At 32.5% G+C, this 108,594-nt stretch overlaps 14 protein-coding genes, 1 long non-coding RNA gene, 1 other non-coding gene and 1 pseudogene across 26 annotated transcripts; 4 read left to right on the top strand and 13 right to left on the bottom strand.

Moving 5' to 3' along the window:
* Nucleotides 1-615: 615 nt before the first annotated feature.
* Nucleotides 616-5,473, bottom strand: LOC105772407 (G-type lectin S-receptor-like serine/threonine-protein kinase B120). The gene is made up of 7 exons (XM_012593680.2): nt 3,932-5,473; nt 3,691-3,801; nt 3,380-3,603; nt 2,922-3,132; nt 2,617-2,848; nt 1,271-1,418; nt 616-1,191 (listed from the first exon to the last, which is right to left on the bottom strand). The coding sequence occupies exons 1-7, from the start codon at nt 5,211-5,213 to the stop codon at nt 883-885; spliced, it is 2,517 nt and encodes an 838-aa protein (XP_012449134.1). The 5' UTR covers nt 5,214-5,473; the 3' UTR covers nt 616-882.
* A 7,259-nt stretch (nt 5,474-12,732) lies between these two features.
* Nucleotides 12,733-14,945, bottom strand: LOC105772410 (uncharacterized). 2 transcript variants are annotated; one of them, XM_052632750.1, is made up of 3 exons: nt 14,630-14,945; nt 13,486-14,540; nt 12,733-13,028 (listed from the first exon to the last, which is right to left on the bottom strand). In XM_052632750.1, the coding sequence occupies exons 1-2, from the start codon at nt 14,877-14,879 to the stop codon at nt 13,519-13,521; spliced, it is 1,272 nt and encodes a 423-aa protein (XP_052488710.1). In that variant the 5' UTR covers nt 14,880-14,945; the 3' UTR covers nt 12,733-13,028; nt 13,486-13,518. The 2 variants fall into 2 exon arrangements, with proteins under 2 accessions (XP_052488710.1, XP_012449136.1); XM_012593682.2 differs by lacking the exon at nt 12,733-13,028 and having other exon boundaries at nt 13,137-14,540.
* Nucleotides 14,946-16,921: 1,976 nt separating this feature from the next.
* Nucleotides 16,922-19,944, bottom strand: LOC105774839 (proline--tRNA ligase, cytoplasmic). 3 transcript variants are annotated; one of them, XM_052632272.1, is made up of 7 exons: nt 19,766-19,944; nt 18,891-18,932; nt 18,707-18,792; nt 18,516-18,608; nt 18,243-18,359; nt 18,039-18,109; nt 16,922-17,113 (listed from the first exon to the last, which is right to left on the bottom strand). In XM_052632272.1, the coding sequence occupies exons 2-6, from the start codon at nt 18,922-18,924 to the stop codon at nt 18,083-18,085; spliced, it is 357 nt and encodes a 118-aa protein (XP_052488232.1). In that variant the 5' UTR covers nt 18,925-18,932; nt 19,766-19,944; the 3' UTR covers nt 16,922-17,113; nt 18,039-18,082. The 3 variants fall into 3 exon arrangements, with proteins under 3 accessions (XP_052488232.1, XP_052488233.1, XP_012452863.1); XM_052632273.1 differs by having other exon boundaries at nt 16,922-17,117; nt 18,042-18,109; XM_012597409.2 differs by lacking the exon at nt 16,922-17,113 and adding an exon at nt 17,369-17,571 and having other exon boundaries at nt 19,766-19,942.
* Nucleotides 19,945-24,736: 4,792 nt separating this feature from the next.
* LOC105774137 (uncharacterized) lies at nt 24,737-25,593 on the bottom strand. The gene has a single exon (XM_012596511.2). The coding sequence runs from the start codon at nt 25,495-25,497 to the stop codon at nt 24,832-24,834; it is 666 nt and encodes a 221-aa protein (XP_012451965.1). The 5' UTR covers nt 25,498-25,593; the 3' UTR covers nt 24,737-24,831.
* A 2,964-nt stretch (nt 25,594-28,557) lies between these two features.
* On the top strand, nt 28,558-28,629 carry TRNAD-GUC (transfer RNA aspartic acid (anticodon GUC)). Its single transcript has one exon. It is a non-coding gene; the product is annotated as a tRNA-Asp (tRNA).
* A 1,025-nt stretch (nt 28,630-29,654) lies between these two features.
* On the bottom strand, nt 29,655-34,114 carry LOC105774136 (calmodulin-binding protein 60 B). The gene is made up of 8 exons (XM_012596508.2): nt 33,785-34,114; nt 33,265-33,340; nt 32,840-32,898; nt 31,487-31,980; nt 31,246-31,406; nt 30,964-31,167; nt 30,668-30,899; nt 29,655-30,577 (listed from the first exon to the last, which is right to left on the bottom strand). The coding sequence occupies exons 1-8, from the start codon at nt 33,892-33,894 to the stop codon at nt 30,048-30,050; spliced, it is 1,866 nt and encodes a 621-aa protein (XP_012451962.1). The 5' UTR covers nt 33,895-34,114; the 3' UTR covers nt 29,655-30,047.
* Nucleotides 34,115-39,036: 4,922 nt separating this feature from the next.
* Nucleotides 39,037-40,264, top strand: LOC105771613 (syntaxin-124). Its single transcript, XM_012593044.2, has one exon. The coding sequence runs from the start codon at nt 39,237-39,239 to the stop codon at nt 40,158-40,160; it is 924 nt and encodes a 307-aa protein (XP_012448498.1). The 5' UTR covers nt 39,037-39,236; the 3' UTR covers nt 40,161-40,264.
* Nucleotides 40,265-42,388: 2,124 nt separating this feature from the next.
* On the bottom strand, nt 42,389-43,260 carry LOC105772305 (vacuolar protein sorting-associated protein 28 homolog 1). Its single transcript, XM_012593604.2, has one exon. The coding sequence runs from the start codon at nt 43,092-43,094 to the stop codon at nt 42,471-42,473; it is 624 nt and encodes a 207-aa protein (XP_012449058.1). The 5' UTR covers nt 43,095-43,260; the 3' UTR covers nt 42,389-42,470.
* Nucleotides 43,261-44,354: 1,094 nt separating this feature from the next.
* LOC105774275 (uncharacterized) lies at nt 44,355-49,717 on the bottom strand (annotated as a pseudogene).
* A 4,533-nt stretch (nt 49,718-54,250) lies between these two features.
* Nucleotides 54,251-64,359, bottom strand: LOC105772624 (katanin p80 WD40 repeat-containing subunit B1 homolog KTN80.1). 5 transcript variants are annotated; one of them, XM_052632371.1, is made up of 19 exons: nt 64,236-64,359; nt 60,437-60,502; nt 59,837-59,967; nt 59,574-59,691; nt 59,240-59,466; nt 59,057-59,159; nt 58,794-58,864; nt 58,468-58,542; nt 58,241-58,384; nt 57,957-58,119; nt 56,938-57,405; nt 56,783-56,839; nt 56,563-56,699; nt 55,827-56,459; nt 55,664-55,738; nt 55,465-55,577; nt 55,231-55,347; nt 55,077-55,145; nt 54,251-54,615 (listed from the first exon to the last, which is right to left on the bottom strand). In XM_052632371.1, the coding sequence occupies exons 2-19, from the start codon at nt 60,459-60,461 to the stop codon at nt 54,558-54,560; spliced, it is 2,784 nt and encodes a 927-aa protein (XP_052488331.1). In that variant the 5' UTR covers nt 60,462-60,502; nt 64,236-64,359; the 3' UTR covers nt 54,251-54,557. The 5 variants fall into 5 exon arrangements, with proteins under 5 accessions (XP_052488331.1, XP_012449464.1, XP_012449465.1 ...); XM_012594010.2 differs by lacking the exon at nt 64,236-64,359 and having other exon boundaries at nt 60,437-60,761; XM_012594011.2 differs by lacking the exon at nt 64,236-64,359 and having other exon boundaries at nt 56,938-57,402; nt 60,437-60,757.
* On the bottom strand, nt 64,006-68,013 carry LOC105772628 (protein GID8 homolog). Of its 2 annotated transcripts, none has more exons than XM_012594017.2 (7): nt 67,981-68,013; nt 67,744-67,855; nt 65,525-65,684; nt 65,328-65,434; nt 65,010-65,141; nt 64,759-64,915; nt 64,006-64,360 (listed from the first exon to the last, which is right to left on the bottom strand). In XM_012594017.2, the coding sequence occupies exons 2-7, from the start codon at nt 67,795-67,797 to the stop codon at nt 64,239-64,241; spliced, it is 732 nt and encodes a 243-aa protein (XP_012449471.1). In that variant the 5' UTR covers nt 67,798-67,855; nt 67,981-68,013; the 3' UTR covers nt 64,006-64,238. The 2 variants fall into 2 exon arrangements, with proteins under 2 accessions (XP_012449471.1, XP_052488333.1); XM_052632373.1 differs by lacking the exon at nt 67,981-68,013 and adding an exon at nt 66,386-66,475.
* A 2,481-nt stretch (nt 68,014-70,494) lies between these two features.
* On the bottom strand, nt 70,495-72,350 carry LOC105772626 (polyphenol oxidase, chloroplastic). Its single transcript, XM_012594016.2, has one exon. The coding sequence runs from the start codon at nt 72,348-72,350 to the stop codon at nt 70,647-70,649; it is 1,704 nt and encodes a 567-aa protein (XP_012449470.1). The 3' UTR covers nt 70,495-70,646.
* Nucleotides 72,351-76,153: 3,803 nt separating this feature from the next.
* On the bottom strand, nt 76,154-83,323 carry LOC105772625 (wings apart-like protein 1). The gene is made up of 13 exons (XM_012594015.2): nt 82,643-83,323; nt 81,692-81,791; nt 81,161-81,500; nt 80,849-80,961; nt 80,512-80,637; nt 80,285-80,378; nt 80,069-80,176; nt 79,371-79,984; nt 78,512-78,753; nt 78,287-78,431; nt 77,619-77,716; nt 77,454-77,535; nt 76,154-76,678 (listed from the first exon to the last, which is right to left on the bottom strand). Exons 1-13 carry the CDS (start codon nt 83,167-83,169, stop codon nt 76,595-76,597), a joined length of 2,673 nt encoding a protein of 890 aa, XP_012449469.1. The 5' UTR covers nt 83,170-83,323; the 3' UTR covers nt 76,154-76,594.
* Nucleotides 83,324-86,106: 2,783 nt separating this feature from the next.
* Nucleotides 86,107-87,428, bottom strand: LOC128041877 (uncharacterized). Its single transcript, XR_008196836.1, has 2 exons — nt 87,305-87,428; nt 86,107-86,263 (listed from the first exon to the last, which is right to left on the bottom strand). It is a non-coding gene; the product is annotated as an uncharacterized LOC128041877 (long non-coding RNA).
* Nucleotides 86,456-94,518, top strand: LOC105773355 (RNA polymerase II C-terminal domain phosphatase-like 1). Of its 2 annotated transcripts, XM_012595150.2 has the most exons (17): nt 86,459-87,813; nt 88,467-88,937; nt 89,146-89,356; nt 89,482-89,639; nt 89,768-89,838; nt 89,986-90,091; nt 90,202-90,285; nt 90,420-90,968; nt 91,087-91,147; nt 91,461-91,591; nt 91,723-91,776; nt 91,971-92,067; nt 92,468-92,703; nt 92,810-92,896; nt 93,430-93,495; nt 93,609-93,682; nt 93,786-94,518. In XM_012595150.2, the coding sequence occupies exons 1-17, from the start codon at nt 87,529-87,531 to the stop codon at nt 93,892-93,894; spliced, it is 2,850 nt and encodes a 949-aa protein (XP_012450604.1). In that variant the 5' UTR covers nt 86,459-87,528; the 3' UTR covers nt 93,895-94,518. The 2 variants fall into 2 exon arrangements, 1 of the variants encoding a protein (XP_012450604.1); XR_008196835.1 differs by lacking the exons at nt 93,609-93,682; nt 93,786-94,518 and having other exon boundaries at nt 86,456-87,813; nt 92,468-92,517; nt 92,627-92,703; nt 93,430-93,492.
* A 1,957-nt stretch (nt 94,519-96,475) lies between these two features.
* Nucleotides 96,476-98,975, top strand: LOC105772809 (clathrin light chain 2). The gene is made up of 3 exons (XM_012594267.2): nt 96,476-96,916; nt 97,912-98,065; nt 98,330-98,975. The coding sequence occupies exons 1-3, from the start codon at nt 96,531-96,533 to the stop codon at nt 98,786-98,788; spliced, it is 999 nt and encodes a 332-aa protein (XP_012449721.1). The 5' UTR covers nt 96,476-96,530; the 3' UTR covers nt 98,789-98,975.
* A 1,058-nt stretch (nt 98,976-100,033) lies between these two features.
* LOC105772811 (DNA-directed RNA polymerase II subunit RPB2) lies at nt 100,034-108,325 on the bottom strand. 2 transcript variants are annotated; one of them, XM_012594269.2, is made up of 26 exons: nt 107,966-108,325; nt 107,232-107,453; nt 106,856-107,146; nt 106,541-106,738; nt 106,142-106,206; nt 105,961-106,047; nt 105,766-105,886; nt 105,627-105,671; nt 105,393-105,530; nt 105,167-105,239; nt 105,009-105,085; nt 104,807-104,914; nt 104,585-104,701; nt 104,189-104,344; nt 104,004-104,108; nt 103,795-103,920; nt 103,631-103,708; nt 103,453-103,548; nt 103,245-103,360; nt 103,045-103,114; nt 102,784-102,837; nt 102,536-102,679; nt 102,100-102,399; nt 101,532-101,954; nt 100,842-100,977; nt 100,034-100,496 (listed from the first exon to the last, which is right to left on the bottom strand). In XM_012594269.2, the coding sequence occupies exons 1-25, from the start codon at nt 108,209-108,211 to the stop codon at nt 100,864-100,866; spliced, it is 3,570 nt and encodes a 1,189-aa protein (XP_012449723.1). In that variant the 5' UTR covers nt 108,212-108,325; the 3' UTR covers nt 100,034-100,496; nt 100,842-100,863. The 2 variants fall into 2 exon arrangements, with proteins under 2 accessions (XP_012449723.1, XP_012449722.1); XM_012594268.2 differs by lacking the exon at nt 100,034-100,496 and having other exon boundaries at nt 100,609-100,977.
* Between the last annotated feature and the right edge of the window lie 269 nt (nt 108,326-108,594).

Genomic DNA, 108,594 nt, shown 5'->3' with positions numbered 1-108,594 from the left:
CTCCCAAAAATAGAATATTGACAATTCAGTCACCTTCATAAATATTAAAATTATAAATTAATATAAGGTAGATTTATAAAAAAAATTTAATAACTGGCAATTATATTTTAAACCTCTCAAAAAGTTATAATTCAATTCCACCCCTTTAAAAAAATCTAAATCCACCACTGATTTTAATTTTTGAGTTCTTATTAACCATATTTAAGGATAGAATGAAGAGTCGTCTCTGAAGGTAAGAGGAGATGAAGAGTTTAAGTATGGGAGAGAGGCAGAATTAAAATGAGATCGCTCGACTCTAGTTCCAAACTTCGAGTCTTACATACTCTTAGTCCCTTGTCTCGAAATGCCATGTGTTAGACTACTATTGATGGGTTAGATGCAAATAATAAAGCGATTTCCCACAAAAGGGTTCACTCGTACTACTCCCGAGATTTACTACCTGAACTGATTCGACGAGGTGTAACAAATATCATATTTAAAATATATAAATTTGAGAATTGAGATTTGTATTTCTTTTATGAAAAGGACATTTTGGCATGGAAAGTGTGGGGAAAGGCAGAGCACACACTTGTCCAAACGTTGGAGGGGGGAGGGCCATGAACATTGATAATAATAGACACAAACCACCTTAATTGAATTTTTTTTTCCTAATTTAAATTCGATAAATAAATATTTTTATCGAATATTTGAACTTTGGGTCATCCTAATGTTTCTCTGGAAAAATTTTGGACCACGATAAATAATGACCCAAAAGATGAGTTTTGATTGAGTTAAAGTATCTAGAAGGTCTATACAAGCTTGACTACATATACAATTCTACTATAATGTTAATAATGGGAAGCTCGTATCTTCATACTCGTAAAAGGTGGAAAGCAAGCAGATTTACCTTCCGGCTATCGTTGTAATCGTGACATCATTTGAAGATACAATTTCTTGACCATTAGGAATAGGTTGCTCATCAATGGATCTTCTAAATGAACGATAAGTGGGTTGTCTTGCCTTGGGAAGTGTAGGAGCTTCGCTCTCAAGCATCAACACTACGGTTGCCATCGTCGGCCTATACATTGCCGAGTCTTGCACACACAACATCCCTATATGTATGCATTTCAATGCTTCCTTTGGACAGCACGATTCCTGGATCAAAGGATCAACGATGTACATTGCTTTATCGTCCTCCCAAAGTTGCCATGCCTTGAAAAAAAACAAAATAGTTTAATCAAATTCCATAAAACTAAACAAAATTAACTTTCTTCTTGTTTTCGCTACTTACGTATGCTATAAGACTTGTGTATTCGGATGAGCGAAAGCTTGTATTTCTTCGTCCACTAACGATTTCTAACAATAATACCCCAATGCTATAAACATCTGATTTTATTGAAAACAAGCCTTCCATTGCATATTCAGGTGACATATATCCACTGCAATTTGAGAAAAAAAATATTATACCTATCAGTGAAATTGCTTGAAACTTGAGTTTTTTATGTTGATGCAAAAGGTGGTGTGAAGGAAGCTGAGGTCGATTCACCCTATTTAGGCAAAAACTGGTAAAAGTACCATGGAAGTCTTTGTACTAAAAGTTAGATTGCATTTTGTCCCATCTACTTAAAAAAAGAGCAAATTAATACATGGTCATTTTGTTAAAGGTTTCATCCATTTCTACGATTAAAACTTATCATTGTACATTAATATGAGGTACACATGGCACACCAAGTGTAACTATCTAGTCATCCCATCAACCATGATAGTTTTTAAGAAATGGATGAAAATTTTAACCTAAAAGACTAATTTGCTCTTGGGTTTAACATACATAAACTAATTTACTCATTTTTTGAGTAAATGAGACAAAATTAGAGGTGCTCATGGTAGGCCGGCCTGAAAAAAATTCGGCCCGGCCCTACCACTGAAATATGGGCTTAGAATTTTGCCCAGTGCCGCCCGAAAAATTCATAAGCTCGGCCCACCAGTCCGTTTTTAAATAAATACCAAAAATTATTTTAAAAATTAAAAAAATTAAAAATATATTTTAAAATTAAAAAAATTAAAAAGTATTTTAAAAATTTAAAAATTTTAAAAAGTATTTTAAAAGTATTTTAAAATAAAAAATAAAAATATTTATTATATTCGGTCAAGTAGGGCCCGGCCAAAAAGTGGTGCCCGAGGCCCGGCCCGTTTTTTAATCGGGCCTCATTTTTTTGCTCAAGCCCATATTTCGGGCCTATATTTTTACCCAAATCCTCCCATATTTCGGGCGGACGGACGGCCCGCCCCATGAACACCTCTAGACAAAATGTGATCTAATTCGTAATACAAGAATTTTCATGATGCATTTATCATGAAAAATTGTATTGTATGTGTAGTGGAAGGAGAATTTTAGGGAAGAGGATGGTAAGGATGAAATTCGGAAAAGGGAGTCAATGAGCATGTGTGATTTGGCCACACGTCATCTCCTAATAAGTTTGTTGTTCTCTTCCGTGGTCTCTCGTTAGGTCAGTAATGTAACATAACAAAAGAGACATATATAGGTGGCGGAGCTAAGTGGTTGTGGTACTATAACAAGGTTGTCGGGTGGCAAAGTACATATATGTAACACATATCTATGAACATGTTAGTGCTTACTATGTGCCAACTACTCGAACCGTATTAGCTTCAATTTGGTTACCCCCAAATATTCTAGCCATGCCAAAGTCTGAAATCTTTGGGTTCATTTCAGCATCTAACAAGATGTTGCTAGCCTTTAAGTCTCTATGAATTATTCTAAGCCTCGAATCTCGATGAAGGTAAAGAAGTCCTCTTGCAATGCCTTCGATGATGCCGACTCGGGTTCTCCAGTCCAACACTGCTTGCTTGGCTGCCACAAAGTTTTATGATCATACACGGTACTACAAGAAAAATGAAAAACTAGAGCAACACCAGAAACATACCGAAAAGGAAGTTATCCAAGCTTTTATTGGGCATATATTCATAAATCAACATCTTTTCTTCCCCTTGAATACAGCAGCCCAATAATCTAACAAGGTTCCTATGTTGCAATTTGGCAAGTAGTATAATCTCATTTTTGAACTCCTCTAACCCTTGCCCTGACTGTCTTGAAAGCCTCTTTACAGCTATTTCTTGTCCTCCAGGAAGCTCTCCCTGTTCGATTAAAACAAACGGTAACTGTTATCACGTTCAGAATCGACCCGGGTTTCAGTACGTCTTCCCCATGTTTCCCTATAAACCAACCTTTTCACAGCACAACAAAGGCTAGATAGGTCGGTGGGGTACTCAAAGAAGACAATACTTTCATGACCAAAATCCCAATGTATAGGACAATACGGGCGAGACATACTGAAACCCGGGTTGTTTTGCATTGCCATTATTACAGATTTGTGACACTTACCTTGTATACAGCACCAAAACCTCCCTGCCCAAGTTTATTTTCTTCACAAAAATTATTGGTTGCAGCTGCCACAGTGCTGAAATTGAAAATTGGTAACTCTGGTCGATTAACTTGATTCCCATCTATAAGAATATCAGATGGTCCTGAAAAATCTGCTGAAAATTCCGTGCTAAACTCATTGAAAACGACCGCATCCTTGTCCTTGCAACACACCATTGATGAAACTGCAAACAAACATACTCAAACTCGGATGCAAGTAACGAATACGAGTGTTGAACATGAATTCAAAGTTAACGAGTGGAGTTCCGTACCTTTAAGTTTCTTCTTGTATCTCCATAATAGCCATAGAAATGCCACCAAGAAACACGCTCCCACCATAGAAATTATAACTATCACACCATTAGATATCTTCTTCTTGTCATCTACGTTTGTAAAGTGAAATTCAAAGGTGTTAAACAAGTCATATGTACATAAATGATGGGATTTCACTAATATATCAAACAATCATGTCATGAACAAGAAAAAAAGCAAGTTTCAGGGATCAAAAAGTACCTAAATCGGAATGATTGAGGCGGTAAAAGAACTGTATGGTTCCACTTTGATCAATATGTTGAACATCAACTAAATCTCCAACCCATATCATACATCCAATGCCATAAACATATGCATATGCAGTACATGAACAATTTCCTAAGCAACTTTGTCTACAATCATCTCTGCTCTTTACAGGTACCAATATGTTCGAAAAATCGGGTAACTTCATACACTTCATTCGTTTAAACCCATCCGGTTTACCCCTTTGGCATTCCAGTTCAGTCCTCCGTTCGCACCCGCCGGACCAATTCCCTTTACTCCATTGATCTTCAAACTTTGGCCTAAACCCTTCTAAACAATTACAAGTACTTGAAGAAACAAAGTTATCACATGTTGCATAATTCCCACAATGGTTATAAAGATCACATTTGGTACCAGGTTGTGATAGCAACACAGTCCATTTCTTCCCATCCCACCTCAAATGTCGTTCCGTCCCGTCATAGCCGATACGGAACCGTGACAAAGCCGAAGAGTTCGACGGGTTATACGTAAAATACCGTGTCCCGTTTTCATCAGGCTCTGAAAGCTTGAATCCATACAAGAAACTAGCAGTGTTACTCATGTTAGAAACACCTGTGAAAATCACTGCGTTCCATTGACCACTTCTCCATCTTCTTCTTCCACTTTGATCCCATATTACAATCTGTGGACCTCCATTAGGAATTATTCCAGCACTGTAGTTTCCACATGAAGGATCAATGGCTGATCTCCATGACGTGAAAAAACGAACCTCCCCCATTGATATACTCACAGGTAATTTCATACCAGGCAAAAATGTATCAGTTGGATGATGAAAGCTCTCCCAAATCACCTCACTGGTATCATTATTCAACAACTCCAAATTCCCATTTTTTTGTAATCTTGCAGATGAGGTGTTTGATAAAATACCTGGAACACCAGACGACCAAACAAAATTTCTATCCCCATCAAGAACAACCAAGTTACCATCAATCCCAATCCTCAAAACACCATTTGTGTTAACCATTGGTTTATCTCTATTTGCAACCCAAACAACAGCTTCCATATCAACCTTATACCATATCCCAACATATCTAAACCTTGAATTTTCAGGGCTGAAAAATCCCAATTCGAAAACCCCATCACTAGACACCAACTTGTCACCATCTTTCATCGTTTTACCTTGTCGGATTATATCAGTTCCATAGCAAAACCGAGCTAAACAACATAAAAGAAAGATTAATGAAGAAACAAAAAACGGGGTTTTGTTCTTGGTTTCCATATCATATTCTTTTGAGAAATTGCAGAGATTGTTATTACTTCCTTAGAACAAAAAGAGATGTTAACTATATGCGTACATGAATACAGAATAGTTTGTAAAATTATTCAAAGGGTGTGTCTGGAAAATTATTCCCTCTTTCCACTTTGTGAACCATCAAAATCACTTTTTTACAATGGGAATTGTTAGTGGATTTGAAGTTTTTGACCATGGAAATAGATATCGACAAAGTGATATTTGTTGTTCAAGGAACCTAGCTCTCCACGGCTTCTTCCACCACCAAACTTGGTACATATCTAAGCATGATTCATGTGTTTTATCATGTAAGGGTTAATTTCATCATATGTCCTCAAACCATGATCTAGATTTTAAATTGTTCCCTAAATTTCAATTTTTTTTAATTGAGTTCTAAAAGTATGAGTATCTTATCCATTAACTCATGAGTCGGAGTAAGATTCGATTTTGTTTTATGGTTCATGTTTAGAGTCCTTGGCTGCCCCTCCTAACAATATTGTCTACAAGGTTCGTATATACATTCTCCTCTTAAGAATGCAATGTGCCTTACCATTGCACCCGACCACTTGTTGGTATGTACTTTTCCTTTTACAAGAAGGTAAATATAATCATACTTAATATATTATATTATAAATGTTGTATAATATTATTCACATTTAAGATTTCAACACTTATGAATATCGAAATCATTTAAATCGTACTTTGGGATAAAAAAATTTATAAAATTTAGTAAAACCAAAATAAATAAAATGAAAAATCAAATTGGTTGAAATTAATTAATTAATTAATTAATTTTAGTAAAATTATGATATTAATTTCTTTACTATGCAAAAATTTGAAATTTAATCCATCTACTTAAATTCGACATAATTTGATCGTTGTCATTAAAGTGATGACATGATTTTTTTTATTGTTATTTAGTCGCATGGTCAAGGTCACGCAAAAACAATCAATCACGTTCAACCAATAATAAATTTACAAATTAGTTGAATGCTTAAAGTTGTTTAAAAATAATCCATGGCAACAACTAACAATCTTATCAATTTGAAGCTACTAATACCATTAAAAATAAATGGATCAAATTATGCTAAATTAATGTGAAATGACTAAATCCTAAATTTTTTACATATTAGAAGGACTAAAACCATAATTAAACCAGTTCTAACAAAGGAAAAGCCCCTAAATAAATATAACTTTTAGAGAAAAATCAAGGGGGCTTGCCATTAATAACTATCATGGAAATGGTATGATAGGTCTATCATTTGCAAAGTTTTACCCACATAATACTCCGACATGTATACATCTCATTATTTCCCTTTGAATACCCCACATGTATGCATCTCATTAATTCCCTCTGAAAACTTGGATCATTGATTGTTGCTTCTATCCAATATGTTTGGTCCATTCCACATTTTTCCTGCCTAAAATGGTTAATCAATTATTAGGTGCAAAATACAAATACGGTACAAATATATGTTTCACCAATTATAATGTGAAATCAAATCAATATAAAGTATGTTGAATGAAGAATTGAAAAGAATTAAATTAAACCCACACACGACATACACACATGGTGGGACGAAGACCTACATATAAAAATTGCGCATAGTGAGACTCAAATCCTGAAACTAAAGAACCCAAAGCCTCCGCCTCAACTAACAAGCCAATGCCTTATGAGTAGAGTTTTATAGTTGGATCTTAACTTTTACAAACTTTTGACAATTTGGTACAAAAAATAATTTATAATTAGATCTTTGAAATTGATTTTAAACTTGTTTATGGGTTAAGTTTCAGGTAGGGTTAAACCTAGGTAGGTTTTCTTAGTAGTTTTTGTTCTGACCGATATTAGTTGGAAAATGTATAGCTCAACCCATTCTATTCAAGTTTACTAGACTAATTATTTTAGGATGTAAGTAGTAGACTTGTCCAAGGGTCGGGTAGCTCGCTCGCTAGACTCGAGTTGGGTCGGGCCTGGACAAGGATTTTTACACTTTGGGTCGGGCCAGATTGGCCTGAATTTAATGTAAATAATAAAAATATTTAAAAATTTAAATTTAAATTATATATAATATCAAATAAAAAATATTTTATTATTTTATTAATTTTTAAATAGTAAAATTGACTTTTTTTGGTATATTCGGGCCGGCTCGAAAATGGGCTTGGACTTGACACCCATGGTTTCCTAATTTGGTACGGCACGATATCATAGTGTCACGTCATCAAATGGACTAAAACTGAGAAAAGTTGTCAAGTTTCAAAAGTAATGTTGATAAAAACTGTTTGGAGATTAAGTTGGAAAAAATTATCAAGTTCAGGGACTAAATGGTGTTTTATCACTATTATGAGTTTACACAATTTTAAAATGGTTAATATATATATTGTAGTACTCAAACTTGACAACTTGTACTTGCTTGATATATATATATATATATATATATATATATATTACAACGTGACCTCGATATTTATGGATGTTAAGGTCCATTTGATACGATTCGAGATCAATCTCAAGCTCTAAAGTATGAAATGTTAGTACAAGTACCTCAATACCCATGAAAGTACAAATTCTTTTGCATATCAGAGTTTTTTCCTACTCAAATAAAATGTTGGAGGCATGAGACTCATACTTTACATTTTCTATTCAATAAATGCACGATACCACTGAATAATATTGTGCTACTACAAGCCTTTTAGTCCTGATATGACCTAAACCTAATCTGACTCTGACTCGGCTCATTAACACTTATACCATTTATAACTATAATGTAAATGATATAATTCTTTTTGGTCGGTGTGAGAGTGACCCATAGCAATATTCTCACTATACTTAGCATCAAATTCACTCACTACCGACAAGGTTTTGGTAAAATTTTCCTCACCTAATAGTCCCCCACATGTGCGCATCTCATAAATTTTCCCTTTGAAAAGTCTTTGGACCACACATTGCTAAAAACTAGAAAGGCCAAATTATTTTTGTCTTCATTCCACAATTTTCCCATCACCTAAAATGGTTAAATCAAACTTTTTAGGTATTGGAATGCAAAGTTCTTATTGTTTGGGTCTTTGATTTCTACAAATTTTCAACAATTTGGTATAAAAAAAAAAAGAATTTGCAATTAGACTCTTGTTTTTAGATCTATTCATATTTCATGGGTTAGGCTTTATTCCATTTGGATTTGAGTAAGTTTTTGTGGTTATTGCTTTTGCTCATGTCGATTGCGAAATATGGACCAAATTGAAAAGTGACAGATGATTTTTAAGATATGAGTAGTGAGTGTTAGTCTTTTTAGATAAAGGGTTAGAGTTTTTTTTTACAAAAAAAAAAAATACATGATAAGTACAAATTAAATACAAAGGTTAAATCTCGTTATTAGCCATTGTACTTTATGAAAGTTGTGTATTTAGTTCATATATTTTAGTTGATCAATTTTAGTCCTTGTACTGCTCATATTGATCAATTTTAGTTTTGACACAAACTATAACAGTTAAATCTATTTTGAAACTTAAGTCTTGATATAAATGACAGTTGTCGAAACCTTTTTTTTTTTTGAAGTTTGAAAAATGGGAATCGATTTTGAAAATGGAGTCGCCGCCGATCATTTATTAAAGTGTGATCGACTCACTTTGAAAATGATTTTGGTCTGCGAAATTTGAGAAAACAAGTTCGGGAGTCGGTTACGCACGAGGAAGGGTTAGCACCCTCGTAACGCCCAAATTTGGTACCGAATCGATTGTTTAATATCTTAGTGTCAAAAATTTGAAAAGATTTTTAAATACGATCCTTCAAAAAGGAAATTTAAATAAAATGAATTGGGTGATAAGACTCGCTTATTTCAAAGAGATAAATTGTTACACTCAGTAAGTTAGAGTACAACATTTTAAATCCTCAAAATTAAGTTTACCTCTTGACTTTTAAAACTTATGCATTTTGAGAAGGATATCTGATTATTTTGGTCAAATGAGAAAATGAAAACCCAGTAAGTTAGGGCTCGATTTCACAACATTCCCAAATATCGAATATTGCCTTTATTTTCATTTATTAGAAAAACCCTTGTCTCGAGAGAACATCATGTCATATCCAATGCGTTAGGATACAACGTGTCGAATTCCCGAGAATGAGCTTTTTATTTACGTTTTAATTAAAAGGGATATTTTAGATTCGACGAGGAAAATTGGAAGCCAATACGTTAGGGCTCGATTCTTTCGAAGATTCCAAATACCGAACTTTGCGTTATCTTGAAAGTTTTTGAATAAAATGATTTTGATACTTAAGTAGAATATAATCTTTTGACGAATAAAACGCAATGGGATGACAATATATTGCGAAAGAAAAATTCGTAAGCTAAATGTAAGCTAATGAGCAACAAGGAATCAATAAAATACAAATAAACAATACAACATACATAAGAATACGAATCATATATCACATAGTATATTAACATTCAAAGGCTAATGAATATAAAATCAATCAAAGCACCAAACAAATTAACACAGATGAAATTGTACAAGTTTTAAAAATAACTTAAGAAATATGAAAGAAAGGAAATTATAATTCAAATAAATTTAAAAGAAATAATATATACATATATAAGAATTTGAAATAAATCAAAATTATAGTTAAAATAAATATCAAATGGTATAATAGCATCCAAATAATTTTTAAAAAATATTATAATTAAAGAAAATAACATATATTTATTAATTTAAATAAATAATACTTGTAGAAATAAACAAAGTTGAGTATTATCATCTACAAAAGTTTTGAAATCATGTAATATAATAATAATAAATATGAAGAAAGATAAATAAAAGATATAACTAATATAAAAACATAAGAATACTAGTAAATACTAAAAAATTTATAAAATTAAACAGAATACTAAAAATAATAGTAAACATAACAAAAAAAAAGATTTAAATTAAAATGAAGATATTTGAAGGTTTAAAGTTGCAATCGATTCAAACCCAAGGGACTAAAGTAGCAATTAAACGCATGGATTTGGGCATTCAATCCTAACAATGGAAACGACGCTGCACAACTGTGGATTAAATTGAAATCAAAATAAAAATGCGGTAACAATTTTAAAAAATTTAAAAGGAAACCGAATCGAAATGAAAGCCAATGCGGAGGGACGAATATGAAAATTTCCCCTTAATTTCAAAAGGCGCGGATCCTCCCCGAATCAAGTCGGATCACCGGGTCAAGGCACCAAACGATGCCGTTTTTGAAAACATTTAAAAACAAAAAAAAAAACCTAAATCTAAAGGTTTTCATTCAAAATGGCGGACGAAAGGGAGAGCGCCGCTTGGTTTTTCATCTCCTGTCGCAGCTCAACCTTTCAGATCCCCTTCTGCTCCGATTGCGACGAGAGAAACAGGGATCCGACCATCGCACTATGAAGGTAAACTCTCATCCTTAAACCTCTCTTTTTCTTTGTTTAGTGTATTCGTAAAGAAGCAAAAGAGAAAGAAAACAATGAAGGAAAAACGAAAAGAAAAAAAAATGAATATACCTCTCAAATCTTCTGTTTTTTTCAAAAAAAAAATTTGTATTCAATATTTGTCCGTGTGTGTACAAATGAGAAGCAAAAGAGAAAAGAAAAATCCCCCTTTACAATATCTGATATCTGGCCTTATATTGCCGAAAAATCAAAAGAAATAATCAAAATCTCAATTTTTTACAACTACTATCTGTCCTTTTTTTTTGGTGTTGCGTTGTTCGTCTTTTGTTTGTTGCAGGAATGGTCGTACGATGACGTGGCGCGGTGCAATACGTGAAGGCGTGGTACGTGGCGGTGGCGCACGTGCAAGGGCAGAGGCTACTGTTGCGGCGGCTCGCGCTGGAAGCTGCTAGGGATTGCTGCTGTGCATTGTGGTGTTGGGCCGCTTCGTGATTGGGCTAGGGTCTAGGCAAATTGGGTTTAAATTTTAATCGGCCTTAGTGGGTTAGCATTTAAGCATTTGGGCCACTGTATTGGGTTGATTTTGGACCTGCTATTGTAATAAAAAACTGAACATTTTATTTATTTTATACATATATATTTTTTATATTTTGTTTTTAATACTTGGGCTCGGGCCGGGCAAAATTTGGGTATTACAACAGTCATTAATCAATTATCTTATTAGTGAGTAATATGTGAAAATAACAAGTTAACATGGCATTACACATATGATAATATGTTTTCTGCATCAGATCTTGGAAATTGCATAACTTAACTTAATGAATGTAACAATTATCGTTTAGTGAGGATTAAAATTTTATATTCTGAAAGGTATAGAGACTAAAAATGAGTATAGTTGTACAGGGAGTAAATCCACAAGTTTTGTATAGTACAAGGAGTAATAATAGATTTAACCTAATTACAAATATACGTTCAACCAACTACAATGTAAAATCCAATCGATACAATACACAGCGGACGAATAACCACACAAAAACAAACTAATATGAAAAGAATGGACAAAACCCACACAAGACATAAGGACAAAACCCACACAAGACATAAGAGAAACCTACACATTGCAAATAGTTTCAAAATCTAAAACCTCAACTTTTGTCAATTGTAACAAGACTTCATTAACATGGATTAGAGCTTTTAAGCTATAAGCATTAGATTAATGAGGGACATGATTATTATATAAAAGAAAAAAAAAACATTAAGTAAATATATTTGGGCCTTATTGGGCTTGGGCCTTGTTGGGCTTGGGCCTATTAAGTTGATACCCATTTTAATGTCCTTGTTGATGCTTAAAGTGGGTAAAAAATATAACATAAGTTTTTGTACTAAAAGTTGGATTGTATTTTATCGCATTTATTCAAAAAATGAATAAATTAGACCTTATATTTTAAATCAAAGAACAAATTAGTCCTTTTAATTAAAATTACTATCCATTTCTACAGTTAAAAACTAGTGTAGCTAACAAAGTAGCCAGACAGTTATACATGGCGTGTCACGTGTACCTTATGCCGATGTACAAGGATCAATTTTTAACAATAAAAATTAATGAAATTTTTAACAGAAATATCAATTCGCTTTTTAATCTAACATACAAAGATTAACTTGCTCATTTTTTAAGTAAAAAAATAAAATACAATCCAACTTTTAGTGCAAAGGAATAATAAAAGAATTGGACTTACGTACTCTAAAAAGTTCATAAAGTGCTTATCGTCTTGAAAACTTGAGTTTTCTTTCACTAGCAATCTTTAGAGTCAAGATCTCAAAGCTGAAAACATCGGATTCTCTGAAAATTGTCCTTTCATGATCTATTCGGGTATGATATAATCATTATATTTCATCATTCGAATGTTAGATGATTTATTTTAGATTAATCATCATTAGAACGTCAAATGATTTATTTTAGATTAAAATTTAATGAAAAGATCTTAGAAACTGGTAAAGAAACATTAGATTAGAATAATATTTGATGCATTGTTAGTGTATGTGTCTCATGCATAATTATTGAACAATAACATAATACATTATCCTTAAATAAAAACAAAAAAATGTGAAGAATTTATAAATAATTACAAATTGTTTATTTAAATGTAATTGAATATAAAATAAAATATTAAATTATGCCAAATTAAAGTATAAGAATCGGAATTTTTTTTTCTTTAAAAATGACAAGAGAAAAAAAGATGTGAAGATGCTCTAACCAAGAGAAAAATATCAAGGCTCTTTGTAGATTTGACATGAACTCATAAACGAGCATCTTTTCTTCCCCGTCATTGCAAATTCCAAGGAGCCTTACTAAATTCCGATGTTGAAGTTGAGATATCATAATTGCCTCGTTGAACTCCACCTGATATTTTATTACACCAATGTAATTAAATTATTAGTAAATTTACGTTTTGATAACTTAATTTCAAAATGTTACAAAGCGCTAAACAAAATTATATACAACTTTAAATAATTTATAAACACAAAAACTATATTTATTATTTACAACTTTTAAAAATCCATTTTTTTTATTTTGTATGAGAAATCAATGTTTGGTAATTACATTTGATTTCAACTAAGTTCAAATTGGATCTCTATCACGAGGGGAAGATCTTTCAACATTGTGTTCTCTATCCACAAGACTCAAACTCGTGACTTTACTTAAAGAAAATCAAGTTCCTTATCACTCGACGCAGCATTTTAAATTTACATCCAACTCGTGACTTTACTTAAAGAAAATCAAGTTCCTTATCACTCGACGCAGCATTTTAAATTTACATCCAATTCATTCAACATTGGTAAAATTTAAACAAAATTACCATGCCATTATTGCCACAAATATAATCAAATAATTACTGTCCCGACCGAGAGATCCGACCCTGAGCCATGTCCGACCTGCTTCGACCCAGTTCCTTCCCACCCGGAACCACCATTCCTGGGTAAACTTGCATAGGACCCGAATTTCTAACACCATAATATACAGGTTGTTTCTCATCATGAGCCACACTCCATGTCGGGTCATAAGGATCCACGGGTGGTGCTTGCCCGTATGTTTGACCCGCACCATGAACTTGTTGATGATATCCTACGGGTACTTGACCCGATGAATTCGGATACTGCTGGACATACTGTGTACGGATTTGAACGGGTTGAGGTTGACCCTGATGATTTCCGGGTTGTACATGACCCGGAACATAATAAACGGGTATTTGTTGTACGGCAGGAGCAGAATAATGAGAATCCGGAACATAATGATGCCACATCGGAGTACCCGAATATGTGGTCGGTTGCGAAACGGGTTGCTCCACGAAACTATCCGTTTGACTTTGCTTTGACTTCAAAACCGGTTCAGGGTTATCCGGTTTAGTCACTGAAGGTACAACAGTAGCTGATGACGCGGAACAAAAAGGAGAAGAAGAAACAACCGGGGCAGGAGAACCGGGATCCGAAACCGAATTATTATCATGCAAAAGCTGGCGTGTCCTTAATTTCGGGTCACGAGGTTGGATCTCATCGGAGTTCTCCAACCCGAATAAATAATCGGGCACTTCGGATACAATCGATGAAGCCTCGGATCGTAGACGTTCAAGCCTCGAAGCATCGGCGGCCGCGCCGCCGTTAAGTGCGTCTAAGAACCAGTTTTCACGATTAACCGAGCCGTCCAGAAGTGAGCTGATACTACTGGCTCGTGACTCATCATCGCCGTTAGAGAAAAGAAAAAGCCGAAGCCGAGCCAGTTGTCGAGGGTTTTGATTCTGCGCTAGCCGATCATATTCTTCCATCATATTCTCGAGATCTTCATCGGTAGTCACTGAAATCAAAGCATCAAGATCCTCATTCGGAAACTGATACTTAACACTCACGTTGCCAATTCCTAAAACAAAATTCAAAAAAATCAAAATAAATGTAAATTCAAAAATATTCAAATTTCAAAATTCAAAAATCAGAGTTTAGTGGATTTGCCTGAGAGTTTAGAGAGTTTAGTGATGAACGATGAGAAAGAGGTGAAGCGATGAAAGGCGACGATACGAGTATCACCGCCGACGTAACGGAGCTGATTGTCATGCGGACGAGGTAAGATCTTACCACCGAAACTACACATGAACCGTACACGTATATGACCGTCTTGAGAAGCATGGTGTTCGGAGCGCGGAGAGGATGCGACGGAATCCGTGGCGGAATCTAGCTCATAGAGGTGGTGCGATGACGACATGTTTATTGAGTTGGTAGTGGTAGTTACCTGTTATAATTTAGAAAACAGTTTCTTTTTTTGGTGGGAGACTGAAATGCTGAATAAATAAGGAGAACTGGCTGTGAGATCAGAAAATGACAGACGAATCTGGACCCTTTATTCCACTTTTGGTTTGGGATGTTCCCACATGACGTGGATAAACGGATGGTGATGGTTGAGTGTTTGCCTTGATGAATAGGGCACTAAATCATGGAATGCAACAAAAGCCAATCGTTAAGTCGGCGGTGGTGGGGGCCGCGGAAACAAATCATGCAAGGGAGAACCAATTGCTTTTGTAAACAAAACGTTGATGATGAAAAATATTCCTCACAAAATAAGACAATGGAAACCAACTCCCGAACCAAATTGCATTTCGCTCTTTTTATTCAAAAATAAATAAATAAATAAAATTTTATACATTAAATTAAATAATAAATTAGTTATTTTTATTAAAAATTTCATTTATTTTTTACTGTTAAAAATTAGTGTGATTGATAAAATAACCAAACAGTTAAATATAACGTACCACGTGTACCACATACTGACACATAAGAACCAGTTTTTAATAGTAAAAATGGATGAGATTTTTTACAGAATGGCAAACTTGCTCTTTAATTTAACATACAATGACTAATTTTCCTCTTTTTTAAAAGATGAGACAAAATGCAATCCGACTTTTAGTACAATGGCCTCCTTGATACTTTTAGCATTGAATCCTAATTCCTCTCGGTTTTGCCTTGGTGGTAAATAATATACTGGTGCTCATAAGTAATTCAAGTTCGACTCGAAAAAATTAAGATTTGGTTTGCTAATTATCAAGCTAAGCTTCAACCATTGATCAAGCTGAATTCGAGCATCGTAATACTCAACTTGAATGGCTCATGAGCTTAATCAAACTTTTTATTTTATCTTATATTATGAAATTACATGTTTACCTTTATTATATAGAAAAACCTTTAGTATGAACGACATTAGCCAAACTTGAGCATAAAAATTGATAAATGAGCTTAATTGAGCTCTTGAGTAGTTTAATTTAGTCTCAACTCAAGTTTAGGCTTAAAATTTGATGTTCGATCAAGCCTCAGATATTGAGTCGAGTTCGATCTTGTCACTATTCAAAATTCGACTTGACTCGATTAGACCCTAATTTTGCCTAGGCCTCAAGATTTTGACAACGTAAATAATTTTAGCTTAATATTCTCATTGTTAATATTTTTCGTTAAAAATTGCCTCCTATCAAAGTTTTCTTATTGAATTTATAATGATTTGCTTCTAAAATTTGTATAATTACACAACTGCGTTGAAAATGAAATTTGATGGAAAATATTGACGTTATCAATAATTAGACTTAATTTTGACAATTTAAGTACGGAACTAAATTTCAATCTTCTATTAAGTATAATAACTAACGACATATTTTAATAGTTTTTCTAAGATTTAAAACGTTAACTACACCATTAGTCATTAATCAATACAAATAGTCTAAATTTAATTATTATAAGCATGTATTATGTATTTTTTTAACATTAATCTCATTATAGGTTCTTATCATTTGCTCTTTTCAATACAAAACCTAAAACTACCCATAGCCAGGGGTGAGTATTCGATCGAGTCGAGTTGAATCGAGTCAAAAAATTTCAAGTTAGTTGAGTTGATGAATCCTATTTTAGCAACCGAACTCAATTTGATTTTTTTTCAAATCGAATCAAATCGAGTCAAAAAATTTTGAGTCAAGTCGAGTTAACGAATCCTATTATTTATACTCAATGTTGCGTTTACATGGATCGATTATTTAACTAGTAGACAAAGTATAAGATTATTTTAACTACATAAACAATATAATAATTTTGCCTTTTAACTTAATGAGTAAACATTTATCAAAACGACGAGTTTTTCGAATCGAATTGGATTTTACTCACCCCTACCCATAGCATTTCCTCAACCCTTAAATAGGAGGATAATGCACTTCAGCACACTCAAACCCACGTCCTTTTTCATTGGCAACAATATCAATACCAATGAACTAAGACTCAATCGACAACTTAAGCATGTATTATGCATTTTTTTTAACATTAATCTCATTATAGGTTCTTACCATCTACTCTTTTTGATACAAAACATAAAACTACCCATAGTCCCTCGAACTTAAATAGAAAGATAATGCACTTCAATGCACTCGAACCTACATCATCCTGCACTGACAACAATATCAATACCTGTAACAGCCGAATTTTCAGTAGTGTCAAACAGTGATTTAAGATCACTAAATTCGATGAAAAAGTTAGAAAATTTTATTATAAGTGGACGAGGCATAGACACGAAAATCACGGTTTGTATTACTATAATTCAAATCTATTTATTATTAATTGTTATATTTTAATTAAAATGCATGGTAAGTAAAATTAGGTAATGCTTCGTAACCCGGTTCCAGCGACGGATACGGGTTAGGAGTGTTACAATACCAATCGAACTAAAACTCAATCCGCAACTTAAACATGTATTATGCATTCTTTGAAATTATTAGACAATAAGTAACAATATAAGCAATGACATGTTGTTATTATTATGTTATTGACAAGTTGGGGGACGGTGGAAAGGACATCAACATGTTTTATAGCTAGCTTGGCCGGTGGCTTTTCAAAGACAATGACCTTTGCCTTCAATGCAGGTTGACCTATCATATTATGAAGAAAAAAAAAAGTTGAAAAATTATATGTAAATACCTTAATATATAATAAAAGTCCGGTTCTGTTATTAATCTATGTACTATGTACTTTTTAAATTTTAAAATTCGGCTTTTATTAAAATGATTACAATTAAATTTAGAACGAGCCCATTAAATTTTTGGGAAGCCTACTTAAAATTTTCAAAAATTTCAGAGGGATCTAATAGGCTTAATAAGGATTTATAAAAATTTTGGGTGTTTAATTAATTATTTTTTTTTAAAAAAATAGAATTAAGAGGATTAATAAATTTTGAAGGATATAATTAAAATTTTAAAACCTTTGGAAGGCGTAATTAGAATTTTTAAAAATTTTGAGAGGACCTAATTAAAATTTTAAAATGCTTATTGTAAGTTTTTCTAAAAAAAGTTGGAGGCAGGGGACAAGTCCTCCCCTTAGAATAGTAGGGATACATAACTGTCTCACTAGTTGGGCGGATGGCAATTGGCACCTCCAAATCACTCACCAGATTTTGTCAACCCAAGCAACCTGATTAGATCAGGATCCTAAAATTAGTTTCAAATGACTTCAAAAAAAAATTTAAAGAAAAGTAGAAACTTCAAGCCGAGGCATATTCCACAATCACAATGTCATCATGCCAAAAATAAAACTTAGTTCTCACCTCGGGAGCAAAACCCTCTATGTGATCCTTCTCCTTTTGCAAAACACCTGGAGATACAAAAAGAGGGAAATAGCAGTTCTTGACTTTCATTTTCTTGATTTCCGCATCAAAGAACGTCTACAATTTCACACGACGGATAGGTTAATCACGAAAGGGAGGAAAGGAAACAAAGATCAAAGATTAGCATCCATAACTAATTTTTTCCTTATAATCAATTAAAACTTCAACTTATTTACTATATAAAATGCAATATAGAAAGATCATATGACTCACTTGCATGTTCTCCCAGATTGACATTGCCCATGGCCTAAGAATATAACATCCAGAGATGTCATAGTACTCAATCATTTCACCATTGACAACAACCTAAAAAAAAGCCAAAATGAGTATACAATAATAAGATATTAAGATCCCAATTTAGTATAACAAGCACTAAATCATTGCATAATTGCTACAAAACATACCTCAGAGTACCATTCCCCAAAATTCTCATCCTTGGTGAAGGAAAGACCCAAACCAGTCTCCTTCTTCACTTCCTTCTTTTTCCCTCCTACAACAACAAAGCATTCGCAAACATAGAAACCATCACACCTTCATGCATGCATTTACAATAAAATCTATCCAAAACAAGCCCCAAAAAAAACGTACCACCGCCAGACTTTTTCTTCTCCCCTCCAGCCATATGTTCAACTTCAAATAAAAAAATACAAATAAAACATAAAATTAGAATAATTAAAAACAGTGTACCTCACTCAGTTCCAAAGCTAATATCCCTATTAAGGCAAAATAAAATCCACTATCCTAGTATTTACACATATTGCTAAAGTCTTAACCGTGTGAAAGTTCCTATTCTTAAGCAATTATCAATTACTTTTACTGCATTGACTGACTTTCAGATCAGAGATTTGGAAGTGATTTTTTTTTTCCCTGGAGTATCCAAAAACCAATATGCTTTGACATTTTAAAGAAAGAGTATGCAGCATTCAGTAAGGGTGAGCAATCAGTTAAATTAACCGACCCGACCGACTTGAAGTGCCATAACCGACTTAACTTCAGTCGGTCCGGTTGGTTAACCGACATTTTTTTTTTTTGAGACAGAGAGACAATGTATATTTTCATAGCCAATAAAAATAAGCTACTGCCAAATTCTACTTCAACCACATTAAATTTTTCCTACTACCAAATTTAAATTCAACATAAACATTTAGCATACTGCGAAATTGAATTCCAAAATACAAATGAAAATGTTCCAACTACAAAAGCATTCTAAAGCCAACAAATACAATTGCCTACCAATTGCCAAGATTAGCACCAATTTGGCAATTTCCCTACAAAGCGCCATTATGCTACAAAATACAAGCAATAGCGGCAAATGAAATTGCCTACTGCCAACAAAAGCATTTTAATGAAATTTTTACAATTGTTCCAACTACACCAACATTCTAATGCCAACAATTGCCCACTGCCAATAACCACCAAAAAAAAAATTTCAAAGCCCACAAAAAATTAAGGTATAGAAATACCTTAAAGAATCTGAAAGAGGGAGGCCGAATTGTAAGATGAAGATGCCGCCGTTTGGAGAAGACTAATGGAACGATGAGGGAGACTAAGCAGTGTGAGGTGTTTGTTTAGGGTTTTCTTTCTTCTTCGTTTTCTTTTTAGATTTGTTTATTTTGATTATGTTATTTCTTATTGGGCTGTGTTAGTGTTAGTTAGTTGTAAATTATTGGGTTGGGATTTGATATATTTATATAAATATTTTAAATTATTATTATTAAGTTGGTTGGTTCGGTTATGGATTAATATCGATTTTTTATTTTTTTAAACATTAATTGTTTTTATTATATATTTTCTTTTGATAGAATGTCTAGAACTACCCATATCGTTTCTCAACCTTTAAATGAGATAATAATGCGCTTTAGCGCACTCAAACACACATCCTTCTACATCGGTAACAATGTCAATCGAATTAAGACACAATCAACTTTGATTTTTTTATATAATTGTTATTGTTCTCAATAAAATTCCATATCCAAGTTGAAATCATAACTTCAAATTTTGATATTTTTCATACGTTATTTTAAAAGGAGACAATGCTAGTTGTCAAGTATTAATGATGTCAACCTAATTTAATACAGAATCAACTATTATACTATCCTTACAAGATAAAAATAAATAAAGGGTAGCTTCTGTATCAAGCAGATAGAAGAGGTACGGACAAGGGCGAAACTAGAAATTTGCTTTAAGAGATTAAAGATAAATCGTAAATTTAAAGGGTCATTATTTGCCCCCTTTACGTTTGCCTGTGAATATATATATATATATATATATATATATATATTTATATAATGCTTAAATTAAATATTTAGTAATTATACTTTAATTTTGGATAATTCGGTTTTCTATTTTATAATGCTATTAATTAATCTATTACCCTAAATTATTTTAGCTAAAATGATTAAGCGAGAAAAAAACTTTTATAATAAAAAAGCATGTAAACAATGTTTTCAATAGACATAATTATTTATTTAACCTTCAAATTTTACGAAAAATAAAAATTATTTTAGCCTTGTATTTAATTTTTCTGTTAAAATAAACTTATGTTATTTGTCAAATCACCCAAAAATGGATGGAAAAATTAGCAGATACTTTGTTGACATGGCATACATGTGAATTGTCACATGAATGCCATGTCAGCAACCTTTGTTAATAGTAGTATATGTTAACTCTGTTAAAATTTGGATTTATTTGATTCCTTTTAATAATATAGGTATTAAATTTATCCATATAATAATAAGGGACTAATCTTAATCCTTTCTTATAACAAAGGGACCTAACAAATATATTCACCAATTTGCTATTTCTTACACAATGAGATGAAATTTCAAAGTAATTTACTGTGAAAATTAAACCATTTTAGTCTGTTTTTCTTTACACGTTTTGTCCATAAGTTTTCTTATGGTTTGAATCTAAATGATGTCAAAGTCAATTGGTTGATTTTTTTTTAGCCTTCCACGTTTATTTTTTTTATCAATTTGGTCTTTATTCTTTTTTTCTTTCAAATTTTGACCCTCGACATTTTAAGAAGAGTCAAATTTGACCATCAATCTTTCGAAAAAAAAATGTTGTATTGTTGTTGTTTTTAATAGAAATGCTAACTAAAACGTTAAATTTTGAAACATGGCAACCCACATGGTAATCCATGTGTACTTCATGCTGATTTTTTTATGGATTCTTATAACTTTTTTTGAATATCTTTATAATTTTTAAATTTTTTATGACATGACATATAATAAAAATAGTGTCATATCAGCATAAAATACTTGTGGACTACCATGCGAGTTGTCAAACCAACATAGTTAAAAATTTATGTTTTCATCAGTATTTTCGTTAAAAAACGATTCGACCCTTTTTGAAAGCTTAATGGTCAAATTTAGCTCAAAAAGGAATAAGGGCTAAATTGACAAAAGATATAAATATTGAGGGTCAAATTTGACATTATACCTTATAAATAAATACTAATAACTTCATTTAGACAAACACAAATTGAAACCCAAATCTCAATTTAATTTAAGTCACAGGATTGTTAGAATCATTGTTGTATATGCCTTTCTTTGTTCTTACTATCTACACCAATCAGAAGTTCTCATTCCCTTTCTCTTCTACAGTTTTTTTTCATGAAACAACTTTAAATATCACGAATTTACGAACCAGAATTCAAACAACTTTCTTCTTTGATCTCAAACACTAACCATAAAATCAACTTTGATATAAGGTATGTTTTCTACTTGCCGATTGGTACTAATCCAATATACCAATCATTGAATCATCACTTGAAGCTCACTAGCTGAACTTTGGAAAAAAGACTTAACAACCCGGTGACTTAAATAAAAACTTTCAAATAGTTCAATGACCATTTTGTAACTTTTTGTAGTTGAGTGATCAAAATGCAAACTTAATAATGATTTAGCGAGCTTGGGTGTAGTTTACCCTTATTTAATAAAGGGATAATGTAACATTTGGTATCTATACTTTCATAAAATGTCCAATGTGATATTTGTACTTTGAAAATGTCCTGTGTGGTTTCTGAACTATCAATATGTGTTTTATTATGATACCTGATGTTAATACCGTTAGTGAATTGCTAAACTAGCGGCTGAAATTTTGACACGTCAAATTTTCCATTTGAAATAATATTTTTAATTTTTAAATAACATATTATTATAATTATTTCATGTAAAGTTAGTATTTACTTTTTTCAGATTAACCATATGTTTAGTTACTTGTTTTTTATTTTTATTTTTTGTTTTATTGAGTTTTTAAAATAATGCTAAATTATCTATGTAAACTTAATGGTTTAGAAAACAAAATTCTACGTGTAAAATATATATTAGCCGGTTTAGCAATTAACTAACGGTGTTCACACTAAGTACCATAATAATATCATAATGATAGTTCAGGTACAACATTGAACATTTTATTAAAGTATAGGTACCAAATGTGATATTATCCCTTCAATAAACTTTACGTGGGAATAAAATCAACGGGAAAGAAACTTTCAAAACTGTCCCGTTTTTCTCCACATATCTAGGAATCTTCTTGTGTTTCTTCTTTTGCTTTTCTTTCAAGTCAACATATTGCTTAAAAACAAGTTCCAATTCAACTGTGTGTATATATATATATATATATACAAAAACTTCAAGAAAAAAAATTAAAATTCTTAGTAATGGAAGACCAAGCATCAAAGTTGAAGTCTAATCTAAGCTCTTTGAAAAACCCTTCTTCTCCATCATCATCATCATCATCATCAAAGCAAGCTAGCCATATTTGCAGAACACTGAATCATGGAGTACTTTCAAAGACGACCAACCATGAGAAGCTAAAGCAAGCAGAAGAGTCTCTTAGAACTGTTATGTACTTGAGTTGCTGGGGACTTAATTGAAAGAGTTTTCGATCATGGAGGCTCTAAAAAGAATGTTTTAAAGCTATAAAATACAGTTTCTGGGGATTTTAAAAGATAGATTGTTAATTTCTTTTTCCTCAGCAAGTATTTATTGATCATGGATGAGGTTATCTTTTTTTAAGTTACAATGTATAATTATAAATTCAATTATAATTGTTATGCATTTTGAATAATCAACATCGAAATTAATTATATTAGCCGACTGAGTCTTAGTTCGATTGATAACGTCATTATTGCAAGTGCGGGGAACGTGAGTTCAAGTACGTTAAAATATATTATTCTTCTATTTAAGAGTTGGGGAGGGTATCAAAAAGAGCATATATGATATAAAAAGAGGGTAAAGCCCTAACAGCAACGCGACTAGCACGACTCAAACCTAAGGCAGTAAACACCTTAACCATCAGGTCATCACACATGGTTCAAAATTTGACCTCTTTGATTATTTGAAATTAATTAATAATACATTAAATATGTACAATATTAAAATAAAAGATAAAAAAATTAAGATATCCTTAAATAATATAACTTATTTTAAATACGAAAAAATATTTTCGTAATTTCATTGAGTTGGTGTCGTGTTGACTCATGACACCAACTCAGTTTGAGGTTTATATAATAGTATAGATATACAATTGATGAAAGTAATAAACCAAACATAATTCGGTTAAAATGCAAATAATATATTTAAATAAAGTTATGGTGTAGTTATAAAATTAATGTTATTTTACTGTAAGTAGCACAATTCAAATTCAACCATATATAAATTTTTATTGAGTTTTTCTAAAAATAAAAACTAAAATTTTTCAAATAATATAATTGAGTCAGCATCTTATTGACTCATACCACTCATTTAAGATTTTTTTTGAACAATCTCATCATAGATTCTGATCATATCTGTTCTTTTTTACACAACGTCTAGAATCACCCATTTAAGATTTTTTTTTTGAACAATCTCATTATAGGTTTTGATTATATCTGCTCTTTTTAACACAATGGCTAGAACCACTCATTTAAGATTTTTTTTTTCAACAATCTTATTATAGATTCTGATCATATATATATTTTTTGACACAATGCCTAGAACAAATTCAAGAGTTTTTTTTTTGAACAATCTCATTATAGGTTTTGATCATATCTGCTCTTTTTGACACAATGACTAGAACCATCCATTTAAGATTTTTTTTGAACAATCTTATTATAAGTTCTGATCATATATGTTCTTTTGACACAATGCCTAGAAGAACCACCCATTTAAGATTATTTTTTGAACAATCTAATTATAAGTTTTGATCATATCTGCTCTTTTTGACATAACGTCTAGAACCACCCATTTAAGATATTTTTTTAAACAATCTCATTATAAATTCCGATCATATTTGCTTTTTTGACACAATACTTAAAACTACCCATAACATATCCTCAACCCATAAATAAGATGATATCATCTTGTATTGACAATAATGCTAAAACTTATTCAACTTAAATAATACTAAACGTAATTATTTTTCATCTTATAAAAGTAAACATGATCAAATTAAACAAAATATAATTGATAAATATACTTCACTTCAACTTTTTTTTAATTAATTAAATCAATGCAATATTAGCTGAAAATTAAACCCTTTTTTAAGAAATATCAATCTCAATCAAATTATCTTCTTCCTCATGAAAATCCAAATCAATCTCAATCATCCCTTCTTTATCTTCTTCCTCTTCCCATCCACAACACATCATTTCCGACGAAACCCATTCTCCAATCACCGGAAAATCCATCTCCGACGAAGAACTATCCGAATCCGATTCCGGGTAACACAACGACAACGAAGGATACCTCTCGATAACACGGGTCGGATCCGGGTAATAATAATCCTCATTACAATCCTCCCCTTCTTCTTCTTCTTCCCCTTCAAATATCACTTCCAACGGAGCTCCGACGTCCGATTCAACGAACAAATCTTCGAAACTCCGAATTACAAATTCCGGGTCGGTTTTAGATCCGACCCGTTGTTGAAACTCCGTTTTTTTAACTTCATCGATGGGTTTTCGAAAGAGGGAGAATAACAGAGATGCAGTGAAAATCGAAAGGAATTTAAGGGAAAAAAAGCTTTGAGGGAAATAAAGAAGGATTAAAATGTAAAGAGTGATAATTGAGGAAAAGAATGGATCACCGGAGGAAATTAATGAAAGGTTTGAAATTGTTTTTGAAGAACAAATCATTGTTGTGAATTCAATGGATTTCAAATATTCCCTTTGATTCACATTTCCGGTATTTCGATTCTCGTTTTCTTCCATTGAGGGAAAATTTAAGTGGAAATTGGCAAAAAGAAGAGAAAATTTGTAGAAATATGAATGGAAAAGTGATTCAGTTTCTTTAATGGGGAGTGTGTCATTAGGGATTTATATACAGATACCTGTGAAGGTTATCACCATTTTTTTTTAATTTCTTTTATTGTGGCTTAATATTTATAGATTATTGTTGAGGCCCTATTCTTTTCGGATAAGTTATCGAAGTGTTGTTTTTTCAGAGTTGATGGACTTCGTTGAGTCATTTTTGTCTCTAAATTGAGTTGAAGTTTTCGAAATATCATTCATTCAGAATTGATGGACTTCAACGAGTTGATGTTACCTGTGAATCGATACAGAGTTTTGTCTCTTGATTTTGTGGGTACATTGTTGCAATTTAAGGGGTGTGAATTCAATCATTATCAAGTGTTAATACTTACATTAATTATACACCGTATTTTTCTAATTGCACTGATCGAAATGATCGGAACATTGGTTCTCAATCCGATTGTTCAAAATGAAAGATATGGACATTTCAAAATTAATTAAAACATTAACATTATCATTCTTAAAATCCTAGTTGAAATAGATTCATCTATGACTAACAATTTCAATAAATAACTTATCATAGATTGACCAAGATGTCCAGAACTAATTAGTGATAAAATAGGTCAAGCCACCGATTTGTCGAATCAATTGGTTCGATTAAAAAATTTTATTAAAAATAAAAAAAAATCAGTTTCACTATGGGTTTAATCGGTCTATACCTATTCATGGGTCAATCAGTTTGATGCCACCCTCCAGGTTGATACCTAAATTGATTCTCAACTCGACCGACCATTTCAATCAAATTCAAACAACCATGAACTTAAACTTTGAGATAAACTCTGTAGTAGTTCGCACTACTAGAATTTAGTGCTTAATGTTTTTTTTTTTTATCTTTTAATTTTTTTGGGTTAGATTTTCTTTAGATTTTAGTCATGTTTAATTATTTTTATTTTTTCTTTGAATTAAAAAGTTCAGGCTAGATATTAGGCGACAAATATAGTTTTGGATTATAATATATAATAAATCAATTTAAGTGATTTCGATTCACGATAAATAGTGATTCCAAACAACTCGCTTAAAATAACTCAATATAACTACCCAAATTAATATAGTTACTAGTTTTCGTTATAATCGATCAAACCCATTAATCTAATTCGATACCAACAACATTATAATATCTCATATAAGAAAAACCTAATTAAGACAAATACAATATTAACCTAATTAACATACTAAAATAATGATAAATACAATAATGCAAGCCATGGAAACATAAAAGAGAAAATGTGTTGGGAAAGTACAAATTCCAAGATGGACAATTGTGGGAGTTACCAAATCCAAACACAAAAAAGTGGAGTTGTTGTCTTGTAATAAAAAAAAAAGACAAAAGATGTAGCAACATCAATCTTCTTAAAAGATGGTTAAATCTTGCTTACAATGTTTGTATCCATTTCTTTGGATTTTAATCACTGTATTAAGACATGAAACATAGTTGAAAGAGTTTGGACCTTTTTCATCATTCCCAATCTCATGGTTCTTTCTTCCTAGACATTCTTTTTTTGGTATACCATTCGATTACAATAGATTAAAAATTAAAATTAATTCACCGTCCATCCCTGTCTTTTCTAAAAATCGAGTTTGGAGTTAGACTTTTAAACGTGATACATATTGTTCTTTGGTGAGAGTTTTATCTTTCAGTCCTATCGAGAGTTCAAGTACTTAAAAAGGCGATAATTTCATAAAATACAAACTCTTTATTAAATACTTGAAGAGATAGACACACGTAATTGTACTTGAATTCATACTGTTATTTGAATTCGAGTACAACCATACGTAATAACTTCTTAAAAAATAATTTTCAAAGAATTATAAGATAAAACCCGAACCAAAAATAATAACTAATTAAATCTTCAACAATCATATATAAGTTGCATTGTTTTTTTTTTTAACTGCTCCTAGATTAGGTCAAGTGTTGCAATATTAATTGGTTCAAATGTTGATGTAACTGTAGCTTTCAGAAAATTCTTAGAAGTAAAGTTTGATAATAAAAAAAATTTATTGTTTGATTTGATGTGTATATTTATATTTCTGGCTCAAACTTTTATGCTATGGGATGTGATATTTAATTTGTTTTTATTTTTATTTTTCTTGTTTATTTTATGATTCATGTTCGGGATTCGTGATTATTTTAAATATTCATCTCTCATTGGATATGCAATGTATCTTCATAGTTTTCAATTTTGAAAATTTAATCCTAACTAAGTAGTATTAGTAATCGCTAAATTCATTAAGTTATGCTATTTTTAAAATATTATACGACAAATGTATTATCATTTATATAATGTCATGACAGCTTATTATTTTTACATATTACTAAAAAGTCAATTAATGAACTTTATAGTTCTTTGGGTCAAAACTGAATTTTAAAATTTTAGAAAGTATAAGGTCAATTAGAGAATATGTACGATACAAGACTAATAGCAAAATTTGACTGCTACAGTTTGGATGAGTTTAGGAATTAAAATTAACTAATTCAAAGGGTACAAAGATCATAAATAACTAAATTAAGGTATAGACACATAATATAAAAACTAATAACAAAACTTGATCATATATATGTGAATTAATATTTGATACATTAACAAATTATAATTTTTATATATAATCATGAATTAAATGATGTCGTATCATTCAAAAAGAAGTCAAAAAAAATTTCAGAAACATTGTCATTTATATCAAGACTGAAAATTTAAAACTTGAAAAGTATAAGAACTTAGAATGATTAAATTGAATAACATGGACTAACTAGTAATTGAACTTAAACAAACAGATTTAATTGTTACTGTTTGGGTTAAGACCAAAATTGACCAGTTCAAAAGTTACAGGGGCTAAAATTGATCAAATAAATGTATAAGAATTAAATCCACAACTTTCACAAAGTATAAGGACTAATAGCAGAATTTAACCTTTCCAAAAAATGTAGTTCATAAATATGTATTACATTAGCACCTGGTCAAGACAGTCGTTGTAGTATAGCGGTGAGTATTCCCGCCTGTCACGTGGGTGATCCGGGTTCGATCCCCGGTAACGGCGATATTTTTTTCCATTCCGACGTACCGGATTGTCCAACCAGGTTAGTGATTCGGGTCAAAAATATCATTGATGCCCTTGTATTAAGTGTCAAATTGTATTTTGTCCTCTCTATTTAAAAAACAACAAATTAGTCTTTCTTCATTAAATCAAAGAGCAAACTTGTTTCGAGTGAGTGTTTGATCGAATCGAGCCAAATTGAGTGAAAAATAGTCGAGTAGACGAGTCTTATTTTATCATCCTAACTCGATTTAAAAATTTTTCGATTCGAGTCGAATCGAGTGAAATGGTTCGAGTTAAATTAAAAATTAAATATGTCAAATTAAAATATTATTACAAGATAACTAATTTCATATTAGAGTACATAAATTTAAAAACTATATATATTTGAAAACTTTTTAAAGCAAAATAATTAAAAAGGGTAAACTTGAATAATTAATTAACTTATTTAGGTCCCAAAATTATTATTTTAGAAAATTTTAAAATTTTTACTTTATATATTCTTTATAAATTTTAAAATTTTTAAAATATATAAATTTTAAAATTTTTATAAATATTTTAAATTTTTGAAAGTTGTTTTGAAATTTTTTTGTAATTTTTGTTTAAAGTGAGACCATTTTGCTCATTTTCAAAATTGACAGTAACCAAAAAGGTATTTACACCAATCAGTTATTCGAATTTTAAAATTTAACATGACTCGAACTTGAATTACTTATTTGAGTTGACTTGAATAACTCAATTCGATTAACTCGAAATTCAAATTTTTTTCGATTTGTTCTAATTGAGTTTTGTTCACCCCTACTTCTTGTTAAAAATTTCATTCATTTCTACTGTTAAAAACCGACATTACTGAAAGAATAACCAAACAATAACACGTGGCATGTCACTTATTCTTTATGCTCACATAGAATGACCAATTTTTAACCGTAAATATGAATAAAACTTTTAATAGAAAAGCCAAATTTTTAGTAGAGCGGACAAAATACAATTTAATTCTTAGTTTTTACCGAAAAAAGAAACCCAAAGGGTTAAATAAAAACATAGTTACATTCATTAAGCTGATACAATGTCATCACTACCACTAACATTAGATTTATAAACATGTAGACATGGCATAAATTACAGAGCACAGATGCTAGTCATCTTAAGTAGTTACATATGTTACACCGGCAACTTCAACTAGTGCCGGAACACGTTCCCCTCAATAACATTTCGAGCTTCCGGTGTTAAGACGGCCCCAAACCAAAACCCTGCCAATTATTATGGAAGCTGGATGACAAAGTTAGAATTGAAGCAATACAAGATCTCAAAGAGCAAAACTCCGGTTATTGAGTCTTCGGTTGGGTTGGATCGGATTTATGTTAGACACGAGCAGGGAGATGGAAAGGAGATTATTAACATTGTATCGGGATAGGTTACATTTATAAATCATCGAGCTCAATAAGATGTGCATGCCTTTCGGCAGCCTTTTTCCGAGTAAAGATACCCCATCGAAGAGCTGCCTTTAACTTGAGCCACCCGACTACAGCTTTTCCAGATGAAGGAGAAGTTTCATTATCAAAACCGTAATTCAAAGCCAAGGTAGGGGTCATATATGTTGAGGAATAAGGATGGCTATCGTCGGAAGCATTAAACGGAATGTGATCTTGATTTCCCTTGTTAAATATACGAATCAAATGCTGCATATCTTCGTTTGCTAGCATCTCGTTGTTACTTCTCATTCTCATCTCCTCGTCCTCCGAGAAGAAATCCTCAACTCCTTCAGGAATATTTGAAGTGCCAACATTATTGAAACCTCGCACAGTTGACTGAGATGGACCGTGGACTAGTTCATTATCGTTGACCAAGGGGTTTTGTAGAGGGAATGAAGCACCATTTAACAGAATCGTGGCATTAAGGTGTACATTTTGCGATTCATTCGCTAATCTACCTGCCATACTATCGTCATAACCTAGAAAAACAGAGAACATGATCAATAACAAGCATGGGTACAAGACGGTATGTACTCAAATTAGTTTGAAAAAACCCGGGAACTTTATACCTCTGACAACTAGATAAGAATCCATTGAAGGCTGCCCTGTAGGAACTGGAACTGACAGAGTCGGTAGAATCTGTTGTTGACTAGTCGAACTTGTATGCAGATCCATCGGAAGTTTGGCTCGGCAAGTATCCAAACTATCATCTTCGTTACATCCTAATAAAGACTTACCATCATACTCTATAACATGAATCCAATTTTCGTATGCCTTCTTCACCAAGATATCCACATAAACCTACAAGATTGTAACGATTGTAAGTTTTCTCACAACGTATATCAAAACCAGCAAGTTTCTTTACCTTCTGATCATCGGAAAGTGAATCAGATGCATAATACTGTCCATTAGCGATTAAGCCATTCAACTCGTGGATGTTGTTGAAGACTATGCCGACACTCCTCACGTCATCGGGGTAATAGACATAAAGTTTCTCGCTTAGAACACAAGTTTTCGCATGTTCCACTAGAACATCCCACATCTTGTTAGACATTCCACTTCCAAGTATCTACAAGAAACGGATCGAAAATCAGTTACAAACGGAACAACAAAATATTTACGAGTGATTTACGGATAAGACACTTACGTTTCTCAGCCTCTGGGAGTCCCTAACCACAAGTCGTAAGAAGTCTTCAACTGTGAAAATTCCAGCTTTATTAAGCCTCTTGTGAAATGACCCGTCTTTACCAATCTTCTCTAATCTCCAAACCTCATCGTTTAATGCGGGTGGATAGTGTTTTTTATATACTGTTAATGAAAAAGAATGAAATTGTAGCGATTTACCGACTCTCAAACAACTTTAGAAACAACGAAAGTTAAGAACTTACATTCTCCTCGATGATCCTTAACGGTGAAAGCGTCGGTTTTTGCTTCACGAATACGGAAGCCTTCACAGCAATCAGAAGCAACCTTTAGACCTAACCTGAATTTCCTGCTCCTAATCCAGCTCGAGTTATCGGTAAACGATAGCTCCCCTAGTGTTCCTACACCTTCGTTCAACACCACCTGTAGATCTCCGGTTAGTAACGGTCTCTTCCCGTCACGTTCCTTAACAACATGGCTATCAAACTCTTCTTCAGTCCAATTATCATCATCCTCGTTGTTGAAATCACCCTCGAGCACCACAACATCTAGTTTCAAAGAAGACTCTGGACCTGATGTAACGACGTGTCCGGTGTTTGCATCGATCAAAACAATATCTATAGCAGCACCCTGTTGTCCTTCAACTTTCCCTCCGGTAAAAAGAGGAAGGGACAACCCAGATCGAAAGTGCAGCCGTAAATTTCTTCCATTAGGCCCTTCAATCTGTTTAGGGGAAGACCTGCATCGTGTAAACAAAAACACAAGGCACCATTATCACAACTTCGCAAAAACACACTAATGGCAACACGAAAACAGATCAATTGCAGTCGATCGAGACTCAAGAGAGGCAATCATAAATGTCTTTGGACATTAATAATAGAACCTTGTCAAAGAAAATATGTGCAGAACATGGTATCTTAAATTGAAAGCAATAAAGGACCACAAAGTCTAATAGACAATAATGTTATCAGTCATCACAAGCACAACAGTAATGGAAACATACAAGAAAAAAACAAACAAAATACACAAGTACACACCACTGTACCTCCAAAACCTCTTCTTCATTATTTAGCAGTAAAAATCATCATGGAAGTTTGTCAATGACCAAAAACAGGGTAAAAGTACTATAAAACCCTTGTACTAGGAGTTAGATTGCATTTTGCTTCCTCTATTCAAAAAATTGAGCAAATAAGTCCCTGGACATCATTTAAGAATAAGGTACATGTGGTGTAACTTTCTAGTTATTTTGTCAGCAACTCCGGTTTTTAACAGTAAAAACAGAAAAAATCAATTTGCTCATTAATCTAATACACCAAGATTAATTTGCTCAATTTTTTAATAAAGAGAGCAAAATGCAATCTGACTCCTAGTACAGGGCCTACATGATAGTTTTACCCAGAAAAAGAAAAGGGAAAAAGAAAAACTTCCAGAAGTATTAAAAACATTTTCCTCAATATTATCACAAAATCTAAGGAGAATAAACAAAAAGTTCATAATTAGCAATAAGCTTAGAAGCGCTTACAATAAACAAAAATGTTATCATAAGCACAATAGAAGTGGAAACACATAATGAAATTTTGCAAAAGCATTTTACATACTTAGTAGTAAGTTTGGCAGGGCCTAATTTGGCTAACGCACGTTCCACTTCTTCACTAACCTGCTCATATTACATGTACCAAATTAGAACATGAACTAAGTACGAAGTTAAATAAATAAAAGAAAGTGTTAAATCACTATTTAGGACCTGAAGCTGGCAACTATTCCCACATTGGGGACTGAATTTTTTTTTTTTTTGTTCATGTTAAGCCCTAAACTTGGCATTTGTTCCTACATTGGGACCTAAGCTTTAGGATTTTCAAGGACTAACTTGGATAAAAAAATTTCAAGCCGTAATATGGGAACAATTAGCAAGTACAGAGCCTAACTTGGACCAAAAAAACTGTTCAGGCTTCAATCTGAGAAGAGTTGCCAAAGTTTAGACCCAAAAACTGATTTAACAAAAAAAAAAAATCCAGAATCTTACAACTCTTCTGAGAATAGGTTCCAATGATGAACATAGTTTCTGTAAACTATCCACCTTCAAAGCTTCAACAATCACACTGCATTAAGGTCAAAGATTTTATGTTAACAAAACAAAAATGTATACATATATATACATGCATGCATGCATATATACACAAGCAAGAAAGCCATGGATTAGTTTTTTCAGTTTAGTAAAGCTTTGTAAGTTAAGATACTGCAACTTTATACTAACACCCATAAAGAAAACACTCACATAAAAACAATGATCATCACCTTTTTCTCTCTACTCAACTTATTTTTTAAAAAAAAAATTATAATTAAAATAATCCAAAATTATTACTCTTTTTTATAAAGAAATCCAACTTCTCATGCACAAATTTTTTTTTCCAACATCACTTCACTGAAGAGTTCAATAAAATACATTCTCTTTTTACATCAAGAAAATCACACACACAAAAAAAGTGTTTGATTTGAAAATATTTTTGAAATACTGAAAAGATGAGAGAGTAAAGGGCTAAAACCTAGCGAGAGCAGGTCGTTTCCTATCAGGTCCTTCATCTCCAGAACTCGAATCCAAACATCTTTTCTCACTCGCCACATTATTCGATCTCTCAATGTACTTCGTTTCCATTTTGCTGCACACTGAAAAACCTGTTTGGTTCACGAGAAAAAAAAAAAACCCAACTTTTATCAAATCTATTCAACAACATAAATAAACAAATAAATAAAAACAAATTTCTCTCTCTTATCAAATTTCCAGGAAAAAATAGTATTTTATCATTTATCATAGAAAAGCGAAAAGACGGAAATTTTGGATTTTTGTAAATTAAAAAGCACTGAGGAAAAGTCGGCGAATTTTCGTTTTTGTTTTCAAGTAACGAATTTCTGTAACTATAGCTAAATGGTCGGATTCGCATAAATTAAATTCTCAGTCACAAGCTCTGATCAGATCAGAGCCGTAGAATTTTTTCGCTAAACTACACTCATTCTCTCTGAATTATCACTAAGTTTACATTTTAATCATTTAACTTTAAAAAATTACAAAATAGTTATTAAACTATATAAATAGGTTCATTTAAATCATTGAATCACGGGGGTTCATAGTTCGGTTAAAATCGAATTAACCAACCGAATCGATTTAATTTCGTTAATCAGTCGGTGGCCGAATTTAGTTCAATCAATTAATAGTTTTTTAAAATTTCAGTTATCGGTTAATTCGGTTCAAAATTGAGAAATTAACTGAATTAAACAATATATTATATATAATATATTTGTTATATTAGCAATGTATTTTTTGAACTATTATTTTTATATTAATCAAAATAAATAATATATATAATATAATATATATTTGAACTATTAAAAAAAAGAAAATGAACATTAGTGATCTGTTTTTTTATATGTTTTATACTTAATTTAACCAAAAGACAAAAACATATAAATTTCAGTTAATTCAGTTTTGCTTCAGTTAATGTATTTGGAAAAATATTCCGTTCAGTTAACAGTTAAAGATTTTTACATTTTGGATAATTCGGTTAATAGTAATTCAGTTCTGTTAATAATCGAACCTACCGTTTGAACACCCCCATACTGAATGATTTGAAAGTTTTTATTCAAGTTACTAAACTAATAAATTTTTTTATTAAAAAGTTCAGCTAGTGAGTTCGAGGTGATGATTCAACGATTGGTATCGTGGATACCCATTGACTAGTAAACCAACATACATTATATCCAAGTTGATCTGACAGTCAGTGTTGAAAATCGGAGAAGAAAACTATCTGAGATTTTGGTTCGCAAATTCGTGACGTTTCAAAACTGTTTCATGAAAATGGAATTAAACTATAAAAGAGAAGGGGAAGAAAGTTTTCAATTAGTGCAGGTGGTGCGAACAAAGAAGGTTATAGAGTAGAAATTTTTACAGCCTAACCAAGTGGCTTAAATGGAAACTTTTGAATGATTCAGGGATCATTTTATAACTTTTTGAAATTAAGTGACCAAAACGTAAAGTTACTAACCGTTTAGTGACCTTAAGTGTAATTTAACTTTTTTTTTTTAGTTTTAGACCGTACTCTTTTATATTTTTATATTTAATTCTTATGTTGGCCGTACTCATTTGTTTTTTAAATTTATTATTGGAAATTGACTAATTTGCCTTTTTTTGGCCAAACAAGGCGCTGTTTTAGTATCTTTGGATAAATTTCACCTAAGGTCACTAAAGTATTAGTATGTTTACATTTTGGTCACTTAACATCAAAAAGTTACAAAATGGTCACTAAACTATTCATAAATTTTCATTTAAGTTGTTGGGTTGTTAAAACCGTTGTTATATAACATTCTCTATTTATACCACCTGTATCAATTGAAAGCTTTCCCTCCCTTCTCTTTTGCAGTTTAGTTTTTTTTTTTTTTAAATCATGAAACAACTTTGAATGTCACGAATCTGCAAACTAAATTTCAAATAGTTTTCTTCTTCAATCTCCAACGTTGACCTTCGTATCGGCTTGGATCTAAGGCGTGTTCTTCTACTCATTGATGGGTGTTAATCTACTGCATCGATCGTCAAATCGTCACTTGGAATTCACTAACCGGACTTTTTAATAAAAAAAAAACTTAATAGTACAGTAACTTGAATAAAAACTTTCGAATATTTTAATGAATTAAATGAAAATATTCAAATACTTTACTAACTATTTTGTAATTTGTTGAAGTTAAATAATGTTTTCTTTAATTATACGAAACATTTAAATATTTTAGCTTTTTACATTAATTATTAAATGACATGGAAATTATGCGAAAAATAATGATTAAAAATACATTTCACGAAGTTAACGAATGAGTTAGCAAATTATTAGTATTTTAATAATTTTGGACTAAAATAATATAAAATAAAATGATAAGTTAGGTGACTAATTTGTAATTTTTAAAGTCGAGTGACTTAACAAAAAAATTTCTAATAATGGGATGACCATTTATATAGTTTACCCAATTACCGGTAGTCACCCAACTACTGGTAGGTTTAAAAAAGGGTAAACTACACTTGTAGTCACCCAATTACCGGTAAGTTTTTTTCCTGGTCAACTAACTATGAAAAATTACAAAATGGTCATCAAGCTATTCAATTTTTTCTCTTTTGGTCACCGGTTGTTAAATGGCTGACGAAAAGATGATGTGACAGTTTTAAATTTGACATAATAGTAACTTTAACCCTCAACATTTATACATTGTGTCAATTTCGTTTTGATTCTAAAAAATTTAACCCTCAATGTTTACACAATGTGTAATTTGGTTTTTTTTTAATTACTTTTATTTGTGACATTTTCACCTAAAATGCTAAAAAACAAATCTATCAACTATATCTCGATCGAAATATATAAAAATAACACCCAAAAATCTAAGATAACAATTTTCATATTTTATCATTCTTTAAAAATTAACCCTTAATGTCACAAAAAAATTAGAGCGGTAGAAACAACAACAACAAATTACACAATGTATAAATGTTGAGGGCAATTTTTTGTAATCAATACTAAATTGACACAATGTATAAATGTCGAGTGTTAAATTTATTATTATGCTAATTTTAAAAGCTGCCAAGTTATATTTCCGTTAGCAATTTAACGGTTGATGTCTAGAAAAGAAAAATTCAAATAGTCAGGTAACCAAAAGGAAAAAGTTTTGGAGGACTATTTTGTAACTTTTAATAGTTGGATAACAAAAAATAATAATAATAATAATAATAATTGAGTGGCTATCAGTATAAATTATCCTTTAAAAATATATAAATTTAGACGTGGCACGTACATTGACACATAGTTGATGATGTAGACATTAACATGTTCGAGTGGGTGTTGGGTGTCAAAATGGCATGGCACGTAGGACCGTCCTATTATTGAAGATAAAACAAGGTTTCAATGTGAACAAAAAAGTCTTTCATACTTTGAAATTTTAAATTTTGTACTTATATTTTAAGTTTAAAATTTTAAAATTTTATATTTTTTTTATTTAAAAAATTAGTTATGTGGTTGTTATAAAGAAAAGTAAAATAATTCTTTTAGCCTCAATATATATTATTCCTGTCAAGGTAATTCTTACTTGTTAAAAGTACATAAATAATTATAAAAAATTTTTAAAATTAAGTTGCATTTTCAATTAAAATTTTTAAAATTTCTGAAAATTAAAATTCATTAAAATTATAAAAATAAAATATTTTTAAAATTTATAAACATGAAAAATATGAAATTTTCAAAATTCAAAAATTATTATTTTTTACTCTAATAAGGTCTGTTTAAACTTTAAGTCATTCGTTTTTATATTTTAAATTAGATTAATTATATATCAATTTTTTTATGTAAATTTAATTATAAACCATATAAAATATTGGTATCCTTTTACATGAAGTTTTATGTGGAATTTTCATTGATCAGAGCAAAGGACACCATAATATATGTAAATAGGTATTTTTTATGATAAATATATATTTTTGTTATGAATTTTCATTGAGTTGTCGGTTTTATAAAAAAAACAATAATTGAGAAAACGGTTATGGGGAAAAAGCCCTAATATTTTGTTGTTAGTAAAAATTACATATTATTTTAAAAGAAAGTTTATTAGTTAATTTTATAAAGAGAGTCATATCATTTGGGAGAAAAATACTCGTTATTAGCGATGAGGACAAGCTCCATCAATACGTTAAATATTTTGCATTAATAGAACAATTACGGTACGTTGATGATTGAATTTGTCATAAATTAAGCATGATATATCTGGAGTGATTACAAACACTTATCAAGAAAAGAAAATCAACCTTAATAAGTAGTGGTAGAATCGATAAAAGAACCGAGCATCTATAAAATTAGAAAGGAAAGTGACAAAATAATTCATAAAATCACTTGCAAGAGTAAGATTAATAAACTTATACAACGCTAGACAAAAACTTTCAAAATTAGTAGAAACTTATTAAACAATAGAAAACAAACAAAAAAATCATATAAAATTTAAAACAACACGGGTACAAACGGACTCGTGAAATTATTTATTATTTTGAAATATGATCAAAACTGAAACAATTTAAGAAAGCAACAATAACCCACCATTTAAGTATCTATAGCCAACCCACTTACTAAGAGAAACTGTTGGTGGCTGGTGGAGATTCAGCAACAACAAACATCATTATTTGTCTATCACAACTTATGAAGACAATCAAAATACCTACAAAATAAAACGGGAAACTGAATTTACAATGTTTTTTTTTTATACTATTCAGGAAAACTATGGATGATAATGGGGTTGTTGAATATTTTTGAAACATTTTTTAATTACTGTGATTATTCTTAGATATGTGTTTTTACTTAAGCTTTCTTGTGTTAATAGGATAAAAGAGAGTAAGTTATTTTTTTGAATGACAATTAAGATTGCATTAAAAAAACCCTTTCACACTTAGGGTGAGTTTGGATGGGCGATTAGGTGCGGTGCGGTGTGTTTAGCTTACTTTTTGTCTCACGTTACGGTATCGCTACAGTATCTAATCTCACCACCATCGCTGTTTTTACACTAACCACAAGTAAACGCACCGCCCATCCAGTATTATTTTTTATGTTTGGGTGATTAATGGATAGAAGAAGGGATGACCAGGTCAACCAAGCTATATCTTGATTATCCAATGAAATAAAAAACAAAAATGGCCCTTGCCTTTTTTTAGATTAGCTATTTTCTTTTGCTTACAAAAGATAAAAGAGAAATTAGCCTTTTGTTTTTTTCCCTTGATTGATGACAGTTTCCTTTTTTTCTCCTTTGGGTCACCTCATCTTCCTCTTAGGATTGCTAATTAGCAGTCAATGAAGAGGAAGGAAGACCCAAATCCTAGAAAAAAGAAGTCATTATTACAAATTCAGTAATAAATTTTAGATTTACTTCATCAAAATTAAAAGAAAACCCTGTGTTCACTCGAAAAAAAAGTAAATAAATTGAGGCAAAATGAACGATTTAATCTCAAGTTCGTTCAGGAAATATACTGACCTGAAACAACAAGCGTATATGGACGATATTGAAGCCGGCAATGAAACGGTTAATCTCGATACGTTCTTCGAAGATGTTGAAAATGTTAAAGAAGACATGAAAGGCGTTGAGAAGCTTTATAAAGCACTGCAAGAAGCCAATGAAGAATGTAAAACGGTGCATAATGCTAAAACAATGAAGCAATTACGTTCTCGTATGGATTCTGATGTTGAACAGGTTCTTAAACGAGTGAAAGTCATTAAAGGGAAGCTTGAAGCCTTGGAAAAATCGAACGCCGCGAGCCGGAATGCTCCGGGTTGTGGACCCGGTTCATCTTCAGATCGGACTCGAACATCCGTCGTTAGCGGGTTAGGCAAGAAATTGAAAGTAATGATGGACGAGTTTCAAAGCTTACGAGCAAGGATGCAATCGGAATATAAAGAAACCGTTGAACGTCGATATTTCACGATCACCGGCGAAAAACCTGATGAAGACACGATCGAGAACTTGATTTCAAGCGGCGAAAGTGAAAGTTTCCTTCAACGTGCGATTCAAGAACAAGGAAGAGGTCGAATCATGGACACGATCTCCGAGATCCAAGAACGACACGACGCCGTTAAGGAAATCGAGAAGAACTTGATTGAGCTCCACCAGATCTTCCTCGACATGGCGGCACTCGTCGAGGCTCAAGGTCAACAATTGAACGATATCGAAAGCCACGTCGCGCATGCGAGCTCGTTCGTCCGGCGAGGTACGGAACAACTCGAAGAAGCGCGCGAACATCAAAAAGCGTCGAGGAAATGGACGTGTATAGCGATTATTGCTGCGATTATTCTCATTTTAGTCATCCTTTTGCCATTGTTGCCAACTATTATAACTCTCATAAAGACGAAAAAGATATGATGGTGATGATTAAATACTTTACATGTGATATTATTTTTTCGACATCCGATCAAATTTTTTTTTTCCGGATTCAGATATTACAGATTCAATATTTTTAAACTGTTATTATCAACTTTTGAACTCGAAATTTTCGAATCTTTGTAATTCAATTCGAGAATTCATATATCTGAATTTGGATAACAATATTCATTTTATTTTGTATATTATAAATTTTGGATATCTGAATCCAAATATATTCTTCGCTTTTCTTTAAATAAGATGATTATATTTTTATAAAATGTTCTTTAAAATGTTCAATGTAGTACTCGAATTTTCAACTTTTATATATAAAATGTCCAATATGATACATGCACTTGAAAATGTCTAATGTGTTGCATGAACTATTAATACGTGTTTTTATTGTGGTACTTGATATACAAGTATCAAATGTGACATCATCCCTAATAATATTATTTAATTGACATAATGATAAATTTAGTCCTTAATATTTATGAATTTGACCTTTGTTATTTTTTTTAGTTAAATTTGGTCGTTAAATTTTTAAAGAGTCAAACTTTATTGTTCACCTTTCAAAAAGGTGCAATTGTTGTTATTTTTATCGAATATTAACTAAAACATTAATTTTTAAATATGACACTGTAAGAAATCCATGTGTATTCTTATTTATTTTAAATTATGAACTTTTATAGTTTTTTTATATTTTTTGATGTTGGAAATGAAGTGTTATGAGATGGTATACTGTATTCCTAGTATTGATGAAATGATACTACAGTACATATAAAATTTGTTAGAGATATGTGACCCAAATTCTTGTTAAAATAAAATACAAGTGGCAAGATATGGTACAAGCTGCACAAGTGAAATCCGTATAGAAGTATACTACCTCTATTTGATGTTGATTAGAATAAAGTGTTTTAACCTTACTGCATTAATTCTATTTGACTTTGATTAGAATATGGTTTACAAACCTATAACTAGACGTAGTTGTCTCTCCTCTTGTATCATTCGAATTTGACATAGTAAATTTTCTTCTCCTCTGCCCATGATTTTTTCCCGAAAAGATTTCCACTTAAAATCTGTGTGTACTATTTTTCTTTCTTTCTTTTTTGATATATTATCATTATCGACATTCTATTTTCACAGAATTCTTAATAAAAAAGATCAAATTGTAAAGAATTCAAAAGTATGTGTGTTGTTCTAAAAAATAAATAACTAAAAGTGAAGTTAATTTTGTTACACATGACCATGTAGACAAGATGCGAACTATAGTGTGATATAGATGACATGCCATTAGGAAACGTTTAGCGCTCTCTCTATTCTGTTAATGCATTTCGGTGCGACTTTGTTCTATTATTGCTCTACAGTGTATATTTGTATTATTTTCTTATATCCTGCATGTTTTGTTAAGTTTACATTGGACATTTGTTAAATATTAAAGGACAAAATAAAGTTATGATCGATATGATAAGTTTATGTGTTAGTGAAAGGAAACGATAGCGAATTAAATTATATTAAATAAGTTATAATATAGAAGTTCTAATGTTAATATGTTCTAAAATTATTTAATATAATATTAATGTACTTTATTTATAATTATTTAATGTAAAGGAAAAATTAATATAATTTGGTATGTTTTGATTATATCCGCTTTTTTTGAGACAATGCCTAGAACTATCGATAGCCTCTCCCTGACCCATAAATAGGAGTATAATGCGTTTTAGCGCATTTGAACCCATGTCCTCCTATATAGTATAATGACCTTTTATAAATTTGATCTAAATCCAAACGAATGAAAACTTTTCGGTGAATATACCTTAGAGGTCCCTCTATTATAGGGCTTTGATCAAATTAGTCCCTCTACTATTAAATGGACAAATTTAGTCTCTACGCTATTAAAAAGAATCAAATAAAGCCAAATTCAAAGTTATTATTTTTATAGTTTTTATGATTCTGTAAATGAAATATTTTATTTCGAGTTGAACTGCGATAAAAAATAATAATTTTCAAGATATTTTTTATACAATAAATGTTATATCAGTTACAATTTGTACTTATTTGATCCAATCCCTATAACGAAGAGACATCCTTCATACTTTAACCCTAAACTGCTCTAAAAAATGAAGACTAGAGATGATCAAATTATAAGTAAAGGACTAAATTGATAAAAAAATACATGGAACAAGGACCTTTCATAGAATTTGACCAAAATAAAAACAAATGTCTCATTTATTAAATTTTCAGATCAAAATTTCAAGCATCACTAGGTTGAGCTGAATTGCTGGGTTGAAGCTGCAGCTCAAGCTTCATCACTTATCCAATACTACGATTAGGCAAAGCTGCCATAAACGAATTATAAGAAGATTCCAAATCAAAATGTAATTGTCTAGCTTGTTCTTCTTTCAATTCATCCGCTGCTTCCATTTTCGATAACATCAAAATCCATTGATTCACCTTCATCTTCCCTTCGAAATCAACCGGCAAAATACTAAGTTTATTGAGCGACAACGAAAGATCGGTCAATAACGGGTGCAATTGATCAACCGCCACCATATTAAGCTTCAATGAATCCATGGCGGTAATGAAATTTTGTACGCATTCCGCCACAAAGGCAGCCGTTCCTTCCGTCGAAACACGACGGTGTTCCACAGTGGCGGGTACTCCAGAGGTTACTAAACGGTATAAAGCGGCTGGGCAATCCATTTTGTACGTGTCTGCAAAGCGTTCGATGCTGGGGATTGTATCTTTGAGAGCGGAAGCTAGGGTTTTGAAATGGGCGATGAGTTTTTGACATTCAGGTTCGTATGTAGATGATGAAATGATATCTCTTATGTAAGCTTTTTCGAGCTTTTCTGTTGTTTTGATAATGGCGTAAATCTCTGCGAAATTTTCGTAAGTTTCTCTCTCGCTCTTGTCGTTCCATAGCTTAACCTCCATAAAAAAAACAATGATCTTTTTTATGAATTCTTGCGCATGGATCACTAATGCTCTTTTCTTTCTATCTGATTTTCTAGGGAACCAAACAGAAAAAACCAACAAAGAAAAAAATACGCTCAAACAACATGATGAAACAGATGATCGAAAACTAAAATCGAGAAAAAAAAAACCCACCTTAGATCATCACGAAATGAGTAAATCCGCGAGAAAATTATATGTTGATAGATCAAATTAAAGGGAAAAGGAAAATCACGAGAAAAGAGAGGAGAAAAAAGCGGCTTCGCATATAATGGTAATGGCTCTTTGAATGTTTTGCAGAGAGAAAACGGAGGAGTGCATGTGGGTGGAATTTATTATAACGTGTGTTGGAAATTATTGGGATAAAATAACATTTAGTCCCTAATTTTGGTAATTTTTTATAATTTGGTCCTTCAATTTTTTGCCTACATTAATTCTGAAACTTGATGACTTTTTTTATTTGGTCTCTAAACTTAGATTCTGTTGTGTCATCACCTAAAAAAAATAAAAATAATTTGCACAATCTTAAAATATCACGTCATCGTATTTTAATAAAATCCAAATTTATGATTAAATTAAAAAAATTAACATCGACATGAGAATATGTATTAAATATGATTATATCATCATAAGAATTATTAATATCTAATTATTTAGATAACCCTATAATGTTAAATATAATTAACATAAAAAACAAGACAAATACAATTCAAAATATGAATTATCGAAATTATAAATTCAGATAAGCATTTTCGCAAAACCTTATTCAAAATTTGACTTATACAAGTCAGACAAAAATTCGATTGTCGATCAAATCTATTCATTCGATAACAACAGTAAGAATGATCGCAAAGTAATAAGAAAAAAAAAATAAGAATATCACTTTTGAGGAATATTAAAAATTTTCGATTACACATTTTAAGGGTTAAACAACTCTATTATATGGATTCAAGTTGTGCCGCATGATAAGTTGAGTGAATCTAACATGGCATATCATTGGTCAATGCGCCATGTCATCAATGACATGTTAAGTTTTGATTGGTTCTTATTGGCCAACCATTTTTTCTTTTTAAGTTGTTAGTTTTTAGGTATAAAAAAAAGTAATTAAACAAAGTTTAGATACCAAATTAGATTAAAAAAAATTAAATATCAAAATGAAAAATCGAATAGAGAAAGCCAAATCGTGAATTAAACCGGAATATATATCTACAATAATCGGTTCAAAAACTCTGAAAAAAACCATTATGAAAGAAAATCTAATATTATTAAGTTAAAATTAAATTATTGAGTATCCAACAATAATAAAACATAAATTACTCAGACTCGAGTGTAAATGTAAAACACGTTTCTACGTATTCAGAAGGTTGTCTAAAATGAGAGTAGGGATGAGGAACTACTTATGTGCAAGTACCCAACAAACATATCTAACTTCTTAAATGTGTTGACGTCTGTTTTTTGCGGCTCTGATACCTTAGAAATGGATCTACCCAGTTCTTGTCTTCTTCCACGGCTCGGTTCCATCGCTCTTTAAAGACTTCAAGTTCCCATGTTGATTGCCTCCGAATCTGTGCAGTAGTTAGAAGTGTAAATGAGACATTAGTGCTCTCAAGCTTAAAACAGATGTCGAGCTCGAGCTTAGTAGTATTTCGGACTCGGCTCGGCTCGAATATAACAAATCGTTGTAAATTCAAGGGCTGCGGGGTGACAAAGAAGCCCGTAACAAGAAAAGTCCGGTATCGAGGCGATTACTATTGAATGCCAACGATCTTTCTTTTACCTAAAGGACACAATATGCATTATACTACTTCATATGGTTATCAAGAAGTTATTGTCTAAAGCCGGGCGGCAATATCATGCTATATAGATTGGACTTTCTTATAGCATAAGGGTCTAATCTACAATGTTCAACGCCATTTCTTTTGTTCGTATAAGGGAGTAGATTGAAGAAACATAATCTCACCTCGGTTCGTAGGTCAAAACCCGAAGCCCCATTTCTCTGCACATTGGAAGGAAAATCAATTAAGGAAGCAAGTGAAATAAGATAACCTTGATGATATGACAAGAAAAAACTCAGTGCAGAAAAGTGAGATGGAAGAATTAAAGGCTTCCATTATTCAAAGAAACAAATAAGGATGAACTCGAAAAACCAATGATATGGTTACTTTGCCAAATGTTGGCAGCAAACAATGAAAGGAATTTCGGGTTTAGGCACTCGGTGTTTAACATTGTTGACAAAGACTCCTTGAAGCAAATACCTATTCTCTATGCTTGTTATGAGCAAATTACATCAAGAACCGCAATAAATAAACTTGTAGAAACATGTTACCAAAGAGTTCAGTAAAATATGAATGAAGGTGGCGAAGTAGAACCTTTACGGTTGTCCTTGTTGCGGGATACCCGCTCCCACCCAAACTTTGTATGCCCTTATGTACAATGTACTCACTATCGATCACGCCTACCTTCTTCGAACTAACACCCTGAATATTATAACATGTGTAAATAATCCTTTATAATTCTCAACTGTCTGCAGAAATATATGTTTTACAAGAACGAAACGTGGAAATGAACAAAAAGAACGAGTAGTTGGAAAACAGGAAGTAGTACTAAAATAGCTTTAAGCGAATCTTACCTGTGCACAATACCCGAGTTTCATATCCATTCCCCATCCATGAACAAGATCATTCTGAATGGGAAAAAGAAAAAGACACACAGAAAGGCTTAGTTAGAAAACAATGCATGCATTGATAAAGATCGAAAATTCGAGGCAGAAAACGAAGCAAAGAATCAACGGTGACATCGTTATAGTTCTATACAGACATGGACAACATAAAAGATTACCTGTATAAGATGCCATGCACAATACCAAGCAGATCTTGTGAAAACCGGAGCCATTCCCTCCACAAATCTACAAAGGTAACATGAATGATAAATATTAGTACTCAGTGACCGGATAATGACCGATGGCTTTACTGGCTCATAGCAGAGGAACTCGGGTATAGTTCAGAAGATGAAAATGGAAGCATATCCTTTTGTTTCAATTAATTTGAAAATTTGTCGTAAAATTGCTAAAAGAACATTCGATCATGCTACCTAGAAATCCGATGATATCATAACTCACCCAGAGCATGGTGGCCCCTCACTTGCTTTTGAACACTTTGTTTTACCTCTGAGCTCGTAGACTCTCCTGTGCTAGCCAAAACTTCTCGTTTAAGTATAGAAAAGATAATATGTAAGTTTTTTATGAATTGTTGTAGACCATGTCTTCGTTCTTGAACGTATAGTGATTTTATGGTGTATTTCTGTTGAATCCGGGTCTAAAGCCGGCTGAGAAATCTCTAAACCTGCTGTCTTTACAATTTGTAGGTACCTGGAGAAGGAAGAATTGCCGATTATTCAAACTATTCGGATTATCCCAAAAGGAAATTATTTTCTTGTCATTATGAAACAAACAAATTACCTTTTTGGATCAAAATGGTCCACCCCCAAATCTTCGTCCCAGAGAAATATGTAGTCATAAATTGACACGACATTGGGATGTAGAAAGCGCTTTGCAAACCACCTGAAGTAGCAACAACGATAACTGGTTTTGGCAATTCAATCGAGTAACAACAATAGAAAGAATATGGATACAATAAAGCGATAGATAACCCAAGACAGAAGAATCCGATATAAAACTGTATTTCCCCGACTATCCTATTGCTTGAACTACGAAAAGGGTTTATATTTTGAATCGAGGAGATCACACAAGTTCAAGCAACATCAAGTTTTACCACTTTGTTTGGTTATGAGCTACTACATGAATGGCTTTGTCACCGCAATCAAGATCCCACCATCCATCCACATTGCCATCATAATGGAATAAAATAATTGTAAAATTTGCTGCAAGAAACTGAATTCAAAAAAATTAGGCAAAAAGAATGTGAAGTTCATCGAATCTGAAAGTTAAGAAGGACAGGAAGCAATACCTTTTGCACAACATTGTCAACATTTTCTTTTTGCATGATACCAACTGGCATTGCCAGCAAGTTCTTATTCGTGTTAACACTAGCCTGTAATAAGAAAAAAACTAATTCAACAACATGAACAATTGTAAAACAATATGACCCTTTCGCAGCAATAACGAAAAAAAAAAACCAAACAGTTAATAATAGTGTCATTAAACCTGTCGTGAACTACTACTCATCCAAAGAGGCCTTATTTCCAAATCTGAACGCACTTGCATGATACCACGAGGCAAACTTCTCAATTTCCCTGAAGGCTGCGGATAATCCTAGCCATGAACATAATAAATAAACTAAGATAACAATGATAACAAGGAAAACACAACAAAATTTAGTACCCATTCGAGCACTTAATCAATTAAGGATTACCATCAAGGCCCCTGTATTGCATCTCTACTAAAAAAATGAGCAAATTAGTCCCTGTACATTAGATCAAAGAGCAAACTGGTCCTTCAGTTAAAATTTTCATCCATTTCTACTATTAAAAACTGGTCCCCGTACACATATCATTGTCTAGTTATTCCATCAGTCGCGCCAGCTTTTAACAGTATAAATAGATGAAAAAAACCAATTTGCTCTTTGAACTAACATACAGGGACTAATTTGCTCATTTTTTGAGTAAAATGAGCAAAATACAATCTGACTCCTAGAACAGAGGCCTCCATGGTACTTTTACCGGATTACACATTAAGTTTTCAAGTTCTATGAGCTCACATACTTGGATTATACTAGTATTAACAAGCTTACATTCACCATTTTGAAACGATACAATTTCGTTTCCATTGAGAAAACAATGACAACGAGGTTATTGCAACCAAATTTAGTACTGATTCGAGCACTTAATGAATTAAGGATTACACATCAAGTTTTCATGTTCTATGAGCTCATAGACATGGAGTATACTGGTATCAACAAGCTTACCTTCACCATTTCGAAACAAAACAATTTCATTTCCATCAAGAAAACAATGACAACGAGGTAATTGCAACCAAATTTAGTACTGATTCGAGCACTTAATGAATTAAGGATCACACATTAAGTTTTCAAGTTCCATGAGCTCCTAGACATGGAATATACTAGTATTAACAAGCTTACCTTCACCATTTCGAATCGATACAATTTCATTTCCATCTGAAAATAACAAAAAAATCAAATTACAAGAGATCAAAATATAGCCTCACAAAGTGAATCCATTTTTTTTTTCTGAATAATCAAACACCTAATTCCAATGAAAAAACAATGCTAACATGAAAGTAAATGAACTAAAAACTAAATCAAAACCAGTGAAATTGATATACCTCAGTCTTATGATATTGATAAATTGTGGTTCTATACACAATGAACAACATAACTATACATATAACCCCATAAATGGAAGCTGCTTCATTTTAAATCCAATTTTTCCTGCAAACAACATCATAAATTTTAGAAAGCTTTGATACTTTTCAAAATCTGAAATAAAATGAAACAAAAAGTACTGAAAATTACCAATTCATATAAAGTATTTCTTTTGTTGATAAGTGCATGCCATGATTTAAATGTCTTCATAGACAATCAAAGCTTTTATATTACCCTCCAAAACAAGCTGCATGTAAAATAAATAAATAAGCTCCTAACTTAATTTTCTAATGAAAGGCTATAAATCATAATAATAACAAAAAGACCCAGATTTTCTATTTGGATAATAAGAAAATATAGAATATCTTCCCAAAAAAGGGGAAAAAAAAGGTTTTTTTTTTTGTTAAGTATTTGAGATCTAAATACAAAATGGAAGAAAATTAAAGAACAAAGTTGAAAGTTTTAGATAGAAAAATTAGAGAAAAAAAGAGTATTGAACTAAAAAGAGCAAGCTTAAACTCCCTCAAATTTCGTCAATTCCAAGAAGAAAACAAATTAAAATTTGAAAAAATTTGGACTTAAACAAAGAGACGATCCATTACTATTATCATTAAAATCAAGAATAAAAATCAGGAGAAGCAGTATAAAAAAAACTACCACCCACCATTGTTGAGATTACAAAAGCTGAGAAGAGATGATAGAAACTTAAACAATAAAAGGATACGATTTGACTGACCAAAGCTGAAGCTATAGAAAATTAAACCTTTGCATAAATATGGGTTTTCTTCAATGAATCGGCAACAACAGAGAAAAATTACAGATAAATCCCAAAGAAGATAAAGCCACACAAATTCAAAAAATTTCAAAGCTTTATACGACAAGAACTAAATATAAGGTAACAAACTTTGGTGAAAAAATAAAAACCTTTTGTTTTTATTGCATTTGCTTGCATGGGGAAATGGAGATTGTTTTTTGTAAAGTACTGGGTTTATATGAGGTGTCAAGCAACGGGTCGCCGACGATTCCCACAATGACAGCACACCATTTCTTCTCCTCCAATTACACTTAATCTTCGTCTTCGATTTTAACAACAGATGACGATTTTTGTAACTTCATTTTCACTATCTCGCAGCCTCTCACATGGATTTTCGTTCTTGAACCTTTTCTTTTCAGTGAAATTCAGTATTAATGAAATATGTAAGCTCATGCAGAGGAAGGAGGGGATGGGTGAGTTGAAAAGCAACCATGGGAGGTGTAAATGTATAATTGTTTTCCTTCCTTTTTTTCAATTTAAAAGGAATGGCTAAATCTCTTTTTGGGACTTCAACTTTTCTTTTTCAAGTCAGGCTTGAACTTACCAATTGTTTCCATATTGAGATTTATTTGTTCGTCTAAGTTAGTCCTTAAAAATTCCAAAGTTCGGGCCTCAATGTGAAAACAGTTGCTAAGTTTGTGTCTTAATACGAGAATAATTGTCAATTTCAAGAACTAACTTAAATAAATAAAAAAAGTTCAAACTCTCGTGTAGGAACAATTACTTAATTCAAGTTCCAGAAACAATTATCAAATCAGGACCTAACTTGAACTAAAAAAAATTTAAACCCCAAATAACAATTTAACCCTAAAAGAAAAAACAAGAAATATCTAAGCTCAAAGGAAAAAAAAAATATCTAAGCTCATGCAAAGGAGCAAGGGGTTGAGTAAATTGAAAAGGAAATAAAATTTATATACCTATATGAAAATAATTAATTTAGGCTTTGATGATTATTGAGTTAAAGTTTGACTAATTTGAATAACTATGTTTTTTAAGCAAGATAAAATTATAATATATTTGATTTGAGTAATTTGTGAGAATAATTAAGTTTATTATTATTTTATGGCTTAATTATAAATTTAATCTCCAAATTTTATAGTGTTTTTTTTTCATGTATGTATTTTTTTGGGCAAACTACATCCAAGGACTCTAAACTATTAGTATGTTTACGTTTTGGTCACTTAACTTTAAAAAGTTAAAAATTGTTACTGAACAATTCGAAAGTTTTTATTTACAACTTCGTAACGTTCAATGTTGTTTCATGAAGAAAAAAAAACTAAATTATAGAAGAGAAGGAGAAGAAAAGCTTTGAATTGTTGCAGGATGTGAACAAAGAAGTAGGGGCGGAGCCAAGGGGGGCTGGCAAGGCCCCGACCCCCCTAAAATGAAAAATTCCACCTTTAGTCATTTTCTAATTTTAAAAAATTTAAATTAGAATATGGTAGAATTACACTTTGGCCCCCCAAGAATGAGAAAAAAATGATTTAATCCTTTAAATTTTATAAAGATATAGGCTATTAAAATGGTGAAATTTCACTTTTGCTATCATAAAAATATACAACTTTATTCCAGCCCCCCTCAAAAAAATTTCTGGCTCCGCCCCTACAAAGAAGGCCATACAGTAGCTTTAATAGCCTAATGGCTTAAGTAAAAGCTTTCGAATAATTCAGTGACTATTTTGTATCATTTTGAAGTTAAGTGACCAAAACGTAAATTTTCTAATAGTTTAGTGACATTAAGTACAATTTATCCAATTTTTTTTGTCAAGTATCTAATTCATTATTTTTGTCTCAATTTACTTAGATAATGTACGAGTTGAATAAGAATATATCACGTGTCACATTACGAGACAAAACTAACAAGTTATTACATTTTTTGTTATTTTGATTTTTTTTACTCTCAACCTTTAAATTTTAGTCAATTTGATTACTTTTAGATGAAAAAAATGACTAAACTGTAAAAATTCTAATGGCATTGATATGACCACTAACGTGGCGATCTATGTATAATTCATAAAAATAAAATAAAATAAAAATTTAAAAAGTTCATAAAGTATTTTTAAAAAAATTATCCGTGCTAGCAATGAAATATACGTAAAATGCTTAAAATTTTAATGGTTCAATCAATTTTTTCGTCAAAAAGCAAGCAATTCAACTAAATTTTATAGGTCGGGGCCAAAATGACCTAAAAATTAATAAAAACCAAAATGACAAAATAAGTAAACGTTAGAGGCTAAATTTATCGTTATACATATATTAAACATGATTATAATATACATTATATAGATAAATATAGGGATAAATCTCAAAACTATACATAAATTATAGTCTAACGTGTAATTTTGTACATGAACTTTGATTTTGTGCAATTTTATACACGAAATTTCGATTTGATCAAATTCTCACATATCATTAACACAATTCTTGATATAACATTATTTTATGTTTATATATTGCATACACATATAATTATATTTTTCCAATATAAAAATAAATTGACTATTTATTTCTTTAAATGTGTATGATTGAATCAAAATTAAAGTTTCATGTATGCATTTAAACCATAATCAAAGTTCATGTATCAAATCGCACATTGAATCAAAGTTAATGTATAATTTTAAAATTTATCCCATAAATACTATAATTATCAAATCTATATTCGCTTTCAGTTAAAAAATTTCAACTTCGTTAAGGGTTTTATAAAATAAAATCGAATGCTACTATGCATACTAAGTCCATGATCACATATTTCATGTGAGACTATTATTATTATTATTATTATTATTATTATTATTATTATTATTAATGCAACAATGTCATTTAATAAAAATAAACTATTTAATTTTTTTAGGATAGATTGAGAAAATTATTTCGGGATCAAGAACAAAAACCCTTGATAAAATTGATTTGGAATCATAAATGTAAAAATAAAATAAAGTCACTGCTCGAGTTTTAGGTTGTGTTCTTCATTGCGGCTGAGATGGGCTTTTAGTTAAAAAAGCACTTTTCTTTGAAAAGTAATGGAGAACACCTTTCATTTGATAGCAAAATATCAGCTTCTTAGAAGGACTTTTGGGCAGATGAAAAATAGATTTTTTTAGCTTTTCAGCCAAAAAAGTGCTTTTGGGTTGGTTATTTTACCTTTTTAGCCACACGACGTTGGTTCTCTCTGCTGCTACACTGCTCTCTGCTAGCTCAATTGATATGGGCATTGTTATCAATACAGGAAGACATGAGTTTATTGGTTGGGGAGGGACTATAGGTAATTTTAGATAAATTGTGTTAAAAAGAACCGATATGATTAGAATTTATAATGATATCGATAAAAAGAACCGAATAAAATAGTCTAATATCGCCCCCACATTTTTGACATCTTGTGGAAATGTGATTTAGAGTTTATTAATTACTTTAAAAAGTATTAGCATACCGGAATTAATTTATTTTTAAAAAATAGTATATTGCCCGGGTCACCTGTTTGCACTATATTCTCATATTAATTAAATAGTAACTCTTCATCCACCTCCAACTTAAGGTTCGAATAGAATATTAAGCTCGAAAAATTATTTTAAAATATATTTTATTATTATATATTATGCATATGGCATAAAAGATTAAAACTATATGATAATATAATATAAATATTAAAAATATATTGTTTAAATTTAAAATTTTAATAAAAAAATTATAATTTTTATAGTAACTAGTATGGCCCTTGTCCACATTTCACTTTGGTTTAATTATTTATTTGTATCAAATTATGAAGTAAAAACTTGAAAGTTGTAATATGCTCTAAATCTCTATACACTTCAGATATTTAAAATTTAGTCTCTATACTATTATTTTTATGAATATAGTTATCTACTTTTCGGATTTAAAAATTCTTCTATTAAGTTCTTTGGTGTAAAATTTTAAAAAAGAATAAAATTATTCGCTTTATAATCATATAACAATAAAAATATTGTTGAAATACTAATTATGATTTTTTGGTCTTAAAACACTTATCCGATACCATCACAATAATTTTTTTTTCATTTGGAATAGTATTCTTGAGAAAAACTGACGTTGACATTTTGGTTGAAATAGTTAACGATATTAACTATTCATGCTAACTAATGGTATTATAAAATAGATCGACCAAATTATGTCAAAATTTAAAGTATATAGATTAAATTTCAAGTTTCAACATAGTCTAAAGGTCGAAATTGAAATTTGACCATTTTCTTATAATGTAAAAAAAGCGAAGCGAACCTAAAAAATATTGAAGGCTACGAGTCAATCTCTAAAACTTTAGGGTATTCATTTATATAATATTATATATAATCACGCAATGTTTTAACCGAATAATTAACAATATTAACTATTTGAACTAATTAAAATATTATAAAAATATAGATATCAAATTATTTTAAAATATAAAATATATAGATTAAAATTTAAAGTTAAACACTCTAATATTTAACCATTTTTATAAAATGAGAAAGAATAAAAAGAAAGCATCGGATTGCAACGTGGCAGCATAAGGAAGGTTCTTAGGACCCTCCTTTTATATACAGTTATATAGATTAGAGGAACCAAATCTAATATTTAACCATTTTTATAATAATAAAAAATAAGCATTAAGTTGCCACGTGGCAACTTGGTCCAAAAGATCTTCCATGTACTTCACAGAAAATACACATACCACGTCATGTTTCACAGTACAAATGGATAAAATAAACTATTTTGCTGTTTAATTTAATGTCCAAGATAATTGATCTATTTTTTAATTAGAGGAGACAAAATACAATCTAATATAGAAGTCTTCATGGTACTTTTATCGATATATTTGTTATAATAATATTTAAGGTATTTAATATTATTAGTTTTTAATAAACATAAAATATATTATATAAAATTTGATATATTATAATTTGAGAAATATGAATTTGTATTTTAATCATATAATTAAGATATTACTATTTATTGTTACAAAGAAGAGAAGAAAAATTGATTCCAAGGAATTTGATATATTATCATTGAATTTCATAGCTAAAGAGTATATATTTGCATTAGAACATGCTCACATACATTATTAACAAAAAGATAGCAAAATATCACTGTATATTGAATCAAAGAATAGCAAGGAAAATTTACCAGGAAAACAGAAACATGCAGCTTCATCCATCTTCAACGGTATTTAATGGAGTCTGGTACAAACACGGCCGCCGCAAAATGGCCTTCTTTTAAGTGGTTTCCACTCAACCACATCGTTCATGTTTCAGTGCTAGATGATATATATGGCGGCATTCATCTGTCATTCTTGAAGAGCCAGATTCAATTCCTGCGCACCTCGCGCTATCGTACCGCCTCTCCTGTACAAACCACAATGGAAAAAACAGGAACCCATTTTAAGGCTACTCGAGTTCACCACCGGATTTTTCATGCATATAAGCCTCGTGATACATAAACACTTGGTAAAAAGATCATGGAAGCCTTTGTACAAGGAATCAGATTGTATTAGATCAAAGAGCAAATTAATTCTTTCTGCTAAAAAATCCATCTGTTTATGCTGTTAAAAACTAGTGTAACTGACGGAATAACCAATGACACATGATGTGCCATGTGTGCCTCATGCTGACGTACAGAGACCGATTTTTAATAGTAAAAATGGATGACATTTTTTATAAAAAGACTAATTTGCTCTTTGATCTAACATATAGAGATTAATTTGCTCTTTTTTTATAAAGCGGACAAAATGCAATCTGACTTCTAGTATTGGGTCTCCATGATACTTTTTTCACAAACACTGCCATTAAGAAATTGAGCAACTTACCTTACGAGTGGTGGGAGAAGTTTTTGAATCTTTTGTAATTGCATAAAACATTGATTGCAACATTCTCGCCTATGTTCCGATTTTGAAACAACAATTAGTTCGTAGTGGCTTTCTTTGAACTGATAAAAATAGTTAAGAAAGTGAAAAGACAGACCTCTGCTCAGCATGAAGATCAACACCGACACTACGTCGGGCTGAGACAGTTGAGCGTATCATTGGACCAAAAACAGCTACAAGCTTTAGGAGCATCTCCAATGAGATATTCGTATGCCTGTATATTCGTATCACAAGTCCAAAAACCCGTATGAGCGTCATAACACCTACATGTCTAAACTGAGTTTTGCGTTCAGTTTTTGAAAAAACTAGAAACTTCAATTTCAAAAATTACCTTTCCATTTTACTATCTAATAGGCCCATAAGCACGGGAAGCAAGCCGGAAAACAGATCTAAGTTGAGAATCTCCATTTTTTCCATGAGAACACCGATAACATCAGCTTGCACCTGCACCAGAAGTAGTTGAGTCTAAGCAAGAGAGAATATGGATGATGAGCCTCGGAAAACATGAAAATATTCCAATAAATACCCACAGAATGATCTGGCAGTTTACGCAGTGCACCGATGGAACCTTTAATGTCATTCTTTTCCCAAAAATGCCGCACCACCTACAAGTTACCACAAATCAATTACGAAATCCGACCAAAGAACAAAAGCATTAGCTAGTTGGCTACCACGAACCGCAGTGAAACTTACCTGTAACTTTGTCAAGCGTGACCGAAGAGTACTTAAGAATGTATCATGCGTTTGCATGAGACTTTCGGTCAGGTTTCCGTCATTAGTAGATATCGACTCGTCCTTTGAAATTTGGCTTTCGATATTAGTAACATTCCGATCATTACCGGAATTGAATCCCCTCCTAGAAACTTGATTTTCAGTATGTAGACCGTTTGGTCCACTCATATCATTAGCAGCAGCAGCTTCCTTTCTAGAATGTTGATTTCTAGAAATGATCCCATCAGAAATGGAAGTCAATTCGTTTCGAGTAATTTGGTTTTTCGTAATGACCCTATCAGAAGTAGAGGTTGATTCCCTTCTAGAAATTCGATTTATGGTAACAATCCTATCAGAGGCGAAGGTTGATTCCTTTCTAGAATTCTGATTTCGAGCAATCATCCTACCGGGAGTGAAGGTTGATTCCCTTCTAGAAATTTGATCTCCAGAAATGATCCCAATGGAAGTAGGGGTCGATTCCCTTGTAGGAATCGGACTTGCAGTAATGCCTCCCTCGCAGCTAGAAGCTGGTTCAGTTCTAGAACTTTGACTTTCGGCAGTACTTACATCATTGGCTGATATAGGTTGTGTTTTAGATATTTTTGTCCCTCCTTCCTGTCACAAAATCGCAAAAGTTTGGTTTGAACAGGTTCTTTTTAATATCTATAAAATCAAGAACCGGAACTTGAAACTTCAGGAAAAGGTCACTTAAGCTTACGATTATGGCCGGTGTTTTATCTGCTTCAAGTACAGCAGGAGCTATACTGTCGGTTGCCAGATCACCACTGCAGTTTAATAAGTCTCTTCGTTCAAATCTCTCAACCAGACTACGCGTTCTTCCTCGAACAACAGCCACTGCCAAGGGCAAAATTTCTAAGGATCAAAATGCATTCTGTTTTATATACATTCGAAGACTTAGCTGGAAAGAGAGAACAAACCTCCATTCACAAATTTGACGGAGTTTGAGCCTTTGTTGTGATCGAGTGATTCATTACCTGAAAATGATTGAGAAAAAACCCGAACACTAATCATTAAAAACTATAAAAGAAATAAATATGCCACAAACGATAACACGGTGTACAATAAAACTTACGAGTTTCTTGATTAGAGGGTGTCTGCGGTGATAACATCTTTTCAGGTTTCTCAGTAACGGTTTCAATGTTTGAATCCTTTTCATCACAGGGTTTTTTAGCTCCATCTTCCAATACAAGACTAGTTCGAGAATTCTTATCCATTGCAGTGTCTAACCTTCCAGATTCAACCACAGCTGATAGCTTTTCAACCTCGAACTTGTTGACCGATGGTTTTCTAGCATGAACGGGTCTGAGCAACATTCCTGGTTTTGTCCTTGAAAAGGTGATAGATTCTTTTCCCGAATTTGTAGTCTCTTTCACGACAGGGTTGTTACCTGATTGTCCATTAGATTTAGCATTAACTCCTGTTCCAGGACTCTGCTCCTCAGCTTCTGGATTACTTATTTCACCGGCGTCCAACGGAAGTACCACTTCTGTAGAACTCAAAGAGCCGTCTTTTGGTGCAGCAATCGTATTACTGCCAGCTGCTTTTCATGGAAAACCGAACATCATGACAGACAAAATATAGCTTAAGAAATTAGAATGGTTTTAAAATGGTTAAGGTACCTAAGAGGTCCTTCTATTATAGAGACTGGATCAATTAGTTTCCCTATTATTAAATAGATCAATTTAGTCCCTATACTATTAAAAAGAATCAAATAAGTCCAAACTGTAATAGAGTTAACCTTGAAAATTATTTTTTCCAATAGCAGTTCAATTCCAAACAAAAGATTTCATTTACAAAATCATAAAAACCTTAAAAATATTAACTCTGTTGAACAGTAAATAGTATTTTTAAAACAGTAAACATTAATCTATTCCAATTTTGCCTTATTTGACTCTTTTTAATAGTACGGGGACCAAATTGATCCATTTAATAGTAAAGGAACTAATTTGATCAAGTCCCCATAATAGAGAGACCTCTCAAGTACATCCACCTTTTAACATCTGGAAATTAAATTCCCCTTCACATTTATGTGTCATCAGTGAAGCAGCCAAGTGCGATATTAATCATTGTAACAAAGGAAAAGAGGCTTACTGTCAACATATATGTTCTTTATTTCCTTGGTCTCGTAATCAAGAGATAGGGGCCGTGATCCCAAAGTTGATCTCATGCCGCTCCCTGCTTTCTCTGATGAATAACTTCCCTCAAGATTAAATTTCTTCTCAGAATGGTCGTTTCGCCCATATGGCTCGATATGCTGAGACACGTGCAAACAATGCTTTTAAGAAGAAAGTTTAAGACAGATAAAATTTCACTCGAGTTAAAAACTGATCAAACATAAAGGGAAAACAATGTAAGAAAAGGACGACTGTAAATACCGATACATCTGCTCCCCAAACTCCAACAGAATTTCTATAGTACGAGAACCCCAAAAGCTTGCCTTCATTGATGCAGAGGTCACCAAGTGTTGACCATCTGATATCAAGAGAATCATGACAAACCACTGGCTCCCATGAATAAACCTACAATTATGACAACGGAAATTCAGAAGTTTGCTTTTTAATTCGGATAAGAACCGAACGGTTTCACAATGAAAGGTTCAAACCTTCAAACCATCATCCAATCCACAGAAAAGGGTTTTCCCATCAGGGTGAAAGGTAATCGAGCAAACCCCGGTAGCCTGAAAAGAAGCAACATAAACATTTTATATAAGCATGATGGAAGAAGGTTTATTATCAAAAAAGGAAGTTTTATTTACATTTTTCTTTTCGTTTAAAGTGTGAATTTTTTTCAAACTTCGGCATCAAAATCGGACACTTATACATATCAAAGTAAAGACTGATTGTTACATAAATAAGAATCCTCGGCAGAGGAAAGAGCCGTAGAGTGAACTTCTATAGTTGTATTTTGGAGACATATAAACTTATATACCTCAGGTCTCGAAGATCCGATCAGTTCAAAAGTTTCTAAGTCCCAGAATTTTACCGTTCCATCCGCTGAACCTGAAAGTTCCAGTTGCAGATAAATTACGATATTCCCAAGAGAGCAACTATTCAGAAATACTGAGTACATGTCCATATACAGACTAAGGAAGAAGGCTAAGGAAGTCTATCAATAACCAAGATGGCAACGACAAGCAATATAGAAAAAGAAATGCAACCATGAAAAACTCATTGATTCATAATATATCTTACCTGTGGCGAGGAGGAACTCGAGAGGATGGAAATCTATGGAGCGAATATGTCCTTCGTGAAACTTGAACTCATTCAAGAGTTTTCCAGCAGTAAGATCCCACACCTATTTAACGACGACACGATAAAATGATAAATAAAACCAATGACTCGTTTCATACTGATGATTTTGCAATCTCTAATTACCTTTACAACATTATCAAATCCACCAGAAACTACCCAACGGCCATCAGGAGTGAATTGAATCGTACTAATGCCTCGAGTATGACCCTTGTACGTGTGAATGCATCCCTTTTTTCTAATATCCCATATCTTCAAATTTGTATCCATGGAACCAGATGCAAAAAACTCGCCAAACGGATGAAACTCCATAGCAGTGCAATTAGATCTATGTGCAGTAAGTCCACGAACCACTACACTTCAAGAACAACACCAAGCATTTCACAAGTTACTTATTACCCGATTTTAATTCGGTATACTACAACTAAGTGGAGTTCTCGAGGAGGAATCAAACACATACTCTTTGTTTCTTCGAGATCCCAAAGCTTAATCACACCTGTAGATGCACCGGCAAGCACAAAAACTTCGGCCAAATCGAAAGCTAAAGATTCGACCGGACTAGTATGACCACAAAGACTCTGCACATTAAGGATACCTTTATAAGCATCTATCGATCCAAAATACAAATTTGAGTATCAAAAAATGATTATTGTATACGAGATTCCACACTAAACCCTAAACTTGGCAAGAATCTAAGCATAAGAGAAACCTAAAAACACTTACCATTAAAGAAGTGGGTTTCCCAATTGACCAAACATTGACTTTATGATCATCTCCGCCTGTAATAAAAAGCCTACGTGTCTTTTTTCCCATACTTAAACAATTCACATTAGCCGTATGAGCCACAAATTCCTCTATATTCATTTTGTCAAAGAATTAAGCAATTTAGTAAACAAATTAAATCAATTACCAAAAAAACACCCAAATGCCTTTTTTTTTCATTTGTTAGATAAATGAAGCAAAGATTTATGGATTTTTTTTTCTCTCTTTAAATTGAAACTATTTGAGATCAAACTAACATTATCAGCTAAATAATAAATCTTTATAAAATCTTCAAATTTTTCACTTGAACCAACACTTGTTACTTCAATTTCTTTTTCCCTTGTCTCTCTACTTTCTTAGATACCAAGCACGGCCATAGTTAATAAAAAAATAAAAAGAAAGAACAAATTTAAGCTCGAATTCGTAATAAAATGCAAAATAAGCTACGAACTAACTTCAAAATTAAATAAAAATGCAAAATAAGCTAAGAACTAACTTCAGAAATTGAATAAAAATGCAAAAATAAGCTAAGAGAAAACAATAAATTAAGCTTAAGGATACGCAGCTTGTATCCACGCTTCGCCATTTTTCCAGGAAATTAAATCCAAAACGAGATCGGAATCAAAACTGGAATCGAGATTATAATCAAGTTCACTCGAAATATTCCTCAAGATTCAACAATAAAGAAGGCGAAAAATCGAAAATATAAAAAAAATTCAAAAATTTTCTTGGGAACGCAAATCCACCAAGAAAAGCGAGGAATCAAAATTTGATGTGAACAAACTACTAGCTCCCTTAATAAAATAAAATAATTAAATCAAAATATATTTTTTTAAATGACGCGAAAAGACTCTTAGAAGTTGAATACAGAGTTTCGCAGTTCTTTTTACTGCCTTTTTATTCTTACCATTATACGCTTGATGTCGGAATAGTTTAATTACTTAATTACCCTTTCTCCTTGACTTGTTCACGTGTCGATTTGTACCCTTCTTTAAAATCTCATGGTTTAGGTTTTCTTGTCTTTTCCTGTTCCTTTTTTTTTTTAATTTGTTGATTTTCTTAAAATTCTTTGTACTTAGAAAATGATGTTTATAACAGGGAAGAAAGACAAATTAAGAAATTTCTTGAAATTAATTTTCTATTTTAATAAATTAAAAAAAATTCACATTTGGTAATTTGTGCATTGATGATATTTCTGAATTATCTTTAAAATATTAACACATTAAAAATAATTTCTTATAATTTCTAATATGTTAGTTACGATCATATCTACTCTTTTGACACAATAACTAGAATTATTCATAGCCCCCAAACATAAATGGGAGGATAATGCGCTTCAGCGCTCTCAAACCTATGTTTTTCTGCATTAACAATAATACTCATGTCAATCGAGTTAAGGGCCCATTTGGATAGATGATGCATTCCAATTTGGTGCATTTAACTCTCTTTTTGTCTGATGCTACAATATCTAATTTCATCGATGCAGTAGTTAATCTTACTGTCACCGCTATTTTTATCCTGATCAGAAGTAAATGCACTGCTCATTCAAAAAAACCCTAAGACCCAATTGGTATATATTAATATATTTTTAATTATTTGATTTTTTAACAGATTATATTTTATTCCATTTTATGTATAAAATTAACTAATATAAAATCAAAGATGATGTAAACTTAAACTTATAAATTAGTCAAATTAAGTAAATTTACCTTTTTTATTATTTTTTTGTTTCCATAATTTGACAAGTAAAAGAAAATTGATATATTGTTAATGGAGTTTTTAATACGGTTAGTAAAGTTAAAATGTATTTTAAAAATAATTTTAAGATATATTTTATTATCACTCAACCAAAATAATAATATATTCATTTAATGTATAGAAATATGAATAATTTTGGTTGAGTGATAATAAGTTCAATTTTCTCTAAATAAGGTATTGAGTTTGATTTTTGCAAATAAAGAAAATAACGTTGGGAAATAATTTACTCCCGCATAAAAATCCAATACAATTTAACTCTAAAATTAAACAAGGCTGAATAGTAGAAGTGTTTATAGGCTAGGTCGAATTTGGGTCAAATATTAGCACATTTATGCTTGTTCAAGTCCAGTCCGAAATATGAGTCTAAAATTTTGTCCGAACCCGCTTATTCTAGGTTCGCCCATAAAATGTATTTATATTATTTTAATTTTATATATTTTTATTTAATAAAATTGTATATATAGTCATCTTAGCATTCTTAATGTTTACATTATAATTTTTATATATAGATTTATTTTTATGTGTTATAAATTATATAATATATAAAAATAACATAATATAAAATTGGGAGGGTTCTGGATAAAAATATAAGTCCAAAATATGGGCTTGGACAGAAATCGAAATCCATTTTCTAAACAAGTCAGACCTCAAGTAAATTACCTGAGTCCGACCTAGATATCTTAACAAAGTACCGATACTTTTCACAAAAGTATTGATACCCTACCTGATATCAATACCGTTTTAAGGTTCGATGTTTTAAAAATTAAAGAAAAATTGTCTGAATATCACTATCCTCCCCAACGTATCAATACTTTGTAGCAAGCATTGATACCTTCCCTATCGTGTCGATACTATAAGCTTTAATATGTACTAGGTTGGTCTGAGTCCAAGTTTAACATATATAATATGGGTTAGGCTTGGACAAAAATTTAAGTCAAATTTTCAAGTCGAGCCCGAGCATATTAATTGGACCTAAAATTTTACCAAAAATCAACTCAACCTGACCCATGAACAATTTTACTTAAGTTTGATCCGTTTTATATTTTAGACATATAATTTCTTCTTGAACTTAATATTTTTATTTTTTATCAAAACTTTTGACTTGGACAAATAATTAGATGGTATAATCTGAAGTTGAACTTAAAAATTCAGCAAAAGCTGATCAAAAGTCAATTTTTATTAAAGCCAAACTTAAATTGTTGTGTGGGGAAACTTGAATTTTGAAGGCAAGAATAAGAATGTTCCTGCAAATCCATGGAGAGATCAAGCACTGTCTCTCTAAATTATTGTATAGTATTCTTTATTCGAATATGAAATCGATTCAAACTCGAAACAATTGAAATTAAAATAACCCTAAATTTAATAAGTAATTTGAAATGACATGAATTTAAAAGAATCAAAACCCTAAACTATTATAACTTGATCTAAAAAATTCAAATTCAAACTCAATTGATTAAAACTGGAAATAATTTCAACTCAGAACTGATCTAAACTAAAAAAATATTTATTTTAAAACTCAAATTAATTAGATATAAAACTAATTCATTTTTAAGAAAATCCAGAGTCAATGGAATCAAAATTACATAAATATTTTATTTTTACCTTTTATTTATTGCTCAGATTTTTTTTAAAATTTTACTTTGCAATTGCTTGCATGTTATCCATGTGTGGGTTCACATGTTGGTGCTAATAGTTTAAAATCTCATGCCCATCCATCCCCCCAGGCCCCATCTTTACATTAAAACCAGACACAAATCATTTGACTGTCAGTTTGGTCCCAATCCTACATGCCTTCAACTTTCCCATATTTTTTTAAAAAGAAAATTATTATTACAAAACTCCATTTTCTACTGTTTCAATCTTTCTCCATAGACAGGCCAAATAACTATCTGTCAAAAACAAAATTTGAGACAAAGATATATGTATATATTATATACATGCCAGACATCAGTCAACGTAGTTAAAAACAAAATTCCAGTAATAACTTCAATTGATTAAGCTTTTTTTTTCCTTAAAAAATGTTAAATGGAATCCCTACTCGAGGGCAAAAATTGCATGATCATCAAACATACAAAGGGGCACTTGACTTCACCTATGAACAAAAAACCCTTTCGAATAATTCGGCAACCATTTTGTAACTTTTTGAAGTTGAGTGACCAAAATATAAACTTCCTAATAGTTTAGTGACCTTGGATGTGGTTTACCCAAAAAAATATTATTACAAAACTCCATTCCCTACTGTTTCAATCTTTTTCCATAGACAGGCCAAATAACTATCTGTCAAAAACAGCATTTCAGACAAATATATATACACACATATATATATTACATTATATACATGCCAGACACCAGTCAACGTAATTAAAAACAAATTTCCAGTAATATTTTAAATTGATTAACCTTTTTTCTTTTTTTGCTTAAAAAAATGTTAAATGGAATCCCTATGAAAAAATGCATGATCATCAAATATACAAAGGGGCACTTGACTTCACCTATGAACAAAGGCAACTAATTCTTCTAAAAAAAACCATGTCTTAATCAATGACATCCAATAAATTCGGAGCTATAATCACAATGAAGAGGTTATAATGATTTTGCTAACCTTTCAAACAGCGGGATTTTCAAGTGTGGCTTTCAAAAAATCTTTTATCCGAGGATAAGTAGCTTTTTCATCTAGTTGATTTTGTGCCCATATCAGCATCTTTAGCAAGCTATGAAGCTTTGGGTCTGAAGAGAAGAAATAATCTCGAGTTTTAAATCAAACCAAGACATGCAAGTATCAATATGTACACGAGTAAAAATGGTTAGAATAAAAAAAAATCATCATAGAAGGGAAATCGCCGATCCTTTTTGAACTTAGGCACTATATTCAATTTAATAATACGACCCTATTCAGTTGAAAGATGAACAGATCAATAAGGCACCGGAGCTGCACAGTCGTTGCTACTTACCACTAAAAGCATAAACGATATCTAGCACAATGCTACGGAGAATATATTTGCATTTTTTTTACTTGTTGAACAAGTAACTTGCTAAAATGATGTTCTGGGCCAAGGCAAGAATGTATACTAACTTACGAACAATCTCCAATGATAAAGAACGAATGTTATTGATAGTATTCAAACCTTTTTCATGACTCTGGCTAGTAAGAATGGCTGCATTGACCTCGTTTGCTGTCTTAAGGCGCTGTGAAATATCCAAAAGCTCTCTTACGGGACAGTTCGAAACGTCTTTGAAAACCAAGAGTGAAACGGTCCTCTCCAACTCTTCTAAAAAGCTTTGCTGCAGTAGAAAATCGTCATCTTAGATCTGAGTATTATCTAAAACCGATTAATTCAGTTATACGTACAAAACATGAAGTAAAATAAGAGGTTACATTTTCTTCTCCCCTAGGTGCTAGCTCCTCTTGAGCAAACTCCAAGGCTTCTTCTATTTTTTCATTCCGAATCAGTTCTATCAATCTCTGCTGTTGAAGATGGAAAAAGAGTTCCGGATTTGTATCCAATATCTGACCAAAAAAACCCAAAATGAACATGAATTTTAAAAAGTGTAGACAGTTTCAAAAGAATAGAATGCCATTATTTTTTCCTTTACAGCACCATTAAACCTGGGACCGTCATTTCAAATTGAAGCGGTCAATTTCTACAAGTTCATATTTAGTCTAACACATTGATATTGTAATCAAACATCTTACCTCGGGATTTAGATCATTAACTTTCTCAATCGCATCCTCAACGTTTCCACATTGTACTGCCTTTTTAACAGCCATACGATCCATGATCATTGCAACATCCATATCAGCTAATCCACAATAAGGAAAACAGAACTTCCTACTTTAAGAACATAGTAAGTAAAGCACAAGAGTAAGCGTTTGTTTTCTTTGTAGGATACGTTCGGTTCCCGTTTCCATCCGGAATTTTGCCACAGCTTCGGCATATCCCTCAGTAACAAGAAAGTTCATTACCAATTTATTCATGTCTTCTTTCCTTATTCTAATATGATTCAATCTCTTTTCCCACTCTTCCCTCATAATCACTTTCTTGGAGGAAGCCTAACAACAAAACAATTCAAAACATTAAAAAAACTTCATCCTACGAACTAATCCTCCGATGGCTTTGATATTCCATCGAAAGGAAATCTATTATGTTTTTCATGCATGCTTCAACGAAAGGAAATGCATAAACTAATCCTCCAATGCCTTCAATATTCCATTAAAAGGAAATCTATTGTGTTTCTTAGCATACTTAAACGAAATGAAAGCAGAAAAATTGAAAAAATGAAAACAAGAATAACTTAGATTGAAATTTTACCTCATCAAGATTAAAGATTTCATTGATTCGATATTGTTAGAGCATATCGTGCTGATAACCAAGGACAAAGCCAAAAACTTACTTTTAAGGGGCCAAAATTAAATTATCAACTTTTTAAGGGGATTAAAGTACAATTTTATCATTGCTCACTATTTTATAATTTTTAAAGAGATTAAACTGATATTTTATCATCACGAAGGTCCAAAATGAAATTTTACCATTACATGAACTTATAATTTTAGATTTTTAAATGATATTTTGCCACTTGGGGGAGCCAGGGCCCCTGCCTGACCTCTTGGCGTCATCCCTTTTGATAACACAAAGGAATTGTCCCCTTTGGATGCTGCCAAAGAACTAACACACCCTCACCGCCTTTTATTCCCTAACCCTAAATAGAACCTAAAGATGCCTCTTAAAGCCACTGGAGAGAAAAAGTACATACTTTAGTGACTTTAAAGAGACACCCCTAAGCTGTCTTCTGTGTCGGGACAAAACTTTGAGGGTAAAGTCGGTTCTCGAACCACTCTTTTACCTTCACATTATCAACATAATATGCTTTAACAAATCTAATATACAAAAAAATCTTTAAATATGGCCTATGAGCACCGCTAACTTCTAACTTTATAAATGAACAAAAACAACTTCAAATTCTTAAAACAAGAGTAAAAAGATTGATCAAATTATCCACAATTATCAAATCAAAATTAATAAACAAAACAGAAAGAAAGATACCATTTGTTCTTGGATTTCAGCTAATAGAAAAAGAATTTCTTTATATATGGGCATAGCTAACTTCTAATTTATATATGAACTAAAACAATTTCAAATTCTTAAAACAAGAGTAAAACAATTGATCAAATTATCCACAATTATCAAATCAAAATTAATAAACAAAAACAGAAAGAAAGAAAGATACCATTTGTTCTTGGATTTCAGCTAATAGAAAAAATTTTCTTACATAAAGGCATAGCTAACTTCTAATTTATATATATGAACTAAAACAACTTCAAAGAACAACTTCTAATCTATATAGATACCATTTGTTCTTGGATTTCAGCTAATAGAAAAAATTTCTTACATAAGGGCATAGCTAACTTCTAATCTATATATATGAACTAAAACAACTTCAAATTCTTAAAACAAGAGTAAATAAATTGACCAAATTATCCATAATTATCAAATCAAAATTAATAAACAAAAACAGAAAGAAAGAAAGATACCATTTGTTCTTGGATTTCAGCTAATAGAAAAAAATTCTTTACATATGGCCTATGAGCACAGCTAACTTCTAATTTTATATATGAACTAAAACAACTTCAAATTCTTAAAACAAGAGTAAAAAGATTGATCAAATTATCCACAATTATCAAATCAAAATTAATAAACAAAAACAGAAAGAAAATATATCATTTGTTCTTGAATTTCAGCTAATAGAAAAAAATTCTTTACATAAGGGCATAGCTAACTTCTAATTTTATATATGAACTAAAACAACTTCAAATTCTTAAAACAAGAGTAAAAAATTTGATCAAATTATCCATAATTATCAAATCAAAATTAATAAACAAAAACAGAAAGAAAGAAAGAAACCATTTGTTCTTGGATTTCAGCTAATAGAAAAAAAAAATTATCATATAGGGCATAGCTAACTTCTAATATATATATATATGTGTGTGGTGTGTGTGTGTGTGTGAACTAAAACAACTTCAAATTCTTAAAACAAGAGTAAAAATATTGATCAAATTATCCATAATTATCAAATCAAAATTAATAAACAAAAACAGAAAGAAAGAAAGATACCATTTGTTCTTGAATTTCAGCTAGTTGAGGAATCATAACCCAAAACAGTGACATCAGTGCAACAACACCTTCACTCCCATTTGATTTCCCAAACAAGAAAAAAAGAAAATCCCTGCCAAAAAAAAGACCCAACTTTTTTAAAAAAGATTCCAAGTTTTAATCTCCAAATTCCATGGAACCAAAGGGGAGAAAATGAAAAAGAATCATAAATTCGCTGGAATTTTGAAAACAGATTACCTTAGAGAGCTGGCTTTAGAAGGAAAAAAAAAAACCTGAAATTATAACGGATTTTATATGCAAAATTATGTATCAAATTAAATGGGTTGGATTAGTTTATAGGTTGATGGGCCTGAACCGACATTGTTGAAACGTGAGGTTTTGGGAATAAACTATTTATAGGCCGGGTTACCCGTTGAAGAGTGAAGGCTATCTTAAAATTTGAGAATATTTGAGTAAACGTATTAGGCTCGAAAAATGAGTTTAAAAAAAAATAAATTTATTTTAAATATGAGTTAAGTTCAAATATTTAAGGCATGAGCTTAGCTAGCTCGTTTTATATGTTTATAAATATAATATGTTAAGTTATATATATATATATAATTTATAACATATAAAAGTTAAATTTATAGAAATATATAATGTTATAATGTAATATTAGAAAATATTAAGATAACTATCTATAAAATTTTAATCCATGGAAAAAAAATATAAAAATATTAAATTAAAATAATTATTTTTTAAATAAAAAAATGAGCAGATCTAAAATGAGCTTGGATTAGCTATTTACAAATTAGGATAGATTTTGGCAAAACTTTAGATTATATTTCAGGCCGATTCAGGCTTGAACAAGCATAAAATATGTTTATATCATGTTTAAACTTAGTTCAAACCTAGGCTGGCTCAACCCATGAACATCTCTGTTTGGGTGTTTTTTTCTTTTCTAGCCCAGAGATTAATTAGTTAATTTTATAATTTAATTGATGGTAAAATACCATGGAGACTTATGTACTAGGAGTCATATTCATTTTCCGCTTTTTACTTAAGAAATGGTAAATTAGTCCCTGTAGGATAGATTAAAAAGCAAATTGTTCTAATAAAAATTTCATCAATTTCTACAGTTAAAAATTGGCGTGGTTGACAAAATAACCAGACAATTACACATGGCGTGCTATGTGTACCCCATGTTAATGTATAAAGACCAATTTTTAACAGTAGAAATGGATGAATTATTTAACGCAAAAGATCAGTTTGCTCTTTGATCTAACATACATTGACTAATTTGCCAATTTTTTGAGTAAATAGAACAAAATACAATCCAACTCCTAGCACAAGGCTTTCATGGTACTTTTACCATTAATTGATCTATTTTGATCATATTTGACCTAACTGAATCGACTTAACAACGTCAATTAAATTGTATTGAGTTTTATTTGAATCAATTAAATTGTATTGAGTTTTATTTGAATTTGGGTTTTGGTTAAAAATGTATTTATTATATATATTTATTTTTATGAATGTATTTAAAAACAATATATTCACCTTTGCCTAATAAACTGACTTGAAACAATTTTTGCTCACTCCCACTCACTCTTAGATATTCACCTTTGCCTAATAAATTAAAATTTGTTTCGATTATTGTCAAGTCATGCCCTAATTCAAGTAGCTCGAGTTATCCAACAAGTCAAATTCAAGTAGATCGTAATTTTAACTGAGCCTTTTTATTTTTGCTTAAAAATTCATCTTCGTCATGCTCATCTTGTTGTTGTATCATGGGAGACAGTCAACCAAAGTTTTTCCAGCACCAAAGGAGCGGCCAAATTTGTCTTAAGGAAATTGTAAAAACAAGCCTCAATTACCAGTCGATTTTTCTACCTACCTACGAGTATAAAATTTCGATCCACTTTTTATTTTCAATTTCTGTTTTCCAGATCTTATATATATATATATATATATATATATATTGTTCAGGTTCGATCTTGTGATTTAAATAATTATCTTACATTACTGTTTATTTCACTAACGTGTGTGCAACAATTGTTTTAATTAGTGGATTTAACTTCTATCATTTGAGTCAAAATTGAAATTTCAAATTTTAAAAAACATAGGATATGGACTAAAAATAATCAAATCGGAGAGCAAGGGCTAAATCCACAACTTATGGGGCTAATAGCATAATTTAACCTAACGGGCTTAACTGTTGCCGTTAGAGTCAGTATTGAAATTTTAAAATTAGAAATGTATAGAGATTAAAAATTATCAAATTAAAGTACAAAAATTAAATTTATAATTCGCAAATAGTATAGGGACTAATAACAAAAATTGACATAAAAATAATATAAATACAACAACACGAGTATTTGTAGCTTACAAAATTCTATTGTAGCTTGCTTTTATCGACCAATCAGATCAGGGGCTGCCTAAATGGGAAAAATCCAAACATTTTTAGTTTTTAGCCTTCGATCAAATGAAAGTAATTTACCCATCTTAAAATAATTTAATTTAAACATAAAATTTTTATGATTTTATCTCAATCCTTAAATAAAATTACTAGGTTCGCCGCTTGATCAGATAATATCGATGTTCTCAATTCATAAATAGATTGTATTTATATTAAAGGAAAATATTGTGTTTGAATTAGATTATATATTAATTACAAAGTCTAAGACGATAATTATTATTATTTTTAATAATTTTAAATAAATAAAATTTATAAAATTATTGTATAAAATTATTTTAAAGAATAGTGTTTCATTTTAATTATATAAAAATAATTTATATAATTCAAATACATTATACAAATGAGGAGTTGAAAAATAAATATAATACCAACAATCTTGGAAGTTGAAAAGTCAGATTTTCCCAAACCAACCAAGAATAATTGAACCCCATAATTATTAATTAATTTAATTATCAAACTCAATCTTGATGCCACTAATCTTGATGTTACCCTTTCCATATTTAGGCACCAAAGTCACCACAATACCATCATCATCATCTGCCCCTAAATCTTCCAACAAATCTGTTAATCCTAATCTCAAACGTGTCTTCAATGTCTTCCCTTGTTTATGTTTATTTGGGACATTAACATAGCTCCCTGCGAACTCGGTATTTTCAGACCCAATGTTCGAACCTGCATCATCCTCGTCGTTCACGTAAACGTCGAATTTGACAAACAAATCTCCCTTCAACTCAATGTCAATCACCAATATCTCCTCTTTCTCTTCCTTTTCAGTTTTGCTCCTCGATTTCCTCGGCCTTTCGACGTTCACCCTCACGGGTTTATCCAAAACGAATTCCGTGCTCGAAACAGGCGGCGGCGGGGCTTTGTTCTTCTTTGTTAGCTTTCGTGGTGTTGGCTTCTCTTTCAGCCATGGAAGATCAACAAATTGATAGACATAACCTAAGTTTCGATGGTCAAGACAATCACGAACTTTAACACGAACCAGATTCGCGTTTTCATCGTAGAAAAGAAACGATGCATTAAGCCAATCCGGATCATCGAAATCTTTTCTATTGATATTTTCTATGGTTTTCCAAACACTCCACATTCGATCAACGTTCGAATGATGAGCGTAAAAAATGGGGTCTCTCGCAGCTGAATAAAAAGTTCCCATATCTTCACCGTTGGGTTGTTTATCGTCGCCGCACCATACATGAACAGGTCCATGCGGAACATTTTCGATAGAACCCGAACCTTGATATGGTTCATCACCAGCTCGAAATGGTCCACCGAGGAAAAGTCTAGGGGTTTTAGCATTTGAAACCATTTGCCTATACATAATACTTAGGTTACTTTTCACTTGATCTTTGTTCATTTTCGTTTCGTGTTCGTCCTCACCGTTATAATCCAAATCCACCATTGTTGGCGGGTAATGCCTCGAGTTACGAAACTTATCATAAAGAGATGAGTTAGTATCCATAAACATATCAGGCATCCACATACCGGCAGGAGAATCCCAGTTCCAGAACGGCAAACCGAAAGTCGGGTCATCAATCAAATGGCCTAAAATCCTCTCGAAAAAATATAAATAATATCGATGAAAAGGGAAAAAAAGCCATGAATTATGAACTTGAAGTTCAAGATTTGGAAACCCTACTTGATCATAAGCTCCTTCACAATAAGCACAATGAACATTAGCTTGTTGCATGAAACTACGTGGATCATCATGTGGAAGAGCTTTCATAAGCTCAATCGCCTTAGAATATTTCCTTATATATTCATCATCGACTAAATGCGCCGCCGGCCGGACTCGTACTGGTGAATTTGAAAATGGCGGTTTAAAATCTAAGATCCTTTTTGACACCGGTGGGCAACAATCGGTCGTCTGGACACCTTCGGGTACATCGGCACGACCACATTTTTCCATCTCTGGGGCAGATATCGGGGCCGCCATTGCATCGTTAAGGCTAGCTGCTCCATAATAAAGGCCTCCAAGGCCAATGAGAACGTCCCTTCGATCAAACTTGTGCTTAGGGTGTTCTTGTTCACCATTAATGGCTTTGCAGGGAATTGATTTAGGGTTTTTGAATTTAGGGTTTTTAATTATAGAATATTTTGATTTTTTTGGAAGGAACGAAGAGGTAATGGATGGGGAAATGGTAGCCATTGTTTTGGATTTGAGCACTATGGTGATTGATCAACGTTGCATGGCTTTTTATAAACGAATTTTGCTTCAATGTTTTGGTCTAATTACATTTTTAGTCCTTATACTATATTGGAAGTAAAGTTTTATTTATTATTTTCCATTGATTTGGTAGAATTTGGTCAAGGGTGGCGGGAGCGGGGAGGCAGGGGCTTGGCCCCAAAAAGTTGAAAAAAATACATTTTTACCATTTAAAATATATAAAATTATAAATTAGTATGGTGAAATTGCACTTTGGCCCCTAAAATTATAATATTTTTATTCAATCCTTTAAAAATTAAAATATATTAGCTAATACAATTGTGAAATTACATTTTAACTCTTATCAAAATTTATAACTTAATTCTGGACCCTCAAATAAAATTTTTAGCTTCGCCCTTGAATTTGGTCCTCTATTTTTGTAATGTTATTAGTAGGTCCAAATTGAAAACACCATGGAGTGAAATTTCTTTTTTTTTTTTAAATTTTAATTTTATTATTCAATGATACAATCAGGGCCGTATGAAAATCCAATTAATCATGTTCAACCAATAATTTATTTACGGCTTAACTACAAATTTACCTCCCAAACTACACCAACTTTTCCACTTATGTATCTTCTTTTTTTTTTTTTTTGTCAAGTGATACCTAAGCTATCAATTTCGTCTCGTTTTACCCAAAAAGTGTACGATATCCAATAAGAACATGTCACATGCCATAATCTTATTAACTGGTATTATTTTCTGAGGTAAAATGCGACGAAATTGATGCTTTAGGTACTATTTTGACAAAAAAAAACTTTAGTTACTATTTTTGCATTTAAACCTAAATTTATTTGACAATAGAATACTTAAAAAGGCTATTTTTCTTATAAAAAAAATCTACATAATCACTCTAACAACAACTAATACTGTTATCAATTTGGATCCACTAACAACATTATAAAAGTAGAGGGATCAAATAACACAGAGGGACTAAATCTCAACTTCCGACATAATATTAAAAAATAACTTCAAGCACCTAAGTGAGAAAGCCATAAATTTGAGGTCCATTTTGCATGTAAACCTAAATTTATTTGCCAATAGAATACTTAAAAGGTTGTTTTTCTTACCAAAAAAGGCAACTAATCAATCTAGACCTATTAAGAACATTACAGAAGTAAAGGGATTAAATTACTAATATAGAGAGATTAAATCTCAAGTTTCAACATAATAAAGGACTAAAACAATAATTAGACCTATAATTTTTTTTCTTTGAATTGGAATTATAGAAATAGTGTTACACAATCAAATTTCATAGTTTGACAATGATGAGAATGAGAAGTTAGTACTTTTCTTATTGTAGGAGTTAGCTAATTGGTAACTACTAACACTTACTACTTTTCTTATTGTATAAATTTGAACATTTCGTATATCAAATGGAATTTCCCAATTTTATTTGGTTATTTGTATTTAATAGAAATTCATATTATTATTATTTAAGCTAAATTTTAATGAAAATATTGACTAAAACATTAAATTTTAAAAATTACAGCTTGCATAACAATTCACGTGTACTTCATGCTAATTTTTATAAACTTTTTATAATTTATTTTGATTTTTTTATAATCATTTTTTTGACGTGATATATAAGACAAATAGGGTCATCTCAGATGAAGTATACATATATTACCATTGAGTTGTCACGCTAGCATAGTTAGTCAAGATTTCTCTTATAAACAATTTCACTCGTTTGAAAGATTAGTAACTAAATTTAACTTTAAAAAACGAGGCAAAATTTCTAAAATATTAAATATGAAAATATTTTTATACATGATAATTAATTGAAAATTTGGATTTGATTAAACAAGATGTAATGTGATTTAGTTGATTGTATAACTCAATTGGGTAAAAGGAACTAGTCATTGTTATTACCATTATAAGGATACATCAGTTTGGCGTAACCCAAAGCATTTTCATTTTTTTTTAAATCATAGATTTTCTTTATTATTTTTCTCTTCATTCTTCTTTGAAAGTTTCTTTTGGTTCTTCTCTATTTTTAGCAATTTCATCCTTGGATTGTTTATATTTTTATGGTTTTCAAAATGATTAAATTGAAATTTTAATATTTTGGAGGGCCAAACTATAATTTATATTAACTTTAAATTTTATAAATCTAAAGAAGCAATTTCCCATTCGGGAGTGGGGCAAGGCCCTTGCTAACCCCCTTTCGTCTAGGGCTATCGAGCGGAAGAATGTGTAAATAAAAAATCGTTCTGCTTTCTTTGAAAGTGGTGGTGGTGATAATAGTATGCTCTATTTTCTTTAAAATCAATAACGGTGTTAGTAGTAGTAGCTTTTTAGTGTTTTTCTCAGTTGTTTCATTTAGTTTTGTTTTTGTGACATTTCATTTTCAGGAAGTTCCGAAGGAGGTCGGGCCAGATTTAGTGTCGGAGGATTGGTTTTGTGCATCATTAATATTGAAGGGACTTTTAGGGACCTCTGACATTGTTTTTAATTGAAGTTCATTGCCGATGTTGTCAGGAACAATTGTCAAGTTTAAGTTTTAATATGGGAACAATAGCCTAGTTCAGTTTGTAACGTGGGAATAATTATCAAGTTCAAGGACTAACTTGAACAACAAAAAAAAGTTCAAGCTCCAATGTAGGAGTTGTAGCCAAGTTTAAGCCCTAAATAGGGATTTAACCCCAGTAAAAATGGCCTCTCCAATCCCTTTCAATTCCGAAATCGGGCAAATTGGTCCATCTCAAAAAAATTACAATAATTAATAATTGTTAATTTCGAAAGTGAGCAACTAGTGTTAATGTCTTTTGTCAATTGTACCTAATTTTGAATGGTAAATTAATAAATTTAGCCTTCGATGTTTACATATTTTGTCATTTTGGCCTTAATTCTAAAAAGTTCAACAAATTCGGCCTCAACATTGACACGTATTGTGGGATAAACTAATTGAATTAGGACCAAATTGACAAAATGTGTAAACTTTAGGTGCTAAATTTGTTATTATAGCAATCAAAATCATGTACAATTGATGAAAATATTAACTTTGTGATTAAGTGTCATTAGTTGCTCACTTTTGAAATTGACAAGTATTAAATTACTCTATTTTAAAAAAAAAACCAATTTGCTCAATTTTGAAATTAAGAGGGACTAGAGAAATTTTTACTTTTTAATACAAGACGTCTGTTTTAAAAATTTAATCATTTGGTAATTTTGCAGTTAGTGTCCAATTAGTGAATTAAAATGATAATATAAATATATAATAAATTATGGCACACCCACGAATTTTCATTAAATGTATTTTCTAGATTTTATAAAATTATAAAATAACAAATATTCTCAAAAATCATAATAATATTTACTATTTTATAAAAAGAATGAAATTTCAATAATTTCTCAATTGAATTAAACCGCATTGGTGAAAAGTAACATTGTATAAACTACGAATATCCCGACCGAATGGTCTTTTCATTATTTATATAGGTAAATTAGTCAAATTAAACCCTGAACTTGACAATTATTTCCGTATTGAGACTTGATCTGTCCAAATTAATTTGTGGTATTTCCATGAAAACCTTACATGCAATAATTACCAAGTTCACGCTCCAATATAAAAACAATGTCAAGTTCAAGAACTAATTTAAACACAAAAAGAAATTCAAACTCAAATGTGAAAACAAATATAAGTACAAAAAAAAAAGAGTTCAAATCCCTATCAACTTCAGACCCCAAGTAGAGATTTAACCTTTTATAATTAAATTTAAATAAAGTCCTTAGATCAAACCGATATAATTCAAGGTAAAACTTTCATTGTCCAAGCCAATACGAGTCAAAAGAAATCATCTGCCGCATAAACAGATCTAAATATCAACAAAATCTAGAAGCACACAGTTTAGCACTATATATATATGGACTATATATATACGTTACATACACACGGCAAAGAAAAACTAATTGAAGATGCTTTCACTTTCATATACGTGTGTATAGGCCTGCTTGAAGAAGATGAAATAGGGTAACAAAAAGAATAATAATAATATTATCAGAAAAGAGAAATACAGAAAAAAGAAGAATGGTGGGTGGGGTAAAAGCAAAAACAAAAGGGTCAATGCACTATAACAGAGAGCTTAGCTCGATACAGTTTTCCGGCAAGTCCTGTCCTCATCTGCAGGTGGTGCCGCTAATCTAAAACAGAGAACGTTGGCTGTACAGAAGTTTTCATTAGATCTCTCATGGTATCCTACACGACTTGATCACTTCGTTCACAGCTTTATGAGTCTCCGGAGAAATCATGTTTAACGTAAAATGAAACGCCTGCATCACGAGAAATGGAAGTGTGTTAATAGATTACGAGATTGCATCAAGATGTTCCGAAAGTTATCCAGTAAATAGCTTCAGGTCAGTGGAAAGGCATTATCAAACCATGTAACAAAAATGACAGAGATTGGATCAAATTAGTACCTCTATTATTAAATGGATCAATTTAGTCCCTATACTATTAAAAAGAATCAAATAAGTCCAAATTGTAACAAGGTTACCATTTAAAGTATAAAAAATGTCTTGAAAATTATTATTTTTTCAATTGCAATTCAATTCCAAACAAAAGATATCATTTACGGAACCATAACAACTTTAAAAATATTAACTCCGTTAAACAATAAATGATATTTTTTAAATAGTAAATGTTAACTATATTCCAATTTGGCCTTATTTGATTCTTTTTAATAGCACAAGAACTAAACTGATCTATTTACTAGTAGAGACACTAATCTGATCAGGTCCCTATAATAGAGGGACCTCTCAAGTACATTCACGCAAAAATGATCTTGACCAACTAACAAAACCTTATAGCCAAAATCTATGTTAGTTGGACTCGGATGTGAATATTGAACACGGGTATGTTCATTTCTTTGAAGGATCCTTGGAGGGCTATATCTCGCTACTTATGTCAAGAAAAAGAAAAGCTCAAAATTCCTGGCCTTAACTACGTGATGAATAAGTTACAATCAACTCTCATATGATGCCAACCTACAGAAAATGTAGCTGCTAATTTCATTATTTTCATGGTATTTTAAAATTAAAGACGTACCACAAATCTCTCCAACACTGGAACCAAAATTGATAGACTGCGATTTGGGAGACAATCAGCAATAGCATTTCGTGTGCGCTTACTACCAATACAAAGTAGAAAAAAAAAGTTCAGCAATAAAACATCGAAAGGAGCACCAGGGAAGATAAAAAGGAATACACCAACCTTTCGGTAGAAAGAAATGCAAGTAGTAAAGCTGCGTAGGCTTCTAAAATCATCTTCTCAGCTTCTTTCTCTTCTTGTAGCAACGCCGCTTCATTATTCTGCATGATACAATATTTAAGGCATGTCAAACATGATAAAATATTAAAGTCCACTACCCGAAAAACATAATGCTCCGTGTTGTGAGGAGTAGTGAGGAAAGAGTAGGGATGTAAATGAGACACTGGTACTCGCAAGCTCTATTCGAGTCCAACTTGGAAAAGTTCAAACTCGATTCATTAATAATCAAACCGAGCTCGAGCAACTCAAGTTATTGATCAAGCCGAATTTGAGCTTAATAATGCTTGACTCAAACAGCTCGCGAGCTTTATCAAGCATTTCATATTTTTATATTATTAAATGATGTGATCGCCCTTAATATGTGTATTATTAACCCTAAGCTTAATTATCGGGCCAAGCTCGAGCTTCAATACAACAATTGGTAAATGAACTTAATCGAGCTCAAGTAGCTCAATTATATCTAAAGCCGAGCTCAAGCTTAAAAATATATGTTCGATCAAGTTTGAGCCAAGCTTGAGCTCAAGCTTAACAGTATTCTGGCTCAGCTTGGCTCAATTACACCACTAGGAAAGAGAGATGGGGAGCAGATTATCTTATAGAGAAGTCCTCACCCAAGACAGAACTTCGCCAGCTGCATCCTCTTCTCCAAGGTTTGCAAGAAAGATGGCACATAGCAATGGAATCACAGCCATGCGACTCTCCTCTGTTGACCCTTTTGAATTTGGTAAACAAACAGAAGCTGCTGCAAGCTGTGATCTGCATAGAAACATGGCACTTAATTGTTATGTCCCAGTGCTTTGTAAACACTGCACTGAATATGAAAAAGGTAAACTAACCTGTTGTATTCATCTTTCTCCACTAGGTTTACAAGCAGACCAAGTATTGCTACAAGGAAATCCAACTCTGAATCAGTAAGAGGTATGTCACTTGAAGTTTCGTCCATTTCATTGATGCGAGGTAAATATGAGCAGAATGAAGGGAAGTGGCTTGCAATCAATGCAGACAAGGTCTCTAAGGCCCCAGAAGAAGCAATTTGTCGACAGCCAAGAGGGTTGTCATTTGTTAAGTTCATCAAAACCTGCCAAGATAACAGCCCCACTATTTGTTATTAGAAAACACACACATACACTGGTGTACCAGAAACATGTAGGACATCAACGTGTTTAGTTTTGTGATAAAAGTACCATGGAGGCCTTTATACTAGGAGTTAGACTGCATTTTACCGCCTCTAATAAAAAAATGGGTAAATTAGTCCCTATACATTAGATCAAAGAGCAAACTGGTTCTTCTGTTAAAAGTTTCATCCATTTTTTGTTGTCAAAATTGGTCCCTGTACATCAGCATGAGATACACGTGGCACGTCACATGTCAGACATTCTGTCAACCACGACAGTTTTTACCAGTACTAATGGATGAAATTTTTAACAGATAGGACCAATTTGCTCTTTAATCTAATGTATAGAGACTAGTTTGCCCAGATTTTGAGTAGAAGGGGCAAGATGCAATCTAACTACTGGTACAGGGGCCTCCATGGTGCTTTTACCTTAATTTTGTCTATCAAAGTACACAGGCCAATTCAATCCAACAAATACATTTGGATGATTCAAGAAGCAGAATAAAGTATGATTACCCATTGAAGCTAAAAACAAGCACTGCAATGGTAGGATGAAATGTAAACTACATATTCAAGAATACCTTGACAGCAGCAAGAAGGCAGTCTGACAGAAGACTGGAATATTCTTCTTCAGTACTTTGAGAACAAGAAGTTGCATTAGAATGATGATATTCTTCATTTTCTCTCTGGCAAATTTCCCCATTACTTGATTCTTGTTGGCTCATTTTAAATTGGAAATGATGCTCATCTTGGATTTCTCTCTTTCTTAGCCCAAGTTTCCCATGTTTTTTGGTTCTGGATTTCTTTTTTTCCCCATATAGTACATCCCACTTCGAAGGCACAAAATCATCATCATCAAATGCAAAAGGATCTTGACTATCCTCTAAAAGTTGTTGGTTGCCATTTTTAGTACCATCAGATCTCTCGCAAAGAGTCCCTGATCTATTGCTTGTTCCAGGTATTCTATCAAATGAACTTCCTAATTTCCCACTAGAAGAATGGACTCTCATCTTTGGTAAACAACCGTCATTTGAAGATGCAGTAGCAGTTTGGGAACTGGACACAGAATGACCCAACCACCGAGTTGAGGGCCCTGGATCATTCTGGGATGCATTGAAGCTCTTTCCAGAGAAGGACCAATCCAAGCTAGAGGACTTTTCAGACGAACTGGTGGAGACAACATCACGTCTATCCACTGCAAAGTTAAAAAGAATTGATTAAGACCAGTAGCAGCCACTAGAAAGGTATATTTATCGATATTAATCAGACTGCCTAATACCTTTATATTCTGCAGTTGGAGCAAAAATATCAGCATTAGCCATTTCCTTAGAACTACTACAGTCCCTATCAGTACTGGACGATGCAGAAGAACTCTTAAGATAAAGCCCTGGAAACAATGACATAGGTAAATCACAATGCAAAAATCTTTCAACAGATAAAAGAGGATGCAAAAATAAAAGAGATGTTTCAAAGTAGTAATTGCACCACCAGTTACCTGAGAGAATCTTGATTAGACTTACAACAAGCTTTGTAAAAGATATTCTAGATCCATGAGAGTTCAATTGCCCTTTCATTTCTAACAGATGACTCTGCAATCAAGGGGGGGGGGGGAGTGAGGCATTTCGATTCTAAGAGCTTATATAAATGGCAGTTTTAAGTTATACAAACCAAGTTGAAAAAGAAAATAAAATATAAAACAACTCAAAATCAAGACTTGAGCACCTGATTGTCGCTACTGAGGAATGCAGCATTTTCCATGATCTTCAAACATTTTAAAAGCAGCACCAAGCTCTGCACATCTTTTTTATCTTCTATAAGAGGAGAAGATGAACTCTGCTCCAACCAACCCTGCAGAGAATTTATCGCATTATATCATACACCATGAACAATGAATGATGTCAAACATATATATATGCATACAAATTTGCTAATTCCCAGTGAATGGATACATGTAAGAGAGAGAACAGATGACTCTCTCAATATTAAAAGCAGTATTACTCAATCTCCTTCAGTTGAAATGCAATAGAACAAAAATGAGACATAACATACAAGATCACACCTCCAAAACAGAATGGCATTCCAAAGCCACTTCAAAGACAACATCAAGTCCTCCATACTCTCTTAGTTTTTCCTTCAAATTGCACCCAGTTTTCCTTACCATGCCAGTTGCATCTGAATGAACAAAACAGTGAAAAAAGCAAGAGAAGAAAGCAATCAGCAAGGAGTGAAAAAAGTAACCAGTCAGATGAGTATGTATTTATATGTACATATAAGTGAGCATGTTTGGTTTAACCGTTTAAGCTACCATTACAGTTCCAATAAGACAATCTATAAATAAATGCTTAAAACTCCCGGATATTCTATACAATACCTTCAAGAGAAATTTTTGACAAACAAGCTTTCTCCAAAATCAACAAAGCTATCCATTTTGGGTTTAATTCTGGCCTTCTTAAATCACTATCATCCCCACATCTTGACTTCATTTCCTTGTAACTAACGAGAATTTCCTCAACTTTGGAAATAATCTCAGCAGAGCTTGAATCCGACGATTTAGTTGTATTTCGTGAGATGCCACCATCCTTGCATAGTGCCAAAAGCTTAAAACCCACTTTCCCTGTTTTGTTTTCTTTAGCAGTGGGGATGACTGGCTTCAACAATTTAATTAGAAAGTGAATGCAACTAGGTGATTCTAGGAGACGCTCATCTTGATCCTGACATAATAGATTCATACAGATCTTAATTAATACTATTATTAACATGTTCCAAACATTTTATTTAACTAAATCCAAAAGGTGATCTTAAAAAATGGATGCAAACAAGTGAAAAAGTATATAAGCTACAACTTATGATGCAAAAATGATATCTAATATATTCTTGCAACTTCAAGTACTGAAAAACTTACATCAATTGTCAAGACATAGAAAAGAGCAACAGCAGCAAGATTGCTTGGGGTGTCATCAAAGTTGAGACCCAAAAGAGAATCAATTATTGTCTTTGCCATCCTGGAATGAACATATTTGCAATGCCAGAGTAAGGAATGCAAAGTAAATCACAGTAATTCTACCCTCCAAAAGACAATAGAACCATCATGCATATCCTTGGTTAAATATATATATTTACTCAGAGAACCCACTCAATCTTTTTATCTATATCATTCTTTTAGATAGGGAATGAAATCTACTGTAAGAACTTAAAAGTATAAATTCAGAAAGCCAAATAAGCTGAACAGATTAATATATATACATATATATATACATGTTTTATCACACAACTTAGACTAATTTTGAACTAAATTCATACTCTGAAATCCAACCAAACACTACTTCGGAGAATGTAGAGATCCACCAAAAGGATTTTAAATTTTCAAACTCATCCCAACATTTTTAATCTATAACCCTAAAAGCCTAAAACCACGACTCAAAAACACCCCTTAATCCATTTGAATCAATAAAGCAGTTTCACGCTAGAATCTAGATTTAAATTTAAAAAATCCATCGCAAAATTAACACTTCCCAGATGCCCAAATAAATAATCCGTTTGAATCATACTAGAATCTACATCAAAATTCCAAAAATCCATAAAAAAATTAACACTACCCAGATGCCCAAATCAATAGTCCATTTGAATAAAAAAAATAACAGCCATGTTAGAATCTACATTCAAATTTCAAAAATCGATCGCAAAATTAACACTTCCCAGATGCCCAAAATCACTAGTCCATTTGAATCATACTAGAATCTACATCCAAATTTCAATAATCCCCGCAAAATTAACATTACCCAGATGCCCAAATCACTAAATTCCCCCCCCCCCAAAAAAAAAAACACCCCTCGGACAAGAATTAAAAACATACCCATGAGTTCTCAAAAGTCGCCTTTGTTGAGCCGTACTACAAACTGAAAGCAAAGACAAAAGACTCGTTCTTCTGATCCTCACTGGTTGACCTTTCTTTAACCCATCGAGCGCGAAATTAACCTCATCAACATGTTCCATCATTTCCCCGTACTCTTGAGCTTCCATCAAAGACGAAGTGACCGAAATCCAAGGAATTGAAGAATCCCTAACCTCTTTCTTACCCTGGCTTTGTTTCTGCTTCTTGGATCTCCCTACGACGTCGTTTCCCAAATCGTCGAAACCGAAACCACCGTGGGATGCTTCCAAACCTGTCGTTACACGGTCCTTGTAAACGTCGTCGTTGAGTTCTTGTGATGATGGCCAAAAGGAAGATGACTCTTGAGTGGCGAAAGGGAAACTATACACGTCCTCAGACGGCACCGTTTCTTGAGAGAGTGGAGGGGAGTCGGAAACGTAGTCGTTTACGGAGTCGGAGAAAGTTCTGGTTAAACCACGGGTGCGGCGACCGTAAGTTCTAACGATCATGGTTCGACGGCGGCGCTATTTAGGCTTTGACATTGAAAATGAAGAAAAGGGTACTTCTGGCAAATAACTGATAACCCAACAAATCTAGCGAGTAAAAGAGTTTGAAATTAAGAGACCTTTCTTGGATGGTGAACTAAGAGAGAGAGAGAGAGAGCATAAATAATCAAGTCCTTTAAGTTTAGAGTAAACTACCCGCAATTTGAGTAAATAATTATAAAATAGTCATTAAATATTTGAAATTTTTCATTAAATTTATTAAACTATTTAAAATTTTTTATTTAATTCACTTGAGTGTTAAGCATCTAGCGAGTTCCTAACGATGATTCAACAATTAATACGGTTGATCAATATCTATTAACGAGTAGAAAAACATATTTTGGGTCCAAATTGATCTAATGGTCAGTATTGGAGATCGAAAAATAAAGTTATTTGGATTTTGATTCATAAATTCATAATGTTTAAAGTTGTTTCATAAAAAAAATTAAACTGTAGATAAAAAGGGGAAAGAGAGTTTTCGCGCGAACAAAGAAAGTCATATAGTAACAATTTTAATAGCTCAATTATTTAAATGAAAACTTTTGAACAGTTCAATGACTATTTTGTAACTTTTTAAAATTGAGTAACCAAAACGTAAACTTACTAATAGTTTAGTGACCTTGAGTATAGTTTATCCTTTATTTTCCACCATATTACTAAATTAATTTTAAAAATAATTATAATTTAATTTAGAATTATTAATTAGTTATTACTTCTAAACATAAAATATAGAAAAAAATTTGTGATAATTATAATTATTAGTTAAGAATTTTCACATGACAAATTTGTGTTAATTTTATTTTTAAAAAATGTTTATTTATGTAAAATAAAGTTATATATCAATTAAAATTTAAATTTAGGTTTATAAATAGCATTAAGTAATTAGACATATTCAATCAATTAGCATCGAAGAAAATTTATCGATAAAAATGGAGATTTTTAACATTAATAAATTATAATTATAAAAAGAAGGAAGAATATTAATTGGAGATGGGGTAATATGATATTATGATATTTTTGTTTTAAAATTTTCTATAAGTTTATACTATGTGAAACAAGTATTCTTAAAATCTTTTTTTTGTCTATTTATTATTTGTTTGGTGCAGATAAAAAAATATTTTGTGGGTTTGTTTTGAAAATAAAATAAAATAAAATTTCAACAACTGTTGTTATCACTATAATTAAATATGAATACGTTATTTAAAATCTAATTAAAAATAACAAATCAGTTTTCATGAGTTGTTTAGAAGTATTCCTGTCTTACTTGACATCTTGTAATGTTATGTATTAAAGCCTTAGGAGGCTGTGCCTAGTGGGGTTAGGCAGTTGCTTTTTAGTTAGGGCTTTTTTTAGGCTTCGCTTGATGGATTCGGTTAACCGACCCGAAATAATATTAACCGAATTAACCGACCTTTCAAAATTTTTAATCGTTAATCGAACTGAAATTTTTTCAAAAAAAATAACCGAACTGAAATTTTTTCGGTTAATTCGGTCGGTTAACCGAATTAACCGAAAATTATATATTTTTTATTTTTGGTTAAAAATTAACCGAATTAACCGGATTACCCGAATTAACCGAATTGAATCACTACATAATTAAATTATTTTTAGACTTTTAGACTTTAGTTTTAGTTTTAGTTTTAGAATTTTATTTTTATTTATTAAATTATTTGTAATTTTTATGATTGAGTTAGGTTGAATACTTGGGTTTGGATTGGGTTTATGTGAATAGTGGGCCTATTTATATATTATAATTTTATTTATTAATTTTTTCGGTTAAACCGAAAAAATTAGGTTAACCGACCGGTTTCGAACCGAATTAACCGTTAACAGAAAAATTTAAAAATAATTAACCGACCCCGACCGAAATAATTCGGTTAACCGACCGATTAACCAAATTCGGTCGGTTAACCGAATTTTTTCGGTTTTACCTGAATTTTGCACACCCTTAGTATACGAGCCTTAAGAGGCTTAGTCAAATGTGGTATTAGGGCATTTGGAAGGCATATGCCTAAAACGAAACCTAGTCCAATGAGGCCTTAAGAGGAATTGGGGCCCTAAAGGACATTGTTTCGTTAGTAGTCGGTCATTAAAAGGCCTAGCCCAATAGGGCATTAGAGCCTTCAGAGGTTTTGCTAGAAACGAAACTGAAGCCCTTGAAATGCCATGGCTTACGAAGAGATGTTCTCATTGTGACAATATACTTCCTAGATGACTTAGCATGGTTTTTTTAATAAATACTTTGTCCTATTTCTAAGAACATACTTAGGTTTACATACTTGGACGACGGGTAGCTTGCAAATAATACATTTTCAAATGCCTTACATTCCATATTCGTAGGATGAATTTATTGTCCAAATGTACTAATTGACATGCTTCGTGCCTAATCTTTCTTGCAGTTCATTTATCTATAAAATAGATTTTTATACAATTCATTTAATATTAAGAAATACTAAAAAACTTATAGGAAGTGTTTCAGAAGTTAACTCTTTCCCTTTTAAGGTGCAAGCAAGGTGGCTTCATGAGAAGAGGTGAGATGCTCCTTAACGTGCAAGTAATGGGCCCTTTTGGGTACGATGAGATCCTTCCTTGATGGTTGGCAAAGTGGCTTCTGATGTGTGAGTGAAGAGCCTCTCTCAATGTGCTACTAGATGAGTTGCTGCTATCCATCAATCGAGTTTCAATTAAATCGTGAAATTGTAAAAACCAAGTTATTTTTACAAGAAACAAATATTATTTAAATAGTTTTTTTATTATATTTTATATAAAACCTACAAAAATACATACAAGTAATGAGATTTGACTCCAAAAATTTTGATTTTTAAAAAATATTTATTTTATTTTATTTTTTGAAAGTAAAAAATTTGAAATTCAAAACATAACTCAAATAAAATAATAATATTATTTAACAACTCGTTAATAAAAATCCTTAAAAATCACGAAAATCTAAAGCAACACGAGTAGTCACGGGCACACATCACTAGAACATACTACAACAACCACCATATAAGCGAGTGTCCAATAGCAACACGCCACGTTAACCGTCCGGGACGTTAACCTAATCCAAAAATTTCAAAAACATCATTAAACTCCAAAATTTTATCCTCATATTCAGTTACGTCCCTCAATTACTAAATTAGTCCTTTTCCTCCCAGCAGCTCGTCATCATTCGTACATAGGATTTTAAAGAAAGTTGAAAGGGAAAATTGAAAATCAGCCCCAGCATCTCAATGCTGAAAGGCTCTTCTTCACGCGAATATATAAAATTGGTTTATCCTTCTTTTTGGCCAACAAATTTATAATTGTTTAATATTAAGGACAGAAATATAGGGTTATCTGGATCTAGGGTTATCTCGCTTCTTCTTCACCAAAATCATTGATATTTTCTTTTGGTAATATTTTTTTTTCTGGGACGAGAAAATTAGGGAAAACAATTTCGAAAATCAACAGATTTCTGGATCTAGAGGTTTTTTTTTTCTTCATGTTTTTCTTTTAGTAATATTTTTGTCTAAGACGGGAAAATTAGGGGGAAAAATCGAAAATCAACAGATTTCTGGATCTATTTTTTTATGTTTTTCTTTTAGTAATATTTTTCTCTAAGACGGGAAAATTAGGGGGGAAAATCGAAAATCAACAAAATTCTGGATCTAGGGTATTTTTTTTCCTGTTTTTCTTTTGGTAATATTTTTTCTCTGAGACGGGAAAATTAGGGGAAATTTTGAAAATTAACAAATTTATGGCTTTCGATTCTTTTCCCTGTTGTTTTTCTTTTAGTAATATTTTTCTCTGAGACGGGAAAATTAGGGGGAAAATTGAAAATTAACAAATTTCTGGATCTAGATTTTTTCCCCGCTGTTTTTCTTTTTTTGAGACTGGAAAATTAGGGAAAGGAAATCGAGAATCAACAAATTTCTGGATCTAGGACTTTTTTTTTTTCGTTGTTTTCTTTTAGCAATATTTTCTCTTAGACGAGAAAATTAGGAAAAAAAATCGAAAATCAACAAAATAATTGATGCAAAGAAAAAAGCAAGCGAGATCCTTGATTAAGTTTTTCTAAAAGAACTTTTGAGATCGAACTCTCCAAAAAGCGCAGATCTACCTGAATGAATCTGACCAAATAAAGACAAACCCTAATTTTTGCTTTTGATCCTTCAAATTGATTTTTGTTTGTTGTTACTGGACTCGCAATCTGCAAAATAGAAAGAAAAATCTGGTCAAAATCTAAAGAGAACCGAATCGATCGAAAAAAAACTCGTAAAAGTTTCTTTTTTGTTATTGTTGATGACGAGATTTTGACGAGAAATTGACGATCTCAAACTGAAGATGAGCATGTACAAATCAATTGTGTATCAAAGGGAAGAGGTGTTGGGATATGTGGAGATTTATCCACGACAACAACAGCAGCTTAAGGAAGAAGAAATGAAGGAAATCAGGATAGAATATTTGACGCAAAGCAGTGAGAGATGTCCTCCATTGGCAGTGCTTCATACCATTACTTGTAATGGGATTTGCTTCAAAATGGAACCATCAAAGGACAGCAGCTACTCTGCTTCTGAAGATATGCCTCGGCTTCATCTTTTGCACTCTGAATGTATCAGAAACAACAAGGTATAGCCCCCACCCACCAATTTGCCCATACAACTTCAACAAAAACCCAGTATTAAGAAAAGAAAAACTGAGCTAAAACTAAAACCCAAGAGGGAAACAAAGAAAAAGTTAAGAAAATTATGTTAAAATTGCTCAGGAACTTATTAATTTACTGGACAGATGTTTTTAGAGGACCCCAAGTTGAATTTTAGACGAATTTTGCTAAAACACTGCATCAACTTAGAGAACTGAGAATTTCAGTGAACTGTCTAAACTGAATATGCATCCAGAAAAAAGAAATATGAACTGGTTTTCTTGGGGAATTATGATATTATTGATTATTAATTTCTTGACAATTGTTGTGAACGCATGGAGATGAACTCGTGAACCGCAACAAACTTCTCCTAACTTCATTTTAAAATCATCAGAAACTTGAACTGTTAGAAGCCTTAATTATCCCTGAATTTCTTGAGTTGTTTACCCTTGTTGATTTACAGGCATTTGCCTTGTAAGCCTGTTATAATTAGCAAAGCTTGTCCCTTGTGGATGAATTTTACTTGGATCAAATCTTACAATTTTTTGGGGAAAGCTTCTATGATGTTTATGCCACTTCATTTTTGTTTCTTATTGGAATTTTTGTGAGAATTAATGGTGGTGTTATTTGGTGCTTCCAGACTGCAGTAATGCCTATGAGGGATTCTGAGCTCCATTTGGTTGCAATGTATTCTAGGAATAGCTACAGACCCTGTTTCTGGGGATTCAATGTAGGAAGGGGACTCTATGATTCTTGTCTTGTCATGCTGAACCTAAGATGTCTAGGAATTGTCTTTGATCTGGATGAAACTCTCATTGTTGCGAATACAATGCGCTCCTTTGAGGACAGAATAGAGTCTTTACAACGAAAGATAAACACTGAGGTTGATCCACAACGCGTTGCGGCTCTGATGGCAGAGGTTAAGCATTATCAAGATGATAAGACCATATTAAAGCAGTATGCAGAGAATGATCAGGTTGTTGAAAATGGGAAGGTGATAAAGGTTCAGTCAGAGATTGTTCCAACCTATTCTGATAGTCATCAACCTATTATTCGACCGCTCATTCGGTTACAAGAGAAAAACATTATTCTGACTCGCATCAATCCACAGGTATAGGCTTTATTGATTCCAGTGAAGATATTTTGCATGTTCAATTGTTCTTTTCTTGTGTTTGATGGTTCAGTGCTGCCTTATTCCATCCTGTAAATGAGGAACTATTTGAACTGTATGCAGTTGATCATATAGAGGCTTTTTCATATTCTCCTATGGTTTTTTGTCGATGGACAGATTGAATTGATTGATTTTATATTTCTCATAGATTCGTGATACTAGTGTTCTTGTGAGATTGAGACCTGCATGGGAGGATCTCCGAAGCTACTTGACTGCAAGAGGACGAAAACGGTTTGAGGTTTATGTTTGTACAATGGCTGAAAGGGATTATGCTTTGGAAATGTGGAGGCTTCTTGATCCCGAGTCAAATCTGATAAATTCAAAAGAATTGTTGGATCGTATTGTTTGTGTTAAGGCTGGTAAGCTAGTTATATTGATCAAGCTGATTTACATGCAAAACTTGCAATTAGATCTGTTTTGTGTCTTAAATGGTTTTGGGTTTTTTTTTTTTCCTTTTCCTACTAATTATTTTTTGTATGAATAGGTTATAGGAAATCATTATTCAATGTCTTTCAAGATGGAATATGCCATCCAAAAATGGCATTGGTTATTGATGATCGCTTAAAAGTTTGGGATCAGAAAGATCAACCTCGTGTGCATGTTGTTCCTGCATTTTCCCCTTACCATGCCCCTCAAGCTGAAGTATGCATGACGGGAAATTGTCTCCCCTCTTTATGGGCCTTTTTACAACAACATACAAGTGCAATATTAGCATTAGTTTTCAACATCTTTTTAGCAACATGTACTTATTGCAACTCATTGTATTGTAGGCAAATAATACTATTCCAGTTCTATGTGTTGCAAGAAATGTTGCTTGCAATATTAGAGGCGGGTTTTTCAGGTAATAAAACTAAGATTCCTTATTACTTATACAACTGCGTAACTGTGTCTTCCTTAAACTAAAGATTGAGCAATTCAATTGGTCACATTTGTTTATGCCTTCCAAAATTTTCTTGAAAATATGAAATAACTTTGGAAATTGATACAGAGAATATGATGAAGTCCTTTTACAAAGAATACCTGAAATTTCATATGAAGATGATACAAAAGATATTCCGTCACCTCCAGATGTGGGCAACTATTTGGTCTCTGAGGTTAGCCATGACAGCTTTTTGCCTTTTCTTTAACTTTCTCATATATATAAGTCACATTTGGATTTGCTACTTTGCTCCTTTTTCATTACTAAATCTGCTATGCCTTTCAGGATGACAGTTCTGCTTCAAATGGAAACAAAGATCAACCTCTGTTTAATGGTATGGCAGATGCTGAGGTTGAAAGAAGACTAAAGGTAATTGACATTCTTAGGCTCTTTTGATTCATGGAACTAGGCTTATATACACTATGCTTGTTTTCTCTTTATTTTCATATATGTGTGGATTTAATTTATTAACTTTTTCTTTTTCATTTGCTTGGTTTATGCAGGAGGCAATTTCAGCTGCATCAACAGTCTCTTCAGCAGCTATTAACCTAGATCCAAGGCTTGCTCCTTCGCTACAATTCACCATACCAACTCCTAGTTCAGTTCCATTGCCAATAGTTCAGTTTTCTGAGGCAGCTCAAGTGATTACACCAGTGGCTCCTGTTGTGGCCCTTGAACAAAGCTTGCAAAGTTCCCCAGCAAGAGAAGAAGGTGAGGTTCCAGAATCAGAATTAGATCCTGATACAAGGAGGAGGCTTCTGATACTGCAGCATGGGCAAGATACCAGAGATCACACACCAGAACCTGCATTTCCACCTGTAGGACCTAAAATGCAAGTTCCAATCCCTCATGCTCAATCCTGTGGAAGTTGGTTTCCTGCAGAGGAGGAGATGAGCCAACGACAACTGAACCGAGCAGTTCCCAAAGATTTTCCTTTGGATCCTGAGCGAATGAATATTGAGAAACATCGACATCCGCCCTTTTTCCCCAAGTTTGAGAATTCTATTCCATCTGATAGAATTCTTCATGAAAACCGAAGATTTCAAAAAGAGGTAATTTGTTCTTTGTGGCAGTCTGGCATGTAGCTATTCATTTCTATGCTAAAGTGGAAGGTTAAAGTTACCTTTACTTGGTGAAACATAATTAGCTGAGAGCATAACTCATTTGCAGGCACTTCGAAGAGATGACCGATTGGGGTTAAACAATACATCTAGTTATCATTCTTTTTCAGGTAAGCTGAAGCAATTAATTTGACATTGAGATGAATGCTGAGTTTCCTTTTATTCAATGCGTCCTTCTTACTGCCAAAACTGTTATTCTTTTCATTTGATTTCAATTCTCTTATTGTTTTTCTTCCTGGAAACTTGAATTTTCTTTTCAATGGAAGTTAATAGATTAGTACTTTTTGTTTGATATTTGTTACAAGTTTTTTAGCAGGCTGAAGTGTTTCTAGGTTGTTTACTTTGATATTTGTTCAGCTTGAATGATCATACTTTTGTTGTCTGATTTCATTATATTTATATATGGATGTTCTATATTTTAAGGTGAGGAGATACCACTTGGTAGATCATCTTCTTTCCACAACGCTCTTGATTTTGAATCAGGACATACTATTCCAATTGGAGAAACCCCAGTTGCAGTTTTACAAGATATTGCAATGAAGTGTGGAGCCAAGGTAATTCAGAAGCAATTTGTATTATTGAGTTGGACCATAATGTTTATGTTTACAAATGTGATATAGCTATATGCTTCATTTTAGCTCTCTGTATTCTTACTGCCTCTAAATTTTGTTTCTAAAACTTGTAGGTGGAATTCAGATCAGCTTTGGTTGCTAGCCTTGACCTGCAATTCTCCATTGAGGTTTAATAAACTCTTTGACTTGTAAATTAGTTTTTGCTTTTTTCATGCTATGGTCTGTTGTTCAAAATTAATTTGGATTTTTAGAATATATATGATTATTATTAGTATAATTAGTATTTTGGGGTTTGATTTTGTTTGGTATTTCAATATGGAGACAATTCTCCTTTGCTTATCCTCTTTCTTATCTGTGGTAGGCTTGGTTTGCCGGGGAGAAAATCGGTGAAGGGATTGGTAAAACAAGAAGAGAAGCCCAGTGTCAGGCTGCTGAGGATTCTATAAGATGTTTAGCTGGTAATATATCTTCCTTTTTGTATTCTTATCTAGAAGTATGTTCCGCTGTATATATAAATTTGACCGAATGATATCCACTCTAATGGTTTTTAGAGAAATAATAATCATGCAGAAGAGCTAAACTTAGAAATAATCTTACACCTAATCTTTGCTTTATTGAACTTTGTGATATAAACTGGATATAAAGAGGGTAGACACTGAAAGACAACTACTTCGAACAATGCTATATTTTCCAGTAATATAGTAGGCCAATGTTATAAATACTCATGGTGCAAGATCTCAAAGGAATGTCTTTTTGGCATGTTTCTTGTTTTGGTCACTGTGCATTGATTCATTCAGGCTCTCTTGTTGTAGTAGGTTCTTTTGGAGCCATTCTAACTGTCTTACAATATACTTGCAGATACATATTTGTCCCATATTAAGCCTGATTCTGGTTCTGCACAAGCTGATGTAAGTAGGCTGTCCAACATGAATGACACTACCTTTCTTGGTAATATGAATTCATATGGGAACCAACCATCATCTAAAGAGGAATTTATGTCGTTTTCAATTGCATCAGAATCACCTAGGCTTGTTGACCCGAGGCTCGAAGGCTCCAAGAGATCTATGGGTTCAATCGCTGTGCTTAAAGAATTAGTGAGAGATCTCAGGAACTCATTAGTTATTTTAGTCTTTAAAATGTTTGATTACTAGCACTGATGTAATCTTTATTTCGGGTTGGTAATTTGTGGTTTGTTTACAGTGCATGATGGAGGGTCTCGGGGTAGCTTTTCAAGCACAGCCTCCGTCTTCATTTAATCCATTGCAGAATGATGAAGTATATGCACAGGTTAGCATTTAATGACTTTTTTTCATTTTGATCTAGTCCAAGATCGGTTCTTGTAAACCGAGGAAAAAGAAACAACACACAATGAGAATTGAAGACCATAAACTTGAACTATGTGTTTTAAGAGCCTGAACTAATTGATCTCTGAATTTCTTGGGGTTCCTTCCTCTTGGTTAAAACTCTTCAGTTATTATTTCGTGTTGCAGTAAAAGCAATGTTTTTTAAACCGGACTAGTGGTCGAACCGGTCAGGTCACTGGTTCGATTAGAAAATCATTAAAAATTCAAAAAAATCCTGTTCAATTGGTTCAATTTCCGGTTCAACTGGTCCATATTGGTTCTCGGTTTAGTCGGTTCAAAGTCATTCTACGGACCGGTACTCGTCCAACCGGTTCGATCGGCAAATTCAGTCTGGTTCAGACATTCTTGGGTAAAAGAGATGTTGTGGTCATTTTTAGACTAAAATAAAAAAATTGTGATTTTTAAGTTAATTTTCTCCCTCGACTATAGCAGTTTGTCTATTCTGGCTTCATTTAGGTTGAAGTAGATGGGCAGGTTTTCGGCAAAGGAACTGGGTTGACATGGGAAGAGGCTAAAATGCAGGTACCTATACTTTTGTTTATGTTCATATTCATTTTCTTTACTATCCATAGTTTCTGCCCCTTAGGAACTGGGCAAAGGAACTGAGTTGACATGTTCTTTTTTCTCCCCCTTAGGCTGCTGAAAAGGCCCTTGGAAGTTTAAGATCAATGCTTGGTCAATTTACGCATAATCGTCAGAGTTCTCTGAGGTGTGAGATCTTACTTTTTCCATTACCTATGGCTCGATGTGGAAAAACAATTATTGCTCCATTTGACGTTCTTATTTGCTATATCATTGGTTATTTGGACCAGTTCCTTGCAAGGTATACAAGGTAAACGTCTAAAGCCAGAGTTTCCACAAGTTCCACAGTGGATGGCTTCTTACGGTAGATATCCCAAGAATGCTCCTCGGGTTCCCTGAAGACCTAAAAAGCTTTCTTGTAATCTCGCTCTTTGTTCATATTGTGTCTGAAAGCCTAACGGATGAGATGTCATGACTTGAAATCCACCCGGAAAGCAAGCAGAGAGTTGTTTTACAGATAGAATGCGAAGATTTACATGCACGAACTCACCATCTTGTCTTTGCCTCTCAGCGACAACCAAGCTCAAACAGATGATGAATGTGCTAATGTATCGGGTTTTTCCCCCTCAAAACGCCTAACAGCCCAACAACGCAGCAAAGGGAGGTGCAGCGGGTGCCACAACAGTCTGCACTCTTCTTTTGTTAATGCTGCAAATACTAAAGTCTCCATACAACTCGGTTGTCTGCAGAAAGAGTTCAGTAAAAATATTATGGAGGCCCTTGTACTTAAGTGTCAGATTGCGTTTTGCCGCCTTTACTAAAAAATGGGCAACTTAGTTCTTGAATATTAGATCAAACAGCAAACTGTTTTTTTCTTTTAAAATTTTCATTTATTTCTACTATTAAAAATTGACATAGCTGATAGAATAACCAAATAGTGACATGTGGCGTCACATGTACCTTATCCTGACATACATGTACCCGTTTTTAACTATGGAAATGAATAAATTTTTTTAATAGAAAGTCTAATTTGTCAATTTTTTAAGTAAAGGAGAAAAAATCCAATTTAACTCCTAGTATAAGGATTTTCATGATACTTTTACTAAAGCAGTGCTAATGAGACGCGGACATTGATGGAAACTACGGCACAGCTTCGAGACTCTTAACAATCAACGATGCTTACTAACGGTAGCCAGCTTTTACCAGAGTCTGACAATGGTGAAATTTGCCGAGTTTTCATCGAGTTGATATTGATGTAAAGCAATTTTTTTTTTCATCCCAGACGAGTTGGCTTTACTCATTGTCCAGTACTTAAGAGTAGGAATGGTATTGTATATGTATTTATACAAATTTATAAAATTTCCGAATCTGTTTATTGTTTGAATATTATTATTTGAGTCTAAATCAAATTAAATTTGAATATCGAAAATTTAAAAAATTTATTCGAACTAAAAAGTGTGATAAATTTTAAAATTATATATAAATTTTGGTTTGGTTTAATGTGCAATTATATATATAAATTTTGATTTTGTGTAATTTTATAAATGAAGTTTTGATTTGATTTAATTCTCATAAATTATTAATATAATTATTAATATAGCATCATTTTATATTTATATACTACATACAAAAATAATTATATTTATTCAATATAAAATAAACTGATCTATAAATGTGTACGATTGAATCAAAATTAAAATTTTATGTATACATTCGAAACACAACCAAAGTTTCATGTGTATAATTGCATCAAACTAAAGCTCATGTATACAATTGCACATTAAACTAAAGTTCACGTGTCATTTTGGGATTTATTCCTATAGAAGTCAATACTATTTTTATTAAAATAATATTTTAAATTTTGAAAAAATTTGGAAAAGGTTAATTTGCACTTGAAAATTAGTTTCATTCCAATTGATGTTAGAACAAAAACGGGCAGAAATGTTGAATGCAAAGTAATGATAGGAGCAAAGTAATAAGAGAATTAAGACACGATATTTGTTGACATAATTTAGACATAACGATCATATGTCTATGGAATCTCACCCGGTTAATGATATTATTGTTCGGATCACCTATGGGCTTAAGCCCAATTTACCGTTATATAAATAAATAATTGCAACTATAATACCGACCTCAATTGTCACAAATCATTCTAGCTCACATTACAATGTAGAAATTTTTTTCCTTCTAACATATCATGAAATGAACACTTAAAATAATCATGAAATGAACACGTAAAATAACCAAGCGTTCAACAATTTATATGCAAATAATTAGTAAAAATCAACAGTTAATAATTTATATACAATAAATTAGCAAAAATAAGTAGTTTATAGTTTCTTATATTTAACAACAATTCAACTGATTTATCAATTTTCGTAAAGTACAAGGATTAAATTTAGATAAATTAAAATAAAAAATTAAATTCAAATATGGGTAAATTACACCTAAAGTTATTAAATTATTAGTAAGTTTATATTTTAGTCACTTAACTTTAAAAGGTTACAAAATAATTACTAAATTATTTAAAAGTTTCCATTTAAGTCACCGGTTATTAAGTTATTTTATAGAAAAAGTCTAGTTAGTGAGCTCTAAGCGATGATTCGACGACCGGTATACTGGATTAGTACCTATTGACGAGTAAAAGAACATACCTTAGATGCAAGTCGATCTAACGGTCAAAGTCAGAGATTGAAGAACAAAATTATTTGGATTTTGATTCGTAGATTCGTGATGTTTAAAGTTGTTTTATGAAAAAAGTAATTTGTAGGAAAGAAGAGGATGGAGAGCTTTCGATTGGTACAGTTGAGTGACTTAAATGAGATCTTTCGAATAGTTAAGTGACTATTTTGTAACTTTTTGAAGTTGAGTAGCCAAAACGTGTACTTACTAATCGAGCTTGGGTGTAGTTTACCCTTCAAATATTTTGTGAAGTTGAGGGATCGAATTAAGAATTAGACCTAGTAGTTATTATCGCGTTCTATAGATATTTCTCCATTTCAAATCCTTTTCTCTGCTTTCATAGAGGAAAGATGGCGTCCTTTGATGCGTACGGAATGGAAGGGGAAGAGATTCACGCTGCTCCTAATAACCATCCTTTCGCCGTCGGCGATGAGAGCTACTCGAATTACGGCTCTTACTCCAACTTCACCGATGACCAGCTGTTTACCGGGGACGGGGGCGATGTGGCGGTAGATGACGTCACTACCTCTGCTGATATCTTCGGATTCGGATCCTCTGATCCAACTCCTGCCTACTTGCAATCTCCATTCGCTACTGCGATTCCTGTTGAGAACGGAAATGGAACCAATGGATTTTATCTTGGAAACGATGGCGTTTTCGCTTCTGATGGACCGGTGCTTCCTCCTCCTACTGAGATGGAGCCTGAGGAAGGCTTCGTTCTTCGCGAGTGGCGGCGGTGAGTAGTAGTATTTTCTCTTCTTTTCTTTTCAAATTGAATCGCTCAATTTGCTGACTTTTGTTGTGTAGATTTGACCAGATCTGCTGGTTTACCAATTTTTCTCAGCTTAGATCAACACTTTCAATTCGGATTCATAAAATTTGCCATTAGTTGAACTAAGATTTACTATAAATCCAAATTTCTTAACGATCCTTGCGTATTTTTAGATTTGCCATGGTTTTAACTTTTGCGTCAATAAGCTTTTTGATTTTTAGGTATGAAGTTCAAATAGTTCAAGTTCTAGTTTTCAATTACATTGTTCTTAGTTCATACTCCGCCCATTGTAATCCATGAGTGTTCGTTAGCTTTGATGAACAAATTAGGAAACCTTTTGAATGCAGTTTTAGATTTTACGATCGCATAAGCCATAGATTTGTTTAATAATTGATGTATAAGATCCAGATCCATATTGAACTTACCAATCAGAAGATGTTTGAATAGCTTTGGAACACTGTATCATTTCATTGAAATCATTTTCTTTTGAAAATCATATGCATTATTGTAGATTCTGAAGATAATATGCTTATATTTGTAAAAAGCACATAAGATTTAAATGCTTTATTTTAATTTGTTAAGCCAGTAACCGAATATCATATTTAAGTTTCAACATGCCCGCAAGCTGGAAGAATTATTTACAGATTTGCATGGGGACCTAAGTGGAGAAGAAATGTCGAAGCTGAAAAATGATTTGAGCTCGAAAACTCTGATATAATGTCAACTTGGGTGATCAATTCTCCCGAAAACTTTAGCTGATATGGACATTGCAATGAACTCCTTTTTTGGGATTGACTTGAATATAGTTTACTGATATTATCAAATTCTTCATTTTTACTAATTTTTTGTTGTCTTTGTCTTCGAAAGATGTATGAAATTATGGTATATATTTGTTCGATTAAATTGTTAGTTGGCAGCCTAAAAGATTTATCTTGCTGATATTCAATTTGTTGCTGCAGTCAAAATGCGATTCTGCTCGAGGAAAAGGAGAAGAAGGAGAAAGAGTTGAGGAGCCAGATAGTCGAAGAAGCCGAAGTGTTTAAGCGAGCTTTCTATGAGAAAAGGGAAAAAACAATTGAGACCAACAAAACTAATTACAGAGAAAGAGAAAAGGTAATCTTTCCAACAATATGAGTTGTCATATTTGCGCATATGCATGCGAATGCTATATCTTCATCATAGATTCAAATAGCGGTCGCAACACAATGTTAAGACTTTAGTTTTGGTTCTATCTGCTGTCGATATTTACTGTAATTTGACTGCAGTGGCCATTTATTATATCTGGAATCGAGATGAAAATGATGCGACCGGAAATGGTTTTTGACCGTAGATTAAATCTTTGATCTTGATATTTTTTATATTTTGTGCTTGGAGCAGCTGTACGTGGCTAACCAAGAGAAGTTCCATAAGACTGCGGACAAACAATACTGGACAGCAATAGCAGAACTCATTCCTCGCGAGGTCCCTAATATCGAAAAGAAAAGAGGGAAGAAAGACAAAGAGAATAAGCCCTCAATAACTGTCATCCAAGGACCAAAACCCGGAAAACCGACTGATCTTTCAAGAATGCGGCACATTCTCGTGAAGCTGAAGCATACTCCCCCGCCTCACATGCTTCCACCTCCTCCAGCAAAGGAAGGTAAAGAAGGAAAGGATGGCAAAAACGACCCTAAAAACGGAAAAGAAGCTGCTTCAAATGGAACTGCATCTGCCGAGAAAATGGCGACTGAAAAAGATGCCACGGCAAACGGTTCTGCCCCCGAACACGATGCTACTACGGCTACTAAGGACCAATCTGGTGCCGAAGCAGAACCAGAAGCAAAATCGACAGCGTAACTGCTTGTGATACATTTACAAAGGTTTATTCTTCCCCATTCTTTTTATTTTCCTCGAGAGATTTTGATTCTTTATGCATTCCATATTTACCATAGTATTTATCTTGCAAGTAATTTAGTGACTTCATTCTTAATAGAATTTCATGTGATTTGTGATTGGATTTCAAATATCATTTTATTTTTGCTTATTTAACTTCGTGGATAGACTTAATTGTGTCATTTGGGTATAACGAGCTTTTATTTTTTCTGTTTCAACATTTAATGACACTATTATTTAAATGTGTCACTGAATTACTGTCACAAGTCAATTCGATACCAACTCCTCTTTACATATTTAAAAAAGTTATAATTGCAAGGGTATTTTTATTTTTTATCTTTTAAGAATTTAATTGAATTGATATCATGAGTCAATTAGATACAATGTAGTTTTGGATCAATCAATTTTAGAGAAATTGGGAGATTATAGAACTCATAAAAGCGTTGAAAAGATCCCACCATTTCAAGCATGCTATAAATTTTGTTATTCCATGCTATAAATTACTTTACTTTTATAATATCACTTGTTAATTGAGGTTACTTTCTTAAAAACACCTTTTCTAAACCATCATGCTAATACGAATCCTTTTCTTTTCTTTTTTTTGTATTGGAAGGAATTTTAAAAAAAAAAGGGGGGGGGGGGGGAAGGAACCATGATAGTACGTAGATCGTAAAAGTTAACAGAACTGACTATTTTAACTTATTATAATCAAATTACACGGCAATAAGATAGTGAAGGGGTGAAAACATGCTTTTACCAAAATCTCTTTGCATTTGATTTTGTCTTGTTATTATTAGTGTTGCTTTTTGTGTATTCGAAACGGAAAATAATCAACTGCTTCGTGGCTGTGGTTATCACGTCAGTCTTTACACGCTGAAGGTCCCCAATTTGACATTGGGCGGCAACCGCGTTTTGTTGTAATCTAATTTTTATATTAAATTATGTCTTCATATATCTTCATAAACATTTTTCATTACAGCATATTATGACCTTGTTATCATGGTATAGCGGTTATCACCAGTCTTTATTCCCTGAAAGTCCCCAAGCAACATTATCGCCTCGTGTAATTTTGATTTGTCTCTTGTTTCATTTTTGGGTGGGTATCCACCAGAAATGGAGTCCGTAAAAAATCCTGTGTTCAATCTTTAACAACCTCCCCCTCTATCTTAATTATATATTAAAAAAATCATTTTATCTAATTTAGATTAATTGCAGTTCAGACATGAAATTTTTGTATTTCATTGAAAAATTTGCACATTTCTTAGTATTGGTATCCAAGTGTTGTTGAGAGGATCAATTCCTTCCGAAGAAGTCATCAAAATATTATCCGATCTCCCAACAACCAAAGATATTATCTCCTGAGAGATCTTGCCTCTCGTTCTCTACCAAAAACTACTGTGCCATAAACAATTGCCGTAAGAGCCAAGCTCCAAGAACGCCTCAACCAAGGCAAACCCACCAAGGGAGATATAGGTAAGCCACTTGTCGAGAAAGATGATACAACTAAAGCTATATCAGGAGTCAACACTCAACACCAAGCCAAAAAAAAGAAAAAATTTATGCAAAAAAGTGACTTTGCAAACTAAATTACATCTCAAGAGCATTGCTATCGTATCCCCTCGCTGACTAAATTGTTGGTCTTGATGTGCCGATTTCTGCTCTGAGCATGTCACTATTTCATGTAAAGATCAACCAATAAGTAAATTATTGGTTATATGGAAATTTAACTCCTAAATGTAAACATATTTTTCAAAAAACTTAAGTAAAAAAAAATTATAACACTCTAGAAGAAAGTATAGTTTGTATATAATTTTTTTTTTTTTACAAAATTTGGTAATAGCACCCACAAAAAGTTCAAGATTAGCAATACATAATATATGTAATATTCAACTAATAATAGTACAACATTTATAGATAATAAAAAATGAAATAAAAAAATTCATAAGATTATTCAGAATCTCCACTGTGTTTATTATTATAAAGGGAGGATTCTAAATAAGGAGCAATAAAGCTTGACCTGATTTTAGATCACGTGCATCTCACGCTCCTTTCTTCTTTTGGTCTTTGGGCGGTTCCTTCGTAAGCATTCTTGGAGCGATTGCCATTGCCATAAGCTCTTGGAACAGCAGTTTACAAGCGTAAGGAATATGAACCTGTCAACCAGTATCATGCACGTTAGCCCGAGAAAATCAAAAACCGATCTGAACCAAAGAAGTTCGGTTATTTCAATTCAGTCTTTTCAAAACTAAGATTACTGCAACAGTAACCACAATTACCAACTTGAACAGACCTGTTACCATCCTTATATGAGTAAGGGTGTAAATGAGATATTGGTGCTTGCAAATTACTTGAGTTTGACTCGATAAAATTTGAACTCAATTTGGTAATTATTGAGCCGAGTTCGAGCTTAGTAATACTTGACTTGAATGGCTAGTGAGACTTTTCATATTTTCATTTTATTAAATTACATTATTACCTTTAATATATATTAAGCTTAGTTATTGAGCTCAAGCTTGAGTACAAAAATCGGTATACGAGCTTAATCGAGCTTGAGCTTAAAAACAGATGTTCAATCGAGCTGGGCAATATTCAAGCTCAGCTCAGCTCGATTACACCCCCATGTAGGAGCATTCTTTAGCAACAAAAATACACAAAAGGAACGACGATGGAGAAAGATGTAATGAAACGAGGGAAAGAAAAGGGTTACCTGAACTATATCAGTTTTATTCTTGCATCCTCTGCATTCAAACGAGTTCTTTTTTAGATTCGCGATAGCAATCAATCCACATCGTTCACAAACGTGGACTCTGTACGCATCACTTTGGTCAAATAATCTTTCCTTGAGGAAATGGGCAGCACCATGTGCAATCATGCAATCTCGTTCCATCTCTCCAAAACGAAGACCACCATCACGAGAACGTCCCTCTGCAGGTTGCCTCGTTAGAATTTGAACAGGACCCCGACCACGTGAATGGATCTTATCGTCGACCATATGCTTTAGTCGTTGGTAATATGTGGGTCCCAAGAATATCATAGCAGTAAGCCGCCTGCCTGTGTGCCCATTATACATGGTCTCGAAACCACGCATTTGATACCCACATTTATGAAGTGCTCTACTGATATTGTCCACCTAAAACATCAAACCAAAAGAATTAAAATGTATCCATAGTCTCAGAGCATGTATATGCGTTTAACATGGTCTGAGAACATCAAGAAACTTAATCAAGAAAATATGGAATTATTCAACATCCAAGAATTAAGAGATTGCAACTTACAGTGACATCTGTAAATGGAGTTGCATCACCTTCCTTGCCCATGTGAGCGGCAACTTTTCCCATAATACACTCAATAAGCTGACCGATTGTCATACGGGAAGGAATAGCATGTGGATTCACAATGATATCAGGTGTGATGCCTTCCACAGTCCAAGGCATGTCTTCCTGGGTGTAAGTCATGCCAACCGTTCCCTTTTGACCATGCCGACTACTGAACTTATCTCCAATCTGAGGAATCCGAACGGATCTTACTCTTACTTTCACAAATCTCAATCCATCAGCATTAGTTGTCAATAGAACCTACACATGAATAGAAATTAGTCAGTGCAATGATGAAATAACCAAAACACAAGCACTTACACCATTCAAACAGATTAATTAACATGATACACAAGTGATTAAAAGTATTAGTAACAACAACTTGAAAAGTAATTACCTGGTCCACAATGCCTGTCTCACTGTGTCGTAAGCTTATGCTATGATCACGTTTTGAATAGCGTGATGCTTGACCCTGAGCTTCCTCCTGTGAAATAGGTGTGGTCTTCCCAATAATTACATCCTCACCCGAAACTCTTGTTCCCTAACAGACAACAATAAATTAAATTTCAGGAATGAATGGTTAAGTCAACCGATTTTATACAACAATGACATGGATGTAGAAGCAGCATGCAAAATTGCACTTACAGGAGGTGCAAGACCATCATCATCCAATTTATCGTAAGAGCCATGCCTCATTCCCTGCAAAAAGCAAATTGTGTCATATGCCAACATTCAAAAAGCCATGCCTCGATTTAATATTACATAAATAGAAGAATTAATTTGAATTGGTTTCACATTTGAACCATTTGCTTATTTTAAATTAAATTACTAGATTTGGCTTCATGTTATAGCAAATTTTGAAGTGACCAAAATTAACAAACAAGTGAAGTCATGCTCAGTCCTCACCATGGTGGTAGCCCTATCTGGTCGGCCGAAATCTTCTTTGACGAGGGTCCCCATTTTTTTCTCCTCATCCCTGCAAAATGCAAATGATGGAAATTTACAATGAACATTAATATGGAATAAGAAAAAAGGTCAATTCTGAGATCCAAAAGGCTAATATCTAAAGAAAGAAATAGCAAAAAAAGTTACGACTAGAATCTTACCGGTAAGAACGGAAGAAAAGTGATCGGAAGAATCCACGGTCTATTGATGATTGATTCATGATAACGGAATCTTCTTGGTTATATCCAGAATAGCAGGCAATGGCCACAATAGCATTCTGAGAAAGAAAAAGAGGCAAAAAAACAACTGTAAGGTATAGCAAAAAGAGAAGTAACTAAGAAAACAGATAATACAAAATCTCAAACTTACAATGCCAGCAGGAAGCTGCCGAAAATGGAGATGTTCCATAGCTCGTGTAGTAACAAGTGGCTTTTGGGGATAGTAGAGAACGTAGGCCAATGTATCCTGAGTAAAAAAATGGAAGGATAAATCATGATATCTCCCAGGTATGACAGTATTAGTCGTGTAAATGAGAAGCAATACATACCATTCGAAATTGGTAGTTGGTGACATATATACCCATTGCTTGCTTACCCATAGCAGATTGATAGGTATTACGTGGGGACTGAAACAATAGATAATAAATGAGTAAAATCGAAAAAAATTTAAAACAATTCAATCAATTGATGTTCATCTTAGGCATAAGAATACCTGATTATGATCAGGGAATGGTATAATTGAAGCACAAACACCCAAAATCAGTGAAGGGTGGATTTCACAGTGGGTGTAAGTTTCAGAATAAGCTTCCTCTGGGTTGATTCTTGCTTGGACAAGATCCTGGAACAAAATTTAAGCAATTAGCTGAGTTCATTAACTATTTACTACTATAGATTTTGACCAATAGGACTCTTGTTTCTCACATTGATGGTCATGGAAATCATAGTTGTCTCCTCTTCTTCTGTGTCAATATATTCAATAAATCCCTTGGCTACAAGATCATGCCAGCCACCGTCTTCTGGGGTCTCCTGCAAGAAGAAAAACAATGAATATACAAGATGGAGATAAAGTTAAACTCAAGAAATATAGAAGGTTACAGGTGGCTCACCCTTTGTTGCAATGCATGGATGTCTTTCTTTTTTATTAGAAGCCTTTGCTTCTCCACAATGAACAATGGCCGACTGCAACGGCCATAGTCAGTATATATTCTAAGTTCTTTCAAACGAATATCTCGAACAACACCAACTTCAGTGTTGACATCAACCTACACAATTAAAGATCCATCAGCAACCAAACACATAAACATCGTTCTATTCAACTTAAAATGTTACATGGTATATGCTTTTCATTCAAGCCGGAGCTCAACTCTCAATCTCGCATCATAGATTAACATGCAAACAACATAACGGTTTCTCTTAGATGACATCCCACTTAAGCAGAAAAATCATTGCAACAGTTTCACTAAAGTTTTATGCACAAGATCCCAATACAAAGAATACAATACCCGTCTTCTCAGCCGTCTCAATGTGGTTACAAGCATATCAGGATTCCGATGCACACCAACCCAACAACCATTGACAAAAATTTTCGTAGCTTGAGGAATAACTGCAGGTGAAATTTCCTGAATATTGAATGAAAATGTCAAACCAGGTAAACCTAATAAGGAAAAAGAAGGGGGGAAAAGAGAGGAGGTATAAATTCATTAGAAACTATGATGAGTAAATACCTCAAAATTCTCTGTACCCCATTCTTCCAAAAATTCAAGAATAGGATATGCAGCTGATCCAACAGTTATGTACACCATCAAGGCAAGATTCTTTACAAGTCCACAGGCCTGATGCAGCCACAAATAACAATTATGATTGGAACATTGTAACACGGGACAGTAATTCAACCAATATATCTGGCAGTTTACTTAAAATGCTCACCTGTCCTTCTGGTGTTTCAGCTGGACACATCATTCCCCACTGTGAGTTATGCAACTGACGTGGCTTAGCCAATTTCCCTGGCAAAGAAAAGCTTAATTAGCTAACGCATGTCGAAGTAGGCAGGACAGATGATTAATATACAGCAGTGATGGTCTTACCTTCACGTCCTATAGGAGAATTGAGCCTTCGCAAGTGCGACAACGTGGAGGCATATGTCAAACGATTTAACACCTAGAATGATCGAACAAGAACATCATATGAGGACTTCCAACCTGGGAAAGGCTAAGCAGTGGAGGTATAGGTACTTTATGCTGTGGCTTAAATCTTGGTATCGGGAAATTTAGTATAAATTTGCACTAAAAAAACTCAATAACAAGTTCTAACCTGTGACACTCCAGCTCTTGTACCAGCTGCATTTGCTTGCCCCCAATTTCCAGTAGCGAGTGAGTATTTAAGACCACTTGTAATAGTTTTTGCTTTGATAGCAAATTGCAGGTTTACATCCTTTCCGTTATCCACACACTAGCATCCAGCAATAAAATCTTTAAGCGCAAACCCGGGAAAAATAAAAGCCAGATTGCAGTGAGATCTAAAAAAACAATGGTTAAGGGAAAGAACCTTCTGCACATAAGATCTCACATCCCTAGTTAACTTCCGAAAAAGCTGCAGCAGTAGAAATCACAACCAAAGATTAGATAGCCAGTCAAAATGATACTGAGCATTGGAATTTTGATAACTATCAAACTAAAAAACAAACCATCCTAAAGAGGCCTCCAAGTAAAGGACCAGCAAGGTCCAGCCTCTTGTTGCCATAATGATCTCTATCATCTTCTGCCCTTCGGCCAAGTGCACAAAGAAGCAGCCGGTGAATGATATACCTGGAAAAAAGAGCAATAATTAGGAATGAATAAGAACACAATAACACAATCACAGCAATTTCCTCCATACCTACCCAAAATAATAAGCTTTCTTTGTCTCGCAAAACTCTCCAACACCAACGTGAGGAAGCATTTCCTTTTGAAGGATCTCTTTTGCGTACCTGTAAGGAGATGCTCAGAGGCTTCTTAATGAGCATTATGAACATTCACATTAAACATTTCATCACCCAAGAAAATTTGCAACACAGCACATACTTAATCCTCTTTTCTCTGGTAACACCAACAGTTGCTCCTCTTTTACCGATATAATCTAGTGCAACCTGAGATAGAGGAGAACAACACAGCCACGTTAGTAAGGTTCAATAAGGTATGCCACATGAAAACATAAGCATAAGAAATTACTAACATCTCAATTCATGACCTAACTTTAACCATCTCATAATCATTACACACAACAATTCAGATGTATACAGTGGAAAAGTGCAACTTCGGTAAACATGAAAATCTAGGTGGCAATAGAAATGAGCAGTGCACAGAACATAGCTCATACAGAAGCAATGAAAGTGACAAATAACACTCATTATAATCAAAATTTCAACCTAAGCAACACCTCTAGTGAGAGCTTTGGAAAAAGATGAAGTAGAAGAACAGAACCTGCTGGTTTTGAATCACAAATGCTTCTTCTAAGGAAGGCCGAAGCAGCTCCATCATCTGGGTATCAGAGAAGTCATAGCATATATGCTCTAATATATCCTTGTCAGCAACAAATCCCAAAGCCCGGAACACAATTATGATAGGAATTTCAGTACGAATATATGGAAGAGTAGCACGAATGTACTGGCCTGAAGAGCCCTGCAGTTTATGCATGGAAACCAAAAAAACCATCAAATCATAAGCTTTTACAACTAACTACCACATCGAATGATAAGATGGTGGAGAAAAGCATCCAAATGCCAGAACTATATTTACCCCTTTGGCACTCGTCCGCGAAAGCATCCGCACAAACATGGTACTTGGTGGCCTATTTTGGGACTCTGCCATGGATCGAACTTCTGCTACATAGGCGTATTTGTTTGGTTGCCTCTTTTTGAATACATAGACATGATTTGTGCTCATCTTCTCTTGGGCAATTAGAACTTTTTCACTCCCATTGATAATGAAATACCCACCTTGATCATATGGACACTCCCCAAGCTCAGTCAGATCCTTCTCTGAATTTTGATATAGTGTGCAATAACTCGAACGAAGCATTATAGGAACCTAATAACATGAAATATAGGGAATACGAGAGTCAATATTAAAAATCAAATTCCCCATTTACAAGTAGAAAGGTCAGAAATCAAACCTTTCCGATGAACACTTTGGTAAAATCTTGAGTCTCAGTGACTTCTTCACCATCATGCCCTTTTTTAATAACTCTTTTAGTTACATCGACATACAATGGAGCAGAGTAAGTGAGATTCCGCAACCTTGCAGCTTTTGGAAATAAAGTAGCAGTTTCACCATCCGACTCAGTCATCATAGGCTTACTTAGATAGATCTGACCAAAGCTAATCTTATAGATAGTCTGCAAATAGACACTAGTATTTAGAAAACCAAACAAAAGAAACAACCAACTTAAGCAAATAGATACTTTGAGCTTGGTTAGATCCATATAGAGTTAAAGGGGCTAACTGCCAAGCAAGCAAAATATACATTGAAAAGAAACAATTTCCTCCATAGAAAAACATGTAAGACATTAGTATTCAAGAACTTTAACTATCATGGTAAAGTAACTTTGGGAGTTAATTTGCTATTCAGTTCTAAATTTGCTATTCACTAATGATTTTCAAGATTGCTTACCTTATCTTTTTAATTGAGTTCTAGCGCTAAATTAATAAGATTTAACCTAACATATAAACATGAAATTAACGAATTTTAAGATGAACTTCGAATTAACGACACAATTAACTACTACAGTTTCTAAACTAGAACTTTCTCGTTTCATTAATAACCTACAATCAAATTCCAATAAAAACTAAATCCAACCTAGAAACCGAAATTTAAACATTCATTCAACAGAAAAGAAAAAGAAAGAACCTCAGCGAAGTCAGACTGATGACCAGGATTATGCTGTGACTCGGGCCTGATCTCAATATCAGCTGATTCATCCACAATTTCCTGCATCGTGTTTTGGATAAACTCATCGAACGAGTCGAGCTGTTGACGCACCAAACCTTTCTCTTCGAAGTAAGCAGAGATAACCGCCCACGCATCTTCCTGCGTGATCTCCTCGTCGTCTTCATCTTCCATTAGCTGTGGATCGTACTCACTGTCGTCCTCCATAGTTAAGGGTTCTTTAAGGTTCTGTTTCGCACAGGGACTTTTTCTTGCTTTCGTTTACAGGGAAATTTTGAAAGTAAAACCCTAAATTGAGAGAGTTGGAGAATTTTAGTCTATTAAGAGCGGGCGGTGAAGCGGGACGATTAAATATGGATGACCCGGATGGACTGGATCGGATCCTTATCCCAATGTCGGGGAAATCTTAGGTTTTAATATGCCATAAGTCCCTATTCTCTTTGTAAATTTTAAATATAGTCCCTATAATTTTATTTCTAGGAATTTAATCCTCTACTTTTTCAGATTTTAAAATTCAAATCTAACTGTTAACAATGTTAAAATTATTTTGTTAAATTTAAGTTCATTACAATACTATTTTTAAAAATTAT

The sequence above is a fragment of the Gossypium raimondii genome, chromosome 6 (assembly GCF_025698545.1).
Source record: "Gossypium raimondii isolate GPD5lz chromosome 6, ASM2569854v1, whole genome shotgun sequence".
Lineage (NCBI taxonomy): Eukaryota > Viridiplantae > Streptophyta > Magnoliopsida > Malvales > Malvaceae > Gossypium > Gossypium raimondii.
This window is presented reverse-complemented; position numbering and strand designations above follow the sequence as displayed.

What these genes read in the sequence shown, in the direction of transcription:
- LOC105774136 (XM_012596508.2), bottom strand. Translation starts at nt 33,894, where the DNA reads ATGGAAACGAAGTACATTGAGAGATCGAATAATGTGGCGAGTGAGAAA. An exon ending in CCTGCCAAACTTACTACTAA is followed by an intron (nt 31,981 to 32,839) that starts GTATGTAAAATG and finishes TACACGATGCAG; the next exon opens with GTCTTCCCCTAAACAGATTG. An exon ending in TTCTTATCTAGTTGTCAGAG is followed by an intron (nt 30,578 to 30,667) that starts GTATAAAGTTCC and finishes CTGTTTTTCTAG; the next exon opens with GTTATGACGATAGTATGGCA.
- LOC105772811 (XM_012594269.2), bottom strand. Translation starts at nt 108,211, where the DNA reads ATGGAGGACGACAGTGAGTACGATCCACAGCTAATGGAAGATGAAGAC. An exon ending in ACCAGAGAAAAGAGGATTAA is followed by an intron (nt 106,048 to 106,141) that starts GTATGTGCTGTG and finishes ATCTCCTTACAG; the next exon opens with GTACGCAAAAGAGATCCTTC. An exon ending in TCCATGCATTGCAACAAAGG is followed by an intron (nt 104,109 to 104,188) that starts GTGAGCCACCTG and finishes TTCTTCTTGCAG; the next exon opens with GAGACCCCAGAAGACGGTGG.
- LOC105774839 (XM_052632272.1), bottom strand. Translation starts at nt 18,924, where the DNA reads ATGGCTGGAGGGGAGAAGAAAAAGTCTGGCGGTG. An exon ending in CAATCTGGGAGAACATGCAA is followed by an intron (nt 18,360 to 18,515) that starts GTGAGTCATATG and finishes GTGAAATTGTAG; the next exon opens with ACGTTCTTTGATGCGGAAAT. An exon ending in TAGAGGGTTTTGCTCCCGAG is followed by an intron (nt 18,110 to 18,242) that starts GTGAGAACTAAG and finishes TGATCTAATCAG; the next exon opens with GTTGCTTGGGTTGACAAAAT.
- LOC105771613 (XM_012593044.2), top strand. Translation starts at nt 39,237, where the DNA reads ATGAACGATTTAATCTCAAGTTCGTTCAGGAAATATACTGACCTGAAA.
- LOC105772625 (XM_012594015.2), bottom strand. Translation starts at nt 83,169, where the DNA reads ATGATCGTTAGAACTTACGGTCGCCGCACCCGTGGTTTAACCAGAACT. An exon ending in TCTATGTCTTGACAATTGAT is followed by an intron (nt 81,501 to 81,691) that starts GTAAGTTTTTCA and finishes CTATTATGTCAG; the next exon opens with GATCAAGATGAGCGTCTCCT. An exon ending in TCCTCAGTAGCGACAATCAG is followed by an intron (nt 80,379 to 80,511) that starts GTGCTCAAGTCT and finishes CCTTGATTGCAG; the next exon opens with AGTCATCTGTTAGAAATGAA.
- LOC105772809 (XM_012594267.2), top strand. Translation starts at nt 96,531, where the DNA reads ATGGCGTCCTTTGATGCGTACGGAATGGAAGGGGAAGAGATTCACGCT. An exon ending in GTTCTTCGCGAGTGGCGGCG is followed by an intron (nt 96,917 to 97,911) that starts GTGAGTAGTAGT and finishes TTGTTGCTGCAG; the next exon opens with TCAAAATGCGATTCTGCTCG. An exon ending in ATTACAGAGAAAGAGAAAAG is followed by an intron (nt 98,066 to 98,329) that starts GTAATCTTTCCA and finishes TGCTTGGAGCAG; the next exon opens with CTGTACGTGGCTAACCAAGA.
- LOC105772626 (XM_012594016.2), bottom strand. Translation starts at nt 72,350, where the DNA reads ATGGCTACCATTTCCCCATCCATTACCTCTTCGTTCCTTCCAAAAAAA.
- LOC105772410 (XM_052632750.1), bottom strand. Translation starts at nt 14,879, where the DNA reads ATGTCGTCATCGCACCACCTCTATGAGCTAGATTCCGCCACGGATTCC. An exon ending in TAAACTCTCTAAACTCTCAG is followed by an intron (nt 14,541 to 14,629) that starts GCAAATCCACTA and finishes ATTTTGTTTTAG; the next exon opens with GAATTGGCAACGTGAGTGTT.
- LOC105773355 (XM_012595150.2), top strand. Translation starts at nt 87,529, where the DNA reads ATGAGCATGTACAAATCAATTGTGTATCAAAGGGAAGAGGTGTTGGGA. An exon ending in GCAACTATTTGGTCTCTGAG is followed by an intron (nt 90,092 to 90,201) that starts GTTAGCCATGAC and finishes TATGCCTTTCAG; the next exon opens with GATGACAGTTCTGCTTCAAA. An exon ending in TAGTTATCATTCTTTTTCAG is followed by an intron (nt 91,148 to 91,460) that starts GTAAGCTGAAGC and finishes CTATATTTTAAG; the next exon opens with GTGAGGAGATACCACTTGGT.
- LOC105772624 (XM_052632371.1), bottom strand. Translation starts at nt 60,461, where the DNA reads ATGGCGAAGCGTGGATACAAGCTGC. An exon ending in ACCCTCTAATCAAGAAACTC is followed by an intron (nt 56,840 to 56,937) that starts GTAAGTTTTATT and finishes AATCATTTTCAG; the next exon opens with GTAATGAATCACTCGATCAC. An exon ending in GTAAACTGCCAGATCATTCT is followed by an intron (nt 55,578 to 55,663) that starts GTGGGTATTTAT and finishes CTTCTGGTGCAG; the next exon opens with GTGCAAGCTGATGTTATCGG.
- LOC105772628 (XM_012594017.2), bottom strand. Translation starts at nt 67,797, where the DNA reads ATGTCACTGTTTTGGGTTATGATTCCTCAACTAGCTGAAATTCAAGAA. An exon ending in TTAATGATCTAAATCCCGAG is followed by an intron (nt 65,142 to 65,327) that starts GTAAGATGTTTG and finishes TTTTTTGGTCAG; the next exon opens with ATATTGGATACAAATCCGGA. An exon ending in TAGCCAGAGTCATGAAAAAG is followed by an intron (nt 64,361 to 64,758) that starts GTTTGAATACTA and finishes TCTTCTCTTCAG; the next exon opens with ACCCAAAGCTTCATAGCTTG.
- LOC105772407 (XM_012593680.2), bottom strand. Translation starts at nt 5,213, where the DNA reads ATGGAAACCAAGAACAAAACCCCGTTTTTTGTTTCTTCATTAATCTTT. An exon ending in GTTTTGGTGCTGTATACAAG is followed by an intron (nt 3,133 to 3,379) that starts GTAAGTGTCACA and finishes TTAATCGAACAG; the next exon opens with GGAGAGCTTCCTGGAGGACA. An exon ending in CTTGGATAACTTCCTTTTCG is followed by an intron (nt 2,849 to 2,921) that starts GTATGTTTCTGG and finishes ACTTTGTGGCAG; the next exon opens with CCAAGCAAGCAGTGTTGGAC.
- LOC105772305 (XM_012593604.2), bottom strand. Translation starts at nt 43,094, where the DNA reads ATGGAGGTTAAGCTATGGAACGACAAGAGCGAGAGAGAAACTTACGAA.
- LOC105774137 (XM_012596511.2), bottom strand. Translation starts at nt 25,497, where the DNA reads ATGGAAGAAAACGAGAATCGAAATACCGGAAATGTGAATCAAAGGGAA.